We start from the raw sequence: 144179 nt of genomic DNA on the forward strand, positions 1-144179 counted from the left end.
ATTACCTTCCTAACTAATTGGTGTAGTAGTCACAGGAACAGATTTCTGTGATGAACTACTTTCCAATAAGGGAGAAGGTACAGTTACCTCATCAAGTTCTACTTTCCTCCCACTCACTTCTTTCGAGAGAAACTCCTTCTCTAGAAAGGATCCATTCTTAGCAACGAATATTTTGCCTTTGGATATGTGATTAGAAGGTGTACCCAATAGTCTCCTTTGGGTATCCTATGAAGACGCATTTCTCCGATTTGGGTTCGAGCTTATCAGGTTGAAATATTTTCACATAAGCATTGCAACTCCAAACTTTAAGAAACGACAACTTTGGTTTCTTACCAAACCACAGTTCATACGATGTCGTCTCAACGGATTTATATGGTGCCCTATTTAACGTGAATGCAGTTGTCTCTATGCATAACCCCAAAACTATAGTGGTAAATCGGTAAGAAACATCATAGATCGCACCATATCTAATAAAGTATAGTTATGACGTTCGGACACATCATTACATTGTGGTGCTCCGGGTGGCGTGAGTAGTGAAACTATTTCACATTGTTTTAACTGAAGGCCAAACTCGTAACTTCAAATATTTTACCTCTGCGATCATATCGTAGAAATTCTTATTTTCTTGTTACGATTATTCTCCACTTCACTCTGAAATTCTTTGAACTTTTCAAATGTTTCAGACTTGTGTTTCATCAAGTAGATATACCCATATCTTGCTCAAATCATCTATGAAGGTCAGAAAATAACGATACCCGCCGCGAGCCTCAACACTCATCGGATCACATACATTAGTATGTATTATTTCCAATAAGTCAGTTGCTCGCTCCATTGTTCCGGAGAACGGAGTCTTAGTCATCTTTCCCACAAGGCATGGTTCGCAAGCATCAAGTGATTCCAAAATCCCATCAGCATGGAGTTTCTTCATGCGCTTTCCACCAATATGACCTAAACGGCGGTGCCACAAATAAGTTGCACTATCATTATTAACTTTGCATCTTTTGTCTTCAATATTATGAATATGTGTATCACTACGATCGAGATCCAATGAACCATTTTCATTGGGTGTGTTACCATATAAGGTTTTATTCATGTAAACAGAACAACAATTATTCTCTAACTTAAATGAATAACCGTATTGCAATAAACATGATCAAATCATATTCATGCTTAACGCAAACACCAAATAACACTTATTTAGATTCAACACTAATCCCGAAAGTATAGGGAGTGTGCGATGATGATCATATCAATCTTGGAACTACTTCCAACACACATCGTCACTTCACCCTTAACTAGTTTATGTTCATTCTGCAACTCCCGTTTCGAGTTACTTCTCTTAGTAACTGAACCAGTATCAAATGCCGAGGGGTTGCTACGAACACTAGTAAAATACACATTAATAATCTGTATATCAAATATACCTTTGTTCACTTTGCCATCCTTCTTATCCGCCAAATACTTGGGGTAGTTCCGCTTCCAGTGACCAGTCCCTTTGAAGTAGAAGCACTTAGTCTCAGGCTTAGGACCAGACTTGGGCTTCTTCACTTGAGCATCAACTTGCTTGCCGTTCTTCTTGAAGTTCCCCTTCTTCCCTTTGCCCTTTTATTGAAACTAGTGGTCTTGTCTACCATCAACACTTGATGCTCTTTCTTGATTTCTACCTTCATCGATTTCATCATCATGAAAAGCTCAGCAGTCGTTTTCGTCATCCCTTGCATACTATAGTTCATCACGAAGTTCTACTAACTTGGCGATGGTGAACAGAGAATTCTGTCAATCACTATCTTATATGGAAGATTAACTCCCACTTGATTCAAGCGATTGTAGTACCCAGACAATCTGAGCACATGCTCACTAGTTGAGCGATTCTCCTCCATCTTTTAGCTATAGAACTTGTTGGAGACTTCATATCTCTCAACTCGGGTATTTGCTGGAAATATTAACTTCAACTCCTGGAACATCTCATATGGTCCATGACGTTCAAAACATCTTTGAAGTCCCGATTCTAAGCCGTTAAGCATGGTGCACTAAACTATCAAGTAGTCATCATATTGAGCTAGCCAAACATTCATAACGTCTGCATCTGCTCCTGCAATAGGTCCGTCACCTAGCGGTGCATCAAGGACATAATTCTTCTGTGCAGCAATGAGGATAAACCTCAGATCACGGATCCAATATGCATCTTTGCTACTAACATCTTTCAACACAATTTTCTCTAGGAACATATCAAAATAAACACAGGGAAGCAACAACGTGAGCTATTGATCTACAACATAATTTGCAAAATACTACCAGGACTAAGTTCATGATAAATTTAAGTTTAATTAATCATATTACTTAAGAACTCCCACTTAGATAGACATCCCTCTAATCCTCTAAGTGATCACGTGATCCAAATCAACTAAACCATGTCCGATCATCACGTGAGATGGAGCAGTTTCATTGGTGAACATCACTATGTTGATCATGTCTACTATATGATTCATGCTCGACCTTTCGGTCTCCGTGTTCCGAGGCCATATCTGTATATGCTTGGCTCGTCTAGTATAACCTGAGTATTCCGCGTGTGCAACTGTTTTGCACCCGTTGTATTTGAACGTAGAGCCTATCACACCCGATCATCACGTGGTGTCTCAGCACGAAGAACTTTCGCAACGGTGCATACTCAGGGAGAACACTTCTTGATAATTAGTGAGAGATCATCTTAAAATGCTACCATCAAACTAAGCAAAAATAAGATGTATAAAAGATAAACATCACATGCAATCAATATAAGTGATATGATATGGCCATCATCATCTTGTGCTTGTGATTTCCATCTTCGAAGCACCGTCGTGATCACCATCGTCACCGGCGCGACACCTTGATCTCCATCGTAGCATCGTTGTCGTCTCGCCAATCTTATGCTTCCACGACTATCGCTACCGCTTAGTGATAAAGTAAAGCATTACAGCGCGATTGCATTGCATACAATAAAGCGACAACCATATGGCTCCTGCCAGTTGCCGATAACTCAGTTACAAAACATGATCATCTCATACAACAAAATTTAGCATCATGTCTTGACCATATCACATCACAACATGCCCTGTAAAAACAAGTTAGACGTCCTCTACTTTGTTGTTGCAAGTATTACGTGGCTGCTACGGGCTTAAGCAAGAACCAATCTAACCTACGCATCAAAACCACAACGATAGTTTGTCAAGTTGGTTCTGTTTTAACCTTTGCAAGGACCGGCTGTAGCCACACTCGATTCAACTAAAGTTGGAGAAACTGTCACCCGCTAGGCACCTTTGTGCAAAGCACGTCGGGAGAACCGGTCTCGCGTAAGCGTACGCGTAATGTTGGTCCGGGCCTCTTCGTCCAACAATACCGCCGAACCAAAGTATGACATGCTGGTAAGCAGGATGACTTATATCGCCCACAACTCACTTGTGTTCTACTCGTGCATATAACATCATGTAGCGACCAGACCTCAAACAGTCTGATCTCTGTGCTCTGGTGTCATCCCTGGATCAGTAATGCTGACACCACACAGTACTCGAAGGATTTATAGCAGAGTAGCAATCACACTTATTACATTGAGTGTCTCAAAAGAGAACTTATTACAATAAATATGGCTTAAGGCCATCTAATAACGATAACAGCGGAAGGCTTGGAAGATAAGTGAGTCCATCAACTCCAACGGCATCATTGAGTATAGAACCACGACCTAAAAACTCCTTATTCGTCGTCTGAAAAGTCTGCAACATTAACGTTGCAGCCCGAGAAAGGGTCAGCACATGGAATATGCTGGCAAGGTAACACATAGGGAGTAATGGAATGAAACAACTATACTATATGCATATTTGGCTGGTGGAAAGCTCTATGGTTATAGTTTTTGCGTAAAGCCAATTTTTCCCTACTTCAAAGGAATAAATTTAATTACTATCATGGTGGTTGTTAAACATTGAGAATGGTTGAAAGCATTCTCAATCCCAATTAAGCATCATCATTTAACAAACCCAACAAAATTAACTTTAGAGTAACATGTTGAGATTCACATGATAATCCAGGTACTAGATACTCAAGATGTCCATAACCGGGGACACGGCTAACCATGATTAGTTTATTACACTCTGCAGAGTTTTGCGCACTTTTCCCCACAAGACTCGATCGCCTCCGTTGGATTTCTCGCACTACATGGTGTTTGAGAAACGGATTACCGAGACACAGTCTTTCAGAAGCGCTAGCACCTTACGATGGATAGACCGGTACACCTACTTTCCCCTACATCTGCTAGTCTACCCTGTAAGAGTTCGCACGACTTAATCAACTATGCCAGAGCCCATAATGGCTTGTGGCTGCACACGGAAGTTTCTAGCATGAATAATCTTATGATCCCTTTGAGCCTGGGTGGCGGTCCAAAAGAAAAACAGGCAAGTCCTGGAATACCTAGGTGCCTCAATCCACCCAGATGTGTGTTTAGGTTGCCACCTTAGATAAACCATTAATTAACAATCTCACATCTGTCATGGATATCACTCACCCAATCCACGTCTACTAGCATAGCATGGTATAATAAGCAAACATAGAAATAACTCCCAAAGGTTTGATAATAAACAGGTAATAGGTACTACCTCATCTACTTCCCATCCCACAATTTAATTAGATCCTAATCATGCAATGTGTGAGGATTGATCTAATGCAATAAAACTGGGTTGTAGAAACAGGTATGATCAAAGTGTTACTTGCCTTGCTGATGATCCGCGAAACCTAGAGATTCAAAGTAACAGGCGGCGCACTCCGGGTATTCTATCGCAGACAAACAAACAAGCATACAATAAGTACTCATCTAATGCACAGGTAAAACTCAAATAGAAGATCTAACTAGAAAGTTCAACTTAAGAACCCTGGTTTGCAAAAAGAATCAAATCGAACGTAGCAAAAGAAATCAAACGGCGAAAGAAAATCAACTTCGTTCTAGTAATCTGGATCTAAGTCAAATTTTACAGTGGTAAAAACTTGTTTAAGTTGATTATTCGGAAAGAGGATTTCGAGACGAAACTCCAGGCGCTTGAATCGCCTGATTCCGATAAACGAGCGAAAAGTTATACTAAAACGAAAATCGGATCAGAAATCGCGATCAGAAAATAACCACGGAAAATCCGACGAAAAAGAAAAACGACAAAGAGATTAATCGTTAATTAACCTAATCTGAGAATAATTAAAATAATTAAAAAAATATTAAAATAATAAAAAAATTCGAAAATAAAACTGACGAAAAAGAAAATAAATATTTTTTTAAAAAAAATCGGCACGAAAGTCGAGGCGGCGGCATGCAACTCCGGCGAGTCGGCGGCGGGTCCGGCGGCGGCGGCGGGCTAGGGTTTCGGGCGCGGGCGCGGTTATGGGCTGGGGCGCCGGGTGCCTTGCTATTTAAAGGCGCCCCCGGGCGGAGTCCCGCTCGGGTACGGCCCATAGTCGGTTTCATTTTTTTTAATTACGCTCGGAAGAAAAATAAAAAGAAATACTAAACTGACTCCAAAAATCATGAAATAAATTTTCCCAGGTTTCTAAAATCAAGCCCGATAAAGTGAACATTTATTTGGTCCCAAAATACAACTTTGAAAAACGCGTATTTTTCCTAAATTCAATTAAAAAATACTGAAAAACTCCGAAATAAATCTTATTTGATTTTTTATTAAATCCTCAATATTTCTATATTTTGGGAAAGTCATTTTATTCCCTCTCTCATATTTTTGTAATAGAAATAATTGATGATAAAATAAATAAAATCAAATGATCCTATTTACAAAATTTGAGAAAACTCAAATATGTAAATAACGAAATCCCCAACTCTCTCCGTGGGTCCTTGAGTTGCTTAGGATTTTCTAGGATCAAAACCAAAAGCAAAATAAAATATGATATGCATGATGATCTAATGTATAGCATTCCAAATTGAAAATTTGGGATGTTACAAACCTACCCCCCTTAAGATGAATCTCGCCCTCGAGATTCGGGTTGGCTAGAAAATAGGTGAGGGTGGTCCTTGAGCAAATCTTCCTCTCGCTCCCAGGTGGCTTCATCCTCCGTGTGGTGGCTCCACTGAACTTTGCAAAACTTGATAACCTTGCTGTGAGTGACTCGGCTGGCAAACTCGAGAATCTTGACTGGTTTCTCCTCATAGGTCAAATTGTTATCCAACTGAATTGCTTCCAATGGCACTGTGTCTCTCAAAGGTATGTCAGCCATCTCCGCGTGACACTTCTTCAACTGAGAAACGTGGAACACATCATGAACTCCTGTCAATCCTTCTGGCAATTCCAACTTGTAGGCCACTTCTCCCATACGCTCCAAAACTCGATATGGCCCTACAAATCGTGGCGCTAACTTCCCCTTAACTCCAAAGCGCTTAATCCCTCGAAGTGGGGATACTCGAAGATAAGCTCTGTCTCCGACTTCGTAAATTGTCTCCTTGCGTTTAGAATCTGCGTAGCTCTTCTGCCTGGACTGGGCTACCTTGAGCCTATCGCGAATCAACTTCACCTTCTGTTCAGACTCTTTAATCAGATCTGGTCCAAACAACTGGTGGTCTCCAACTTCGTCCCATGACAACGGTGTCCTGCACCTCCTTCCGTACAGAGCTTCGAAAGGGGCCATCTTCAAACTGGTCTGATAGCTATTATTGTAAGAGAACTTTGCATATGGCAAATTATCGTCCCAACTAGATCCATAATCTAGCGCACAAGCTCTCAGCATATCCTCCAAAATCTGATTGACTCTCTCGGTCTGTCCATCTGTCTGCGGATGAAAAGTTGTACTAAATTCTAGCCTAGTACCCAAAGTCTCATGCAACTGCTTCCAGAACTTTGAGGTAAACTGGGTTCCTCTATCTGATACGATGCTCCTCGGAACTCCATGCAAACATACGACCCTGGTCATGTATATCTTTGCCAACTTAGCACTGGTGTAAGTGGTCTTTACTGGGATGAAATGAGCTACCTTCGTCAATCGATCAACTACAACCCAAATCGAGTCATAGCCTGAACGAGTCCTTGGTAATCCCGTGATAAAATCCATGCCTAGCTTATCCCACTTCCATTCGGGTATCGGCAATGGTTGCAACAATCCTGCTGGCTTCTGATGCTCTGCCTTTACTCTCTGACAGACGTCACAAACTGCTACATACTCCGCAATATCCTTCTTCATTCCGGTCCACCAGAAAATATCCTTCAAATCCAAATACATCTTGGTATTTCCTAGGTGAATCGAATACGGTGAATCATGTGCCTCTTGCAGAATCAACTTTCTGATCTCCGGGTCATTGGGTACATAAACACGGTCTTCAAACCATAGGGTGTCGTGCTCATCCTCACGAAATCCTTTAGCTTTTCCTTGGCTCATTTTCTCTTTTATAGAAGCAATCTCCTTGTCAGATTTCTGAGCGTCTCTGATTTTGTCTATCAATGTTTACTGAATCTCCAATGCTGCCACATAGCCTCTCGGAACTATCTCCAAACATAGCTCACGAAGATCCTCGGCTAACTCCTTTGGTATTTCTCCCGTCATTAGTGTATTGACATGACTCTTACGGCTCAATCCATCAGCTACTACATTAGCTTTTCCGGGATGGTAATGCAATCTCATATCATAATCCTTGATGAGCTCCAACCATCTCCTTTGTCTGAGGTTCAACTCCTTCTACGTGAAAATGTACTTCAAACTCTTGTGATCCGTGTACACCTCACAATGATTTCCAATGAGGAAATGTCTCCATGTCTTCAATGCATGCACTACGGCTGCTAACTCCAAATCATGCGTGGCATAATTCAATTCGTGAGGCTTCAGCTGTCGTGAAGCATATGAAACAACTCTCCCTTCCTGCATAAGCACTGCTCCAAGTCCTCGACATGAGGCGTCACAATACACCTCATAATCCTTGGTCTGATCTGGCAAAATCAACACTGGTGAGGTAACCAAGCGTTTCTTCAACTCCTGGAAACTAGCCTCACACTGCTCAGTCCATTTGAACTTAGTATCCTTCTTCAGCAACTCCGTCATAGGCTTCGCAATCTTTGAGAAGTTCTCAATAAATCTCTGGTAGTATCCTGCGAGTCCCAGAAAACTCCGGATCTCTCCAACTGTTGTTGGTGCTTCCCAATTGGTCACAGTGATAACCTTGGTGGGGTCAACTGTTATTCCTTCTCCGGATATAACATGTCCGAGGAATCCAACTTCCTTCAACCAAAACTCACATTTGCTGAACTTGGCATATAACTGATGTTCTCTGATCTTCTCAAGTACCAATCGCAAATGTTCTTTATGCTCCTCTTCATTCTTTGAGAATACCAGAATATCATCGATGAAAACCACGACGAACTTATCCAAAAACTCCATGAACACTTTGTTCATCATGTTCATAAAATAGGCAGGTGCGTTAGTCAGTCCAAATGACATAATGGTATACTCATACAGTCCATATCTTGTGGTGAATGTTGTCTTAGGTATGTCCTGCTCTCGAATCTTCAACTGATGGTACCCTGATCGCAAATCGATCTTGGAAAACACTTTAGCCCCTTGCAATCGATCAAACAGATCATTGATCATTGGTAGCGGGTACTTTTTTTTGATTGTTACTTCGTTCAATCCTCGATAATCAACAACCATTCTTAAGATCCATCCTTCTTATCCACTAGAAGTACTGGTGATCCCCAAGGTGAAGAACTTGGCGAATGTAACCTTTATCCAGTAACTCCTTAATCTGCTTCTTAATTTCCACCAAATCTTTTGCGGGCATCCTGTATGGTCGCTTCGATATTGGCCCAATGCCTGGCAAAAGCTCAATCAAAAACTCAATGTCTCTATCCGGTGGCATGCCTGGCAACTCTTTGGGAAATACATCAGGAAAATCCTTTACCACTGGTACTTCCTCCTGCACAACTCCTGATAAGGAATTTACTTGTGTCCTGTTTGGCGCATGTCGGGATACATACTTGATCCTTCTTCCTTCTGGCGTTGTGAGCAAAATTGTCTTACTGGCGCAATCGATGTTTCCTCCATACATCGACAGCCAATCCATACCGAGAATTACATCCAAACCTTGGGATTCTAGAATAATTAAATCCGTTGGGAAAACATGCCTTCCTATACTTAATGGCACTTGAAAACATCCTTGTCCGGCCATGTACTCTGCTCCTGGCGAGCTTACTAGCATAGGTGTTTTAAGAACCCTAGTGGGCAGGCTATACTTTTCCACAAATCCCCTTGATATGTATGAATGCGATGCACCAGTATCAAAAAGAACGAGTGCAGTAAACGACTTAACCAAAAACTTACCTATTACTGCATCGGGCTGAGCTTCAACCTCCTCCAAATTAACGTGGTTCACCTGTCCCCTGTTGAAAGGGTTCGGCTTCTTTCCAGAACTTCCATTGCTGTTTTGGCCTTCAGGACATTCATTGGCATAATGTCCGGTCTTGGAACACTTGAAACAGGTGACTTGACTCAGATCTCTCTTGGCTGGGGTTGATGGGGTGTTGCGGTTCTGGCCATTGCTTCCTCCATTCCCATTACTATTCTTGGTGCCATTGTGATTGTGCGAGCTACCTACTCCATGGGTATGCTGAAAATGTCCTCCCGGTCTAGGGGTAAAGCGTGGCTTCTGCTGAGCTCCTGAACTGTACTTTCCTTGTCCATACTTCCTCTTGCGGTTCTCAATTTGCTGCTGCTTCCCTTCAATCATAAGAGCACGGTCTACCAACTCCTGGTAGTTGTTGAAGGTGGCTACCATCAACTGCATACTCAACTCATCATTCAGTCCTTCCAGGAATTTCTCCTGCTTAGCTGCATCCGTAGCAACGTCATCTGGGGCATAACGTGCTAGCTTACTAAACTCCTCCACATACTGGCCAACTGTCCGTCCTCCTTGGCGCAAGTTACGAAACTCACGCTTCTTCATGGCCATTGCTCCTGCTGAAACATGGGCAGTACGAAAAGCCTGCTAAAACTGGTCCCATGTGACAGTGTCGACTGGGAAGGTGGCTGTGAAATTCTCCCACCAGGATGCTGCGGGTCCTTCTAACTGATGTGCGGCAAACTTCACCTTCTCCGCATCTGTGCATCCTGCTGTGGTCAACTCCCTAGCTGTCTTGCGGAGCCAATCATCTGCTACTATCGGCTCGATGCTACTGGAAAACACCGGCGGATTCAGCCTAAGAAAACGGGCTAAGTGGTCAACAGGTGGTGGTGGTGGTTGTGGGTTGTTGTTGTTGTTCCCCTGATTCTGATTCTGAACTAGCAACTGCATCAAGGTGTTCTGCTGCTGGATCAACTGGGTGAGCTCCGGCGGAAAGGCAAATCCGGGGTCATGTTTCGGAGGCATCTGAGGGTTTAGAAGAGATGAGATATAAGAATAGAGGGGGTCTAAAGAGAAAACACTACCCATATGCACATGAGGCAAAAGCAAACAATTCACTTCATTCAAACAAACAAAGGCATACAATCGATCTAACTATCGCAAAGTGCTCGGACTACTATATTTACATGGTGGACTACTACTACTGATGAGGTGGTCTACTAGAAATATTCTACGGTTGTAGACTCCATGATATCGGCTCCAGCTTCATCAACATAGTCATCATCGCTACTATCTGCTTCCGAGTAGGTGCTGTCGATGATGATGTAGTCTTCCGGGCTAATCTCCTTGGGTTCTTCGTCTTCATCTACTGGTGTCGGGCCTCCCATAAATATTCCAATCTTCTTAGTCAGGTCGTCATTCTTCTCCACCAATACTTCAATTTCTTCTTCATAATCTTCGCGTGCAGCCTTGAGTTCTTCCTCCAGTTCCTTGATTCTAGTCTTAGCCTTCTTCAGATCTATCATGTCGGCGCACATCTGATTCTCCTGTCGTCGAATGTGATGGTTTAACTCCTGGATAAAAGCTGCAATTGATCTATCTTTCCTGGTGCTGATCATCTCCCAGTGTTCATCTCGGCGCCCACAAATCTGGTAGATGGTATCCTTGAGATCCTTGCGGTAGACTTCTCCAATGCGTCCCATGGCGATGTGAGCTGCCATACTCTTTCCTAGACTCCAAGTTGGTGCATCAAAAGAAAACTCTATGGGCTCAGTGACTGGCATGAACGTCCTTCCTGGAACTTGAACTTGAATCATCCAGCGCTCTTCTTCAGGTAAAGCGGCGTTGTAGGTTCCCGTGAAGCTTGGTACTCCTATGTTCAGGTATCTAGTGACTTCCTTCAAGTGGCGTCCAAAGGGTGTATCTTCATCTGGTTGTGTGAACTTGTTCCTTGCATCCGCCATCCTAAAGAGTAGAAGAGATGAGAAGTCAAAAGAGAAGAGAGTGGGTAGTGATCTAGGTCTCTTAGCTTACTGGTCGTGTCCTACAGTCAGCGTGTGCTCTGATACCATCTCTGTAGCGACCAGACCTCAAACAGTATGATCTCTGTGCTCCGGTGTCATCCCTGGATCAGTAATGCTGACACCACACAGTACTCGAAGGATTTATAGCAGAGTAGCAATCACACACTTATTACATCGAGTGTCTCAAAAGAGAACTTATTACAATAAATATGGCTTAAGGCCATCTAATAACGATAACAGCGGAAGGCTTGGAAGATAAGTGAGTCCATCAACTCCAACGGCATCACTGAGTATAGAACCACGACCTAAAAACTCCTTATTCGTCATCTGAAAAGTCTGCAACATTAACGTTGCAGCTCGAGAACGGGTCAGCACATGGAATATGCTGGCAAGGTAACACATAGGGAGTAATGGAATGAAACAACTTTACTATATGCATATTTGGCTGGTGGAAAGCTCTATGGTTATAGTTTTTGCGTAAAGCCAATTTTTCCCTACTTCAAAGGAATAAATTTAATTACTATCATGGTGGTTGTTAAACATTGAGAATGGTTGACAGCATTCTCAATCCCAATTAAGCATCATCATTTAACAAACCCAAAAAAATTAACTTTAGAGTAACATGTTGAGATTCACATGATAATCCAGGTACTAGATACTCAAGATGTCCATAACCGGGGACACAGCTAACCATGATTAGTTTATTACACTCTGCAGAGGTTTGCGCACTTTTCCCCACAAGACTCGATTGCCTCCGTTGGATTTCTCGCACTACATGGTGTTTGAGAAACGGATTACCGAGACACAGTCTTTCAGAAGCACTAGCACCTTACGATGGATAGACCGGTACACCTACTTTCCCCTACATCTGCTAGTCTACCCTGTAAGAGTTCGCACGACTTAATAAACTATGCCAGAGCCCATAATGGCTTGTGGCTGCACACGGAAGTTTCTAGCATGAATAATCTTATGATCCCTTTGAGTCTGGGTGGCGGTCCAAAAGAAAAACAGGCAAGTCCTGGAATACCCAGGTGCCTCAATCCACCCAGATGTGTGTTTAGGTTGCCATCTTAGATAAACCATTAATTAACAATCTCACATCTGTCATGGATATCACTCACCCAATCCACGTCTACTAGCATAGCATGGTATAATAAGCAAACATAGAAATAACTCCCAAAGGTTTGATAATAAACAGGTAATAGGTACTACCTCATCTACTTCCCATCCCACAATTTAATTAGATCCTAATCATGCAATGTGTGAGGATTGATCTAATGCAATAAAACTGGGTTGTAGAAACAGGTATGATCAAAGTGTTACTTGCCTTGCTGATGATCCGCGAAACCTAGAGATTCAAAGTAACAGGCGGCGCACTCCGGGTATTCTATCGCAGACAAACAAACAAGCATACAATAAGTACTCATCTAATGCACAGGTAAAACTCAAATAGAAGATCTAACCAGAAAGTTCAACTTAAGAACCCTGGTTTGCAAAAAGAATCAAATCGAACGTAGCAAAAGAAATCAAACGGCGAAAGAAAATCAACTTCGTTCTATTAATCTAGATCTAAGTCAAATTTTACAGTAGTAAAAACTTGTTTAAGTTGATTATTCGGAAAGAGGGTTTCGAGACGAAACTCCGGGCGCTTGAATCGCCTGATTCCGGTAAACGAGCGAAAAGTTATACTAAAACGAAAATCGGATCAGAAATCGCGATCAGAAAATAACCGCGGAAAATTCGATGAAAAAGAAAAACGACGAACAGATTAATCGTTAATTAACCTAATCCGAAAATAATTAAAATACTTAAAAATAATATTAAAATAATAAAAAAAATCGAAAATAAAACTGACGAAAAAGAACATAAATATTTTTTTAAAAAAATCGGCACGGAAGTCGAGGCAGTGGCGAACCTCGGGCGGCGTGCAACTCCGGCGAGTCGGCGGCGGGTCCGGCGGCAGCGGCGGCGAGCTAGTGTTTCGGGCGCGGGCGCGGTTATGGGCTGGGGCGCCGGGTGCCTCGCTATTTAGAGGCGCCCCCGGGCGGAGTCCCGCTCGGGTACGGCCCATACTCGGTTTCGTTTTTTTTAAATTACGCTCGGAAGAAAAATAAAAAGAAATACTAAACGGACTCCAAAAATCATGAAAAAAAATTTCCTGGGTTTCTAAAATCAAACCCGATAAAGTGAACATTTATTTGGGCCCAAAATACAACTTTGAAAAACGCGTATTTTTCATAAATTCAATTAAAAAAATACCGAAAAACTCCGAAATAAGTCTTATTTGATTTTTTATTAAATCATCAATATTTCTATATTTTGGGAAAGTCATTTTATTCCCTCTCTCATATTTTTGTAATAGAAATAATTGATGATAAAATAAATAAAATCAAATGATCCTGTTTACAAAAATTGAGAAAACTCAAATATGTAAATAACGAAATGCCCAACTCTCTCCGTGGGTCCTTGAGTTGCTTAGGATTTTCTAGGATCAAAACCAAAAGCAAAATAAAATATGATATGCATGATGATCTAATGTATAATATTCCAAATTGAAAATTTGGGATGTTACACATCAACACATAAAACCTAGGCTCGGATGCCACTGTTGGGGAACGTAGTAATTTCAAAAAAATTCCTACGCACGCGCAAGATCATGGTGATGCATAGCAACGAGAGGGGAGAGTGTGATCTACGTACCCTTGTAGACCGATAGCGGAAGCGTTAGCACAACGCGGTTGATGTAGTCGTACGTCTTCACGGCCCGACCGATCAAGCACCGAAACTACGGCACCTCCGAGTTCTAGCACACGTTCAGCTCGATGACGATCCCCGGACTCCGATCCAGCAAAGTGTTGGGGAAGTGTTCCGTCAACACGACGGCGTGGTGACGATCTTGATGTACTACCGTCGCAGGGCTTCGCCTAAGCACCGCTACAATATTATTGAGGTCTATGGTGGAAGGGGGCACCGCACACGGCTAAGAATATGATCACCTGGATCAACTTGTGTGTCTAGGGGTGCCCCCTGCCCCCGTATATAAAGGATCAAAGGGGGGGTGCGGCCGGCCAGGAGAGGGCGCTCCAGGAGGAGTCCTACTCCTCCGGGAGTAGGATTCCCCCCCCCTTTCCTAGTTGGAATAGGATTCGGGAGGGGGAAAGAGGAGCGAGAGAAGGAAGGGGGCGCCGGCCCCCTCTCCTTGTCCTATTCGGACTAGGGGGAGGGGTGCGCGGCCCAGCCCTGGCCACCTCTCCTCTCTTCCACTAAAGCCCACTAAGGCCCATATACCTCCCGGGGGGTTCCAGTAACCTCCCGGTACTCCGGTAAAATCCCGATTTCACCCGGAACACTTTCGGTATCCAAATATAGGCTTCCAATATATCAATCTTTATGTCTCGACCATTTCGAGACTCCTCGTCATGTCTGTGATCACATCCGGTACTCCGAACAAACTTCGGTACATCAAAATGCATAAACTCATAATATAACTGTCATCGATAACTTAAGCGTGCGGACCCTACGGGTTCGAGAACAATGTAGACATGACCGAGACACGTCTCCGGTCAATAACCAATAGCGGATCCTGGATGCTCATATTGGCTCCTACATATTCTACGAAGATCTTTTATCGATCAGACCGCATAACAACATACGTTGTTCCCTTTGTCATTGGTATGTTACTTGCCCGAGATTCGATCGTCGGTATCTCAATACCTAGTTCAATCTCATTACCGGCAAGTCTCTTTACTCGTTCCGTAATACATCATCTCACAACTAACTCATTAGTTTCAATGCTTGCAAGGCTTATGTGATGTGCATTACCGAGAGGGCCCAGAGATACCTCTCCGACAATCAGAGTGACAAATCCTAATCTCGAAATACGCCAACCCAACATGTACTTTGGAGACACCTGTAGAGCACCTTTATAATCACCCAGTTACGTTGTGACGTTTGGTAGCACACAAAGTGTTCCTCCGGCAAACGGGAGTTGCATAATCTCATAGTCATAGGAACATGTATAAGTCATGAAGAAAGCAATAGCAACATACTAAACGATCGGGTGCTAAGCTAATGGAATGGGTCATGTCAATCAGATCATTCACCTAATGATGTGATCCCGTTAATCAACTAACAACTCTTTGTCCATGGTTAGGAAACATAACCATCTTTGATTAACGAGCTAGTCAAGTAGAGGCATACTAGTGACACTCTGTTTGTCTATGTATTCACACATGTATTATGTTTCCGGTTAATACAATTCTAGCATGAATAATAAACATTTATCATGAAATAAGGAAATAAATAATAACTTTATTATTGCCTCTAGGGCATATTTCCTTCACTAGGGACCGAGTGCCATGATTTCAGATCTGAACCTATTATGTTTTCATGAATATATGTGAGTTCTTGATCCTATCTTGCAAGTCTGTAGTCACCTATTATGTGTTATGATCCGTTAACCCCGAAGTGACAATAATCGGGATACTTACCGGTGATGACCATAGTTTGAGGAGTTCATGTATTCACTAAGTGTTAATGCTTTGGTTTGGTACTCTATTAAAAGGAGGCCTTAATATCCCTTAGTTTCCAATAGGACGCCGCTGCCATGGGAGGGTAGGACAAAAGATGTCATGCAAGTTCTTTTCCATAAGCATGTATGACTATATTCGGAATACATGCCTACATTACATTGATGAACTGGAGCTAGTTCTGTGTCACCCTATGTTACAACTGTTGCATGAGGAATCGCATCCGACGTAATTATCCATCACTGATACATTGCCTACGAGCTTTTCACATATTGTTCTTTGCTTAGTTACTTTTCCGTTGCCACTGTTACAATCACTACAAAACCAATACTGTTAATTTTGCCACCGTTACCGCTACTATCATATTACTTTGCTACTAAATACTTTGTTGTAGATATTAAGTCTTTCAGGTGCGGTTGAATTGACAACTCAACTGTTAATACTTGAGAATATTCTTTGGCTCCCCCTGTGTCGAATCAATAAATTTTGGTTGAATACTCTACCCTCGTAAACTGTTGCGATCCCCTATACTTGTGGGTTATCAAGACTATTTTCTGGTGCCGTTGCCGGGGAGCATAGCTATATTCTTTGAGTCACTTGGGATTTATATCCGCTGATCACTATGAAGAATTTGAAAGACAAAAGAACCAAGATTTTTCCCTCAACTACGAGGGGAGGTAAGGAACTGCCATCTAGCTCTGCACTTGATTCACCTTCTGTTTTGAGTAAACTTGCGACACCTACTCCTGCCATTCATTCTGATATGTCACATGTTATTGATGATTCCACTTCTGCTATGCATGATGCTTATGATGAAACTACTTCTATGCTTGATAATACTGTGCCACTAGGTGAATTTCTTAATGAACAACTTGCTAGGGTTAGAGAGAATGAAATTATTGAAACTGATAATATTGATGAAAGTGATGATGAAGATTCTCCCCCTAGATATGAATTGCCTCTTGTGCCTGAGGGCTATGTTATGGATGAAGAAACTTCTAGAGACTTTTTAGCTTGCAATGATAGATATGATCTTAATAAATTGTTAGCTAAGCTTAAAGAAAATTCTTTGAATGCTAGAATGAAATATGACCCTGATTTTGCTACTTCACCTATCTGTATTTTTGATAAGGATTATGATTTCTCTGTTGACCCTGAGTTAATTACTTTGGTTGAATCTGATCCTTTCTATGGCTATGAATCTGAAACTGTTGTGGCACATCTTACTAAATTAAATGATATAACCACCCTGTTCACTAATGATGAGAAAACTCGCTATTACTTTATCCTTAAGTTGTTTCCGTTCTCATTAAAGGGTGATGCTAAAACATGGTTTAATTCTCTTGATCCTGGTTGTGTGCGTAGTCCCCAGGATATGATTTATTACTTCTCTGCTTAATATTTCCCTGCTCATAAGAAACAAGCTGCTTTAAGGGAAATATATAATTTTGTGCAAATTAAAGAAGAGAGTCTCCCACAAGCTTGGGGGAGGCTTCTCTAATTACTTAATGCTTTGCCTGATCATCCTCTCAAGAAAATATGAAATACTTGATATCTTTTATAATGGACTAACTGATGCTTCCAGAGACCACCTAGATAGTTGTGCTGGTTGCGTTTTCAGGGAAAGAACTGTTGATCAAGTTGAATTGCTATTGAATAATATGTTGAGTAATGAAAGTGATTGGACACTTCCTGAACCAACTCCTAAGCCAACTCCGAAGAAAAGGTGTATTCTATTTCTCAATCCTGAAGATATGCAAGAGGCAAAGAAATCTATGAAAGAAAAAGGTATTAAAGCTAAATATGTTAAGAATTTACCACCTATTGAATAAATACATGGTCTTGATAACCCGACACAGGTAGTAAAGGTAAATTCTCTCAATAGATTTGATGAAGGTGATATTGCTCGTAATAAGTCTGCTAGCCAATGCATGGATGAGTTTGATAATTTTATTGTTAAACAAGAAAACTTCAATGCTTATGTTGGTAGACAATTGAAACGCAATGCTTATATGATTGAACACTTGAGTGATTATATGGCTAGAGTTAAAGGTGAACTTAAACTTATTAGTAAACATGCTTCTATGGTTACCACTCAAGTAGAACAAGTACTTAAGGCTCAGAATGATTTTCTCAATGAATTAAATAATAAGAAAAATGATAATGATGTTAGAGTTATGACTAGAGGGGGTAAAATGACTCAGGAACCTTTGTATCCTGAGGGCCACCCTAAGAGAATTGAGCAAGATTCTCAGAGAACTAATGTTGATGCACCTAGTCCTTCTAAAAGGAAGAAAAAGAAAAATGATAGGACTTTGCATGCTTCTAGTGAACCTGTCATTGACACACCTGAGAATCCCAATGATATTTCTATTTCTGATGCTAAAACACAATCTGGTAATGAACATGAACCTAGTGATAATGTTAATGATGATGATCATGTTGATGCTCAACCTAGCAATGATAATGATGTGGAGATTGAACCTACTGTTGATCTTGATAAACCACAATCAATGAATCAACGTTATGATAAGAGACTTCGTTGCTAGGAAGCACGGTAAAGAAAGAGAACCATGGGTTTAGAAACCCATGCCTTTTCCTCCTAAACCATCCAAGAAAAAGGATGATGAGGATTTTGAGCGCTTTGCTGAAATGATTAGACCTATCTTTTTGCATATGCGTTTGACTGATATGCTTAAAATGAACCCTTTTGCTAAGAACATGAAGGATATTGTTACTAATAAAAGAAAGATACCGGAAGCTGAAATTTCCACCATGCTTGCTAATTATACTTTTAAGGGTGGAATACCAAAGAAACTTGGAGATCCAGGAGTACCAACTATACCATGCTCCATTGAAAGAAACTATGTTAAAACTGCTTTATGTGATCTTGGAGCCGGTGTTAGTGTTATGCCGCTCTCTTTATATCATAGACTTGATTTGAATAAGTTAACACATATTGAAATATCCTTGCAAATGGCTGATAAATCAACTCCTATACATGTCGGTATTTGTGAGGATGTGCCTGTTGTGGTTGCAAATGGTACTATTTTAACGGATTTTGTTATTCTTGATATTCCCGAGGATGATAGTATGTCTATTATTCTTGGAAGACCCTTTTTGAATACTGCAGGGGCTGTTATTGATTGCAACAAAGGCAATGTCACTTTTCATGTTAATGGTAATGAGCATACAGTACACTTTCGGAGGAAACAACCTCAAGTCCACAGTATCAATTCTATTGGAAAAATTCCAACAATTACTATTGGAGGTTTTGAATTTCCTCTTCCTACGGTCAAGAATAAATATGATATTCTTATTGTTGGGGATGTGCATATCCCAGTTGAGGTAACCTAGTGTTATTCGAAATTTATCCGGTTTCATGCAATTCGGAATGAGTTTGTTAACAAGACATGATCAACCTTGTTAGTGGATTCCTTTTGATGAGCATGAGATGGATGAAGTTAGAAAGCACAACTCTCTGTACCCTCCTTTTACTTTCTGTTATTTAGATTAAATAAAGTAAAAAAATAGTATTTTCTGTCTGTTTTCTGAATTATCCTTGTGATAAAAAATACCTCGAAAATAAAAGTTCTCCAAATGCCCTGAAAATTTAATATGATTTTTTCTGAAATATTTAAGAATTATTGGCACTGGAAACACACCAGGGGGACCCACCATGTGCCCGCGAGGGTGGAGGGCGCGCCCTACCCCCCTGGGCGTGCCCCCTGCCTCGTGGACCCCACGTGGGCCTCCTCCACTTATTCTTGCACCCACACACTTCGTCTTCCTCCAGAAAAAATCATCCACCAGCTCAAACCCGAGTTCTAGCTCATCTTGCTGCCATTTTCGATCTCCTTGCTCAAAGCTCCATTCACAAAACTACTTTGGGCGATTGTTCTTCGGTATGTGACTCCTCCAATGGTCCAATTAGTTTTTGTTCTAGTGCTTTATTTATTGCAAATTTTTGTTGCTTAGGTGGCCCTGTTCTTGAGCTTGCATGTCAAATTTATGTGGTCAAAAGTAGTTTTAATGCATGATATGGACTCTAGGCACTTGTAGGAGTAGTTTCTATCAATCTTGTTGAGTTTGGTTCACTTTTATTTTGAGTCACTAAAAATTTCAGAAATTTTCAGAAAAAGATGAAGAGATTTTTGAGGGGTTCTTCGAGCCGAAGCTCGAAGGATAAGCAAAGTGAAGAGAATAAGAAGCCCAAATATAATCTCCCTCATACTGCGAAAGTTCAACCGTGTGAATGGCCTTGCGACGAGTTCTTGAGAGAAGCCTGGATTTATGAAGATTTTTTTATTTGGCTGAGAATGCAGGCCTCACCAACTTCCTCCACGACCAGCTCAAACAGTATCTCCTGCTCACTAATATTTTTGTGCAAAATTTTCATTTCCATGCTAGGAGGCCGCCACCTTCTGTGGATTTTTATTTGTATGATGAGTATAAGGAGATGTCACTTTACAACTTTTGTGGGGTTTGCAAGTTGCCCTTTGAGGGCAGCATAGAGGAACCACATCGTAATGATGTGGAAGGGTTTATTGATATGATCGCTGTAGGGGAGACGAGGAAGGTTTCTGATGAAAGAATTACTAGCATACATTTTCATGTTCTATGTTACTTTGCAATATTTTCTAGTAGATGCTTAATTGGCCGTGGGAACTGTGGATACCTTAGTGCCCCTGATATTGTTATTTTGCGCCATGCTTTGTTTCATGATACCACTTTTAGTTTAGGCGCTATCATTGCTAAACGGTTAAATCTGAACCGCACAAAGGGTCCCGTCTTTGGAGGCATCTTTGCCTCGCACCTTGCTGCACACTTTAACATACCTATTAGGCATTATGAGAAAGAGGAAAAGTTGTTGCCTCCTATTTTTCTAGATTATAAGAGTATGGTAGCACATGATTTTATTGTTAAGAATAAGAAGAAGATGCTTAACTATAGACTGATATTTGATAAAAGTTACTTTGAGACTATTACCTTGCCTGCTCCCTCTTTGTTCAACATATTTTCAGGCACGTACCTTGTTTTGCCGGAGGCCGTTCATGCATACCGGAGCCTGACATCATCTCCAGAGCCTGAGCCGGAGCCACCACTTGATCCTCGCCGTCAGTCTGTTTATTAGTGGGATCCGGAGGAGATCGCTAACCAGTGGCACCCTGAGGATCCTCCTCAGTACACCGGAGAGGGCAGCTTTGATCCGTGGGCATAGACCAACTTAGGTCAAAAGCCTAAGCTTGGGGGAGTACGTATTTCTCACCGACATTACATTCATGTTCACACACTCATGCCAGTTGTCGGTGCTCATACTTTTTCATTGTATTATCCATGCTAGTTTAATTTCTTTTTAAGCCTTCTTCTTGTGTGTTTGAAAAACCTTAAGAAAAAACAAAAAAATTAGGTGTAGCTTTTACTAGTTTACTTTCCATGCTTGTAGTAGTAGTAATTAAAAAGTAAACCCAAAAAGATTTCTTGTTCTTCTTTTGCTTGTTGGGAGCTTTCCCGTGTAAATAGTTTTTGTTCTTTTCTTTTCTTTGGTGGTCGAGAGGAGAAGACCATAATGAAAATGTTGAGTGGCTCTTTTATGCATTATGGTTGATCTAACAAAGAGCCCATATTACCTTGTCTTCTCCCTTGAATTGAGTGCTTGCAGATTCCAGCTTAGTCCAATGCACGTGCACTATTATTATTATCCACACCATTCGGTCATGCAAGTGAAAGGCAATAATGACGATATATGATGAACTGATTGAGATGAGAAAAGCTAGTATGAACTCGACCTCTCTTGTTTTTGTAAATATGATTAGTTCATTGTTCCTGATTCAGTCTATTATGAATGAAACATGTTTGCAATGATAATTAGAGATTATAGTTGCTCATGCCATGCTTAATTTGCTAGGAGTTTATAATGGTTTACCTTGCGTGCCAACATGCTATTAAAATGGTTGTGATGTGGTATGATAGGGTGGTATCCTCCTTTGAACGATTCGAGTGGCTTGACTTGGCACATGTTCACACATGTAGTTGAAACAAATCAACATAGCCTCCATGATATTTATGTTCATGGTGAATTATATCCTACTCATGCTTGCATTCAGTGTTGATTAATTTTAATGCATGTTCATGACTGTTGTCGCTCTCTAGCTGGTCGCTTCCCAGTCTCTTTCTAGCCTTCACTTGTACTAAGCGGGAATACTGCTTGTGCATCCAACTCCATAAACGCCAAAAGTTATTCCATATGAGTCCACCATACCTTCCTATATGTGGTATCTACCTACCGTTCCAAGTAAATTTGTATGTGCCAAACTCTAAACCTTCAAATGAAATTCTATTTTGTATGCTCGAATAGCTCATGTATCAACTAGGGATGTCTGTATCTTCCATGCTAGGCGGGTTATTCTCAAGAGGAGTGGACTCTGCTCCTCATTCACGAGAAAATGGCTGGTCACTGGGATGCCCAGTCCCATGCTCAAATCAAATCAAAATAATTGCAAACAAAACTCCCCCGGGATTGTTGTTAGTTGGAGGCACCCGTTGTTTCGGGCAAGCCATGGATTGATGCTTGTTGGTGGGGGGGAGTAAAAACTTTACCATTCTGCTTGGGAACCGCCTATAATGTGTGTAGCATGGAAGATATCGAGATCTCTTGGTTTTTATGTTGACAATGAAAGTATACCGCTCAAAATATTATTCATCTCTATTTTAAAACCGAGCTCTAGCACCTCTACAAATCCCTGCTTCCCTCTCCGAAGGGCCTATCTATTTACTTTTATGTTGAGTCATCATCCTCTTATTAAAAAGCACTAGTTGGAGAGCACCGCTGTCATTTGCATGTATTATTATTAGTTTACATTGAGTATGACTTGACTGGATCTCTTTTATCATGAATTATGATTTCCAGTCAGGCCTTGATCTTCAGAGGTGCTCTACATTTATGTTTTGCGGTCTTAGAAAGGGCTAGCGAGATACCATCTTGTTATATCATATTATGATTGTTTTGAGAAAGTGTTGTCATCCGAGATTTACTATTTTACTCGCTAGTTGATTATGCCATTGATATGAGTAAACATGAGACCTAAATGTTATTGTGAATATGGTTAGTTCATAATCTTTGCTGAAAACTTGGATGTTGGCTTTACATATTTACAACAACAAGAGAAAACATAGTTTGTAAAAGTTTTTCTTTATCACTTTCAGTTTTTCAACTGAATTACTTGAGGACAAGCAAAGGTTTAAGCTTGGGGGAGTTGATATGTCTCCATCGTATCTACTTTTCTAAACACTTTTGCCCTTGTTTTGGACTCTAACTTGCATGATTTGAATGGAACTAACCCGGACTGGCGTTGTTTTCAGCAGAATTACCATGGTGTTATTTTTGTGCAGAAATAAAAGTTCTCGGAATGACCTGAAAATCAACGAAGAATATTTTTGGAACATATAAAAAAGAAAGAATCAAGGCCAGGGGCCCACACCCCTATCCACGAGGGTGGGGGCGAGCCTACCCCCCTAGGCACGCCACCCTGCCTTGTGGGCCCCCTGGTGCTCCACCAACCTCAACTCCAACTCTATATATTCACGTTCAGGGAGGAAAAAAATCAAGGAGAAGGATTCATCGCATTTTACGATATGGAGCCGCCGCCAAGCCCTAATCTCTCTCGGTAGGGCTGATTTGGAGTCCGCTCAGGGCTCCGGAGAGGGGAATCCGTCGCCATCGTCATCAACCTTCCTCCATCACCAATTTCATGATGCTCACGGTCGTGCGTGAGTAATTCCATCGTAGGCTTGCTGGACGGTGATGGGTTGGATGAGATTTATCATGTAATCGAGTTAGTTTTCTTAGGATTTGATCCCTAGTATCCATTATGTTCTAAGATTGATGTTGCTATGACTTTGCAATGCTTAATACTTGTCACTAGGGCCCGAGTGCCATGATTTCAGATCTGAACCTATTATGTTTTCATGAATATATGTGAATTCTTGATCCTATCTTGCAAGTCTATAGTCACCTATTATGTGTTATGATCCGTTAACCCCGAAGTGACAATAATCGGGATACTTACCGGTGATGACCGTAGTTTGAGGAGTTCATGTATTCACTAAGTGTTTATGCTTTGGTCCGGTACTCTATTAAAAGGAGGTCTTAATATCCCTTAGTTTCCAATAGGACCCTGCTGCCACGGGAGGGTAGGACAAAAGATGTCATGCAAGTTCTTTTCCATAAGCACGTATGACTATATTCGGAATACATGCCTACATTACATTGATGAACTGGAGCTAGTTCTGTGTCACCCTATGTTATAACTGTTGCATGAGGAATCGCATCCGACATAATTATCCATCACTGATCCATTGCCTACGAGCTTTTCACATATTGTTCTTTGCTTAGTTACTTTTCCGTTGCCACTGTTACAATCACTACAAAACCAATACTGTTACTTTTGCTACCGTTACTGCTACTATCATATTACTTTGCTACTAAATACTTTGTTGCAGATATTAAGTCTTTCAGGTGTGGTTGAATTGACAACTCAACTGTTAATACTTGAGAATATACTTTGGCTCCCCTTGTGTCGAATCAATAAATTTGGGTTGAGTACTGTACCCTCGAAAACTGTTGCAATCTCCTATACTCATGGGTTATCAACCGATTCAACTAAAGTTGGAGAAACAGACACCCACTAGCCACCTGAGTGCGAAGCACGTCGGTAGAACCAGTATCACGTAACCGTACGCGTAATGTCGGTCTGAGCTACTTCATCCAACAATACCGCTGAATCAAGAATCAACTAGTGGCGGCAAGCAATATGTATATACCCATGCCCACAACTCCTTTGTGTTCTACTCGTGCATATAACATCTACGCATAGACCTGGCTCGGATGCCACTATTGGGGAACGCAATATTTCAAAAAAATTCCTATGATCACGCAAGATCTATCAAGGAGATGCATAGCAACAAGAGGGGAGAGTGTGTCCACATACCCTCGTAGACCGAAAGTGGAAGCGTTAAGTAACACGGTTGACGTAGTCGAACGTCTTCGCGATCCAACCGATCAAGTACCGAATGCACGGCACCTCCGCGATCTGCACACGTTCAGCTCGATGATGTCCCTCGTACTCTTGATCTAGCTGAGGCCGAGGGAGAGTTTCGTCAGCACGATGGCGTGATGACGGTGATGATGAAGTTACCGACGCAGGGCTTCGCCTAAGAACTACAACGATATGACCGAGGTGGAAATCTGTGGAGGGGGCACCGCACACGGCTAAGACAACTGTCAACTTGTGTGTCTATGGGGTGCCCCCCTCCCCCATATATAAAGGGGTGTAGGAGGGGAGGGCCGGCCCTCTCTATGGCGCGCCCCAAGGGGGATTCCTACTCCTAGTAGGAGTAGGTTCCCCCCCTCCCTAGTTGGAGTAAGAGAAGAAGGAAAAAGGAGAAGGAGAGAAGGACAGGGGCCGGCCCCTCCCCAATTCAGATTGGGCTTGGGGGGCGCCCCCCACTTGGCCGCCTCCTTCTCTCTCCCACCATGGCCCATTAAGGCCCATTAACTCCCTGGGGGGTTCCGGTAACCTCCCGGTACTCCGGTAATTGCCCGAACTTATCCGAAACCATTCCGGTGTCCAAACATAGCCTTCCAATATATCAATATTTATGTCTCGACCATTTTGAGACTCCTCGTCATGTCCGTGATCACATCCGGGATTCCGAACTACCTTCAGTACATAAAAACATATAAACTCATAATACCGATCGTCATCGAACGTTAAGTGTGCAGACCCTACGGGTTTGAGAACTATGTAGACATGACCGAGACTCACTTCCGGTCAATAACCAATAGCGGAACCTGGATGCTCATATTGGTTCCTACATATTGTACGAATATCTTTATCGGTCAAACCGCATAACAACATACGTTGTTCCCTTTTGTCATCGGTATGTTACTTGCTCGAGATTCGATCGTCGGTATCTCAATACCTAGTTCAATCTCGTTATCGGCAAGTCTCTTTACTCGTTCCGTAATGCTACATCCCGCAACTAACTCATTAGTCACATTGCTTGCAAGGCTTATAGTGATGTGCATTACCGAGAGGGCCCAGAGATACCTCTCTGATACACGGAGTGACAAATCCTAATCTCGATCTATGCCAACTCAACAAACACCATTGGAGACACCTGTAGAGCATCTTTATAGTCACCCAGTTACCTTGTGACGTTTGATAGCACACTAACTGTTCCTCCGATATTCGGGAGTTGCATAATCTCATAGTCATAGGAACACGTATAAGTCTTGAAGAAAGCAATAGCAATAAACTAAACGATCATAGTGCTAAGCTAACAGATGGGTCAAGTCAATCACATCATTCTCTAATGATGTAACCCTGTTCATCAAATGAAAACTCATGTCTATGGTTAGGAAACTTAACCATCTTTTGATTAACGAGCTAGTCAAGTAGAGTCATACTAGTGACACTCTGTTTGTCTATGTATTCACACATGTACTAAGTTTCTGGTTAATACAATTCTAGCATGAATAATTAACATTTATCATGATATAAGGAAATATAAATAACAACTTCATTATTGCCTCTAGGGCATATTTCCTTCAGTGCCTTCTCCCCCATATATAAAGGAGTAGAGGAGGGGGTCGGCCGGCCTCATGGGGTGTACCCCAAGGGGGGAATCCTACTCCTACTAGGAGTAGGTTCCCCCCTTTCCTAGTCCAACTAGGAGGGGAAGGAAAGGGAAGAGGGAGAGAAGGAAAGGGGGCCAGTCCCCCCTCCCAATTCGGATTGGGCTTGGGGGGGGGGGGCTTGCCCCTCCACTTGTCCGCCTCATCCTCTCTTCCACTAAAGCCCATGAAGGCCCATTAACCCCCTCGGGGGGTTCCGGTAACCCCCCGTTACTCCGGAAAATGCCCAAACCTATCCGAAACCTTTCCAGTGTCCAAACATAACCTTCCAATATATCAATCTTCATGTCTCGAACATTTCGGTACTCCTCGTCATGTCCATGATCACATCTGGGACTCTGAACAACCTTCGGTACATCAAATCACATAACTCACAATACATATCGTCATCGAACGTTAAGCGCGCGGACCCTACGGGTTCGAGAACTATGTAGACATGATCGAGTCACATCTCCGGTCAATAACCAATAGCGGAACCTGTATGCTCATATTGGCTCCTACATATTCTATTAATATCTTTATCGGTCAAACCGCATAACAACATACGGTGTTCCCTTTGTCATCGGTATATTACTTGCCCGAGATTCGATCATTGGTACCATCATACCTAGTTCAATCTCGTTACCGGTAAGTCCCTTTACTCGTTCCATAATGCAACATCCCACAACTAACTCATTAGTCACATTACTTGCAAAGCTTATAGTGATGTGCATTACTGAGAGGGCCTAGAGATACCTCTCCGACAATCGGAGTGACAAATTGATACGTCTCCAATGTATCTATAATTTTTGATTGCTCCATGCTATATTATCTAATGTTTTGGACATTATTGGGCTTTATAATCCACTTTTATATTATTTTGGGGACTAACCTACTAACCGGAGGCCCAGCCCAGAATTGCTGTTTTTTTGCCTATTTTAGGGTTTTGAAGAAAAGGAATATCAAATGGAGTCCAAACGGAATGAAACCTTCAGGAACGTGATTTTTGGAATGAAAAAGATCCATGAGACGTGGACCCTACGTCAAGCAACCAACAGGGAGGCCATGAGGTAGAGGGCGCGCCTACCCCCCCCCCCCAGGCGTGCCCTCCACCCTCATGGGCCCCTTGTTGCTCCACCGACGTACTCCTTCCTCCTATATATACCTACGTACCCCCAAACGACCAGATACGGAGCCAAAACCCTAATTCCACCGCCGTAACTTTCTGTATCCACGAGATCCCATCTTGGGGCCTGTTCCGGAGCTCCCCTCGAGGGGGCATCGATCACGGAGGGCTTCTACATCAACACCATAGCCTCTCCGATGAAGTGTGAGTAGTTTACCTCAAACCTTCGGGTCCATAGTTATTAGCTAGATGGCTTCTTCTCTCCTTTTGGATCTCAATACAAAGTTCTCCCCCTCTCTTGTGGAGATCTATTCGATGTAATCTTCTTTTACGGTGTGTTTGTTGAGACCGATGAATTGTGGGTTTATGATCAAGTTTATCTATGAACAATATTTGAATCTTCTCTGAATTCTTTTATGTATGATTGGTTATCTTTGCAAGTCTCTTCGAATTATCAGTTTGGTTTGGCCTACTAGATTGATCTTTCTTGCAATGGGAGAAGTGCTTAGCTTTGGGTTCAATCTTATGGTGTCCTTTCCCAGTGACAGTAGGGGCAGCAAGGCACGTATTGTATTGTTGCCATTGAGGATAACAAGATGGGGTTTTCATCATATTGCATGAGTTTATCCCTCTACATCATGTCATCTTGCTTAAGGCGTTACTTTGTTCTTATGAACTTAATACTCTAGATGCATGCTGGATAGCGGTCGATGTGTGGAGTAATAGTAGTAGATGCAGGCAGGAGTCGGTCTACTTGTCTCGGACGTGATGCCTATATACATGATCATACCTAGATATTCTCATACTATGCTCAATTCTGTCAATTGCTCAACAGTAATTTGGTCACCCACTGTAAAATACTTATGTTCTTGAGAGAAGCCACTAGTGAAACCTATGGCCCCCGGGTCTATCTTCATCATATTAATCTTCCAACACTTAGTTATTTTCATTGCCTTTTCTTTTACTTCGCATCTTTATCATAAAAATACCAACAAATATTATCTTATCATATATATCAGATCTCACTCTCGTAAGTGACCGTGTAGGGATTGACAGCCCCTTATCACGTTGGTTGCGAGGATTTATTTGTTTTGTGCAGGTGCGAGGGACTCGCGCTTAGCCTCCTACTGGATTGATACCTTGGTTCTCAAAAATTGAGAGAAATACTTACGCTACTTTGCTGCATCACCCTTTCCTCTTCAAGGAAAAACCAACGCAGTGCTCAAGAGGTAGCAAGAAGGATTTCTGGCGCCATTGCCGGGGAGGTCTACGCAAAAGTCAACATACCAAGTACCCATCACAAACCCTTATCTCCCGCATTACATTATTTGCCATTTGCCTCTCGTTTTCCTCTCCCCCACTTCACCCTTGCTGTTGTATTCGCCCTCTCTCTCTCTCTATCTATCCTCCTCTCTCTCTATTTGCCTCTTTTTGCCCGTTCCTCGTTTGCTTGTGTGTTAGATTGCTTGCTTGTCACAATGGCTCAAGATAACACTAAATTATGTGACTTTACCAATACCAACAACAATGATTTTATTAGCACTCCCATTGCTCCTCTTACCGATGCTGAATCTTGTGAAATTAATGCTGCATTGCTGAATCTTGTCATGAAAGATCCGTTTTCCGGCCTTCCTAGTGAAGATGCCGCTACCCATCTAAATAGCTTCGTTGATTTGTGTGATATGCAAAAGAAGAAAGATGTTGACAATTCCTTTTTCGCTTAGAGATCGTGCTAAAGCTTGGTTTTCGTCTTTGCCTAAAAATAGTATTGATTCTTGGAATAAGTGCAAAGATGCTTTTATCTCTAAGTATTTTCCTCCCACTAAGATCATCTCTCTTAGAAACTATATTATGAATCTTAAGCAACTTGATCATGAACATGTTGCACAAGCTTGGGAGAGGATGAAATTAATGATACATAATTGCCCAACACATGGTTTGAATTTGTGGATGATTATATAAAAAATTTATGCCGGATTGAATTTTGCTTCTAGAAATCTTTTAGATTCGACCGCGGGAGGCACTTTTATGGAAATCACTTTAGGAGAAGCTACTAAACTCCTAGATAATATTATGGTTAATTATTCTCAGTGGCACACTGAAAGATCTACTAATAAGAAAGTGCATGCGATAGAAGAAATTAATGTTTTGAGTGGAAAGATGGATGAACTTATGAAATTATTTGCTAATAAAAGTGTTTCTTCTGATCCTAATGATATGCCTTTGTCTACTTTGATTGAGAATAATAATGAATCTATGGATGTGAATTTTGTTGGTAGGAACAATTTTGGTAACAACGTGTACAGAGAAAACTTTAATCCTAGGCCTTATCCTAGCAATTCCACTAATAATTATGGTAATTCCTACAACAATTCTTATGGAAATTATAATAAGATGCCCTCTAATATTGAATCTAATATTAAAGAATTTATTACTTCGCAAAAGAATTTCAATGCTTTGATTGAAGAAAAATTGCTTAAGATTGATGAGTTGGCTAGGAACGTTGATAGAATTTCTCTTGATGTTGATTCTTTGAAACTTAGATCTATTCCACCTAAGCATGATATCAATGAGTCTCTCAAAGCCATGAGAATTTCCATTGATGAGTGCAAAGAAAGAACCGCTAGGATGCGTGCTAAGAAAGATTCCTTTATAAAAGCGTGTTCTTTTAGTTTCCATGATAATAAAGATGAAGATTTAAAAGTTATTGATGTGTCCCCATTAAATCTTTGTTTTGCAATATGATTCTTGATAATGATGGGACTGAATATGATCCACCTTTACCTATAAGACGTTCCAAAAATTCGGAGCTTTTAGATCGTGATGCTAAATTTGATAAAAGTGGGATTGAAGAGATCAAAACTCTTGATGTTAATGAACTACTATTTTGGATTTCAAGGAATTTAATTATGATAATTGCTCTTTGATAGATTTTATTTCCTTGTTGCAATCCGTGCTAAATTCTCCTCATTCTTATAGTCAAAATAAAGCTTTTACCAAACATATCGTTGATGCTTTGATGCAATCCTATGAAGAAAAACTTGAGTTAGAAGTTTCTATCCCTAGAAAACTTTATGATGAGTGGGAACCAACTATTAAAATTAAAATTAAAGATCATGAATGCTATGCTTTGTGTGATTTGGGTGCTAGTGTTTCCACGATTCCAAAGACTTTGTGTGATTTGTTAGGTTTCTGTGATTTTGATGATTGCTCTTTAAACTTGCACCTTGCGGATTCCAATATTAAGAAACCTATGGGAAGAATTAATGATGTTCTTATTGTTGCAAATAGGAACTATGTGCCCGTAGATTTTATTGTTCTTGATATAGATTGAAATCCTTCATGTCCTATTATTCTTGGTAGACCTTTCCTTAGAACGATTGGTGCAATTATTGATATGAAGGAAGGAAATATTAGATTCCAATTTCCGTTAAGGAAATGCATGGAACACTTTCCTAGGAAGAAAATTAAATTACCTTATGAATCTATTATGAGATCCACTTACGGATTGCCTACCAAAGATGGCACTACCTAGATCTATCCTTGCTGTTTATGCCTAGCTAGGGGCGTTAAACGATAGCGCTTGTTGGGAGGCAACCCAATTTTATTTTTATTCCTTTCTTTTTGCTCATGTTTAGTAATAAATAATTTATCTTGCCTCCGCTTTGGTTGTGTTTTTTGTGTTTAATTAGTGTTTGTGCCAAGTAGAACCATTGGGAAGACTTGGGGAAAGTCTTGTTAATCTTGCTGTAAAAAAAACAGAAACTTTAGCGCTCACGAGAACTGCTGACATTTTTATTAAGAAAGTGCCATTTAGTTAATTATTTTTGAAGATGATTAATAGATAAATTCCTCACGTCCAGCAATTTATTTTAGAATTTTTGGGGTTCCAGATCTTGCACTAGCTACAGATTACTACAGACTGTTCTGTTTTTGACAGATTCTGTTTTTCATGTGTTGTTTGCTTATTTTGATGAATCTATGGCTAGTAAAATAGTTTATAAACCATAAAGAAGTTGGAATACAGTAGGTTTAACACCAATATAAATAAAGAATGGGTTAATTACAGTACCTTGAAGTGGTCTTTTGTTTTCTTTCGCTAACGGAGCTCACGAGATTCTCTACTTTAAGTTTTGTGTTGTGAAGTTTTCAAGTTTTGGGTAAGGATTTGATGGATTATGGAACAAGGAGTGGCAAGAGCCTAATATTGGTGATTCCCATAGCACCCCCCAATATAATCTAAGGACACCAAAAAGCCAAAGCTTGGGGATGCCCCGGAAGGCATCCCCTCTTTCGTCTACTTCCATCGGTAACTTTACTTGGAGCTATATTTTTATTCACCACATGATATGTGTTTTGCTTGGAGCGTCTTGTATGATTTGAGTCTTTGATTTTTAGTTTACCACAATCATCTTTTCTGTACACACCTTTTGAGAGAGACACACATGATTCGGAAATTATTAGAATACTCTATGTGCTTCACTTATATCTTTTGAGTTATATAGTTTTGCTCTAGTACTTCACTTATATCTTTTAGAGCACGGTGGTGGATTTGTTTTATAGAAACTATTGATCTCTCATGCTTCACTTATATTATTTTGAGAGTCTTAAATAGCATGGTAATTTGCTTAAATAATCCTAATATGCTAGGTATTCAAGATTAGTAAAAACTTTCTTATGAGTGTTTTGAATACTAAGAGAAGTTTGATGCTTGATGATTGTTTTGATATATGGATGTAGTGATATTAAAGTTGTGCTAGTTGAGTAGTTGTGAATTTGAGAAATACTTGTGTTGAAGTTTGCAAGTCCCGTAGCATGCATGTATGGTAAATGTTATGTAACAAATTTGAAACATGAGGTGTTCTTTGATTGTCTTCCTTATGAGTGGCGGTCGGGGATGAGCGATGGTCTTTTCCTACCAATCTATCCCCCTAGGAGCATGCGCGTAGTGCTTGGTTTTTGATGACTTGTAGATTTTTGCAATAAGTATGTGAGTTCTTTATGACTAATGTTGAGTCCATGGATTATACACACTTTCACCCTTCCATCATTGCTAGCCTCTTCGGTACCGTGCATTGCCCTTTCTCACATTGAGAGTTGGTGCAAACTTCGCCGGTGCATCCAAACCCCGTGATATGATACGCTCTTTCACACATAAACCTCCTTATATCTTCCTCAAAACAGTCGCCATACCTACCTATTATGGCATTTCCATAGCCATTCCGAGATATATTGCCATGCAACTTTCCACCATCCCGTTTATCATGACACATTCATCATTGTCATATTGCTTTGCATGATCATGTAGTTGACATTGTATTTTTGGCAAAGCCACCATTCATAATTCTTTCATACATGTCACACTTGATTCATTGCATATCCCGGTACACCGCTAGAGGCATTCATATAGAGGCATACCTTGTTCTAGTATCGAGTTGTAATCATCGAGTTGTAAATAAATAGAAGTGTGATGATCATCATTTAATAGAGCATTGTCCTGATAAAAAAAGAGAAAGTCCAAATAAAAAAGGAAGGCCCAAAAAAAGAGAAATGAAAAGGGACAATGCTACTATCTTTTTTTCCCACACTTGTGCTTCAAAGTAGCACCATGATCTTCATGATAGAGAGTCTCTTGTTCTGTCACTTTCATAGACTAGTGGGAATTTTTCATTATAGAACTTGGCTTGTATATTCCAACAATGGGCCTCTTCAAGTGCCCTAGGTCTTCATGATCAAGCAAGTTGGATGCACACCCACTAGTTTCTTTTGTTGAGCTTTCATACATTTATAGCTCTAGTGCATCCGTTGCATGGCAATCCCTACTCCTTACATTAACATCAATCGATGAGCATATCCATAGCTCATTGATTAGCCTCGTTGACGTGAGACTTTCTCCTTTTTTGTCTTCTCCACATAACCCCCATCATTATACTCTATTCCACCCATAGTGCTATATCCATGGCTCACGCTCATGTATTGCGTGAAGGTCTATAAAGTTTGAGATTACTAAAGTATGAAACAATTGCTTGGCTTGTCATCGGGGTTGTGCATGATGAGAGCATTCTTGTGTGACGAAAATTGAGCATGACTAAACTATATGATTTTGTAGGGATGAACTTTCTTTGGCCATGTTATTTTGAGAAGACATAATTGCTTAGTTAGTATGCTTGAAGTATTATTATTTTTATGTCAATATTAAACTTTTGTCTTGAATCTTTCGGATCTGAATATTCATGCCACAATTAATAAGAATTACATTGAAATTATGCCTAGTAGCATTCCGCATCAAAAATTCTGTTTTTATCATTTACCTACTCGAGGACGAGCGGGAATTAAGCTTGGGGATGCTTGATACGTCTCCAACATATCTATAATTTTTGATTGCTCCATGCTATATTGTCTACTGTTTTGGACATTATTGGGCTTTATTATCCACTTTTATATTATTTTTGGGACTAACCTACTAACCGGAGGCCCAGCCCAGAATTGCTGTTTTTTCCCTATTTTAGGGTTTCGAAGAAAAGGAATATCAAACGGAGTCCAAACGGAATGGAACCTTCGGGAACGTGATTTTCGGAACGAAAAAGATCCAGGAGGCTTGGACCCTACGTAAAGCAACCAACACGGAGGCCACGAGGTAGGGGGCGCGTCTACCCCCCCCCCCCCCCCCCCCCCCCCCCCCCCCCCCCCCCCCCCCCCCCCCCCCCCCCCCCCCCCCGGCGCGCCCTCCACCCTCGTGGGCCCCCTGTTGCTCCACCGACGTACTGCTTCCTCCTGTATATACCTACGTACCCCCAAACGATCAGATATGGAGCCAAAACCCTAATTCCACCACCATAACTTTCTGTATCCACGAGATCCCATCTAGGGGCCTGTTTCGGAGCTCCGCCGAAGGGGGCATTGATCACGGAGGGCTTCTATATCAACACCATAGCCTCTCCGATGAAGTGTGAGTAGATTACCTCAGACCTTCGGGTCCATAGTTATTAGCTAGATGGCTTCTTCTCTCTTTTTGGATCTCAATACAAAGTTCTCCCCCTCTCTTGTGGAGATCTATTCGATGTAATCTTCTTTTGCGATGTGTTTGTTGAGACCGGTGAATTGTGGGTTTATGATCAAGTTTATCTATGAACAATATTTGAATCTTCTCTGAATTATTTTATGTATGATTGGTTATCTTTGCAAGTCTCTTCGAATTATCAGTTTGGTTTGGCCTACTAGATTGATCTTTCTTGCAATGGGAGAAGTGCTTAGCTTTGGGTTCAATCTTATGGTGTCCTTTCCCAGTGACAGTAGGGGCAGCAAGGAACGTATTGTATTGTTGCCATCGAGGATAACAAGATGGGTTTTTCATCATATTGCATGAGTTTATCCCTCTACATCATGTCATCTTGCTTAAGGCGTTACTTTGTTCTTATGAACTTAATACTCTAGATGCATGCTGGATAGCAGTCGATGTGTGGAGTAATAGTAGTAGATGCAGGCAGGAGTCGGTCTACTTGTCTCTGATGTGATGCCTATATACATGATCATACCTAGATATTCTCATAACTATGCTCAATTCTGTCAATTGCTCAACAGTAATTTGTTCGCCCATCGTAAAATACTTATGCTCTTGAGAGAAGCCACTAGTGAAACCTATGGCCCCCCGGGTCTATCTTCATCATATTAATCTTCCAACACTTAGTTATTTTCGTTGCCTTTTATTTTACTTTGCATCTTTATCATAAAAATACCAAAAAATATTATCTTATCATATCTATCAGATCTCACTCTCGTAAGTGACCGTGTAGGGATTGACAACCCCTTATCGCGTTGGTTGCGAGGATTTATTTGTTTTGTGCAGGTGCGAGGGACTCGCGCGTAGCCTCCTACTGGATTGATACCTTGGTTCTAAAAAACTGAGGGAAATACTTACGCTACTTTGCTGCATCACTCTTTCCTCTTCAAGGGAAAACCAACGCAGTGCTCAAGAGGTAGCACAAATCCTAATCTCGATCTATGCCAACTCAACAAACACCATCGGAGACACCTGTAGAGCTTCTTTATAATCACCCAGTTACGTTGTGACGTTTGATAGCACACTAAGTGTTCCTCCGGTATTCGGGAGTTGCATAATCTCATAGTCATAGGAACATGTATAAGTTATGGAGAAAGCAATAGCAATAAAGCTAAACAATCATTTATGCTAAGCTAATGGATGGGTCTTGTCCATCACATCATTCTCTAATGATGTGATCCCGTTCATCAAATGACAACACATGTCTATGGCTAGGAAACTTAACCATCTTTAATTAACGAGCTAGTCAAGTAGAGGCATACTAGGGACACTCTGTTTGTCTATGTATTCACACATGTACTAAGTTTCCGGTTAATACAATTCTAGCATGAATAATAAACATTTATCATGATATAAGGAAACATAAATAACAACTTTATTATTTCCTCTAGGGCATATTTTCTTCACCATTAGGCCCAATAACTTTCTCGGGTGGTTCCGGTAACCTCCCGGCACTCCGAAAAATCCCCGATCTTCTTCGGAATGATTCCGGTGTCCGTATATAACCTTCCAATATATCAATCTTTACCTCTAGAACATTTCGAGACTCTTCGTCGTGTCCATGATCTCATCTGGGACTCCGAACAAACTTCGGTCATCAAAAACACATAACTCATAATACAAATCATCACCGAACGTTAAGCGTGCGAACCCTACGGGTTAGAGAACTATGTAGACATGACCGAGACACATCTCCGGGCAATAACCAATAGCGAAACCTGGATGCTCATATTGGCTCCTACATATTCTACGAAGATCTTTATCGGACAAACCTCATAACAACATACGCCATTCCCTTTGTCATCGGTATGTTACTTGCCCGAGATTCGATCACCGGTATCATCATACCTAGTTCAATCTCATTACCGGCAAGTCCCTTTACTCGTTCCGTAATGCATCATCCCGCAACTAACTCATTAGTCACATTTCTTGCAAGGCTTATAGTGATGTGCATTACCGAGAGGGCCCAGAGATACCTCTCCGATACTCAGAGTGACAAATCATAATCTCGATCTATGCCAACTCAACAAACACCTTTGGAGACAGTTGTAGAGCATCTTTATAATCACCCAGTTACGTTGTGACGTTTGATAGCACACAAGGTGTTCCTCCGGTATTCGGGAGTTGCATAATCTCATAGTCAGAGGAATATGTATAAGTCATGAAGAAAGCAATAACAATAAAACTAGACGATCATAATGCTAAGATAACGGATGGGTCTTGTCCATCACATTATTCTCTAATGATGTGATCACGTTCATCAAATGACAACACATGTCTATGGTCAGGAAACTTAACCATCTTTGATTAACGAGCTATTCAAGTAGAGGCATACTAGGGACACTCTGTTTGTCTATGTATTCACACATGTACTAAGTTTCCGGTTAATAAAATTCTAGCATGAATAATAAACATTTATCATGATATAAGTAAATATAAATAACAACTTTATTATTGCCTCTAGGGCATATTTCCTTCAGTAATAGTAGTAGATGCAGGCAGGAGTCGGTCTACTTGTCTCGGACATGATGCCTATATACATGATCATTGCCTTGAATATTGTCATAACTATGCGCTTTTCTATCAATTGCTAAGAGTAATTTGTTCACCCACCGTATGCTATGTATTTGAGAGAGAAGCCTCCATTGAAAAATATGCCCCCGGGTCTACCTTTATCATATTATAAAATACAAAATACCGTTGTTTCAATTTTATTTCTTTTATTTTTTTGCAATTTATCTATCTACTACTACAAGATTTGATGCTTGCAAATAACGAGTTCAAGGGGATTGACAAACCTCTTGCCCGCATTGGGTGCAAGTATTTGCTTTTGTGTGTGCAAGTGTTGTTCACGAGGCTTTGCGTGATTCTCCTATTGGTTCGATAAATCTTGGTTCTCACTGAGGGAAATAGTTATCTCTACTGTACTGCATCTCCCCTCCTCTTCGAGGAAAATCCCAATGCAATTCAAGCGCTCTGACATCAAGGAGGTAAAGAAGGCCGAGAGGTTTAATATGTTGGTGGCGGCAATAAGCTCAACCTCGAACAGAAGATAGAGACCGCGGCCGCTTCAGAGGATAGGAAGATGTTGAACTTGAAGATGAGGGATTTGGATTGCGATACAAGGATGATCGTGCAAGATGTTTGTATTAGGTTGTTGAAGCGCATGACAGCCGAGCTGCAGGCGGCCGAGAAAGAGGCGGATAGTGAGGAGGAGCCAGCCCCGGAGTGAGCGTGGAAGCTCGGATAGCCGGTCCAACAGGGCAAAAAATGCACGGACTGTCGAACTGAAATTCTTTTGTGATCGGGAATGTAAAAACTATGCATACTTGCCCCCTTTTTTGGTTGTTTTCGGACACTATGTGGTCGGGCACGCGCTATGTGATCTGGTGCTATGCGTTTGAATTTGAAACTGGCCGGATCTAGGTGATGAAGTCAAATCCAGCTGATCTCGGATAGGGGGTCCCAAGCTGGTAGCCTTGGTACGATGATATCAGAAGACACATGGATTTGCCCATATTCGGGCTCTCTTGGAAAGATAATACCCTATGTCATGCTTGATTGTATTGATTTCGAGGGAGTACAAGTTACAGATTAGTTTGCCACAGATCATGTTTGTATGAGTTGTATGATTACAATGATCTCTCGACTAGCCTAGTCTCAGCTTATATAATGTATCGGAGGCTTATGATAACAGGAGTCCTAGTCGGCTGCATTGGTAGAAGAGTCATCGTCTTGTGTGTCAAGTCTGAATCTTACTTGTATACGTCATTGGCTGCCTGAAGTGGCCTGGGACAGAACCGGCAAAAGGAGTCAGGCGCGGCCCACCTGGCGAGAGTCGACATGATAAGCATCCCCTGATCTAGAACACCATCACTAGGTAGAAGTTTAGGGGATGCGGTTGGATGTCCAGCTCCTAAATCACTATCAGCGAACTGATTTTTGTCTGTCCGTGAATAGATACTGATACAGTGTCTGATTTAGCGGACCGATATAGATACCGTGTCCGATTTAACGGTCACCATTGGAGATGCCATAAAGCCCAGCAGCCTGGTGAGAGTCGACCAGCGGCAGAAGATAAGCGTGGAACTAAGAAAAGCTTTTTCTTCACCTCAACGGGAGGGGTACCTCAGGATAATCCCTCGTTCATTGTTGCTTCCTTGAAGAAGTGTCGTATCAGTTGGAGCATCACCCGAAAGATTTGCACGGCAAAACCCTCAGTGGCGTGTGGGGCGTAGTCGTTTCTCGATTTTCTGCTGATTATGGTTCAGGGTAGGTTAGCGTGAGGTGCGCTTAGTGCGTTTCTGCAAAGCTGTTATACATCCCAGCAAACCACATTTTTGCTTTCCATAAAGCAGGGCGCATAGGCTTTGTCCATAAAATTGCCCATTCTGTCTTCTTTCTTTTTCTTTTTTCTTTTCTGAACAAGAGAGGAGAGAGGGGTCCAAGCTGCATTAATAATGACTAATGAGGCGGTGGAATACAGCAACATACGAAAGGACCCAAAACAAACAAGCCACTAGCCCGTAGCTGGAAGATGATGTGTATCCCATGGTCGGCGTGCCGTGCAAATATGTCCCCGGGGTTTATGCGGCTCCGCGGCCCACGCCATCCCACCGCCCGCCAAGCGCATTCAAGACCGTCGTTCGGTCCTACTCTTTGCACACGAGCGCAAACGTTTTGAGAACATCATCAAACTCTGGGATTATTGGAGGACCTTTCCTTGGATTCTAGGGCCGTGAAATGGGCAGGAAATGGCACGCCGTCGCGGCACTGGGCATGGCGTACGCTGTCGCCGCCGCCGTCGCCGATGGCGACAAGGGCCTCTCCTTCGCCGGCACCATTGCAGGGCCGGAGGAAGCGAGCTCCCCGCGCAAGCTGGCCAGCTTGTACGGAACCACTTATCACCACGTCTGGCCGGTAAGTTTTGTCTGTACAGTTTGTTCAACTCTGTGTTTTTTCCTGGGGAGTTTATTTTGTAAGCTAGCTGTTGTGACCCCTTCTGCATGCACTTCCTTTCTGACGCGTGAAGCGTCAGTAACTGGGTTGCATGCCATGTTAATTTGGTCGGCTTTGCTATTTCTCAATTGCCTGAGAAATTTGGGAGCGTCAGTCGATTCCGATGAGGCCCCGTCATGACCTCGATGGAGATGTGGATGACACGACTGTTTCCGGCGTAGGAGAGGATGAGTGGATGACCGTCTGCAAGGTGAGAGAGGGGCTTTTTCGTTTTGGCCGCTGCTTGGATTAGATTGAGCCCGAGCTTGAGACACGGATGCCGCAGCGTCACTGGTGAGGCCTCATCGGGAGGCAAATTTTCGTGATTTGACCCTTTTTCGAAAGCTATTCGAGATCTGATCTTAAGTTGAAAAAAAATCAAGATCTGACTCTTTTGCTACCGTCAGAGTCCATGGCAGTAGGGTCTAACAGCCTACCGCCAGGGACTTTGGCGGTAGGAAACATCTCTACCGCCAAACTGACTGGCGGTAGCCTGCATAACCCTACCGCCAAGGTGCTTGGCGGTAGGCACGAGCACGCATTGTGTTCAATACTTAGACGAGTTTTGGCGATAGGGCATGCAACCCTACCACCAGGTTCCTCGGCGGTAGGCTGTTATACCCTACCGTCATGGTCCCTGGCGGTAGCAAAAGGGTCAGATCTCAATTTTTTTCCAAACTAGGGTCAGATCTCGAATATGTTTGGAAAAAGGATCAAAACACGAAATTTAGCCTCATCGGGATATGCAGAGGAGCGGCAAGAGGTGGAAGGAAGAAGAACATTTTTTTGAAAAGGGAAGAAGAAGAACTTTTTTTTTGCGGTGGAAGAACAAGAACATTTGCCGTTAGATTTTTATAATCCAAAGGCAGAAAGATAAAGAAAATCGACCGAAAGTAAAATGATTTTCTGGTGCCTGACCTATATGTGCTCCCTAATTTGATGTATTTTTTTTGACGGAAACGTCTTTATGGCTAGCTTATTAATTTCAAATAACACTTACATCATCCACGAGAAAACGAGAGATCAAACTAGGGGATGAGTTCAACAACATGGTCAATGGATCAATATGTCCCTGTTAAGCAATCATATGAGCGACCATGCTTGGCTCTTTCTTACAATGTTAGAAAAGAACCTTCCTGAAGTCACCACATAACCGCCAACACTCTTCTACAATAGGTCCAATCACCATCACATGATCTACGTTGAGATTAAGAGCATCCACAACGATCAGATTATCCATATGCACAACGATAGAGCTACCTCCAATCAAGAGAGCGAGCTTCAAGCCCTCGGTTAGAGCAGCCACTTCAGCCGAAAAAGCGCCCACAACATGTTCTAGCTTCGCTGTTGGATTTTGGTGCTCCCTAATTTGGTGCATTTGTTTGTATGTAGCCCATGAAATTTGGATGGCGAATTGTGTTAGGGTCATTCATTGGATTCTTCGGGGCAGCATTTGGCAGCGTTGGTGGAGTAGGCGGAGGCGGGATCTTCGTTCCAATGCTAACGTTGATCATTGGCTTTGATCCGAAGTCATCAGCAGCGATGTCAAAATGTGAGGATACAATTTATTTATTGTGCTAGAACTTGTTTTTCATTGTTCAAGAAATATTGTCGTTCTTAATTTTTATATTCAGTTTGCAACGACTCCCTACATAATGTTCATTATTGTGGTATTTTGCATATTGTGACATTATATACCTCCATTCGTAAATAGATGATGTAATCTTCTTCTGTAGATAGATGATATTTTAGAGATGCACAATTTTTAATATGTTTGACCATTCCTTGTTGTATACTTAGTATATAGCATTTTGTACCATGAAAACATTTTTCGTGATAAATCTCACGGTACATTTCCACTTAATAATATAAATTTGTATACATAAGTTAACTTCTGATTTTTTTTACTACACGCTTTCTAGTAAGTCGGCATATTTACGGCTGGGTGTCGTAGCTTGTAATGTGGCTTGGTATGTTCTCCATATTTAGTGTAGAAACATCTGCTCAGATTTTTTTTAATCAAAGTCAAGTGAAACAATTTGAATTTTACCAATAAAGTGTGATCCTGATTTGAAATGACATCATTAGTCTTGAGAAGGTCAAAGTTACCTCTTGCTCTCCGGCAGGTAGATTATCGTATAGCAGTTAAGCATGGATTTGCTCAAATGTACTCCGTTGATCAATTGAACATGGATTTGCTCTTAACATCTATCATAATAATATAACAAGTGAAAATATGAAAACCATCACCAAAGAAGCATGTCCAAGGATGTTATTTTGTGATTGTTTCATTTTTCAAAAAGGAGGAGAAATCCCCCATTTCTAAGAATCTCTTCCCCAGGTATGATCACGGGAGCTGCTGTTTCAACCGTGTATTGCAATCTCAAGCTGAAACACCCAACTTTGGACATGCCAATGATAGACTATGATCTAGCCCTCCTCATACAGCCCATGCTCATGATGGGGGTTAGCATTGGAGTTATTTGCAATGTGATATTCCCCGACTGGCTTGTCACGGTCCTCTTGATCATCCTCTTTCTAGGTTCTCAGTCTTTTCTTCAAACTGCCGATGACACTTTACCCTTTCTAGCAAGTAGCTGACTTCATAATGCATTTTAAATTGAAATTACAGTTACTTCGGTTAAAGCTTTTCTGAAGGGTGTTGAAGCATGGAAGAAAGAGACGGTGATAAGAAGGGTTTGGTAAATTTTTCGTACGTTTTTTTGCGGTACCTATCTTTTAAGGATGCTAACATGTTACTCATTTCAGGAGGCAAAGGCAAAACAACTAGAGCAATCTAGTAAGATCAATACACTTATTCATCATTATTAACAAAATGTAGAAAATTCTTCATATTTTCTTGATTTACCAGATGAAGATACTAGATATACGCCACCGCCTACAGGACCCAATCCTGCATCTGACACAAAAAAACCCACAGATGAAGCGGTGATTTCCCCCCCTACCTAGCAGAGATATCAAGTACTATATATGTATAACACAAGAGCTCGCTTGATGATGTAAGTATCATTTTTTAACCATATGTAGGTATCCATTTGGAAGAACATTTACTGGAAGGAGTTTGGCCTTCTGGCCTCCGTTTGGGTAGCATTCCTTACACTTCAAGTCACCAAGGTGATAAACTAATTCTCTGGTCTACTTCATGTTTTTTATGTCAATGTACATTTGTTTTTATATATAAGACATTGGGCTCCACGCTCTAATTCTTAGTTTTTTCCTACCTTATCTATTAAATATGAATAAGCAACCTCAATCTACACATGAGATATTGAAAATTGGAGAATACTACCAGAACCCGATATTAAATTCCAAATACCCTTTTGTGTATATCCTCGCCAGATAGGAATCAAGCAAATATGCCCTTTTTGTCTATTATATTTAGCCATGTGGCTATCATTATTAATTATTATGTAATAAAACTCGTGTTGTATACACAAAATCGTTTGCCAAGCCATGCCAATACAAGACTTAGTGCTTACACTTCCCTCACAAAATTTTAAAATTGTGGATTGGTCCTTATGGTGTCACAATGCCAGTGCAATTATAATAAAGCTAAAGTGCTTCGCACCAACCTTAACAAACAGTTTATCTGTCACACGTGTAAGTTGTAAATTTCAACAATAGCAACATTTAGAAAGAGTGGTAATATTCCTTAGCTAACAAGATAACATGGTTTCATAATATTCAAGACAATGGAAAAGGATGGACATAATTTAAGGTGGGGTGAGCTCCTTCACTTGCCCAGCTCAGCCAACAGAAAGATGATCCAACATCCCAGACTACAAGACTGCTTCCTCACCGTTTCACTTCCCCTATCAGACGTAGGAACTCGACCTAGCCAGCGATGCATACATATATAATATATTTTTGGTACAATATTAGGTAGCGCGGCTGCCCCACCTTATCCAATGGGGTGCTCCACCCGTGACTCTAGATAAATCAGGGTGACAAAGTCAAAGTTTTATCTTTTTATGGCCCAGTAAATCATTCGAGAATATAATACATGTTTGATAAAACAATAGCATGACAATGCATCACAAAATATTAGATCAAGGTGATCAAGGAGAGGTAAGATGCCTTTGTGATGATCTAGTCAACTTCTTTGTTATCTTGTCCTAGTTCAACATTGTCACCTACTTACCATAAAAGCAAACATAAGCAAATGTCGGGGGTTGGGTGCGACATATGCCAAAGGATGGCTTATCATGGTGGGGGCGAGTAGAACGTTGCCGGTGCCTGGAAACGGGATGAGGCGAAGACATGCACGCCGGCGAATCTTACCCAGCTTCAGGGCTCTCCGGGGAGATAATACCCCTACTGTTGCTCTGCGGGGTCTCCGCATGATCACTACGGCAAAGTGTTTACACGATTGCTCCTTGAGCTGTTTCCTGAAGGTAGGAGAAGGCAAGGCTAGCTCTCTCCTTCCTATATGGTCTGGTCTAGTGCTAATGGATTCCAACCCTTTGCATGGGTGCCCTGGGGGGTTTATATAGGCCTACCCCAGGGGTACAATGGTAATCCGGCTGGGCGCGGGCCCAGCCGTCAGTCTCTCTGGCCGCCGTCTTATCCGCCGACTGGCTCGGTACGGAGCCGACAGGCCGCGTCCGCCGCAGGCGGGTTTTGCCGGCTGCAGATTACTGTAGTCGTGCTTCTAATGACGCGGGCTCGGTCATGGGGTCGTGGCAACAGCTCCGCCGTCTGGCGGGCGATCACTGTTCCCATTCCCTGTCACATCTGGTTGATGGCGCGTGGGACCCGGGGGAGGAGCTAGCCGACTCCCGGGGGCCGACTCCCAACGAGTCCGACTGGTGGCGCACTTGCCGTCTTCTGGGGTCCCGCTGGCTGGTGGGACCCGCTGCCCCAAGGTCGTACGGACAAGCCATCGTGGGCGCAGGATTTGGTCCACCGGCGCTGATGGCAGGGCTGGCATGGCAACAGTGCCACACCGCATGGAGATCTCCGCGAGTACGGCGTACTGTAGCCATGCCTGCCTCTGGAAAGGGGCAGGAGCAGGCTTCACTGTAGCCACTCCCCTGCCCTATCCCTCTTGATGAGGACAGGGGGTTTGTTGGAGTCGCGGGCCGACTCCCCAAGGCCGGCTTCTCGGTAAGCCGTCAGTCAAGAGTCGGCTTATCCTGAAGTCGTTCCTGGGGCTCGTCCGCGAGTGGCTAGTTGGTTGCCTTGCTGCCGACTTCTCAGAAGGCGGCTCTTCGTCCTGGGGTCTTGAGGGGCGCAGCCTGTCCCGATGTCTTGAAAGGTTCTGGGACTCGGGTTAGCCTACCCGTGGCCCATTACTCCGACAGTAGTCCCCGAAGCTGATGAGGCGCCGCGGACGATCGGCCGAGGAGCCTCAGCAGTTTCTCTTTCCGGGTGCCCGAGACATGGATTTTGCTTGACTTCTGCCGGGCCGACTAGAAGGAGTCGGACTCGCCCAATTCTGACTTGCGCAATATTTCGAACGTCGCGGCGGGATCCAAGTAGCGTGCAGGCTAAGCTTCCTGGCCGCCGCCCGTTCTGGGCCTGTCACGTGGCAATACGCGGCCGGGCCAGTCTGCCAGCCTACGTGCGTGAAGGGACAGGCCTGTAGGCGGGGCCCGCCACTACCACACCTCGGCGCTCGAGCGGATCCGCCGTGGCCCGAGCGGACGGTTGGGATTCCCGTGAAGTTACTACGCGCAGTAACTTTGGTTGTGGAAACGTGGGGGTCGTGGGCGCAGTAAATCCCACGACCACCCCCTCGGCTTCGCAGCCCATGAGGCTATAAGTAGGGGGAGGAGGGGGACGCGGCGGAGCACGCGCGCCCCTTCTCCACGTTACTCCTTGCTCTTCTTCTTCTTCTTCTTCTTCTTCCTCGCACCGCCGCGCGTCCAAGGTTTGCCAAACGCCGTGGCGATCCGCTCTCGATGAGTTCTTCTTCTGCCGCTGCGCCTCCCTCGGTGCATTCCGGCACCTGGAATGGCTCAGAAGTCCACGACGATCACATCGAGTTCCTCCGCAAGACTCGTCGGCTTCCCGCCGAAGATTACGTGCGGGTACGCCTTGCGCCGAGGGGGGAGATCTCTCCGGCGCCGGAGGAGGGCGAGCGGGTTATCTTCCGCTCGCACTGCCTGCGCGGATTGGGGCTGCCGGCGAGCAGCTTCTTCCGCTCCTTTCTGGAATTCTACGGCCTCCAGCCGCACCACCTCACGCCCAATACGGTGGTACTGCTATCCGCCTTCGTGTCCTTGTGTGAAGGCTTCCTCGGAGTCCTCCCCACCCTCGAGCTCTGGGGGGAGTTCTTCTTCTCCAAGCTCGGCACCCAGGCTGCAGGCGTGCCGGCTCAGTGTGGCGCATTCATCGCCATGCGAGGTTGGGGGCCGACAACCCCTTCCCCACCATCAAGCTGATAAATTCGGTGAAGATGTGGTAGCGTTCGTACTTCTACGTGAAGAGCGTCTTCGCGAGGGGGCGATTGGGTCAACCTGCCGGCCTTCAAAGCCGGCCCGCCGGCTGGGAGACTGCCCAACTGGTCGTTCCGGGCCAAGTCGTTGACGCCTGCGGGAGCCGGCGCCGTCGCACGACTCCGAGTGCTGACACAATCGGAGGGCCTGACCGGTCCAGACCTGCTGGCCGCCTTCGTGGCGCGCCGAGTTCTCCCGCTCCAAGGCCGCCCCCACATGATATGCCAAATGAGCGGGCGTCGTGACCCGAGTCGGATGTGCACCAAGGACATGCCTTACGAGGAGGTGGCCTATATGGTGAACTACCTCTTGGATAGCAAGCTGCTGGAGGACTGGCGGTTCGGCAAGGAGCCGTACTCCCGCGCCAACCCCCCACCTACAGTGAGTTGCCCTTTCTTTCTTTCTTCGAGTTGTCTTCTTTCTTGCCGAGTTTGTTTTGTGCGACCTGACCAGTCGGCTTTGGTCAGAATCCCCTCCTCCATCCACCAGCCGGCACCTCGGGGCCGGCCCGCGAGTTCCTTGCCGACCGGGCGGAGAGCGACATCGACGACCCCGATCTGGGGGCGGCGGCTTTGGAAGACAACGCCGAAGGAGGAGGCGGCCCGTGGCTCGGGGCCAGTCTAGAGGACTGGCCTGACGATGATGAGGAGGTCGCCCCCCGCCCCCGGCCAGGAGCCAGCCATCCCGACGCGGGCTCTTCTGCCGTGCCGGGTGCTCCAGGCGGCAGGAAGAAGCGCAGGGCTGTGCCGACTTTGTTCGGCAGTCGGCCGAAGAAGCCCAAGAGTTCGGCTGCGGCGACCAAGCGGGACGAGGCGGCCGCGAAGGCCATCCGCTTCCGCAAGGAAGTAATGAAGCCGCCACTGGTCTCCGCGTGAGTATTCCGTCTTAACACTTTATTCTTTCTCTGTAGCTTTGTCTAAGTCTTTTACTGGCTTCCCTCGCTTTAGGGCTCCCCTCACTCTTGAGAGGGTTGTCGCTGCCTCTGTCATGGGGTCAGCGGAGACGTCCGCCACCACTCGGCGGATTGACCCCGCTGCTGACCTCCGGGAGGCAACGGAGCGGAACGCGCAGGAGAAGCGCAACGAGGAAGAGGCCGCCCGCCTGGAGAAGGTGGAGGCCGATAAGGTGGAGGCCTCCGCCAAGAAGAAACTGGCGGAGGCCAAAGCCGTCGCCGCGACGAAGCGGCAGGCTGAGGAGGCCGCGCACCGCCAATCGGCGGTGTTCGTCACCCTGCTGAACTCTGCGCCGCCGCCTCCGGAATTCACGGGGCAGACTGGGGAAGCCGGCCGCGAGAACCACGTCATGGAGAAGGAAGGCGGCGACTCCTCCACGCCGGACGTGATCGTTCCGCCGCCGCCTCCGCCGCCGTCTGGGAGCGCGCAAGGCAAACAGCCAGCGGACCCTCCGGTGTCGCTGACTGAAGACGAGGCCGTGGCGAGGCTACTCCTTCAAGTCGGCTCGCCAACGCGCCGCTGTCTTGAGAAAGCGACCTCGGCGCCACGCCCCCTGGAGACCGGCACCGCCAGCTCGGCGATCCCGGATGCCGAAGCGACGAGCGCCACGCCCATTGGGTGGGTGCGGGGAGGCGGCACAGGGCCGCTGAACCAGGCGCTTCTGGACGTCCAAACGAAGCTTCGAGCTGAGGGCGACGCCATCCAGAACTGCACCAAGGCGTACCTGGCATCGCGGGCAGCCGTCCAGGTATGTTTTCTCTTTGGTCCTTGTTTTCTTGTTCCTCTCTATGGGGGCACGCCGGCGCACCCACTGGGTGTAGTCCCCGAGTTTCGGGCCGGCTGCTGAGCAGGCGGCCCGGAACTCCAATTGGTGAGCTTCGGGTACTAACTTTTGTCTAAAATATTTGTCGCAGGACTACCACAACCTCCGCGTTACTGCCTTCAACCGTAACGTTGAAGAGCTGGGCAAGCGGACCGCCGACTTGTCGGAGAGCCGGAGTAAGTCCTTTTTCTTCTTTGCGGGGGTGCGCTGGCGCACCCGCGGGCTGTAGTCCCTGAGATTCGGGCTGACTACTGAGCAGTCGGGCCGGATCTCCCCAGCGACCTTCTTTATTGATGACTTAACGCCTTCTTTCTTCCTTCTCTTCAGAAGCCAACGATGTTCTTCAATAGCAGCTGAGCAAAGCCAACTCCGTGTTGCGCGCCAAGGGGGAGGAGTGCAGCAAGCTCGCCACAGAGCGCGATCTGCTGGCCACACAATTGGCAGAGCAGAGGGACCTGCTTGCAAATACGCAAAAGGAGGCGGAAGCCGCCCTCCTGGGGAGTTCGCGAGCGAGCGCTCCTCCTGGACTGACAAAGAGGCAATGATGGCCTCCGACTTCCATGAGATTGAAGACATTGTTGATGGTGAGTCTCTTTTACTTTCTTTTTTCGAGCTGCCGATTATAAGTCGTGCCGACTCCTGGTTTTTGATTTGCTTCTTCATTTCTTCCGTCTTGGCAGACTTCTTTCCCGGGCATTCGCAGGCTGCCATCCAAGCCATCGAGGCTGATCGTGAAGGTCGGAGGGCGGAAGGCGCAGAGATCGTCGTCGACGCTCCCCGAACCCTTGATGAGCATATCCTGAGCATCGAGGCTCGCCTTCGGCCGACTCATCGGATGCTGCGCCGGCTTCAACGTGTCAGCGCCCAGGCGATTGCCGCCCAGTGGTCGGACATGCAGGCTCCGCGCACCCCGGTCGGACTGCTGACTGGCTGGAGGTCGCGGCTGGTCGTCTTGAGGCCTGGAAGGGTTCCTCGGCCCGAGCTGGAGCGCGCCGGGCCTTAGAGTTCGTCAAGGCGTGGTATCCGGGGCTGGACTTAGACCGGCTGGCCACACTCCGGTCGGAGGCCCAGTCGGAGCTGGCAGCCGTGGAAGACGCCCTCGTCAAGCATGCTGTGGCGATCGCCGAGTACACCGACACCAGCATCTTCGTCCCCGAGCGGTCTGAAGACGGCGAGGAGGTACCGCCGGAGTGGTTTGGGATGAACCCAGACTACGGCGAGGACTCGGCGGAGGTGATCGGCTCCAGTGTCGAGGAGGAAGGCGAGGCGGAGGACGGAGGTGAGACGGAAGCACCAGAAGACGGAGCAGACGGCCAGCCTCAGCTCGACCGCGCCTCCAGCAACGAGCCGTGTGCGACCAAGCCGACTGCCGCCGGAGGCAATCAAGCCGAGACTGCCCAGCCGGCCGCCCCAACGCCTGGCGCTGCCGCCTCTTCCGACCCTCCAAATCCGTCTGCCACTTCCTAAGCTGCCGCCTTATCTTTATTTTATCTGCTTTAGTAGTCTTTGAAGAACTTGTTAATTCGCACAATTCCACCCGCGGGGTGTATTTTGAACTTCTCCTCGAAGATTCAGCCAAGGGCCTATGTTATGTAAATATTTACCCGAATTCTATCTTTTCTTGCTCGTCGCTCTTTTGGCCTTTTCCTTTGCCGCTTTCCCTTAGTTGCCTGTCTTGCCTGACTTTTGGCCTTTTCCTTTGCCAGTCGGACAGCCGCTCTGCGGACTGCCGTTGGATCAAATGCTTGGCTACTTTGGGAAGGCAAGTACTTAGCTGTTTTTAGAGTTTTTGAGCAAGTTGAATAGAAGGCGGCAAGCCGACTATTCAAGAGTCAGTTTGCGAAAAAAGGCTGGAAGCCGTCTTAAGCTATGTTTTATGCTTTGAGTCATTAGCCATTTTTCATGCGAACACCCATTCTACCTTACTCCTGCCCACCGTACAGTCGCTCTGCGAGCTGCGGCTTCTGACAGGAGATGGCTTAGGCGCCACACACTACTTGTCCGGCTGCAGGAAGCATTTCATAGTGCAAGGCAGCAAGTCCCCGGGCCGACCTGTCGAGCCCGGTGCCAGGCGGCATAACAAAGAGTAATATACTCGTAGGCGTAATTTTTATCATATAGACAAAAGAGGGCAGTCCCCGAGCTCGTCTCGGGGGGCCCGAAGCCTTGGTACTTTAATACAAAAGGTAGCGTGGTACATACTGTATTAACTGTAAAATCTTCGGAGGAGATTTGCATTCCATGGCCGCTCCGTCTCTTTGCCGGAGTCGTCCCTCTTGCGTGCTCGGGGCTTCTGAGCGTCAATCAGGTAGTAGGAGTCGTTGCCCAGTACTTTGCTGATGATGAAAGGGCCTTCCCAAGGCGTCGACAGCTTGTGCTGGCCGGCTGTTCGCTGGATCAGTCGGAGCACAAGGTTGCCCTCTTGGAAAGATCTCGGCTTGACCTTCCTGTTGTAGTATCGGCGCAGGTTCTGCTGGTAGATGTTGGACCGGCTGAGTGCCAACAGCCGGCCCTCTTCCAGCAGATCGACGCCGTCTTGACGTGCTTCTTCTGCTTCCTCCTCGGTGTACATGGTGACTCGCGGGGAGTCGAACTCTATGTCCGTTGGGATGACGGCTTCAGCACCGTAGACGAGGAAGAAAGGCGTAAAGCCGGTTGACTTGTTTGGAGTCGTGCGCAGGCTCCAGAGGACGGCTGGCAACTCATCGAGCCAGCAGCCAGCCGAACGCTCCAGAGGCTCGACCAGTCGGGGCTTGATGCCGGATAGGATGAGGCCGTTTGCTCGCTCCACCTGGCCGTTTGACTGTGGATGGGTGACGGACGCTAGGTCCAGTCGGATGCCCTGTGTTGCGCAAAAACGGGCCAAAGCGCCTTTGGCAAAATTTGTGCCGTTGTCGGTGATGATGCTGTGTGGTATGCCGTACCGAATTGTGATATCGGAGATGAAGGTCATGGCAGTCGGACCGTTCAGTTTCTTGATTGGCTTTGCTTCTATCCACTTGGTGAACTTGTCCACTGTGACAAGTAAGTGAGTTAAGCCACTTCGTGCTGTCTTGAATGGTCCCACCATGTCTAGACCCCAAACTGCGAAAGGCCAGGCAATGGGGATGGTCTTGAGTGCAGAAGCCGGCTGATGCGGCTTGGAGCGGAACTTCTGGCACCCTTTGCATTTTTGGACCAATTCCTTGGCCTCTTCTAAGGCCATTGGCCAAAAGAAGCCGTGTCGGAAAGCTTTGGCGACGAGTGCTCTTGAAGCCGCATGATGGCCGCACTCGCCTTGGTGGATGTCTTTGAGAATTGCTTGGCCTTGCTCTGGCTCTACACAACGCTGGTAGACACCAGTGACGCTGCGCCTGACCAGCTCTCTGTTGACTATGGTGTAGGCTGCCGCTCGACGTTGTACTTGCCGAGCTAAGGTCTCATCAGTTGGTAGCTCTTTGCTCACCAGAAATTTGAGGATGGGCTGGGCCCATGAGGGTGCTGCTATTTCTTCGGCTGCCAGAACTGCGACTTGGACGAGGGCGTTTGGGCTGGGAGGCGGTGGGTTGGAGTCAACAACCGCTTGCTGGGTTAACGAAGTCCCCGGGCCGACTGGCGCGGCTCTTGGGCCGAGTTCTGGAGTCTTCGAGCCCGCCGCCGCCGTCCCCGGGCCGGGTTCTGCAGTCCCTAGGCCGGCCCCGACTGTGGCGGCTTTGGAACCGACTGTCGAAATCCCCGTACCATCTGTCGGGGCTCTGGAGTCGGATCCGACTTCTTCGGGAGGAGCCGGCACGAAGATGGAGTCTGATTCTGGTGAAGGCTTGACAGATGGCTTGAGGAGGCATTGAAGGGCGACGCTGGATGGTATTGCTTGGCGGGTAGAGCCGATTTGTGCCAAGGCGTCTGCTTGGTCGTTGTCATTTCTTGGCACATGGAGGAATTCGCACCCCTCGAAATACCCACTGAGTTGTTGCACGACGAAACGGTAACTTGCCATGTTTGCATCTTTGGCGTCCCAGTCGCCAGACGACTGCTGGACCACTAAGTCTGAGTCGCCATAACACAGGATCCGGCGAATACCGAGTTCTTTGGCAAGCCGGAGCCCGTGAATGAGCGCCTCGTACTCGGCGACGTTGTTGGAGGCAGCAAAATGAATTTGCAGTGCGTATTTGAGCTTGTCGTCTTTAGGAGAAGTGAGGACAACGCCGGCTCCCAAGCCGGTGCGCATCTTGAAGCCGTCGAAATGCATCCGCCAATGGGTGGAGTCGGGCACTGGAGGTAGGTACTGGGTCTCGGCCCAGTCGACGAGAAAGTCGGCCAGTGCTTGTGACTTGATGGCGGTGCGGGGCTGGTAGTGGATGGTGTAGGGAGCCAGCTCTATGGCCCACTTGGCCACTCGGCCAGAAGCATCTCGGCTTCCGATGATCTCGGCAAGCGGGGCCGTGCAGACCACGGTGATTAGATGCTCTTAAAAGTAAGGCTTCAATTTCTTGGCGGCAAAGTGCACGCCATAGCACATCTTCTGGTAGTGGGGATAGTTCTGCTTGGAGGCTGACAGCACTTCGCTCAGGTAATATACCGGTCTCTGGACAGGTAGTGCCTTGCCTTCCTCCTTGCATTCTACTACAATGACCGTGCTGACTACCCGGCTGGTGGCGGCGATGTACAGGAGCATAGGTTCCTTAGGAGTCGGAGCCACCAGAACGGGTGGAGTAGTCAGCATCTTTTTCAACTGGAGAAAAGCTTCATCCACCTTGTGGTTCCACTCGAAAAAAGTGGTCTTCTTCATGAGTTGGTATAAGGGGAGATCTTTCTCGCCCAGCCGACTGATGAATTGGCTGATGGACGCCAAGCAGCAGGTGAACTTTTGCACGTCCAGCAGTCGGCTGGGTACCTCCATCCTCTCGATGGCCTTGATCTTTACAGGGTTGCACTCTATGCCGCGTTCAGAGACCAGGAAGCCAAGGAGTTGGCCGGCTGGTACTCCAAAAACGCACTTCTCGGGGTTGAGCTTGATCTGGAATCGGCGCAGGTTCTCAAAGGTCTCCTTGAGGTTTTCCAGCAGTGTTCCACGCTTTTCCGTCTTCACCACCACATCGTCCACGTAGACGTGGGCGTTTCTCCCGAGTTGCTTGAGGAGGCACTTCTGCATGCAATGCTGAAAGGTGGCGCCGGCATTCCTCAAGCCGAACGTCATGGTGAGGTAGCAGAAGGCTCCAAACAGCATGATGAAGGCGGTCTTTAGTCTGTCAGCCGGGTTCAGCTTGATCTGGTGATATCCTGAATATGCATCCAAAAAACTCAACAGCTCGCATCCGGCGGTGGAGTCTATCACCTGATCAATTCTTGGTAGAGCAAACGGGTCCTTGGGGCAGGCCTTGTTGAGGCTCGTGTAGTCAATACACATTCGCCACTGCTTGTTCTTCTTCAGTACCAGGACCGGATTTGCTAGCCACTCTAGAAAGAATACTTCCATAATGAAGTCGGCTGCTAGGAGTCGGGCTATTTCTTCTACGACAACTCTTCTCTTCTCTTCTGACAGGTGGCGCAGGGGCTGCCTGACCGGCTTTGCATCAGATCGGACATGTAACTTGTGCTCGGTGAATTCCGTCGGTACACCTGGCATGTCTTTGGGGGACCATGCGAAGATGTCCCGATTCTCACGGAGGAAATCGACGAGCTCGCCTTCCTATTTGCTGTCGAGGTTTGCGCCTACGACGGCATACCTCTCTGGGCGCTCCGGGTCCAAGAGTATCTTCTTTGTCTCCTTGGTCGGCTTGAACGAACCCTCGGCCTCTGAATCCTTTGGGTTAGGCGACACCTCTGGCTGCTTGCCGGCCATCGCCACAACCCATTCAAGGAGTCGCTTCTCGGCTGCGATCACCAGGGACTCGGCTAGCCGACTGCTCTCAGCCGCACAGGCAGACGACTTCCAGTAGTCGTCGGCTACGGTCAGAATTCCCCTGGACTAGGCATCTTCATTTTGAGGTAGGCATAGTGGGGGACTGCCATGAACTTGGCCAGGGCGGGTCGGCCAAGTAGTGCATGGTATGGGCTCTCGAGGTCCACCACCTCAAACCAAACTGACTCTCGGCGGAAGTGATCCTTGTCTCCAAAGAGGACATCCATCAGGATCTTGCCAATTGGTGAGCAGGAAAGCCCAGGAACAATGCCGTGGAACACAGTCCGGCTGTTCTGAAGCTGTCTTTGCTTGATTCCTAACTTCTCCATGGTGTCCTTGTACAAGATGTTGATGTTGCTGCCTCCGTCTATCAGAACTCGCGAGAAACAAGCAGCTCATCTATCCATGGCAAAGGTGGCATCTAAGACCAAAGCATAAGATCCTGGACTCAGCATCACCTCTGGGTGATCAGCTCTGCTCCAGCTGATAGGCTTCTCGGACCAGTGCATGAACTCTGGTGTCTCTGATGCTACTGCATTCACCTCTTGTCGCTGCAGTCGCCTGCTGCGTTGATCATCAGCCATACTGGTAAACACCACGTAGGCTCCGTGCTCTTCGGGGTATTCGTCTTGTACTACGCCGACTGGCCTGACAGCCGGCTGCTGGGGCGGAGGCGGAGGCGGCTGCCCAGCAGGCGGGGAAGGTAAGAGGCCATCTCCCTTGGCGATCCTGGTGAGCCAGTGGCACTTCCCGGTGGTGTGGTTTGATGGCTTCGCGCCGCTATGGAATTTGCAAGGACCATCCAGGGTCTGCTCGTATGAGAAGGCCGGCAACCAGTTGGGCTTGCCACCTTTCTGTCGCTTAGGTGGAGGCTGCCCATCCGGCTGCTGGGCTTCAACCGTCGCGACCTGCCGGCTGCTGGAAGCCGGCTGCGGGGTCTTGCGCTTGTGGTCGCTCTGCTGTTGCCGCCGACTGGCGTTTCCCGCCGGAGTTCTTGGAGCCTGAGGGGCCACTTTGCCAGTTGCGCTAACTTGAATCTCCTCCTTCATGGAGGAGTCAGCCGTGGCGTACTTGTCTGCTATGATCAGCAGCTCGTCGAGGGTTTCTGGCTCGTCGCAGAGGAGCTTGTGCTTAAGGAGGGTGCCTTCTCTGCACCCGGCTGTGAAGTACTCGATAGCCTGCACCTCGTGCACGCCTTCGCAGGAGTTCCGAAGCTCGGCCCAACGCGTGAGGTAATCGCGAGTCGACTCGTTGGGACCTTGCATGCACAAGGAAAGCTGTCGAGGCTTGGGAGGACGCTTGTACATGCTGGTGAAGTTGTGGACGAATGCTTCGGTGAAGTCAACCCAGCTGTTGATGCTGCGGGGCTTCAGGCTATTCAGCCATGTCTGGCCCGTGCCCTGGAGCATGAGCGGAACGTATTTCACGGCGACGCGCTTGTTGCCGTTTGCTATGCTGACAGCCGTGGAGTAGTCAACCGGGCAGTCTTCCGGCTTCACGGAGCCGGTGTACTTGGGCGTGTTTCTTGGGAGCATGTACCCTTTGGGAAAGGGCTCATCTTGAATGCGGGGCCCGAAAAAAGGCGGACCCAACTCGTCTTCTTCTTCTAGCGCCAGGGATCGGTGAAGTCGGTCGATCCGGTGGCGGGCGTCGTTTTCCCCGACTCCCTCGCGGCAGCCAAGGCGGTCGCCGAGAGTCGGATGATCAACAGGCGGCAGGGAGACTCGCCTTTCCTTACGCAGAGGGTGAGGCGGACAGTCGTCCCGTCGTTCCATTGCTCTCGGGCGGCCGTCTTGGTCGCGCTCTATGGTAATGTGAGTCCGACTATGGCTAACAGTCGGATCCTTGTCTCTTCTCCCTCGGGCACCGCCAGTCGACGTCCGAGACGTCGCGCCTTGATCTCGTCGAAGGTCGTCGTTTTGCCGCTGCGGCGCCTCCGTGCGACAGTCGGCCTCGTTCTGCGCGGCAGCCGCGTCGAGGAGCCGTTGGACTCGCTCCATCATCAGGCGGCGCTCTTCGCCCTCGAAATTGTCCAGCTCGTCTGCCGCCGCCTAGGCGGCTCGAATCTTCTCCGCAGGCATGGCGTACACAGGGCGACTTGCCCCGAACAGGTTGGCGATGGCTACGCCACGCTGCTGGACCGAGCCGAGGCGGCTGGGCCCAGCTGGGGCTGGCGAGCCACCAACAGCGCGATCCATCTCCCGCTGGTAGGCTTCTGACAAGCGTCTCATGCTAGCCAGCTTCTTCGCGCCTTCGACGAGCTGAAGGCGGCGCGCCTCCAACGTCTCCGCGTCAGCGTCTTCCGGAATGGACGCAGTCAGGTCTTGTAGCGCCGCACCAAGTGGGTCATGCGCTCCTCCGCCGAGAGGTTCGTCATGACTAATGACAAGCACCTCGGTGACGGTGTTTTCGTCGCTCTCCGCGTGAGGGAGAGGTTCGTCGTAGACCACCACATTAGTGGGGAATGCGTCGAGCGACGCGGTGTCGGAGTCGACCAGCATCGGGTCGGTGGAGCCTACAGACTCCAAGTCCATGATAGGCTCGCCGGAGACGTGGAGTTGATCGAGGAGGCCCGCGAGGAGGCTCTCAGAGCCGCCCGTGCCTGCGTTGGATGCAGGTTCGTCAGAGAGTCGAACCTCACCGACAAGTTCGGCGAGGCAGCTGGCTGCGTAGGCGATCTCAACGCCGTGCAGCACGTCAGCACTGACTCTGTCTGGCGTGCCTGGCTGGCTGCGCTCGCCAGGGAGGAAAAGGGTTCCCGTCCAGAACAGGTCTCCGGACGACGGTGCACCAGGCCCCACGGTGGGCGCCAAATGTCGGGGGTTGGGTGTGACATATGCCAAAGGATGGCTTATCATGGTGGGGGCGAGTAGAACGTCGCCGGTGCCTGGAAATAGGATGAGGCAAAGACATGCACGCCGGCGAATCTTACCCAGCTTCAGGGCACTCCGGGGAGATAATACCCCTACTGCTGCTCTGCGGGGTCTCCGCATGATCACTACGGCAAAGTGTTTACACGATTGCTCCTTGAGCTGTTTCCTGAAGGTAGGAGAAGGCAAGGCTAGCTCTCTCCTTCCTATATGGTCTGGTCTAGTGCTAATGGATTCCAACCCTTTGCATGGGTGCCCTGGGGGGGTTTATATAGGCCTACCCCCCAGGGGTACAATGGTAATCCGGCTGGGCGCGGGCCCAGCCGTCAGTCTCTCTGGCCGCCATCTTATCCGCCGACTCCTGGGGCCCGCCGACTGGTGGGCCCCGCCGACTAGCTCGGTACGGAGCCGACAGGCCGCGTCCGCCGCGGGCGGGTCTTGCCAGCTGCAGATTACTGTAGCCGTGCTTCTAATGACGCGGGCTCGGTCATGGGGTCGTGGCAACAGCTCCGCCGTGTGGCGGGCGATCACTGTTGCCATTCCCTGTCACATCTGGTTGATGGCGCGTGGGACCCGGGGGAGGAGCTGGCCGACTCCCGGGGGCCGACTCCCAACGAGTCCGACTGGTGGCGCACTTGCCGTCTTCTGGGGTCCCGCTGGCTGGTGGGACCCGCTGCCCCAAGGTCGTACGGACAAGCCGTCGTGGGTGCAGGATTCGGTCCACCGGCGCTGATGACAGGGCTGGCATGGCAACAGTGCCACGCCACACGGAGATCTCCGCGAGTACGGCGTACTGTAGCCATGCCTGCCTCTGGAAAGGGGCGGGAGCAGACTTCACTGTAGCCACTCCCCTGCCCTATCCCTCTTGATGAGGACAGGGGGTTTGTTGGAGTCGCGGGCCGACTCCCCAAGACCGGCTTCTCGGGAAGCCGTCAGTCAAGAGTCGGCTTATCCTGAAGTCGTTCCTGGGGCTCGTCCGCGAGTGGCTAGTTGGTTGCCTTGCTGCCGACTTCTTAGAAGACGGCTCTTCGTCCTGGGGTCTTGAGGGGCGCAGCCTGCCCCGATGTCTTGAAAGGTTCTAGAACTCGGGTTAGCCTATCCGTGGCCCATTACTCCGACAGCAAATACACACAAAAATGAGTTACTAAGTGCAGGAAAAAATATGCGCGAAGATGGAGAGATCCAGAATAGGGTTGGAATTGCAAAATTTGATTTTATATTAGTATTGAATATAAAAGAATTACCACATGATGAAATTGACATGGAAGGTTAATCTACGTGAAAGAGAAAAATGCCATCGTCTTACAAGTGGCAAATGGGACCAATAGTCACTCCAGCATAACCGATAACTTGACTGTTTATGAAAGCAACAAGTGAAAATATGCACTAATGATTGTCCATTGACATGATACATAAAACATAAAGGTCTCATGTACGCCTATTCAAAGGTGTAGTTATGCCCCAAGGCTGCTTGGGCCATTACCTAGGTCATGTCGCTGGATTTTGATTGTAGCACATTCGACATTGTTTAACAATGTAGCACGTGTTCGGCCTGGGCTTGCTCGGGCCTGGCCCTGTCCTGGCTGTGCCACTGCACCTATGATTAGTTCGTGAGTGAGACCATAGATCAGACAACACATGTGGATATCATGTGTAAGATCAGGGTTACATCAAAACTAATGCACGACATGCTTGAGTTTTGTTATCCATGGGTTCTATATTTTTTTCTCCCTCTGATCCTTTATAATTCAAGGTCACCAAATGGATTGCTTCTATTATTTATTTTTCTCCTCTCTGATTAATGTGAGACTCTTTAGGAAGAATGTAATTAGTATTGATATAGTAATGTAATAATAAATAATGAAATTTACCATTGGTATTTTTGCATATCGGTTTTTGGGAACTCTAAAAATAATGATGTTAGAGAATTCTAGCATATCCCCTAGCATGAACTTCCAAAAGCCACTCATTGGGAGCCTCCCAAAAAATCAGGGTATTGGGAGGTTCTCTTCTAGCATATCCCCTAAACTTATATCATAATAAGTTCTGTTAGCTAATTATCACTCCTTTATGCATACAAACATCATTTCAACTACACTATTTATGTCATATTAATTCAATCATTGATGTTCAGCCATACAAATCCAACAACATTTCAATCCATAATTTTTAAATCTTGAAATTTTAAAATTCAAATTAAGAAAAAACATAGGTCCAAGTGAAGTAAATAATTTAATAAAAACATGATGGTGCATGTATGAACTTGCCATGAAGTTCCCACAAGGGCTCCACAGGGTCATCTTAAAGTTGCTTACGCATATGTCAGTCTTCAACCTTTCTACGCGCTTTAAGAGATCTCTATATTATGTCTTTATGATGCTCAAGCATTCCAGGTATTCGTATTTAATAATACATAAAGTTCTCATTTTTGGCCTCTCTCATTCTCTATTATCTTTTATGCATGATTATATTTTTGTCATGGTCCTTCATAGTGTCTTTTGGTCCCATAATCTATTAGAACTGCTAACAATTGCAAAGCAACCTTGCAACACACTAAAGGCTCTTTCAACATTCTTTCTAATAGCTTATTTATCCTTGGCAAGCTCTTTTGTTGCCTTCGGGGTATGTGTTCACAAATCTGGACCATGAGAGATAGATATCATCTGCAAGATAGTGTCACATATCATACTAGTGACCATTTACTTGAAAGATGCAAGGTGGAGCATTCCCAACAAAAAGACTTACAAACAAAGGAGAAATTTGTTGGATTTGAGGTCATTATAAGAGCTAGGCATACCAAAGTAACAATGCCAAATCCATAGATTGAGGGATGCAACGACTTCAAGTATGATTCTTGAATCATGACAACGACTAGGGAATCACCCATGCCACGTTGTAGGGCAATTCCTCCATCTTTAGCACATGCAATCCATGCTCTCAAGCATCCTCGGGAACCCTAATTGATGTACCAATATCCATCAGCCTTGGAATGTCGTCTACATTGGTTGTTCTCAAGTACTCACTTCCGCAGAGCTCAATCACAAACTTTGCAAATTTCCCTATGCTCTTGATGGTGTCTTCATCTATGGTGTAAAGGTATTCATTTGTAGCTTCAGCTGGGGATCTATGATCATGCGCATTGCTGACATTATCTTCTAAGAAGCACATGTGCCAAGTTCTTTGGTTACATTTCTCTTCTGCTTGAGATAATCATGATTGTGTTCGACAACAGTTGCAATTCACAGGAAGAGCTCACTAGACATTCTAAAACGTTGCATGAGGAGTGCGTCGAGATACACCAAGTAATCCCTTATGAGACACGCATCAACTTCTTCCTAATACAGAAGATTGCACACACGCCCTGGCTGAGAACCATGCCTAAGTATTTTGTTGGTCTCCTCGTCGTGAATGATTAAGTTCCACCCCCATCTTGAATTCATCTTCCTCCTCCTCCTCCTCGGATGAAAGTCTGAGAAAAACTCCCAAACAAGACTCCTCATTTGTGCATTGAATTAAACAATTAAACGGATGCAAATCTTCAAATGCAGTTTTGCTAAAAATGAAAAGAAAAAGCATGCAACCATTTAGTTGAACACTTTGTGTGCGTCGCCGACGGAAGCTCGTGGTGGCCTACGGGAGCTCAAGGAGGCTGGGAAGTGTGTATGGGGGATTGAGCTGATTCTCCGCCTTGCTGAAGCTCGTGGCACGGCATGGCGCAACATTGCCTCCCTAAACGGCTACACGTGCGGCAACGGTGGTGAAGAGAGTTTCAGCTCATGTGGTTGGGAATAGTGGAAGCGAGGATACTCGTCTCGGATGGCATGTGGTGTCTCCGGTGGGAGGAGGAGGGACGGCGATGGTTCCGATGATGATGATAGAAGGTAGTGACCGGGCAGTGAAATTTCTGCCACGGCATTTTCTTGTTTCGGAGTGGGATTGAGATGCCCAAAACTTCCCCGAGTATTAGGAGCTAGATGATAATTTTTGGGAGGCCCCAAAAACTTTTGGGGGTCTGCCAGAGTAATAATTGAAGTCCTTTTGGGAGTTGTAGGTGTTTGAGGTGTTTGTTAGAATTGCTTTTAGTACTGTTTTCGGAGAAACTGTAATCCTTAGGTTATCCGTAGTGCAAAGTATCATACACTAATATCATGCATATTGCAACTCCATAGTACATAGTATCATAGGTTAGTATTTTATATGATCTTATTTACTGTTTTGCATGACGCATGGTAGCACATCACTTTATTCTTTCATGCACGCAGAACTACGTGGCAACTTGCTCCACATGGTACTGGGTTTTGACTGTCCTCCAGGTAAACCTAACTGCGTTTCTTCACCTCATTAATCAACCACATTCCATACAAAATTGATCCGCAGTTACGACTTTTATGGTTCTGGGATTCAAGGAAGTTTCTATGCCAATGGCTAAACTGCCTGAAAATGTCATCACTATCTAGTATAACTAGGTGATTTCCCCGCGCGTTGCTGCAAGATTTTAAAGATTAATTTGGATACATTCTATACGAATGAAATGATCTAAATCGAAAGCTATTATTTTTTAAAGTAATTATATGTGAACAAAGAGTATGCATGTACATTGGACTATTGGAGATGGAACAATTAAATTGAGGTATGCATGTGCTACAAAATAATTATAGTGGATGATGAAGTGGTACATTTTATGATGTGAAGGGCTGCATGCTGAGAAAATTAGACTTAATGTGGATCAACTATTTGTGTATTATAGACTTGAAAGCAATTCTCTCGCAGGTTGTAACCATCATCCTTTTTGTCTTCGCTTTCGATTTGCATCTTCGCTGCAACAACTAAGGCCCTGTTCGGTACCGCTCCGCTCCACAACTCCAGGAGCGGAATTGGCGGAGCTGCGGTTTCCCCTCTCCGCAGATTCTGGAAGCGGGTGATTACCGAACAGGGCCTAACATACATATTGTTGTCATCTTGTATCATCTCGTAGTCAGCGCTTCATATTACAGCCATCCCTCCCGTGTTACACTAACACAGCTCCTTACCTGTTGGATATGTAAGCAGATCCCGGTGTCAGTTGGAGTGTCCATGTACCAGGCAGCAGGTTTGGTGCAAGGGAAGAGGGCGCTATCATCAAGAGCAAACAATCAAACCAGCCCGAAAGCTCATCAGATATTAGTATACTGCTTGTTTGGTGTCACCGCCGGTGTCCTTGCCGGTCTGCTTGGGGTCGGTGGGGGCGTCGTCATGGGGCCTCTCTTCCTGGAGCTCGGTATCCATCCTCAGGTGAAAAAGAGAAAAAATACTTTGTTCATCGCAGAAACAAAAACTTTGTTTACCAGATGCTTCAACCATTTGATGGTGTTCTATTTGTACTTTTCATTCATTCATTCATCGCATATTTGAGCTGTTGGTATGTGCCATTACACTGGTGCAGGTCTCGAGTGCGACGGGCAGCTTTGCGATGATGTTCTCATCTTCCATGGCGGCCGTGGAATACTACCTCCTGAAACGGTTCCCTGTACCGTACGGTACTGTCTCTTTCTCTGTTTCTCCTATGGGGGTAGTGATCATGCACTGCTATCTTACTATTTTTGTCTGAAATTTGTGCAGCTCTCTTCTTCACTAGCCTGACATTTGTTGCCGCGATTGTTGGCCAGCGGGTCGCAAGGAAACTGGTCAATTGGCTAGGGCGGGCATCATTTATCATCTTCATATTGTCCTCCATGATCTTCGTCAGCGCGATTTCTCTAGGTACCTTTACCGGTTTCCCTCTCACTGCAACCATTCCATTCAGGTTACGTGGTCTCATACCCAATACAAGAAGCTCTTAAATCTACTGTCTTCAGGTGGAGTCGGCATCTCCAAGACGACTCACAAGATGGCGCGGCACGAGTACATGGGATTCGGCAACATTTGCAACTATCATGCGTAGGAAGGACGCATACAAGAACAGCGTGATGATTGTGCAGTTTCAGTGGATGGAATGCTGTGATGTTTGCTTGCAGATGCCAAGTTAAACCACATGGCCAGGAGATAAGAATTCCAGCCAGTACCTTCCAACGTACGAGTTGTATTTGCTAGTCACCCAATGTAAATGTACCTTCAGATGGATAAACCGTAATTCTTAATAGATTTATGCTATTTCTGACTTCTGGTAAGTTTAGAGCTCCTACTCCATCCCATAATGTAAGATGTTAGTGTAAAAAAATGTCTTACATTATGGGACGGAGGGAGTACTTTTCAGAATGCCTTCCTTCATAGGAGTCAAAAAGTAACTCATGTTAATTTCTGCCAGCAGATAAAAGAACACACAAGCAGCAACAATTTCAAACAACTCAGATATTACAGGTGCGCAGCACAAAACATATCATCCGTTCCTCTATACAGTTTATGCCCAACACTTGTGTGATCATATTGTGCTTATTCACTATATGCTTTATTCCAAGATATCCGCAAGCAAGCAAGCTGACACTTCTACAAAAACGCCAGGATCGGCAAAACTAACTCGTCTTATGAACACACACACACACACACACACACACACACACACACACACACACACACATATCAGCGCGGACGCAGCACAAACATGAGAACTGGAAGAGTTTCCTTATTACCTCAATTTTGCATAGGCGGTAGGCAGCACGCATACACATATCAAAGCTTCTTCGGGAACTTGTATGTTTTCTTGAGGAACTTTGTGGCCGCCTCATCATACCGGTAGCACAAAACTCGCAGGATAGTGTTCGGGTCATTTGCGCTCCACTGGGCGGGCACACGAGGAGGTTTCGGGAAGCTAGATTTGGTTGGAGATCCCTGGCGTTCAGTAATCACTTGCTTGAAACGCTGGATGAGGGATTCTGTATCTGTTCGTAGGAGTGGCAGAACGCTCTTCACCTCCGATGAAGCCTTGTCAACCAGTTCATGTGGCAGGCCATCACCATTTGCCAAGTACAATCCTCTGAGGGCTCTGAAATCATTCTCTATGATCTGAGCGTCTTGAAGGGTGAAAGCACGTGTAGGTCCACCAGCAAGAAGCACCAGCAGGAACCCATCAAAGGAAGCTTTCATCAACGCGGTTATGAGATGGTCCCGCGGCTCATTACGCATTATGCCAGATATCACCCCAAGGGTAGAGTGAAGTTCTCTCAACAAAGGCTCCACCCTGTTTGACGCAGCACCACCAACATACAGCATGTCCAAGAGAACATGACTCAAATAACTGAATACCACCTTATGTGCTGTTGCGTCACACAGCTGACGGATGCCGTCTTGGCAACTTGCCTGGGATAGCTCAAACTTGATGTTCATTCCGTCAGTGGTGCCAATACCATCCTGAGATAATTCACTGTTCCGCAAACATTTTTTCGCCTTCTTCTTCAGATTCTCCACCTCAGTCCGGATGTAATGGAATGTATTTATTTGTACACAGAGTTCAGAAAGATCACATCCTTCCGACTTTCCAGTAGAAGATCCAACTTGCGATCCGCGATTCAGAAGAGCATGTGGCTTTTCCTTTTTCTTGAATAATTTGGATCCAACGTCGCATCTTGTTAAATGAGGCAGTTGTGGAGTAGCAGTACTCTCGGTCCCTGTGCACCAATGCTAAATGAATCCACCCTCGGTAAATTGAAATAATTTTACGGGAAAATAAGCTTCATGCTCAGACATACCATGGCAAGCTTTCGCTTTCGAGACATAATACTGTAGAATCCCATCTAGTCCAGCTGTTAAATCAGAAATCAAAGTAGAGTGCATTGATATGGGCAACTGAAAAAACGCATCTAAAATTTCATCAACCATCCTTAGCATCTCCATGGAAGAAGGAGCAAAGCTCTGCCTGTTAGCTTTTGGATTCCATGTCTGCATGCAGATTCACAAAATTAGAAGAATACTGGCATAGTGGTACGGTTATTCTGTAGTGATACCAGACTATACAGCATTGCGCAAAATAATGTGACAGAGCTCTTGGCATTCAATGATATCGACTATCCAATAGATGGTTGAGAATGGCTGCATATCAAAATATGCTAATCACTCAGGAAAGATATGCAATTGCAACATAGGAAAATGCACCTTCTATTATCCATATTAAAGTACAACACTAGTAGTTTATAACGTGCATCAGCCAGCTGCAGAAATAGACCAGCTGCAGAAATAGACTAATCTGATATAATAGCAAATATGAATAACATTGTAAAAGGCTAAATAACTGAATTTGCATGGTTACTACTATAGAAGTATAGATACGGTATGGGACATTGAGTAGGATCACCTCCTGCTGTAAACTTTGGTCAACCCATTCTTTAAGTTTGTCCACTCGTTCTTTCATCCAACCTTTGACCAGAGCAGAAATTGCATTTTCAGCTTCATACGGTGGCATCTGTCTAATCAATGACTTGCCTCCGTCATCACTATCCAGAAAGTCTTCAACTGCAATATTAACCAGATTCTTCTCTAACTTGTCAGCAGCGTTAAGCACTTGAGCCGTGTCTGGTGTGAACTTTGTACGCCCAACCATAAATTGCTTCAGCTCATTACCAAAGCAAGAATGAAGGGTTGTAACTGCAACACCAGAAGCAAGCGGGTGCCATTTCTTCAGTATTGGACTGTAGATATTTTTCTCCTTCGAAGCAAGGTCACTAATATCCTTCGCGAGGATTGCAAGAACTGGCACAGGATTCCTTGATGATCGCTTTGAGTCTGCCTCATCCATTCTCTGCACAAATCAACAGAGCGTCAGAATCAATGCATATTACTGGCATGAACACCAGAACGAGTGTCAACAGGCCAATATTAAGATCAAGCATTTTTTAACGCTCCCTAAAACTATAAATACGCAGATTAGTAATGCTGACAGTGATCAGTGATGTTTAATGTCCAATTTTGTAGCACGTTTAAAAACCATTGTCTCATGGTGACATAAAAGAAAATGGTGATAGTAACAATAAATGAGTATGAGACTTGCATTATTCGTCCTTTGAGTGAAGTGAGCCCAGCAGAACAATTCACAGTTTAAACTTACTTGAGCAAAAGCAGTACGGAGCGAGGACCGTATATAGGTTTCAATCTTGCCACGCACCACATCAGTCTTTTGTTTCCTTTTACCAGGGTATTTTTGAGATATATCTTCAAGAAGAATCTTCGCAGCTGAGACTCCTATTGCGACAATACCTTGCATCGAAACAATATTGCTAGCATTGAAAGTTTCATGGTAAGCTAGCAATCTTTTCTCTGTCCAACCCGTTATGGAACTTAAAATGGAGATCAATATGTCACAGTAATCTGGATCTTCTGTGGTTTTTGCATCTTTTACAACTACACTTAATTGATTCTCTGCAGCAGAAAGTAACTCCATATCTACTTGGTCTGATGTGGCAAAATGGTTGAACAACGCCCAGGTAAAGCAGAGATTGTGAAGCATCTGATTAATCCCAAGAATAACCCAAGTCTTCTTCAATAACCCCATCACTTCATCAATTTCATCAACCACAGTACCATTCTCACAATCAAAGCAAGCTTCTACCAACATTTGATAGATATGAAGATTGAATGGAAAGCCATCTGCCCAGTGACATTCATCAGAAATTCCACCTAGGGACCTACCAGCAAGGGACTTCACCGCACTGGATAGTTCCTGCATCGATTCCAAGTTCTTCTCGGTTTTAAGTGACTTATCATATGCTCTACTTATTATCTCTCGCAATGTCTGTGCATAAATGTCTGATTTGCTCAAGGGAATAAGTGGGTGAACCAGCAAACCAGCCTCAAGAAGCTTCAAGTTCCTAAACTGCCAGGCCTCGTACTCATGTGGATCAGGGAAATCTGATGCTTTAGATCGCTGCAGAAACTCTAAGGGCAAAATCATTGATTCTGCACGTCTACCTAGCTGCTTGAAGAAGAAAAGGTGGAATTAATCTTAATGGTCAAACTATTTTTGTACATGACAGAGATCTCTATTGTTTTACATGAATAAGTTCACATAGATGACGGTGGCTCAACTATACAAGTTAATGGTGCTCAAAGCAATTCACTTCCTAAAATAGAATGACTGCCAGTGTTAGAGCTTGACAAGTCCAGAACAAACAAGAATGTCGTACCAACTTAGCTCTATCTTGAAAAAAAAAACTAACATACAGTTCATGTCTGATATGTCTAAAAGGAGACATGCATTTCAGGTTTTGCATGTCAATAATGACCTGAAATCAGAACAAAATAAGAATCAAAGGTACCCAAACAAATCTTAACGAGAGGGATATAAATATTAAATTCCATTTTTCAGTGGGTCCACATCTCACAGGTAGAGCATATATTGGTTATGATTTCAATGCTCAGTTTCTGCTAATCTATTCAGGTTATTGTTGCCAAAATGCTATGTGAGCAGTGAATAACTGAAGTATCTTTTTCCTTACATGGAATGACTGAAGTATTGACAGTGATAAGAATGAACGACTGATACAAGTCCATGAAAATATCCAATGGCAAATTATTCTTGACAGTTCACAGTGATTGTATCAGATAACTTATACCATAACTGCTAAACACCGCAACTGAAGTTTGAACAGTTCACCTTAGGAAACACAATTAGCAAATTTACACTCAGAGCTTGACGGGATGAAAAAAAAATGAATATCACTGCTTGTTTGATTTCATATTACACCCACAACATTATCTAAAAAAACTCTTATATGCAGAACCGAATACCAGGTTGACATGGACAATTTTTCTCCGTTGCCAATACCGGTCATAATTGGAGCCTATGTCTGCACTCAGGCGGTCAGGCCCCATGTAAAAGCAAGAAAACACCATCATTAAGCAACCATTGGAGCATAAAGTACAGGCTGCCAAAGGACAGAGACCATGAAGAAGGGAATAGGTACTTGCATCAATGATTCATGCAATATATCACTGTATTAAATTGTCATGCAGCAAAAAAAAACGAGCAAATTCCTTTCCACTTAATTACTCTACCTTATAAAAAAGCAGCTGGTCACCACATATCAGTTGCGATCTTAACCAATATAATACCTCAAGGAAAGTAAATTCCATATGATCTTCCCAATCTCAAGATCACCAAACTTAGACAAGCCACTGGCCGCTCAACGATCACACTATTTGGCCTACCAATCACACACCAATGACAGGCTAACACGAACCCAGACGAGAGATCTAATACAACTGTGAAGCCCACCGACACTGCAACAACCAGCGAGACAAACAATCGAAAATAAATAAAGGGAAGCCACATTTCGAGGAAGCGAGATGCGACCTGGCCGGCGGCGATGCGGAGAAGCCCGCGGCGGATCCTCGAGTCGGCCTGCTCCGTGACACGTAAATTGACCCGCACCAGCTCCATCACCGTCTCTGGCCTCCGCGGCGCCTCCGTCCCGGCCTTAGATGACGCCGAGGGGCTGAGCCCGAGCGACCTCTTCACCTTGCTGGCCGCCGTCGACGTCCGCGAACGCTGCAGGCCGGAGGACGACGACGAGGAGGAGGTCGAGGTGGATGTGGAGGAGGTGGAACGGGCGCTGGCGGAGGAGGGGGCGGACTGGGGGATGTAGATGAGGGGCCTGCCGACGGTGGCGCGGGAGGCGGCGACGAGGACCTCGTAGGCGGTGGTGCGGAGGTCGGCGTCGGAGAGCGGCACGCCGAGTCCGGGGAATGGGGCCGCGAGCGGCATCGCGGAGGAGGAGGTTGCGGTGGCAGCGGTGGCGGCGGCAGTTGCGAGGTCGCTCGAGAGGGAAGAGGTCCAGGAGGCGGAGGCGGAGGCGGAGCGGGAGTCGGGGAGGAGGCGCGCCATGCTGCCCATGCTTTCGGCTTTTTTTTCTTCTTTGTTTATTGTCATAGCTGCTGATCGGTTTTGGGGTTGGTTGGGGTGTGCTGTGTTTGAGTGAAACGTCTCGTTTGCAACAAACCACCGTATTACCCACAACCACAAATCTACTTTTATTTTCCTTAGAATTAGACAAAGTTTCTTTTCCTTTTTTTGCGGGGGAGAATTAAACAAAGTTTTTTTTGCGGGGTAGAATTAAACAAAGTTACCTGTGAGCAACTCCAGCAACGCCCCATCTTAGAGCCGTCGGGGCAACTCTAGTGCGGACCAAACCTCTCGCAAATGTCTGGATTGAACGGTTCACGCATTCTTACCCATCTAATGTTGGTCACAAAAAATGTATGAACTGGTCCAGAAATCCCACAAACTGAAATCAACTCATAGGAGATTTCACGGAGTTTCAACATCCGCCACAACAAATTTCGATAACATGGACCCACCCAAATCGACTAGTGGAGCCTGCGCATTCGCACAATCACGCCCCTCCTCCCGTGTGAAAGCCTGTCCTCTCCTGCTCCTTACGTCCCGATCATCATCTCCTCCCTCCGCTCCGTCGTTCGTCGACACGATAGAGTTGTCGGAGGAGCCGATGACGATGTTCGCCTGCAAGGTCGCATATGTAGGACCCAGGCCCGGATGTGTTCGCCTGCAAGGTCGTGTATGCACTATGCAAGGCCGGGGCCCCAAGGCAAAGGAGAAGGCATACAAGATGTAGAAGGCGGCGGCGGCCGATCAAGCCGACACTCATCGTCCAAAGTGCACCATCTTGTACCTCTGGCCCGTCTAGCTGAAAGCCGACCTTTTACCACGTCGCGCAGAATTACCGCAAAAGTCCTTGTCCTCCTTCACCTCCGGTCATCAAGCACCGTCCACCATTGGCCTCAACAACGACTACCTCTTCACAAATTCTTATTCGGTCGACTCTTGTTCTTGAGTTGACATTGTTATAGCTTGTTGTGTTCTTCACAATTATGCACTATCACAAGGGATTGATGACTTTATTATACCGGAAGTGACATGGACCATCCGACCAATTCGAACATCAAGGCAACTAGCAAGTGACACTAGGATCATGGTGGACCGTAGGCTACAAATGGCAGCTACAAATGTGGAAAGATGGACAACTAATGTATGCTAATCTATGAGTGTGGCACACTCCATGTATCTGTGATGTTTATGGCTGGGCAGATTGTACCAGTTACTACATTTGAACCATGTATTTGTGATGTTTATGCAACTACATTTTAATTTATTTGATGGTTGGATAGATTGTATCTTTTACTATATTTGAACCATGTATTTGTGGTGTTTATGCAACTACCTTTGAATCTATTTGATGGCTAGATATTGTATCATTTACTATATTTGAACCATGTATTTGTGATGTTGATGCAACTACATTTAAATTTATTTCTTGGATGGACAGAAATGGACTCCGGGAGTGTTGAAATCACTACTGCAAGTGGAAATTCCGGAAGAGCTGGGATCATTGTATGGATCAATTCCATGACCAAAACCATGCTTCGGTTTTTTTGCTAGTCTTGTTGCTGATGGGAAGAGAACTTCAAGTGGATTCAGGGATGTGCACAATAGACATTGTGATGCTGTTTTGAATGAGCAGTTCAAGCTAGCTGTCATCGGGGATCAAAACAGAGACCATCTCAAGAAGTAGAGGAAGATTTGGGGAAGGGTAGTCAATTTGAAGAATTTAAGTGAACTTCTATCGGATGAAGATACTTGCACAATTAGGCTCGCGATGAGCACTATGCAGGGCATTGTATGGTATGCTTCTCACCCACAAATCTAATGCCATTTTATCTCTGCATTATGCTAATCATTTGCACATTGTTTGTAGACCGACAAAGCTGATGCCCCATTCTTGAATACCTCAATGGAATACTATCATGTCATGTCTTCCATTTATGGGACAACCGGGGCTAAGGGGCTGAATGCTAGGTCTGGTAATGATCTTCTTTCTATTAATCACGAAGGCGAGGAGAATGGTGAGGTTAACACATCACCAAATGTTGTTGAGTCTTCTCACCCCAAAGCACCACCCAAAAAGAAGGCCAAGGTAAAGCACGTTGTTGATGATCCACTAGTTATCACTCTCAAAGATGGGTTCAAACTTGTGGCTGGAGCGCTTGTGAAGTCTAGTGGAGATGATGATGATATACCCGATGACCTTTGGGATGAAGTCTCCACATTGCCAGATTTTAATGAAGAGCACCTAGCCCACTAGTATGCTCATCTTGTGGACAACTTCAAGACTGCAAGAGCCTTCATGAAACTTTCCCAAACCAACAAAGTTGTTTGGGTGAGTAGGTATGTGAAGAAGAACTTCTAAATTCAATATGGTTGTATGGCTGTCAAGTATGTGAACTTGACATGTATGGTTGCACTTTGGTTGCTTTTGGAGAATTCGTATGAGACATGTATTGTTGTCAAGTATGTGAACTTGACATGTATGGCTCTATTGCACTTTAGTTGCTTTTGGAAATTTGGTATGTGAAGTAGACATGTATGTCAACTATGTGCACCTTGTTGAAATTTGTGTTATGTGTGTTGTCATTTATGTGTCAAGCTTGTCAATATATCTTGTTATGTTGTCTTTCTTGAAAATACAAATGAAATCCTGTCAAAATTTTGAATTTTATGGCATTCCATTTTTCATTCCGTGCTTCCAATCAAACACCGGAACAGAACCAAATCATTCTACTTTTTTTTCTCCTACCAAACACACGACTCGAACCGACCCATTCCTCGGGAATAGAACCATTCCATTCCATGATAGTTGATTCCCCAACCAAACACACCCTTTATGTTTTGCGTCTCTAAACTTTTACTACTCATAATTCTTCATGCATGTTTATCATGTTAAACTTATATGCATGTTGACATTACTCAGAGTTCACAATTTGCTATGCATTGTCATGTTCTTCATGATAAATCTCATTACACTACTAGTTTTGATTCCACGATATAGGGGGAGTTCGCCACAATTTCAACATGCCATATGCATTTGCATTCAAAAGAAAATTCTTCAATATGCACATATTCATGACGAGTTCTCTCTATATAATGGAATCGAAATCCTTAGTTTTACTTCAACTTTTATTCGTCCCTGTTGAGACTTTAACCACTTTTATTGATCACCAAAAGGGGGTGATTGTAAGTGCATATAGTGCCCCCCTTGTAGGTTTTGCCGGATTAATGACAGAAGTGGTTAAGGAACTAATGTGTTTGTGAGTATATGCAGGTGAAACTTCGCGAGGATTTGGTTTAACCTATGATGTATGACTCATAAAAATATTTTGACAACACTGAAATGTTTGGTGTGCTCATTGTAGAATTGGCGTGAAGATTTATAGTTCTTTACTAGTTCATTTTATTCTTCTTCGAGTCAGTAGAACAAACCATAGTGTTAAGGGGTTCCAAGTGTTACTGAGACAGTCTATCTTTAAGTGTGGTCAATCGAACCTATCTTTTCATAGTTGAAGCCTTGAAAATATCCTTCCAGCCACAGTCTTCAAACTTGCATGTCGAAGGTGATTCTGCGAACACATGAGTTCATTCGCCAAAGAGTTAGGAAGCATATTGTAAGGTTGTCCTACTACGAAGAATTTGAGAGTTCAGATTTCCGACTATTATGACAGCTCATGACAACATGTTGGTATGCGTGTCTTGTCCAATGGTTGTATCGGCCCATCAGGTAGTGACCCCGGCTATAAATAGCCTCTACCTCCACTCATTTGCGGTTGGCTGCTCCGCGTGATTCGAGACAAGTCTGAGCAAACCATCTTCCTGAAGAATTTTGAGTAAATCCTACGTGCGGAAAACCCTAGAGCTAATAGGTAAATGATTGAGTATCACTGAAGAAAGTTCACTGAACACTTGTTAATCTTGAAGACCGAGCATCTTCGAGACGGTTCAGTGTTCGTTTAGAGCATCCAACCTGTGAATTTGCCGAATAAAAAGTTCGTGACGGTCTGAAGATCACCACAAGATCTACCGCAAGTGTTGGGTGAGTTTTAAGTGAGCTTGGCTCAAAGAGAATAGGGTGGGGACTTCCGCGTCTTTCGAGCTTTGGCACAACCCCTCCAACTAGAAGTAGAGTTGTGCCAACTTGATCCGAGTCAACAAATCATGTGCCTTCACTCCTTTTATTAACTCTACTTTGTGCAATATGCCTTGTGTAAAGAATTTGTCTCCTCCTCTCTCTGAAGACTTTCTCCGAATGCTTATCTTTCCCGTTGCTATGCACTATGCTTAGTTCCGTATTCAGTTTTGTTGTATTGAAGTGTTTCTGCCTCTTCATTAGAAGTCATACTGCTACTTCGTTTTCATGCTATCATCTGTTTTGTTATCATTGTTTCAGTTCTGATCGGATGTATGTTTAAGTTTACTGCTGCCTAGCTTAAGTTTTCCTTTAGTACTTCTTCGGTATTAGTTCGTGTTGTTCTGTTTTTTTCCTGATTACTTTGTTTTCTTCAAAGAATTAACCCTTTTGAAGTAGCTCTTTCGAAAAAATTGTTGAAATCTTCCATTCCCCCCCCCCCCCCGGTTGATTAACTTGATCTTACAGTATCTTAGATAACTAGATGATTTTCCCCGCGCGTTGCTGCGGGATTTTAAAGATTAATTTTGAATATGTTCTATATGAATAAAATGATCTAAATCTAAAGCTATTATTTTCGAAAGTAATTACATGTGAACAAAGAGTATGCATGTACGTTAGACTATTGGAGATGTAACAATTAAATTGGGGTATGCATGTGCTACAAAATAGTTCTAGTGGATGATGACGTGGCACATTTGGTGATGTGGAGGGCTGCATGTTGAGAGAATTAGACTTAGTGGGGATCAACTATTTATGTATTATAGATTAGTTTTGCAAGTGAAAATTTTCTTTACCTTCCTTTTTGTAAAATCTTCAAACCATGTCAGACATTCACTATCATGCACAACATGTATGCTATTGTTTACTTTTCTGCTTTACGTTGGACAGTTTTTTTACTTGGAATTTGAAAATAGAGCAGATGTGTTGGAAAGCATGGATCCACCACACTGGTGCCCATGTGGCCATGCCCAAAATTAACTGTAATGCACATAGAACAGATGGAGTACATTATTGTTTCATAAAAAGCATAGCCCTTACATGTTACAACCATGGTGTCTTTATTGGGAAGAAAACACATACAACTCATTGTGACAATGGTGGCAAAAGAAGCCCCAGCTCCCAGTGACGAGAGTTCAGTCTTGGCCTACTCAAATGCCGCCGTTCCCTGGCAGCCGCCGTCATTCTTGGCGACATTACCACTTCTTCAAGCAATCTGAAAACTCACAGCGATATATACGTTAGTATCGGTAGTATAAACCGAAAGGAACGAAGAAAAGAAGTTGGAATTTGATTAGAGAAAGTTATATTTGCCTTGAGATGCCTCTTGGCAGCATCAAGCAAGGCCAGCGGGACATTTTGGGTTTGCTTATACACTTCGATCATGTTCATCTCCTCGGTGTATCTCTCAAGGTTGGGCCTGCCTTTGGCGATCTCGTAGTTCCTCAAGTGAGAGTAGTATATCTGAACCCTCTCCAAGATCGTCACGTAGGCAATATCCACCTGCAAAGATAAATTGAAGCAAGCATTGTCACAACTCACAAACATTCCGGTGGGAATTAAAGCAGAAGGCATTTGGATTAAGCTCGAATGGATTAGCATAGCATACCAAGCTAAATTGGCCAAGGAAGAACGGGCCGTCGCTGAACTTGGACAAGGCAGCTTCGATCTTGTCTAGAGCAGCAACTGTCGAACAAAAGGATGTAATTACGCTCGAGCAATGTGAACTAATCCGAAACGGCATTCCTATGATTCGGAAAGTAGTTGCAGAGATGGTTCTTAGTTACCAGCTTCGTCTGACATGGCCACTTGGGAGATCAAGGGCGAGTAGAGTGCTTTGGTAAAGGCGTCAGCGTAAGCAATCAGCTCATCGGCGAACTGCCTCTTTGCGGGATCCTGGCAATCGACACATCCAAAGATTACAGCAAGACTGAAACATCATTTTCTTCCCTACGGTGAATGGGCTATATCATCTGATCTTACTTGAGGAAGCAGTGCCGGGCCGTGGAAGTTGCTGTCGATGTACTTGATCAAATCCAAGCTCTCTCCGGTGACCTTGCCGTCGTGCTCCAGGGAAGGCACCTTTATATGGAGTGGGGGGAAGACGATAAAGGCATCTGTATAGAATGATCATATATGTCGGTGAGGTGTGTGTGGGCACGTACCGTGCCCTGTGGGTAAACCTTCTCCTTGTACCATGCTGGCTTGTCCTCCAGATTGATGGCGACCAGCTTGATCTCCTCCTGCAGGCCCTGCACAGAACGACGCACGAAAAAAGAACAGGGTTTCCGTTTGTTCTTCTTCTCCACGCAAGGTTCAGTGATGGATGGAAGATGTGACTTGGCATCGGCCTGCAAGTACCTTGCAGTTCCGGGTAACCCAGGCGCGCTGAGCAAACGGGCAGATGTAGCAAATGTACAGTCTTCACGTACGTACGTCGTCGCACCGCACATAATCAACCGACAGCTCGTGAAATGGATCCTGATGGATGCAGAAGTGAAGCTTACTAGTAGTGGTAGGTGGTTGGTTACCTGGTGGTGCCATCGAAGAGGGGAGGGGGCTCGGAGACGGCGCCCAGTGCAGGCGGGAGCACTTCTTTCGTGGACCTGGCCGGTGCTGCAGCTGCGGCCATTGCGATGTAGGAGTACGTAGTACGTGGCAGGGACGTGACAAGTAAGAGGCAGTGGTCGCTCGAGTCGTCTGAATGAGTATCTGATGCGTTGGTTTGGTGACTGGTGAGCGAGCCGTCCCCTCCCGGGTAGGGTATTTATGCGTCGCCGGGGGGAGATGGGAGCCAAGTTGGCGACCGGAAGAAATGGGATGACAGAAGGAAGGAAGGAAGGAAGGTCTCTTCCGGCTAATCGTACGTCTCCGTCATCGGGGACGATCGGGTCGTGCACCTAGCTATCTGTTGGTCCCACCAAATCGGGCTGCGGTGTGTTGTCGCTTTTGACGGGGGTGACGTAACTGATTGGATCATCATCTTCAGCGGCAGCCCGCGCGGGTGTTGTATAATGACGTTTGTTCTCAGCATTTGACGTAATCGATTGGGTCATCTTTCGGAGGCGAATCTGCTTCCAGTAGAATGGCTGCAACTGCTATTTATTTATTTTTGAAATAGAACATTCCTATAAGAGCAAGTACAATAGCTCTTAGTCAGCTGGCTTTAAGGTCTTGTACTCCCTCTGTTTCTTTTTACTCCGTATATAAGATTTGGTCAAAGTCAATTTGATCAAATTTATATAAAAAAATATAAACATCTACAATACTAAAACTATATAATATGAAAATATGTTTCATGGTGCATCTGATAATATTGATTTCATATTGTTAATGTTTATATTTTTTAATATAAAGTTAGTCAAACTCTACAAAGCTTGACTTTGACCAAATCTTATATACGGACTAAAAAGAAACGAAGGAAGTACAATGCAAGTGTTTAGGAGAGATGCTTGTGGAGAAATAAACCAAACTTTTCTTAAACACCGGTGCTTATTTGTACAGGGCAGACGCTTAATTAAACGTCTCTCCTGTAGAAATAAGCATTGGTGCTTCAAAAAACCCAATTTATTTTTTTAAGCACCCTCTGAGCACCTAGCATTGTACAAGGCCTAAGCCTCTCCACGTCACAAAAATCTTATGTGAAGAAAAGAGAATGCAGCCAACGCTTCACTTGTAGTCGGGCTACAGCGCAAGAAACGGGAGATGAAACTACATGCAGAGGTGTGAAAGCTAAGGGCATGTACAATGGTGTTATCTTAGGAGTGCCACGTAGGATAAATGATGAGGTGGAGGAGAGAAAACTCATAAGAAAAGGCTTGTCTTCTCTTATTTAAGATAAAACAAGAGATGATCTCTTAGCACAATTTGTCTCACCATGTTTTAAGGAGTTGCTAGTTATTAAAGATAAGGCTAAGATATAACCCATTGTAGACATACTTTTTTGTCATATTTAAATTACATGCAAAACTTAAGATAAGACTGTCTTATCAACCATTGTACATGCCCTAAATAGCGGGTCTTTCCTCCTCTCTCTCCAAATCATGTATGTTTCTTTGCCTTCCTCCACATGCAAGCTTTTGTGAAGACTTTAGATGACATGGTGTAGGCTGCGTAGGTATATAGCCAGCAGCCGACTCTCTTATTAATCTTGCTCTAATAACCGTCGGTTTTTGATGAAAAATTTGTCCCAAACAGATCATGTAAACGAGGCCGATCTGTAATTTTTTAAGGGGGCTTGGAAAACGAGCCCCCAATCCACTATATTTATAATACGAGGGCCAATTTTACGAGATACCACAAACGAGCCAACGCTTTGGCGGGAGGGAACTTTCACCACATCCACCTCCCGCTTCTAAACCTCCGTTGACCCTGGCCTCAACGCTCCTTCACCGACGCGCCTCCTTCGGTCGTCACACGACGCCATGCAGTGGTCGGACCCCCTGCCATCCATCCCAAGCTCGCGTCAGCCGAATCGGCCCCGACCCACGTCCGCCTCCCGCCATTGTCGTGCCACGCCATGGCCGGGGAACTTTGCAGCGGACACACCTGAAGGAGATGCGCCGGACAACATCGTCGCTACCACTATGGACCATCGTTGCGCCGTGTGTGTCGCCCGAAGGAGCGCCACAGTGGAGCCCTCCTACAGCATGTCAACGTCCTACAACGCCTGGATGGGTGTCGCCGTAGGAGCGCCCCCGGTGTCGCGGCTGGAGTAGTCGCTGAGGGAGTCTTGGATTAGGGGGTCCTCGGATAGCCGGACTACATACTTTGGCCGGACTATTGGACTATGAAGATACAAGATTGAAGGCTTAGTCCCGTGTTCGGGTGGTGTCGTGGTTCTAAGACTGACAGTAGAATAGGGGGGGGGTAGGAATGTAGAGGCAAGATCCTAGCTATGGAGGAGTTGTACACGCGAGTTTTACGAGTTCAGGCCCTTCTCAGAGGAAGTTAAAGCCCTACGTCTCAGAGCCCGGAGGCGGTCGACTGGATTATATGCGTGTGTGTTACAGGGGGTGTGAACCTTTGTCCCAGAGGAGGGGGGTGGCTTATATAGAGTGCGCCAGGACCCCTGCTCCCCTCCGTTACACAGGGTTCAATGTTCATAAAGGAGGAGCGTTACTGGTAACGTCCGAAGTAAAGTGCTATAAATGTCCATAAAGCCATGACTTAAACCCCGACCGTTGCAGAGTGAAGGGCTTCTCATCTTCTGGTTGTCGAGTGAACACATCTTCATGGTCGAGTGGATGATGGTTTCTCTTCGACTGCTTTTGATTCCTTGTAGAGATGTCCTTGGGGAGGGTATGTTGGACAGATCCATGACCCTACCCTAGGTACATAGCTTCATCATTAGCCCCCGAATGGATCAGGGTTTGAGTGAGGAAGGAGTTGGGAACACTTCCGACTCATTCTTTGTGCTATGAGTATACCTTGTTCTGGAATAATGAACTGAGGAGACGACGTCGACTCCTTTTTCAATCGCCTTGGTCCATTCTTGTTTTTTGTCGAGTGAATTTTCACGGTAGAATTCTGAATGATAATGTAGAGGGCGTTTTCAGTCTGGCAAGTTGCTCTGCTCTCCGCGGATTTCACGGGATTCGAATTTAGGTAAGCGCGCCAGACGGGCGAGACCGTGGTAATCGGGACGAATTAGGCAAGTCTCCTCGATCTCCGCGCCACCTTTTTCGCCACGTACTGCGCGCGCGACTGTTACAGGATTTGTTTAGATCATCTGGGCCCACCAGTCAGTCACTCGGGGAACGACCTTATAAAAGGCACCGGACCAGGCCTCTGCCCCGTGCGCTCCCATTCTCTTTTCTTCTTCCTCCGACCTCTTCGCCACGCTCGCTTCTGCTCTCGTCGCCGGACCCTCGCTCGAACTCGATCCGTCACCATGGGAAAGAGAATACGGTGGCACTGGAGCGCGCGAAGAATGCGACCGCGAAGGCGAAGGGCAAGCGGACCAGCCGGGGCGGATCCTCGTCGAGATCCGGCCTGCCGCCAGGCTAGATCCAGGGCGACAGGATCCGCTCGACTATCAGCCAGGACGACCTCGACGACCTGGTGGAGGGGGGACTGATCCCCCACAAGTCGGCGCGGCTCCCGAGGAACGAGACCGAGCCACAGCCAAGGGAGGGTGAGTGCATTCTCCTCGCCACCCACGTAGATCGCGGATTCTCACTGCCTCCCCATCCTTTCTTCCGGGGCTTTCTGAACTTCTTTGGGGCTCAGCTCCACCATTTCACTCCAAACACCATAGTCTATCTGGCTGCTTTCGTGTCAATGTGTGAAAATTTCTTGGGCTGTCGACCGCACTGGGGTCTTTTCAAACACATCTTCACCTGCCGCTCCCAGTCGGTCAAAAAGGCCAATCCAAGTGATGAGAGGACGCACGTGATCCAGATGTGCGGGGGCCTGGGGATCTAGATGAGGAACAAGAGCACCTTCCCAGCAATGATCCTTCCCGACTCGGTCCGGGGTTGGCAGTCGACTTGGTTTTACTGTAAGGACTAGCCAACCCCGGGTCAGTCGACTGGACTTCCTCCCTTTTCTTTGGCTCGAGTGGAGAAGCCCTCCCCCCTGAAGGTGGTCCCAGAAGAGAAGGCGCAGGTCAAGGTGCTGGTCGAGCGGGTCGTCCAACTCGTCCGCGACGGGGTGACTGTGATGGACCTGCTGGAGGTCTTTCTCGGTCGACGCATCCAACCGCTTCAGGCACGTGATCATCCGATGTGGATGTACTCTGGGCTCGAGGATTCCACTCAGATCCACCCGGAGGACGTCAGCGAGGACACCTTGGAGAAGTGGTTGATGGGAATCACCAGCAACAAAGACAACCCTCGGGGGTCTAGGAGGGTGATTCCATTCGACCACTTGCGTCAGCCGGAGCAGGTATGATTCTGTTTTATCAAGTATCTTTCCGATTCACTGTGTGACATCTTGTTGATGGTCGACTGAATTTCTTTTAATCGTTGTCTTTTCAGGCCCTCATCGACATGTACTCAATGCCCAACGGAGTGCAGGAGCAAGACGTCGAGGAAGGAGCGAGCGGGGGCGAGAGCGGCGAAGGGCACTCGGATGCCGAGGAGGGCGACAAATCGACTAATGACGAAGAGGTCGACTCACCTCCTCGCAGGGAGAGGAGATCCAAACACGCTCACGACCCGGCGAGCGCTTCGGGCCTGGTGGCCGCGCCGATTGGGCAGTCTTCGAAGCGTCCCAGGATGTCTTCCCCAATGCCGATTGAGAAGGCTCCGAAGCAGCCCAAAGTTGTGCCGCCTCCAGCGCCGAAAGCATCGAAAGCCACCTCCTCCAAACTGCCAAAGGCTTTGCCCAGGATCAAAGTGACCGTCCCTACCATCTCCGGGTAATCATGTGGCTTGTTCTTTTCGTCGCCTCGAGTAACAGAACGTAACCGACTGGATGCGGGTCTTTGCAGTGCTGCTACGTCGGGAACCTCTTCTCTCCAGTACCAAGATGAGGAGATGGAAGACGCGGTTACCTCTAACCCAGGTAGAAACTCTTACGATCTTATTCTTGATTCCTTGGTCGATTGCGTTCTTGTGGTTCACTTGGGGTCGAATGACCTCTCTTGCAGCTCCACCCAACATCATCGATCTTCCAGATGATGATGAAGATGTGGCTCTTAAGCCCAGGAAGAGCAAGAAGGTAGCAGCCGGCAAGATGTCTCAGCAAGGGCCAACAACAACACCACCCATCCATCAACCTGAAGACGCATGCAGGGCCTCTGTAACCTTCGCTGCACCCTTGTCGAGTGAGCACCCCGCACCGTCGACTACACCGGTGATTCCTTCAGTCGTCCAACTCCACGCCACGGAGCTCCAAGCTGCCACACCTGGGTCGTCTGCTCTCTTTTTCACCAGCTACCCTGTCCCAGACAACCAGTCGGAAGCGGCTGCAGAAGCCATCCGACAGGCTGACGTGATGATGGAGCGGGTGAAGACGGTGCATGAGAATAGCCAGGCTGCCTACGATGCCAGCGCTGCTCTTCGGGCCAATGTCCAGGTAAGTAGACTTTCCGACTGCTCTTGTTCTATGAGGATATGCTACCCAAAAAAATTTCTTCTACACAATCTCCTGTTGTTTGCGTCGAATCAGATCACCCGCTGGGTGTTTTGTTGTCTTTGGTAGTTGCGTTCTTCCACTCGGTCTGGGCGAGTAGGATCTGAACCGGTGGGGGCACGCTAAGTGCACCCACTGGGTGTAGTCTCCGAGACCGCGGTCGACTGCTGGCAGTCGATTGGGGTCTGAGTTCTACCTTTCTTTCTTTTCTTCTACTCGACTCGGGCGGACCGGTCGAGTAGGATCTGAACCGGTGGGGGCACGCCAAGTGCACCCACTGGGTGTATTCCCCGAGATCGCAGTTAACTGCTGGCAGTCGACTGGGGTCTGAACAACTTTTTTTGACTTGATCTGGGCGGACCGGTCGAGTTGGGTTTTAATCAACGGGGGCATGCCAAGTGCACCCACTGGGTGTAGTCCCCGAGATTACAGTCGACTGTGTGCAGTCGGCTGGGGTCTCAAGTGACTTCTTTAGGTTTTATTCACTCGGAAGTAAACAACCTTTGATCTTGTCGACTGACCCATCTTTTGCCTTCTGTAGAAGTCTTGTACTCTTATTTCCAAGTTTGCCGAACTTGAGGAGAAGCAGAGGCAACTCAACCTCGACTTGGAATTGGCCCGGCAGAATCTGAAGAAAGCTCAAGACGAAGCTGCTGGTATGGAAGGTAACTGCCTGTCGACTGTCTTTCAATATATTTCTTCGATCTCTTGTTTGATTCGATTGCTTCTTTTGCAGTGAAAATGAAGTTGGCTCTGGAGAAGAAGGACTCAGACCTCGCCGCCGCGCAAAATGCAGCCCAAGATAAAACTGCTCTCGCAGACCAGAAGCTGGCTTCAGTCGCAACGCTGGAAGGGGAGGTGAACAGGCTGAAATCTTGCCTCAATGAAGCTAACCGTGAAGTGACTAGTCTGAAGAAGGACAAGGTTGCCCTGAATGAAAAGCTAGTGTCCGCGATCCGCAAGAGGAATGACACGGAAGCTTATCTGAGGAGTCTTGCCAAGAAGCTCTATCTCACGCTGGAAGGTATTTCTTTTAAACCGACTGTGTTGATGCTTGCGAACGGATCCTGCTCGGTCGACTCATTAATTTTTGGCTGCAGAATTCTGTCAAGACTTTGTCGAGGAAACTGGAAAGGTTGAGACGGGTCTGGACCCTATCGCTTCTCCAGTTTGCGACGAAACTGCGATGAACGTGCTCCGACTGGAGTCCTATATCGCCAGCGCCACAAGCTACCTCGTGCGCCTGAAGGAGGTAGTCTCCCGAATCGACTCATCGCTTTGGCCAAGGGCGACGCTTCAAAATGACCTGGAATCCCTGATGGCTCGACTGAACGAGATCCCTGACCGACTGCAAGAATGGAAGAAGTCCTCCGCCCGGTGTGGTGCCGACGTGGCGCTGTTCTTGGTGCGAGTCCACTACAAGGAGGCTCGTGAAGACAAGCTGGCTGCGATCAAGGTTGCTAACACCAAAAAGCATGACTTCCAAACTTTCATCGCTGCTGCTACTCGGATCGCGGATGGGATCGACCTGGACGAATTCGTCGAGCCTACCAACCCTCCTCCTACCGAGTGAACAAACTTATGAGACTTGAATCTGCTTTAAATTTGCCTCGGAATGCCGAGTGGTTGCTGTAACCGTTAAACTCCTTCGGTCTTGACGCTCGAATACTTTTGGTTTGCTGCTTGGAACTTTAGGATTTATCTGAATTTGGTTTATCTCTGAATACGCTTGCGTTTTGCCTTCGAATGGACTTTGTTAACTGCTCGGAATAGTCCTTGCGCTGGAGATCTAGCTCTGAAGTGGTGGCTCCAGTCGACCTGCGCTTCGGCGTCCTTGCGGATAGGGATGGAACGCACATTGTACTTGTGGCGTAGCTCCGAAGGAGAAGGTTGCAGTCGACCTGCACCTCGTCGTCCTTGCGGATAGGGATGGAGCGCACATTGTACTTGTGTCGTAGCTCCGAACCTCCGAGTGGGAGGGTCGCTCCCCACTCGGTAGGATTTTACAAACTTAGGCGAGTACTGGATTGCAGCTAAGCCTCCGAGTGGGAGAGCTTAGGCGAGTACTAGACTGCAGCTAAGCCCCCGAGTGGGAGGGTTGCTCTCCACTTGGTAGGATTTTTTAAACTTAGGCGAGTACCGGACTGCAGCTAAGCCTCCGAGTGGGAGGGCTTAGGTGAGTACTAGACTGCAGCTAAGCCTCCAAGTGAGAGGGTTGCTCTCCACTCGGTAGGATTTTTTAAACTTAGGCGGGTACTGGACTGCAGCTAAGTCTCTGAGTGAGAGAACTTAGGCGAGTACTGGACTGCAGCTAAGCCCCCGAGTGGGAGGATTGCTCACCACTCGGTAGGATTTTTTTCAAACTCAGGCGAGTACCGGACTGCAGCTGAGTCTCCGAGTGAGAGAACTTAGGCCAGTACTGGACTGCAGCTAAGCCTCCGAGTGGGGGGATTGCTCACCACTCGGTAGGATTTTCTTTCGAACTTAGGCGAAACGGATTCGCGGCTAAGCCCACCCACTGGGGATTTTAGAGGTAAATAAAAGCAACAACACTCATGCGAGAAGACTGAAAAGCTCTTGCCTTTGACGAACAAATTACAAAGGTACTTCTTATTACATTTTATTCGAATGAGTGCTTAAGTATAAAAGGGGCGGAGCAGCTCCGCGTTCCAAGCCCGTGGCTCGTCTTTCTGATGCTCAACACTGTAAAGATGGTATGCTCCATTGTGGAGGACTTTGGTGATGATGAAGGGGCCTTCCCAAGCCGGGGCGAGCTTGTGTGGTTTCTGTTGATCCACTCGAAGAACCAGGTCTCCTTCTTGAAAGGCTCGACCCCTCACATTTCTGGCATGGAATCGACGCAAGTCTTGCTGATAAATGGTCGACGGGATCAAGGCCATCTCTCTTTCCTCCTCTAAGAGATCGACTGAATCTTGCCGGGCCTGCTCTACTTCCTCTTCGGAGAAGAGCTTGACTCGGGGTGCGTTGTGGAGCAAGTCACTTGGCAGAACAACTTTGGCTCCATAGACCAAGAAGAAAGGAGTTCACCCGGTCGACCGATTAGGAGTTGTCCTTAAACCCCACTGAACTAACGGAAGTTCATCAACCCAAGCGCCTGCTGCGTGTTTGAGATCACGCATTAGCCGGGGTTTCAGTCCTTTGAGAATTAGGCCATTGGCTCTTTCTGCTTGTCCGTTCGACTGTGGGTGAGTGACTAAAGCATAGTCGACTCGTGTGCCTTGAGAAGCACAGAAAGCTCTAAACTCATCAGAATTGAAGTTCGACCCGTTGTCCGTGATGATGCTGTGTGGAACTCCATATATGAATGTCAATTCTCTGATAAAACTGACAGCGGTGCTGGCCTCAAGGTTCTTGATAGGTTTAGCTTCGATCCATTTGGTAAACTTGTCGACTGCAATGAGCACATGAGTGAAGCCGCTCCTACCAGTTCTCAGTGGTCCAACCATATCTAGTCCCCAAACAGCAAAGGGCTAGACAAGGGGGATGGTCTTCAGGGCTGACGCTGGCTTGTGAGACATGTCGGAGTAAAACTGGCAGCCTTCACATCTGTCGACTATATCTTTCGCCATTTCATTTGCTCGTGGCCAATAGAATCCAGCTCGGTATGCTTTAGCCACGATGCCCCGAGAGGACGCATGGTGACCACAGGTCCCCGAGTGGATGTCATTGAGGATCATTCGACCTTCTTCTGGTGTTATGCATTTCTGACCGACTCTAGTCACGCTTTCCCTAAACAGTTGTCCTCTTATCACAGTAAAGGCCTTGGATCGACGGACGATCTGTCGAGCCTCTTCCTCGTCCTCTGGGAGTTCTTTCCTAAGGATGTACGCAATGTATGGCACTATCCAGTCGGGAGTAATGGCCAGAACCTCCATGATCAGGTTAACCACGGCTGGGACCTCGACTTTAGTCGGGTCTGTGGCGCTCTTAGGTTGCGGGGGCTCTTCAGTAAAAGGATCTTCCTGAACTGTCGGTGTGTGAATATGCTCCAAAAACACATTGCTGGGAATGGCTTCTCTCTTGGAACCTATCTTTGCCAAGTCATCGACTGCTTGATTTTTCAGTCGGGGTATGTGATGGAGCTCTAACCCCTCAAACTTCTTTTCCAGCTTCCTCACTGCGTTGCAGTAACTAGTCATGGTTGGGCTTCTGACGTCCCACTCCTTCATCACTTGATTGACTACCAAATCTGAGTCGCCGTAAACCATGAGGCGACGGACGCCGAGTTAGATGGCCATGTGCAACCCATACAGGAGTGCTTCATATTCTTCTTAATTGTTGGAGGAATCAAAGTGAATCTGGAGGACATATCTGAGCTCGTCTCCTCAGGGGGATACCAGTACTACCCCAGCACCAGAACCATTCAGCATTTTGGATCCATCAAAGAACATGGTCCAGTGCTCTGAGTGAACTTGAGTCGGTAGTTTCCGTTCGATCCACTCAGCGAGGAAATCTGCTATTGCTTGGGACTTGATAGCTTTCTTTGCCTCAAACTTGATATCTAAGGGAAGGAGTTCAATCGCCCATTTTGCCACTCGACCAGTTGCATCTCTGTTATGCAGAATCTCTGACAATGGAGCGTCGCTGACGACTGTAACAGAGTGATCAGAGAAATAGTGTGCAACCTTCTTCGTGGTCATGTAAATCCCATAGACGAGCTTCTGGTAGTGCGGATATCTCTGCTTTGACGGAGTCAGGACTTCAGAAATATAATAAACTGGGCGCTAAACTTTATAAGCTTTTCCTTCTTCTTCCCGCTCGACCGTAAGTACTGTACTGACGACTTGTCCAGTGGCTGCTATATAAAGCAGTAAAGGCTCTTTGCTGATCGGAGAAGCAAGCACCGGCTGGGTGGAAAGCATGGCTTTTAGCTCTGCAAATGCTGCATCAGCTTCTGGGGTCCATTCGAACTTATATGATTTCTTCATCAGTTGGTAAAGAGGCAGCGCCTTTTCACCAAGGCGAGAAATGAATCGACTTAGGGCGGCCAAGCAACCAGTAAGCTTCTGGACATCATGCACACACACAGGGTGTTTCATTCGGAGTATAGCACCCACTTTCTCTGGGTTAGCATCGATCCCTCGTTCGGAAACTAGGAAACCGAGTAATTTTCCGCCCGGAACTCCAAACATGCACTTTGATGGATTGAGTTTGATATCATACCTTCTGAGGCTGGCAAAGGTTTTAGCAAGGTCAGTCAGTAGGTCAAAACCTTTACGTGACTTGACCACGATGTCATCCATGTATGCTTCCACATTTCGACTGATCTGAGTGAGCAGACACTTCTGAATCATCCGCATGAATGTGGCTCCAGCGTTCTTCAAACCGAATGGCATTGTGACATAACAGAAGCACCCAAACGGGGTGATGAAAGCTGTCTTTATCTCGTCGGGTCCGTACAGACGGATCTAGTGGTACCCAGAGTAGGCGTCCAAAAAGGACAAACGCTCACACCCCGCAGTCGAGTCGACTATCTGGTCGATGCGAGGGAGAGGAAAGTGATCTTTTGGGCAGGCCCGATTGATATGCTTGAAGTCAATGCACATGCGAAGTGAGTCGTCCTTCTTTGGGACCATGACAACATTGGCTAACCACTCAGAGTGGTAAACCTCTCGGATAAACTCAGCTGCCAAAAGCCGAGCCACCTCTTCACCGATTGCCTTTCTCTTCTGTACGGCGAACCATCGAAGATGTTCTTTGACTAGTTTCACTTTTGGGTCGACTCACAAACGATGCTCAACCAGTACCCTGGGAACACCTGGCATGTTAGAAGGCTTCCATGCAAAGATGTCCGAGTTCTCACGGAGGAACTGGATGAGCGCTTCTTCCTATTTGGAGTCGAGTGTGGTTGAAATGTGTGTCGGAGTAGCATTGGGGTCTGTTGGGTGAATGTGAATCGACTTCGTTTCACCGGACGACTGGAATGCTGAATCTGTGGCTGGCTTCTTGGCTCGCAACAAATCACTCGGATCTGCATTTTTCTGGTATTCTTGCAATTCTACTACAGCCATCTGAGCATCGGCGATCTTTGAACCCTTCTGGAAGCACTCTTCTGCCTTCTTCCGATTACCAGAGATAGTGATCACCCCTTTGGGACCAGGCATCTTCAATTTGAGGTACACGTAGCATGGTTGAGCCATAAAATGAGCATAAGCTAGCCTGCCCAGAATAGCATGATAGGCACTCTGGAAATCCACAACTTCAAATGTCAACCTTTCTTTGCGGTAATTCTTGGAATCACCGAAAACCACGTCGAGAGCAATTTGGCCGAGTGATGAAGCCTTCTTGCCTGGAATGACCCCATGGAAACTCATATTGCTTTTGCTGAGTCTGGACATCGAAATACCCATTCCCTTCAACGTCTCTGGATACAGTATGTTCAGGCCACTGCCACCATCCATCAGGACCTTTGTCAGTCGGGTGCCTTTGACCATCGGGTCGACCACCAGTGCTTGCCTCCCAGGGGTGGCTATGTGCGCTGGGTGATCAGACTCGTCGAATGTAATGGCAGTCTGGCACCATTTCAAATAATTGGGTGTCGCCGAAGCGACCATGTTTACTTCTCTGTTGATGGTTTTCAATCGACTTTTACTCTCAACATCAGCGAAAATCATGAGAGTGGAATTCACGTGGGGATAACCATCATCATCCTCTTCCCCCTCCTCAGCCTTATCTGCTCCCTTCTCCTTTTCCTTGGGCTGTGTCTCTCGGAATTGCTGGATTAGGAGTCAACACCGCCGAGTGGTGTGCTTCGGATAAATGAAATTACCCTCTTCATATTTTTTAGTGTGGATGTGGCACGGCAGATCCAACATGTCATTTCCATCTTGATCTTTTACTTTCTTGGGGTTCCACAGCCCTTTGGGCTTCCCCTTGAACTTTCCTTGAACCACAGCCAAGGCTTCACCAGGAGCAGCTGGCTCGGCCTTGCGCTTCTGTTTCCGACCTGAGTTTCCTCCTCCGGCTTCGTGGGCGACTGCTTTGTGCTTGCCACTCCGGAGTCGTTCTTCTTCTTCACCATTGGCATACTTGGTGGCAATCTCCATCATCCGAGTCAGAGTCATATTTCCTGCCCGGCCGAATTTCATATTCAACTCCCGATACCTGACACCTTCCTTAAAGGCACAAATTGCCTGATGATCAGAAACATCCTCCACCGTGTGGTGTAGGGTGATCCATCTTTGGATATAATCCCTCAAAGTTTCATTCGGTTTCTGAACACAACACTGTAATTCTGTCAAACTTGCCGGTCGTTTGCAAGTGCCCTCGAATGTTCTGACAAACACTCAGGCGAGATCTTCCGAAGTATAAATACTGCCAGGTGCTAACTGATTCAGCTATGCTCTAGCCGAGCCCTCCAACATCAGAGGAAGGTGTTTCATGGCCACTTCATCATTGCCGCCACCAATCGAGACAGCCACTCGGTAGTCTTCAAGCCAAGTGTTAGGCTTGGACTCACCAGTGAACTTACTGACTCCAGTCGCCAACTTGAAGTTGGGGGGAATCACTGCAGCTCTGATAGCTCTGCTGAAGCACTCTGGACCTGAGACATGCACCCTGTTGCTGGTTTGCAGATCCCTGTCATGGCCCTCTCGATGAGCTCTGTTTCTGTCGACCAAGCCCTGAACGAGAATAGATCTCGCATCAAAGCCAGGCTCCCTGGGGTCGAATGGAATACCTCGCCCAACACTGTGAGGGCGTCTGTCTTCATGTTGCCGAGGCACGTACGACCCGCTCCTTGGGGGAGGCATGGGCACTCGAGGACGATCATCGCGATTGACTCGGTGATCATACTTCTCACGGTTTCTGTACTGTTCTCGTCGATCCCCACGTCCCTCACGCCTCGGGGGCGATCTTGGGCTGTGGGCCGACTGAACTGTGTCTGCAACCACAGATCTGCTATGGATCCTATTCCGCGACTGAGATACGACCGTATCTATTATCCCGCCACCCGGAGCAAGGCTCGGATCTGCACCAGACCTTGGCCAGCTTCTGCCTGGGAAGGTTGGATCGACTCCACTATCCGGGCAGTAGCTGCTAGATTCTGGATCGGGGTTCGGTATACCTGGGTCGGAGGTGGAAAAAGTTGGCGTCGACTGGATTCGGGAGCACGCTGCCGAGCGCGATCGTCGAGTGCGCGCTGGAGGTTCTCCAGTCGAGTGCACTCAGCCAAGTTGGCCAAGCGCGTCTGCTCCAAGGCCTGGGCCTCAGGGGTTTCTCCAACTATAGGAGTATGCAGTGCATCCATGTTCCAGCGGCAAAGTTCCTCCCTTTGCTGCGACGAGAGGGGTTCGGGGCGGTACTCTTCATGAACGCGCGACGGATCGCCGTTCCCGTCACCTCTGTCTTCACGGGTGAAGCCAGGAGGGCTGCGTGGTCCATTGACCATCAGAACTTCAGCCGCTGAGTCGCTGCTGTCGCACTCGGATGCGGTCTCTTCGGAGCCAGTCGACAGATCGGACAAGCCGTAGAGAGTTTCGTTGGGCTCGATCACCGCGACTTGAGGGGTGGCCGACTGGCGGGCCACCGCATGCCTCACCCACCGCTGAAGCCTCGACCGACCGGAACGGTTGCTCCAGCGGGCCGCAGGGAGGGTGAAAGTTGCTGGATCCGACTGATACTGGGTCGACGACTGCCGCAGGAGGACGCTACGGACGCATGCGCGAAAGTGCGTCGCCCCGCGGGCGGGGAGTGCGTCGACGTCGAGTGGAGCCTCCTGAAGCCAAGCGGAGTCGTCGGCGACAAACACGAGCGCGCCGAGACGGATCTCGCGGCCCTCAGCCAATCCTCCGCCTGAAACCATGATGAAGGGGATCGGAAAAAATTGCAACTTCTCCAACAAGTCGCTAAGACACCCGCCCCATGGTGGGCGCCAACTGTCGTGGTTCTAAGACTGACAGTAGAATAGGGGAGTAGGAATGTAGAGGCAAGATCCTAGCTATGAAGGAGTTGTACACGCGAGTTTTACGAGTTCAGGCCCTTCTCGGAGGAAGTAAAAGCCCTACGTCTCGGAGCCCGGAGGAGGTCGACTGGATTATATGCGTGTGTGTTACAGGGGGTGCCAAACTTTGTCCCAGAGGAGGGGGTGGCTTATATAGAGTGCGCCAGGACCCCTGCTCCCCCCGTTACACAGGGTTCAATGTTCATAAAGGAGGAGCGTTACTGGTAACGTCCGAAGTAAAGTGCTATAAATGTCCATAAAGCTATGACTTAAACCCCGACCGTTGCGGAGTGAAGGGCTTCTCATCTTCTGGTGGTCGAGTGTCTTCAAGGTGGTCGAGTGAACACATATTCATGGTCGAGTGGATGATGGTTTCTCTTCGACTGCTTTTGATTCCTTGTAGAGATGTCCTTGGGGAGGGTATGTTGGACAGATCCATGACCCTACCCTAGGTACATTGCTTCATCAGGTGGGACTCTCCTTTGCGTGGAAGGCAAGCTTGGTGATTCGGATATGTAGATCTCCTTCTCTGTAACCGACTCTGTGTAACCCTAGCCCCCTCCGGTGTCTATATAAACCGGAGGGTTTAGTCCATAGGACAACAACAATCATAATCATAGGCTAGCTTATAGGGTTTAGCCTCTATGATCTCGTGGTAGATCAACTGTTGTAATACTCATATCATCAAGATCAATCAAGCAGGAAGTAGGGTATTACCTCCATCGAGAGGGCCCGAACCTGGGTAAACATTGTGTCCCCCGCCTCCTGTTACCATCAGCCTTAGATGCACAGTTCGGGACCCCCTACCCGAGATCCGCCGGTTTTGACACCGACATTGGTGCTTTCATTGAGAGTTCCACTGTGCCATCACGATAAAGGCTTGATGGCTCCTTCAATCATCGGCAACAATGCGATCCAGGGTGAGGTTTTTCTCCCCAGACAGATATTCGTATTCGGCGGCTTCGTACTGCGGGCCAACTCGCTTGGCCATCCAGAGCAGATCGATAGCTACGCCCCTGGCCATCAGGTCAGATTTGGAAGCTTGAACTACACTATCGACATCCGTGGAGACTCGATCTTGACGGATTCGAGCTCATGTCAGGCACGCCACACAGTCACGACGAGCATGACTTAGCTCTGTCATTGGTCGGTGTTTGGGAGATTGCACCTGCGGCTACTCTGGCCCTCAATCTGGAGTAGATCGTGCCATCCAAGGACGGATGGATGGACCCCGCCACGGAGGCTGCACACTCAGCGGCGATAGAGCCGAACACTGACTTCACCTCCTATAAGACATGTGTTACCGGACCCTTGGATTTGTCCCCGGCCACAGGCTCCGAACCGCCTGCATCCGTGCCTATCCAACCTGATTGGGCACCGATCATGGAGTTTACCTCCGCGGATATTTTTCAGCACTCGCCCTTGGGCGACGTGCTAGATTCATTGAGGTCTCTCTCCTTGTCAGGAGACCCTCGGCCGAACTATGTCCGGCTCGAGTGGGAAGCGGACGACAAAGGAATTCGTTCCCCACCCACCACCCACTTAATAACCACTATCGACGACTTAACCGACATGCTTGATTTCGACTCCGAAGACATCGACGGTATGGACGACGATGCAGGAGAGGAACAGGAACCACTGCCCACAGGGCGTTGGACAACCACTTCATCACACGATATATACATGGTGGATACACCCAAAGAAAACAACGACGAGGAATGGAAGGATGCAGTGAAGGATAGTCCCCTCGAGAAGCAACCAAAGCGACGACGTAGGCGCCGCTCCAAATCCCGCCTTAGCAAAAACAGCGATAACAGCGAGAAAGAATAATACCCCGGTCGACTCCAAAGGAAACGACGACCACATGGACCCAGCGATGGAGCAGGATGAGCCAGCGGACGGCGAACATAGTACGGAGCCGCTGTCCGATCACGGCGACGCCGAGGGTAACGCTCATCAACCTGTCTCCGGAGAGGAGAACAGTCCGGACGACGATGCACACATCATCCCGGAAAGGCACTTGGAACAAGAGAACCTCCATAGAAGGATTATTGCCACCACGAGGAGCCTGAAGAAGCAGAAGCAAAGGCTTAAGGCCGCGCAGAATACGCTCAATAGCAGATGGAACAAAGTGCTTGACACTGTAGAAAAGTACGGTGGCAGTCGCCACACAAAGAGCTATCCAAAGCGCAAGCTGCTGCCTGAATTCGACGACGAGGCTTTAGAGCCCATTCAGCCGAAAAATAAAACGACCAATCAGCCGAATCGACCACCCCGTGGCCGCGACAGGGCGGCTAACGACGTCGCACACAAGTCAGCGCATGATTTACATGAAGACCTGCACAAAAAATCCAGTATGGCCAGGTCCATCTACGGATCTAGGAAGCGCGCTCCGACACAGAATCATGGCCGCCCAAACGACTATACTGACCGAATAACAGCTCGGAATCAAAACCAAACGCTACAACCATCAAAAGAATGCCATGACACATCCAAATACAGGGGTGCCGCGCACCCCCTATGCTTCACCAATGAGGTGTTGGATCATGAATTTCCAGAGGGATTCAAACCCGTGAACATAGAGGCATACGACGGAACCAGGGCCGGGCCTACAGTGGTTCAAAAGGTGTGGCCCACACAGGGCCCAAAATTCTGAGGGGCCCCAAATTTTTTACATAAGCCTAGTCTTATGAACTACTGGGCTGGGCGCTGGAGTGGGCTCTGCCGCTCTGGGCTGGAGTCAAAGCGAAGCGACGAGCGGAGCGACAGCGTTTTTCTCCCAAAGAAAAAACAAAAACCAGCGACAGCGACCAGCGACCAGCGCTCCGCTGAAACGGGATCGGCTCGGCCTAATCTGATCTCCTCGACTCCAGCACTGAAACAGCGGCAGCGATGAGCGCTGAAACCGCGACAGCGGCCACCGCTGAAACGGGAACTTCTTCTGATCTCCTCGGCTGCTCGTACTCGATCAAGCCCGTAATCAATGTCTCGATCGCTACAGCCTAAAGGGATCGGGAATTCAAGATCGTGAAAAGTGAAAACTCTAATTGTGAGGCGACAGTCGTGGGCTCGTGGCTACAGGTGATTACAGATAGCTTAGCGAGTCCTTTTTGATTAACTTCGATTCCTACTTCTAATTCGTCATTTTGTACTTAAGTATTGGCAGGGACCGTTACTTGTTAGAGATTCGTTCTTACTTCTTACATCCTTGATTAAAGATCAGACAACCCAAAATTAGGTGAGTTAGACTTAATATTATATACATTACAATTTTTTTCTGCGAGATATATACTGTAATTGCTCGTTAGTTCATTTTTTTATGAGATAGGACCCTATTTTTTAGTTTTGCACAGGGCCCCGGATTTTGCCGGCTCGGCCCTAGATGGAACGACAGACCCTGGGGTCTGGATTGAGGACTTTATCCTTCACATCCACATGGCTCGCGGAGATGATCTCCACGCCATCAAATACCTGCCCCTCAAGTTGAAAGGACCAACTCGGCACTGGCTGAAAAGCCTCCCCGAAAACTCAATTGGAATTTGCGAAGAGCTTGAGGATGCTTTTAGGGCCAATTTTCAAGGGACCTATGTCCGACCTCCGGACGCAGACGATTTAAGTCACATAATTCAACAGCCACATAATTCAATAGCCCGGAGAGTCAGCCCAAAAGCTTTGGAACAGATTTCTCACAAAGAAGAATCAAATCGTCGACTGCCCGGATGCTGAAGCCTTAGCGGCTTTCAAGCACAGTGTCCGGGACTAATGGCTTGCCAGACACCTCGGCCAGGAAAAACCGAGGACAATGACAGCCCTAACAAGCCTTATGACCCGCTTTTGCGCGGGCGAAGATAGTTGGCTGGCCCGTAGCGGCACGAGCAACCCAGGCACATCCGAAGTCAGGGATGGCAACGGGAAACCACGATGCAATAAAAGCAAGCATCGAAACAACTAAGACAACCTAGAGAACATGGCGGTAAATGCCGGATTCAGGGGCTCTCGACCTGGTCAACGGAAAAAGCCATTTAAAGGCAGCAGAGATGGACCGTCCAGCCTAAACAAGATTCTAGACAGATTATGTCAGATTCATGGCACCTCCGACAACCCTGCAAATCACACCAACAGAGAATGTTGGGTCTTCAAGCAGGCCGGAAAGCTAAACGCCGAACACAAGGGGAGGGAGACACCAAGAGAAGACGAGGATGAGCCTCGCCAGCCGAACACTAGGGGACAGAAAAAATTCCCACCAGAGGTCAAAACAGTGAACATGATTTACGCAACTCACATATCGAAGAGGAGGCGCCAACGCGCACTCCGAGACATACACTGTGGAGCCCGTCACCCCCAAGTTCAACCCTTAGTCGGCCTGCCCGATCACTTTTGATCGCAGGGATCACCCGCTAGTATCCGACACGGAGGATCGGCTGCCTTGGTGCTAGACCCAATAATTGACGGATACCATCTCACCTGAGTCCTTATGGATGGCGGCAGTAATCTTAATCTGATATATCAGGACACCGTCCGCAAAATGGGGATAGACCCGACAAGAATCAGCCAAAGCAATACTACCTTTGAAGGAGTAATACCAGACCCAGAGGCCCGCTGCACGCGCTCTCTAGTACTAGAGGTTGTATTCGGTTCTCCCGACAACTTCCGAAGCGAAGAATTAACCTTCGACACCGCTCCATTCCGAAGCGGCCATCACGCACTACTTGGAAGAACGACCTTCGCTCGTTTTAATGCAGTACCGCATTACGCTTATCTTAAGCTTAAGATGCCCGGTCCACGTGGCATCATCATAGTTAGCAGAAACACAGAGCGTTCCTTACGTACGGAGGAATATGTGGCAGCTCTAGCAGCCAATCACTGAATGGCCTCTCCAACCAGAATAAATGATCGGTCGTCAAGACTGCGGACACGGTTAGACGAGTCTGGCGCACCACTAGCTGTAACAGCTTAGATAAACCTGAGATTGGGTCGATGGATATACCCCCGTAGGTGGTGCTAGGGGCTTCCCGCATGTAAAAAGGGCTACAGTTCGGCTTGACCCTATTTAGATTGCATTTTAATGGTTCATTAAGAATAACAAATTTTTCGCACGAAGACTTTCACCTGGGGTTTTCTCTTTTACAGATGATCATCGTGCTACACCCTTCCAGGATACTGCACAACGGAGACACGGGCGCGGACGTGCAGCAGGGCCCCGCTCAAAGGCTTGTTTTCAGATTAAGACCGTGTGTAAACCTTTTTACTGTCTCTTGTTGCTTCACTCCCTCCAGATACTCAACACAACCGAAAGGGATGCTGGCATTATTGGCATTTCGTCACGTCAGACTAATGCAAGTACCTGGAAATTCAGGGCAATTATCGAGGGCATTACTCAGCCCAATATATGTTGTAAAGTCCGAATACCTTAGGGAGTGTTCGGCGTCGCGAGTGTGGCCTTATATGCATCAGCTCGGAATCATGTCTTTGGTCAATAGTTGGGTTTGCCCGGCTCCCTTGTTTTGCTACCTTACGTCCGCTCTATCGGCTAAGGTGGCACCGGGAGAACTACTGTGATTGTGCCCTGGTTCATCTAGATGAGCACCTCAGTAGAGAAAGCCGAAAACTGACTGTCATGATAAAACGCGACACTGGTCAACCACTCGATGACTCAGCGGAATCCTCACGAATCCTCCGCATTAAGAAGGACCGGTTTCCCGGTCATGTATGTACGCGCACCGTATTCGAATGAGCGCGGAAGTACCAGGGGCTATATGAAGGAAATATGCCCTAGAGGCAATAATAAAGTTATTATTTATTTCCTTATATCGTGATAAATGTTTATTATTCATGCTAGCATTGTATTAACCGGAAACATAATACATGTGTGAATACATAGACAAACAGTATGTCACTAGTATGCCTCTACTTAACTAGCTCGTTGATCAGAGATGGTTAAGTTTCCTAACCATAGACAAAGAGTTGTCATTTGATTAATGAGATCACATCATTAGGAGAATGATGTGATTGACTTGATCCATTCCGTTAGCTTAGCACACGATCGTTTAGTATTCTGCTATTGCTTTCTTCATGACTTATACATGTTCCTATGACTATGAGATTATGCAACTCCCATTTACCGGAGGAACACTTTGTGTGCTACCAAACGTCACAACGTAACTAGGTGATTATAAAGGTGCTCTAAGGTGTCTCCGAAGGTACTTGTTGGGTTGGCGTATTTCGAGATTAGGATTTGTCACTCCGATTGTCGGAGAGGTATCTCTGGGCCCTCTCGGTAATGCGCATCACTTAAGCCTTGCAAGCATTGCAACTAAAGATTTAGTTGCGGGATGAATTACGGAACGAAGTAAAGAGACTTGCGGTTAAACCGAGATTGAACTAGGTAATTGAGATACCCCGACGATCGAAAATCTCGGGCAAGTACATACCGATGACAAAGGGAAAACGTATGTTGTTATGCGGTTTGACGATAAAGATTCGTAGAATATGTGGGAGCCAATATGAACATCCAGGTTCCGCTATTGGTTATTGACCGGAGACGTGTCTCGGTCATGTCTACATAGTTCTCGAACCCGTAGGGTCCGCACGCTTAACATTTCGATGACAGTTATATTATGAGTTTATATGTTTTGATGTACCGAAGGTTGTTCGGAGTCCTAGATATGACCAGGAACATGACGAGGAGTCTCAAAATGGTCGATGAAGATTGATATATTGGAAGCCTATGTTTGGATATCGGAAGTGTTCCGGTTGAAATCGGGATTTTACCGGAGTATCGGGAGGTTTCCGGAACCCCCCCGGGAGGTTAATGGGCCTTTACGGAGAAGAGGAGAGGCGTCCAGGGCTGGGCCGCGCGCCCTCCCCCCTAGTCTGAATAGGACAAGGAGAGGGGGGCGGCGCCCCCCTTCCTTCCTCTCTCCTTCCTCTTTCACCCCTCCCAAGTCCTAATCAAAATAGGAAAGGGGGGAGTCCTACTCCCGGTAGGATTAGGACTCCTCCTGGCGCGCCCTCTCTCTTGGCCGGCCGCACCCCCTTGCTCCTTTATATATAGGGGCAAGGGGGCACCCTAGAGACACAACAATTGATCATTTGATATTTTAGCCGTGTGCGATGCCCCCCCCCACCATAGTCCACCTTGATAATACTGTAGCGGTGCTTAGGCGAAGCCTTGCGTCGGTAGAACATCATCATCGTCACTACGCCGTCGCGCTGATGAAACTCTCCCTCAACACTCGGCTGGACCGGAGTTCGAGGGACGTCATCAGGCTGAACGTGTGCTGAACTCGGAGGTGCCGTACGTTCGATACTTGATCGGTCGGATCATGAAGACGTACGACTACATCAACCGCGTTGTGCTAACGCTTCCGCTTTCAGTCTACGAGGGTACGTGGACAACACTCTCCCCTCTCATTGCTATGCATCACCATGATCTTGCGTGTGCATAGGTTTTTTGAAATTACTACGTTCCTCAACAGTGGTATCAGAGCCTGGTTTTATGCGTAGATGTCATATGCATGAGTAGAACATAAGTGAGTTGTGGGCGATATAAGTTATACTTCTTACCAGCATGTCATACTTTGGTTTGGCGGTATTGTTGGATGAAGCGGCCCGGACCGACATTACGCGTACGCTTACGCGAGACTGGTTCTACCGACATGCTTTGCACACAGGTGGCTGGTGGGTGTCAGTTTCTCCAACTTTAGTTGAACCGAGTGTGGCTACGCCCGGTCCTTGAGAAGGTTAAAACAACACCAACTTGACAAACTATGGTTGTGGTTTTGATGCGTAGGTAAGAACGGTTCTTGCTAAGCCCGTAGCAGCCACATAAAATTTGCAACAACAAAGTAGAGGACATCTAACTTGTTTTTGCAGGGCATGTTGTGATGTGATATGGTCAAGACATGATGCTAAATTTTATTGTATGAGATGATCATGTTTTGTAACCGAGTTATCGGCAATTGGCAGGAGCCATATGGTTGTCGCTTTATTATATGCAATGCAATCGCCCTATAATGCTTTACTTTATCACTAAGCAGTAGCGATAGTCGTGGAAGCATAAGATTGGCGAGACGACAACGATGCTACGATGGTTATCAAGGTGTCGCGCCGGTGACGATGGTGATCATGACGGTGCTTCGGAGATGGAGATCACAAGCACAAGATGGTGATGGCCATATCATATCACTTATATTGATTGCATGTGATGTTTATCTTTTATGCATCTTATCTTGCTTTGATTGACGGTAGCATTATAAGATGATCCCTCACTAAATTATCAAAGTATAAGTGTTCTCCCTGAGTATGCACCATTGCTAAAGTTCTTCGTGCTGACACACCACGTGATGATCGGTTGTGATAGGCTCTACGTTCAAATACAACGGGTGCAAAACAGTTGTACACGCGAAATACTCAGGTTAAACTTGACGAGCCTAGCATATAACAGATATGGCCTCGGAACACGGATACCGAAAGGTCGAGCGTGAATAATATAGTAGATATGATCAACATAGTGATGTTCACCGTTGAAACTACTCCATCTCACGTGATGATCGGACATGGATTAGTTGATATGGATCACGTGATCACTTAGAGGATTAGAGGGATATCTATCTAAGTGGGAGTTCTTAAGTAATATGATTAATTGAACTTAAATTTATCATGAACTTAGTACCTAATAGTATCTTGCTTGTCTATGTTGATTGTAGATAGATGGCCCGTGTTGTTGTTCCGTTGAATTTAATTGCGTTCCTTGAGAAAGCAAAGTTGAAAGATGATGGTAGCAATTACACGGACTGGGTCCGTAACTTGAGGATTATCCTCATTGCTGCTCAGAAGAATTACGTCCTGGAAGTACCGCTAGGTGTACCACCTGCACCAGCAACTGCAGACATTGTGAATGCCTGGCAGACACGTGTTGATGACTACTCGATAGTTCAGTGTGCCATGCTTTACGGCTTAGAACCGGGACTTAAATGACATTTTGAACGTCATGGAGCATATGAGATGTTCCAGGAGTTGAAGTTAATATTTCAAAAGAATGCCCAGATTGAGAGATATGAAGTCTCCAATAAGTTCTACAGCTGCAAGATGGAGGAGAATAGTTCTGTCAGTGAGCATATACTCAAGATGTCTGGGTACTGCAATCATTTGATTCAACTGGGAGTTAACCTTCCGGATGATAGCGTCATTGACAGAATTCTCCAATCACTGCCACCAAGCTACAAGAGCTTTGTGATGAACTATAATATGCAAGGGATGGATAAGACAATTCCCGAGCTCTTCGCAATGCTAAAGGTAGCGGAGGTAGAAATCAAGAAGGAGCATCAAGTGTTGATGGTCAATAAGTCCACCAGTTTCAAGAAAAAGGGTAAAGGGAAGAAGAAGGGGAACTTCAAGAAGAACAGCAAGCAAGTTGTTGATCAGGATAAGAAACCCAAGTCTGGACCTAAGCCTGAGACTGAGTGCTTCTACTGCAAGCAGACTGGTCACTGGAAGCAGAACTGCCCCAAGTATTTGGTGGATAAGAAGGATGGCAAGGTGAACAAAGGTATATGTGATATACATGTTATTGATGTGTACCTTACTAATGCTCGCAGTAGCACCTGGGTATTTGATACTGGTTCTGTTGCTAATATTTGCAACTTGAAACAGGGGCTACAGATTAAGCGAAGATTGGCTAAGGAAGAGGTGACGATGCGCGTAGGAAATGGTTCCAAAGTCGATGTGATCGCAGTTGGCACACTACCTCTACATCTACCTTCGGGATTAGTATTAGACCTAAATAATTGTTATTTGGTGCCAGCGTTGAGCATGAACATTATATCTGGATCTTGTTTGATGCGAGATGGTTATTCATTTAAATCAGAGAATAATGGTTGTTCTATTTATATGAGTAATATCTTTTATGGTCATGCACCCTTGAAGAGTGGTCTATTTTTGCTAAATCTCGATAGTGGTGATACACATATTCATAATATTGAAGCCAAAAGATGCAGAGTTGATAATGATAGTGCAACTTATTTGTGGCACTGCTGTTTAGGTCATATCGGAGTAAAGCGCATGAAGAAACTCCATACTGATGGACTTTTGGAACTACTTGATTATGAATCACTTGGTACTTGCGAACCGTGCCTCATGGGCAAGATGACTAAAACGCTGTTCTCCGGAACTATGGAGAGAGCAACAGATTTTTTGGAGATCATACATACAGATGTACGTGGTCCAATGAATGTTGAGGCTCGTGGCAGATTTCGTTATTTTCTCACCTTCACAGATGATTTAAGCAGATATGGGTATATCTACTTAATGAAACATAAGTCTGAAACATTTGAAAAGTTCAAAGAATTTCAGAGTGAAGTTGAAAATCATCATAACAAGAAAATAAAGTTTCTATGATCTGATCATGGAGGAGAATATTTGAGTTATGAGTTTGGTCTTCATTTGAAACAATGCGGAATAGTTTCGCAACTCACACCACCCGGAACACCACAGCGTAATGGTGTGTCCGAACGTCGCAATCGTACTTTACTAGATATGGTGCAGTCTATGATGTCTCTTACTGATTTACCGCTATCGTTATGGGGTTATGCTTTAGAGACGGCCGCATTCACGTTAAATAGGGCACCATCGAAATCCGTTGAGACGACGCCTTATGAACTGTGGTTTGGTAAGAAACCAAAGTTGTCGTTTCTGAAAATTTGGAGCTGCGATGCTTATGTGAAAAAGCTTCAACCTGATAAGCTCGAACCCAAATCGGAAAAATGTGTCTTCATAGGATACCCAAAGGAGACTATTGGGTACACCTTCTATCACAGATCCGAAGGTAAGAGTTTTGTTGCTAAATTCGGAGTTTTTCTAGAGGAGTTTCTCTCGAAAGAAGTGAGTGGGAGGAAATTAGAACTTGATGAGGTAACTGTACCTGCTCCCTTGTTGGAAAGTAGTTCATCATAGAAACCGGTTTCTGCGACACCTACACCAATTAGTGAGGAAATTAATGATGATGATCATGAAACTTTAGATCAAGTTGTTACTGAACCTCGTAGCTCAACCAGAGTAAGATCCGCACCAGAGTGGTATGGTAATCCTATTCTGAAAGTTATGTTACTAGACCGTGACGAACCTACGAACTATGAAGAAGCGATGGTGAGCCCAGATTCCGCAAAATGGCTTGAGGCCATGAAATCTGAGATGGGATCCATGTATGAGAACAAAGTGTAGACTTTGGTTGACTTGCCCGCTGATCGGCAAGCAATTGTGGATAAATGGATCTTCAAGAAGAAGACTAACGCTGACGGTAATGTTACTGTCTATAAAGCTCGACTTGTTGCGAAAGGTTTTCGATAGGTTCAAGGGATTGACTACGATGAGACCTTCTCACCCGTAGCGATGCTTAAGTCTGTCCGAATCATGTTAGCAATTGCTGCATTTTATGATTATGAAATTTGGCAAATGGATGTCAAAACTGCATTCCTGAATGGATTTCTGGAAGAAGAGTTGTATATGATACAACTGGAAGGTTTTGTCGATCCAAAGGGAGCTAACAAAGTGTGCAAGCTCCAGCGATCCATTTATGGACTGGTGCAAGCCTCTCGGAGTTGGAATAAACGCTTTGATAGTGTGATAAAAGCATTTGGTTTTATACAGACTTTTGGAGAAGCCTGTATTTACAAGAAAGTGAGTGGGAGCTCTGTAGCATTTCTAATATTATATGTGGATGACATATTGTTGATTGGAAATGATATAGAATTTTTGGATAGCATAAAGGGATACTTGAATAAGAGTTTTTCAATGAAAGACCTCGGTGAAGATGCTTATATATTGGGCATCAAGATCTATAGAGACAGATCGAGACGCTTAATTGGACTTTCACAAAGCACATACCTTGACAAAGTTTTGAAGAAGTTCAAAATGGATCAAGCAAAGAAAGGGTTCTTGCCTGTGTTACAAGGTGTGAAGTTGAGTAAGACTCAATGCCCGACCACTGCAGAAGATAGAGAGAAAATGAAAGATGTTCCCTATGCTTTAGCCATAGGCTCTATCATGTATGGAATGTTGTGTACCAGACCTGATGTGTGCCTTGCTATAAGTCTAGCAGGGAGGTACCAAAGTAATCTAGGAGTGGATCACTGGACAGCGGTCAAGAACATCCTGAAATACCTGAAAAGGACTAAGGATATGTTTCTCGTTTCTGGAGGTGACAAAGAGCTCATCGTAAATGGTTACGTTGATGCAAGCTTTGACACTGATCCGGACGATTCTAAATCGCAAACCGGATACGTGTTTACATTGAACGATGGAGCTGTCAGTTGGTGCAGTTCTAAACAAAGCGTCGTGGCGGGATCTACGTGTGAAGCAGAGTACATAGCTGCTTTGGAAGCAGCAAATGAAGGAGTCTGGATGAGAGAGTTCATATCCAATCTAGGTGTCATTCCTAGTGCATCGGGTCCAATGAAAATCTTTTGTGACAATACTGGTGCAATTGCCTTGGCGAAGGAATGCAGATTTCACAAGAGATCCAAGCACATCAAGAGACGCTTCAATTCCATCCGGGATTTAGTCCAGGTGGGAGACATAGAAATTTGCAAGATACATACGGATCTGAATGTTGCAGACCCGTTGACTAAGCCTCTTCCACGAGCAAAACATGATCAACACCAAGGCTCCATGGGTGTTAGAATCATTACTGTGTAATCTAGATTATTGACTCTAGTGAAAGTGGGAGACTGAAGGAAATATGCCCTAGAGGCAATAATAAAGTTATTATTTATTTCCTTATATCATGATAAATGTTTATTATTCATGCTAGAATTGTATTAACCGAAAACATAATACATGTGTGAATACATAGACAAACAGTATGTCACTAGTATGCCTCTACTTGATTAGCTCGTTGATCAGAGATGGTTAAGTTTCCTAACCATAGACAAAGAGTTGTCATTTGATTAATGAGATCGCATCATTAGGAGAATGATGTGATTGACCTGACCCATTCTGTTAGCTTAGCACCCAATCGTTTAGTATGTTGCTATTGCTTTCTTCATGACTTATACATGTTCCTATGACTATGAGATTATGCAACTCCCGTTTACCGGAGGAACACTTTGTGTGCTACCAAACGTCACAACGTAACTGGGTGATTATAAAGGTGCTCTACAGGTGTCTCCGAAGGTACTTGTTGGGTTGGCGTATTTCGAGATTAGGATTTGTCACTCCGATTGTCGGAGAGGTATCTCTGGGCCCTCTCGGTAATGCACATCACTTAAGCCTTGCAAGCATTGCAACTAATGAGTTAGTTGCGGGATGATGTATTATGGAACGAGTAAAGAGACTTGCCGGTAACAAGATTAAAACTAGGTATTGAGATACCGATGATCGAATCTCGGGCAAGTAACATACCGATGACAAAGGGAACAACGTATGTTGTTATGCGGTCTAACCGATAAAGATCTTCATTGAATATGTGGGAACCAATATGAGCATCCAGGTTCCACTATTGGTTATTGACCGGAGACGTGTCTCGGTCATATCTACATAGTTCTCGAACCCGTAGGGTCGCACGCTTAACATTACGATGAAGATTATATTATGAGTTTATATGTTTTGATGTACCGAAGGTTGTTCGGAGTCCCGGATGTGATCATGGACATGACGAGGAGTCTCGAAATTGTCGAGACATGAAGATTGATATATTGGAAGCCTATGTTTGGATATCGGAAGTGTTCCGGGTGAAATCGGGATTTTACCGGAGTACCGGGAGGTTACCGGAACCCCTCGAGAGGTTAATGGGCCTTAATGGGCCTTTACGGAGAAGAGGAGAGGCGGCCAGGGCTGGGCCGCGCGCCCCTCCCCCCTAGTCCGAATAGGACAAGGAGAGGGGGCGACGCCCCCCTTCCTTCCTCTTTCCCCCCTCCCAAGTCCCAATCCAAATAGGAAAGGGCGGGAGTCCTACTCCCGGTAGGAGTAGGACTCCTCCTAGCACGCCCTCTCTCCTAGCCGGCCGCACCCCCCTTGCTCCTTTATATATAGGGGCAAGGGGGCACCCTAGAGACACAACAATTGATCGTTTGATCTTTTAGCCGTGTGCGGTGCCCCCCTCCACCATAGTCCACCTCGATAATACTATAGCGGTGCTTAGGTGAAGCCCTGCGTCGGTAGAACATCATCATCGTCACCACGCCGTCGTGCTGACAAAACTCTCCCTCAACACTCGACTGGATCAGAGTTCGAGGGATGTCATCAGGCTGAACGTGTGCTGAACTCAGAGGTGCCCTACGTTCGGTACTTGATCGGTCGGATCGTGAAGACGTATGACTACATCAACCGCGTTGTGCTAACGCTTCCGCTTTCGGTCTACGAGGGTACGTGGACAACACTCTCCCCTCTCGTTGCTATGCATCACCATGATCTTGCGTGTGCGTTGGAATTTTTTTCAATTACTATGTTCCTCAACACTATATAGTAGCCCCATCGTCAAACTCCTATGGCTAAGTGAAAGTGTTAAATCTATATAGTCCGATTTCCTTGTTCACCGCGCTATCACCTCCTTAATGGACCAAGACGTTGGGTCAAGTGTGAATACGTGCTTTTCTGAACACCCCCGCATTATATGCGTGGGGGCTGAAGCCGACGACTGCAAACTTTCAGGTTATATACATACATAAACGCCCGCACAGGAGGTATCATAATACTTTCAGGCAAAAGTATAAACACAGCCTTTATAATCCAAATATCATTGTTTTTACAATTGGGATACATGTCACTTGAACATGATACTCTTCAAGCACTGAGCCTCTATTAAACGAGCGCCTTCTAGGATTTCTTCAAAATAGTGCTCAGCTGAGACCTGACCTATGGCCGGATCTCGGGTTACAATAGCGGTGGCCTCCATCTCTGCCCAATATGTCTTAACACGGGCAAGAGACATCCGCGCACCCTCTATGCACACCGACCTCTTTACAGCGTCGATATGCGGCACATCACCAAGGCGTTACACTAAATCAAAAATAACTATTCGGCCTTGGTCCCTTCGGCCAAAGATGATCCACGACAGACCTCATGGCAAGTCCGGACAACCTATGGAGCTTGGCCCACTTGGCCATTTGTTCATTCAACAGCAGCGGACACGTTGGAGCACTGAACTATGACCAGAACAACCTTTCCACTTCATGATCTTTCTGATCTTTGAAAAACTCAGTCGCATCAGCAGCACTCATTGCCAAGTCCAAGTACGCATCTGCAGCACTCCATAATTGATCTAGAGGGGCATACTTCGGAACTCCGAACTTCGTCCGCAACAAAAAGGGCTTCCCAGCCGTGATATCTCCAGCTTGACGGAGCTCCTCCTTCGCCGCTCTGATTTTAGAGCGGGTTTCCTTGGCTGCTTCCACGGCTTTCTTCAGGTCAGACGCTTTCGCTTGGCTTTCCTTTTCAAGGAGCTCATATCAGCTGGCGGCATCTTTCAGCTCAATAGCCATCTTGGCGATTTTATCTTCGCTCTGGCGATGAGCAGCCTGTTCAGCTCTTAACTTTTGGGCCGCCTTTAGGGCGGCCGCATCACTTCTCCTGGCTTGTTCCTTGGCTCGGGCAAGTTCCGCCCAAAGGGTCTCCACGGCGGCAGCTCTATCTGCAGTCACATCATATTATAGATACTAGCATCATGCTCCTCTTAATATTTTTTGACCATTCGAAAATACATACCCTGTGCCTCGTCAAGCCGCGTGTTCACAAGCGCAATGTCAGCATCTACCGCATCAAGCTGCCGCCTCAGTCCGGCAAACTCAGCAGTCCGGCCAGCCACTGGACCCTCAGCCGCCTGCACATGAAAGCAACGCGATCATTACCTGGGACTATGATCCTCTGTTTTCCGCCTCTGGACATCAACCAGAGTCTCAGGGGCTACTATCTGTATAGAGCACACCTACCGTGTGCAGTACCGTCAAAATATATATATATATTACTTTGCGTACCTCAAAGCCTCTTAGCAGGCTCGTAAAAGCTTCATGCAACCCACTTTTGGCGGATGAAATCCACTCAACCACCGTACCCATTAAAGTACGATGCGCCTCTGAGATAGCCGCTTGCTCCAAAAGACCCATCAGTACGTCCGGTTGTGCACCAGACAGTCCCGGACTCTTTCTGTTGCTCTCCTTAGGAGCCGAATACTCCGAACTTCGGGTGGCCGAAGGGTTACCTTCTGGCCTTGGTGGATCAGGAGAAATCCTCTGTGATGACACCTCAGGGTCGTCCGCCCCAGGAGGTGGGGAGACAGGGGGAGGCGTTTCGCTCTCCATCATCTCCGGAAGAAGATCCCCTGAAGACGAACTCTGTCGAGAAGGGCTACGAGCCGGACTACAAGATATATGTCTCGGTTATTGTCCTCGGAGATAAAGCAGGATATATTTACCAAAGTACTCTTGTTCACTTACAACTCGGTGGAGGGCTGGCCCCCTTGCGGGCGCTGTACGGTAAGGACGCCCTCCGGGGCAGGGCCCCCTGGCGAAGGTTTCTTCCCTCGCTTGGAAACCTTCGTTTCCAAGTCTTCAAAGGCGGTCCTTTTCCTTCCTTGGGGAGAGGGGATTCTAGATTCTTCTCCCCAATTATCCTCCTTCGCGGAGACACTAATTCCCTCGGTTTGGATGAGTAATGTGTGAAGCCCGCTTTCGGCTTCTTTATTCCTCCCTTTATCTTCCCCTAATGGCACTTGATAAGGTGCATGCTCAAGCATCCTGGCTAGTACAGGATCCGGTGAGCCCTCGAGAAGGGGGGCCAAACACCTGATCCTCTCCGCCTTTCTTATCCAGTCTTGGCCGAGCGCGAATTTTTTTAAGAATGATGTTGTGACAAATAAAAAGACAACATGTTCGGCCACAGAATTACTTATGTGGGTATCTAGACGGTTGCAGTTGAGACCCGCATCCTCGATGGTGTCCGGACACTTTATTCGTGATCCGAAGAACAATCCATACATCTCTTCGAGCGTCACGCCGAAGAATTGTTGAATAGTTCGCGGTCCTTCCGGGTTGAACTCCCACATACGGCGAGATCGACATTGGCATGGCAGGACCCGACGAACTAGCATAACTTGCATTACCTTGACAAGACTGACATCCCTCTTGAGGAGATCTCGGATGCGACTTTGCAATGTCAGCACGTCATTAACTAGCCCCCGGTCCAGCCCCTTGTTGACCCATGATGCCAGTTGCGGCAGGGGGCCCGAGCGGAAGGTGAGGGTAGCTGCCCACTTTTACCTCGGGGAGCTGTGATGTAAAACCACTCCCGCTGCCATAAGTTGGACACCTCCGGGAAGGAACCCTTTGGCCATAGAGCATCGGCGCCTTTGCTTATTATGGCCCCTCCGCATTCTGAGTGTCGCCCATCGATCGTCTTCGGCTTCACATTGAAGGTCTTGAGCCATAAGCCGAAGTGTGTGGTGATGCAGAGGAAGGCCTCACACGCGACGATAAACGACGAGATGTGAAGGATGGAATCTAGATCTAGATCGTGGAAATCGAGCCCGTAATAGAACATAAGCCCTCTAACAAAGGGATCAAGACTAAAGCCTAGCCCTCGGAGGAAGTGGGAAACAAATACGAAACTCTCTTTGGGTTCGGGAGTGGGGATGACCTACCCTTGAGAAGGCAGCCTGTGCGGGATTTCGGCGGTTAGATACCTGACTTCCCTTAGCTTCTTGATGTCCTCCTCTGTGACAGAGGAAGCCATCCACCGACCTTGAAGGTTGGATCCGGACATGGTTGAAGGTCCGAAGCGCTTAGCATGAGCCTTGGGTGTTGGAACTCGAGGTGGGGGAAGGGAAGGATCTAGCGCGAGAAGAAAAGGACAGGCCTTGGCCCCTTTATAAAGAGGGTGAATATCAAGCGTCCTCCGCGTGGCCGTTTGGAACTTGCCTAAAATCGAGGAGTCATACTAACAAGCACAATTGGGTTACCCACACCCGTATTGATGAGAATCCCGTGATGAGGGGAACACGATCTCTGCTTCGACAAGACGTGCCAATAAAACCGCCTCGCAACACGTGCAGTGGCAGGCTGGGAAAAACGGTTCGTAATGACCACGGCAGGACGTCACGTTATGAAAATTTGTCAGCAGATTAGATTTGTGGAATATTATACTCTCTATGGTGGTATGTGGAATTTGTTTTACAGAGCCGGACACAATCCTTGTGTTCAAAATCTTCTATGGAGTATTCGGAGAAGGAACCCGCCTTGTAATGCCGAAGACAATCTGCGCGCCGGACTCATCGTCATTGAAGCCTGGTTCAGGGGCTACTGAGGGAGTCCTGGATTAGGGGGTCCTCGGATAGCCGGACTACATACTTTGGCCGGACTGTTGGACTATGAAGATACAAGATTGAAGGCTTCGTCCAGTGTTCGGGTGGGACTCTCCTTTGCGTGGAAGGCAAGCTTGGCGATTCGGATATGTAGATCTCATTCTTTGTAACTGACTCTGTGTAACCCTACCCCCCTCCGTTGTCTATATAAACCGGAGGGTTTAGTCCGTAGGACAACAACAATCATAATCATAGGCTAGCTTCTAGGGTTTAGCCTCTATGATCTCGTGGTAGATCAACTCTTGTAATACTCATATCATCAAGATCAATCAAGCAGGAATCGAGAGGGCCCGAACCTGGGTAAACATTGTGTCCCTGCCTCCTATTACCATCAGCCTTAGATGCACAGTTCAGGACCCCCTACCCGAGATCCGCCGGTTTTGACACCGACAGTCGCCCTCGACCACTACAAAAAATACACTTCCATGATGATACGTGTTTGTCACAGTAGGTCACGTTTTTTGTCATGCATGTACATCCATGACGATTTTATGACAGAATCAAGATAGTCATACCTGTGCTGTCGTAGAAGTGTTTCATGACATTACCAAATTTATCATCACGAAAGTGTCCACTTCCATGACGATAAATCGCGCGTCATGGAAGTGCTTTCGTCAAGGGTGACCGACACATGGCATCCATCGTAATGGAACGCCGTTAAGCTATCGGGTCCGGTTTTAGATCCGATAACCCGCTAACAGCCCGGACCAATGAGGATTTTCCACGTGTAAAATTCTCATTGGCTGGAGGAAACACATGTTGGCTCACCGTTGGGACAGATGTCATCCATTCATTGGACAGGAGGCGCCTATGATAGGTCGACACGTGGACGGCCCAACAGTGGCCCATTCCGGTGAAAAAGGTCAGCCCAGTAAAAATTAGCAGGCCGGCCCATATAGGACCTACTTGTGTCAGGTCCATTTAAGCCCACTGCCCATACGAGATGTGCCAATTCGGCCCGTCAACGGCCCGTTAAAGATTTGACACCATTGCAGCCCATCGTCAGTTCGAGCCCGTTAATAGCGCGCTATATATTTGTGCTCAATATCGGCCCGATGTGATTTCGGCCTGTTAACGACCCATTCAAGGGATGGGCCATTTTTCAGAATGTACATCTTTTGGCCTTTTAGCGACCCATTTAAGTGTTGGGCCAATTTCCGGCCCGGTGTGTCTTTCAGCCTATTAACGGCCCATAAATGAGTTGGGCCATTTGTAGTCGGACCTTAGTTTTGGCCTTTTAGCAACCCATTTAAGTGTTGGGCCAATTCCCGGCCCGGTGTGTCTTTCAGCCTGTTGACGGCCCATAAATGATTTGGGCCATTTGTAGTCAGACCTGAGTTTTGGTCTTTTAACGGCCCATGCTCTTCATGGTTCAATACCAGCCCGGTTTCTCTTTCGGCCTGCTAAAGGCCCACAACACAGTTGGGCCATTTCCAGTACGACCTGACTTTCGGCCTCTTAGAGGCCCATGCTCTTCATGGTCCAGTACGAGTCTGCTGTCTCTTTCGGCCTGCTAAAGGCCCACAATATAGTTGGGCCATATATAGCCCGACCTTAGTAACGGCTTGTTAACGGCCCGTGAAATCAAATGGGTCCACCTGTTGCCCGCTTTGATGTCGGCCTGTTAACGACCCAGGAGGTAAGAGGGCCGACCATTAACTTTCAACCTGGTAACGGCTCATTAACTTAATGGGCCCACTAAAGTTCGTACATGTCTTTAGGCCCAATTATATAATTTGAGCCCATTACGACGAGCAATTATGCACAGGACCAAAACCAATCAAACAAAGGTACAACATACAGGGGAAAACATTGCACATCCAACATATATTATAGGAAATTACATCCACTGGGCAATCAAAGATTGATGCCAGTGCAAATAAATGAACAAAACCTAAGAATCTACAATGTCACAATCTACAACCTCAGCGCAGATGCCGCCCATAAGCATGTGGGCAAGTTCTTGCTTCTTTGCTACACTGTCTCTGGAAACACTGATCAGTTGTTGTTGCGCATGAATGTGTAGCTCTGATTCCTCCACCATTTCCATCATCGCTTCAGCCATTAATTGGTTCACGAACATACATTTTTTTGTTGCATTCGAGACAGAGGAAACTGAACAGATTCAGATGGCGATTTTGGTAGGCTTGTATTATTGATTGTGGAGAGTGTCTCGACCAGCATCATAACATAAATTAGGAGGGGAACCGAATAGATTAATCATGAGTTATTGCCATATTACCTGGCCTAGATTTATTGGAAAGAAACAATGGGGTTGCCTTGCTGTTTTCAGAGTTTGTCTTCTTATTTTCAGTAGCCTGCACCAAATTAACATACTAGCATTGCCATCATTAGCCAGGTCAGATAATAGGGAAGCAACATTCACACAACGAATGTTTGGGCAACTAGGCCACACCAGCCTACACCAAATTAACACAATATGGCACATCTATCATCAGCCAGGTAAGGTAATACGAAAGCAACATTGACACAATGAATGAATAGGCAACCAGAGCAGCACTACAATTCAGTAATGTGCATGATATGAGATAGTACACTCATGCAGCTCAGTACAAAACTACCAGGCATTTTTCCTTACAAAAATCAACATTGTCGCCTTTAACATTTTGCTACAACTGAATTTAGATCAGATAAAGGTTGGATTCACACCGATTAACAAAATACATGCTGATGTAAAAATATAGTGATATACAGTAGGTACTTACATCAGCATTGGAGCACAAAGAATTCCCGCAAGATACTTTCCTCAAATATGATCCCAGTACAGAAAGTCTTCTATCCTTTAAGCTTATTTTCTAAAAGAGAGATGTGTAATAAACATGTAGAAAATATGATCGGAATGCTATAAAATTTCATGATGCGAGCATACGCACACGCTTCTTAGAATGGACTTGACATATTTTTGCTGGACTGAAGCGGACTAGTTCTTTGGCCATTGGAATCTGCTTATTATCAGTGGGAGTTGGGTTTCTCTGTGCTGGAGCAGTATCTACGAAAACTAGAGTTGGTTTATTATCTCCTGGTGTTTGGATTTTTTGCAAAGACCTGGTCTGTAACCCTTCATATTCTAACATAGCCGTCTTCCCCTTGCATGCCTTATATAGAAGAATGGTGCTTAAATTATAAAACATGCTACAACAAAGATGGAATAGGTAGTGGAGAATAGAAAGGCATGACATATTGACATGTATTCCCTCCATCCGGAAATAAATGGATGGGCCTAGGCGTATTTAAGTTCTAGATACATCTAGTTTTATCCATTTATGCGACATGTAATCCGGACGGAGGGAGTATGATGTAAGAGCTAGGCATACAACAGGACAACAGTGTAAAAACACTACTTCAATGTAAAACTGTATGCTAGCGGAATACATTACAGAAAAACACTAAGGCAACATATGCGTGTATGATTGGGAAACTAAGTGTAACGCCCTCGATGCGGCTATATCTCCCACGTGTCGAAGCACGACTTAGAGGCATAACCGCATTGAAAGCAATGTCCCAAGTGAGGTAATCTTCGCAAACAACCCATGTAATACAATAGGGGAAAAGATACATAGTTGGCTTACAATCGCCACTTCACACAAATACATGAATAAAGCATTACATCAACCAAATACAATCAAGGTCCGACTACGAAACCAAAATAAAAGAAGGACCCCAAATGCGACAAGGTCCCCGATCGACCCCAACTGGGCTCCCCTACTGATCAGCTAGAACGAAACAACACAAAGGACAAGATCTTCATCGAGCTCCTCCTAAGCTTGGTTGCGTCATCTGCACGGACTCATCGGCACCTGCAAGCTAGTTTTTGAAGTAATCTGTGAGCCACGGGGACTCAGCAATCTCGCACCCTCGCGATCAAGACTATTTAAGCTTATAGGAAGGTTAAAAGGTATGAGGTGGGCTGCAGCAAGCGACTAGCATATATGGTGGCTAAACATACGCAAATGAGAGCGAGAAGAGAAGGCAAAGCACGATCGATAAACTATGATCAAGAAGTGATCCTAGAACAACCTACGTCAAGCATAACTCCAACACCGTGTTCACTTCCCAGACTCCGCCGGAAAGAGACCATCACGGTTACACACGCGGTTGATGCATTTTAATTAAGGTCAACTTTAGGTTTTCTACAACCGGACGTTAACAAATTCCCATCTGCCCATAACCACGGGCACGGCTTTTGAAAGTTCAAATCCCTGCAGGGGTGTCCCAACTTAGCCCACCACAAGCTCTCACGGTCAACGAAGGATATTCCTTCTAGCGGGAAGACCCGATCAGACTCGGAATCCCGGTTACAAGACATTTTGACAATGATAAAACAAATCCAGCAACACCGCCTGAATGTGCCGACAAATCCCGATAGGAGCTGCACATATCTCGTTCTCAGGGCACACTCAGATTGTCTAAACTTCCGGTAGGCCAGCCCATAGTTGCCCCTGGTGGTCACCGGCGGCTGACGAGGTGGACCAACACTCAGAGGAGCACTGGCCCGGGGGGGTTAAAATAATGATGACCCTCAGGAGCGCGACTCCCAAGGAAAAATGGCTAGGTGGCGAATGGTAAAACCAATGTTGGGCATTGCTGGAGGAGTTTTATTCAAGGCGAACTGTCAAGGGGTTCCCATTATTACCCAACCGCGTAAGGAATGCAAAATCCGGGAACATAACACCGATATGATGGAAACTAGGGCAGCAAGAGTGGAACAAAACATCAGGCATAAGGCCGAGCCTTCCACCCTTTACCGAGTCTATAGATGCATTAATTAAATACGAGGTATTGTGATGTCCCAACAAGTAAACATATCCCAACAAGGAACAACATCTCCATGTTCCAACAAGGAACAAACTTCAATCTTCACCTGCAACTAACAACGCTATAAGAGGGGCTGAGCAAAGCGGTAACATAGCCAAACAACGGTTTGCTAGGACAAGGTGGGTTAGAGGCTTGGTTCTACAATATAGGAGGCATGAAGCAAGTGGTAGGTATCGCAGCAAAGGCATAACAAAAGAGCGAGCAACTAGCAAGCAAAGATAGAAGTGATTTCGAGGGTATGATCATCTTGCCTGAAATCCCGCAAGGAAGAAGAACGAGTCCATGAAAAAGACAAACGGATGTAGACAAACGGGTCCTCACAATCACGACGTTACCGGAACCAACCCGAAGAAGCAAACACCGGAAAAGAACACACGACATAGTAAACAACCAACACATGAACATGATATGATATGCGGGATGCGGTATGCGATGCATATGCATGATTTGACAAGGAATGATTGAACCTGGCCTCAAAATGGAAATACAAGTGTGCCACTGGAAAGGTGAGGTGATTTTGGTTGAAATCGATATGAAGAACGCCGGAATCGGAGACACGGTTTGGAAATGGCAAGCAATACAAATATGGCACCGGTCTGCGATATATAGCAAGTAGCCATCTAAATGCAACAAGCTTAACATGCTACAGCACCCAAACATGGCAACAAAATACATGGCAGGGATCCATTCATGAAGCTTAACAAAAGATGAACATTGAGCTACGGCAAAATCACCCATTAACATGTTCAAACAAGCATGGCAAAAGTGCAATTGGTAAACAGATTTCGGACTTAGTAAAATTAACACAAGCCTGGAATTTCAGATCAGGTAGCACACTTTGGAGCAAGAAAACTATATGCTACAGGAACTTAACATGGCAAAGTAAAGCATGGCATGGAGCTACTCAAAGAGCTTAACAAAAGTCCCTTAGTGACCTTGAGCCAAAAGGGATCAGAAAATACAATTGCAAGCATGTGAACATGGCAAAAACATAATCAGATCTCAGACTTGGTGAAAAACTGGAGCATGCAAATCAGATATCAAGTAGGCATGTTACGAGCTCGATGCACTCACTACAGAGCAAGGCATGACAATCTAAGCATACACCCATCAAGAATACACATTGCATGAGCTAGACATGGCAAGAACAACAACATAGCATGCACGGATCAACTACAACATCTTCGGCAAAATCGCTAACAAGTAGACAATCTGCCTAGATTCACGAAATAGCAAAAGTAGAGCTCGATTGACTCAAGCTAGGTTGCTCCATAATTGCAAACAAAGACATGGATGGATAGAGCACTACAAGTTTAACAAAACATCCTTACTGATCATCCTCAAAAGAGGCACGGATCACTAGGAAACAACATGAACGTATGGCATATTGATAAAAACATTCCAAGGACTTATTGGAATTGCTAAGTCCCTGAAATCAGCATAAACGAATGCACCACTTTGCAAGCTTGTGCTAGTCACCACGCACATCACAAAAAATACATGGATAGCACCTCTGGAAAGATGGCAAAGCATATAACAAAACATATGTAGAGCTCAGGGGCATATCATGCACACAATAATCATGGCAAAAATGACAAATAGCTATATGGAGCAGCAGATCTGACAATTAACTCAAATAGCACTCTTCCAACAGCATTTCAGGCATCAATATGAACTCAAATGAAAATGATGCAATGAGATGAAATGATGTACTCTTCGAGACGAACTTTTTTATATGCTATATGTGCAAATCGGAGTTACGGGCGATGAGTTACGACATGACGAACAAGGGAATTTGAAACTGGAAGTCGGGGACTTAGAAGAAAATACCACTCCAAGAAAGTCAACGGGACCGGACGAAGCGGGATGGCGAGATCCGGATCGGGAGGGGCCGTTTGGTTCGGGGGAGTGGTGGATCTCATCCCACTCCCCGGATCCGGCCGGACTTCGAACTCCGGCGAGGCGAGGGCGAGAAAGGACGGCGGCGGGGCAGCGCTTGCGCCGGCGATGCGGTGGCGGGAAACGGCGGTGGTCAACGCCAGCGAACGGAGGCGGTGGCCGGGCGGCGTGCCGCGGCGGACGACGTCGGCCGGCGAGCTCGGGCGGCGCGGTGTTGCGCGGTGGCGGCGGAGCAAGGCGCGGCGGCGGAGATCCGGTGGCGCGGAGCAACTCCAGCGACCGGGCGCGAAGAAGATGACAGGCGGACGGCGCGGCTCGGTCGGGAGGGCGGCGCGGCGGATCCGGGCCGGGCGGGCCAGATCTGGGCGCCACGAGCCCGCACGGTGGAGGGAGCGACGGTGGCGACGTGGCCGGCTGTGATTGGCTGCGGCGAGCGGCGCTGCTGACGTGGCGACGTCTGATTCGTCGGAGTGAGGTGGAGGGCGTGGCCGGACATGTCCGGCGGCGCGGGACGAAATGTCTGGCGGCGCGCGGAGGGGTTTTAGGGTTTCATCTGCGCGAATTTCGGAGGGGATCACACATTTATAGGTAGAGGGAGCTAGGATAGTCCAAATGAGGTCCGGTTTTCGGCCACGCGATCGTGATCGAACGACCGAGATGATGGAGGAGGTTTAGGTGGGTTTTGGGCCACTTTGGAAGGGTGTTGGGCTGCAACACACACGAGGCCTTCTCGGTCCCTCGGTTAACCGTTGGAGTATCAAACGAAGTCCAAATGGCACGAAACTTGACAGGCGGTCTACCGGTAGTAAACCAAGGCCGCATGACAAGTCTCGGTCCAATCCGGAAATGTTTAACCCCCACACACGAGAAGAAGGTCGAAATGACCACCGGAGGAGAACGAAGCACCGGATTGCAAAACGGACAACGGGAAAAGTGCTCGGATGCATGAGACAAACATGTATGCAAATGAAATGCACATGATGACATGATATGCAATGCATGACACGCAAGCAATGACAACACAACAACAGCGAAAAAATGGAGGACACCTGGCACATCGGTCACGGGGCGTTACAACACTCCACCACTACGAGAGGATCTCGTCCCGAGATCTAGAATGGCACCGGAGGGAAAACGAAAGAGATAAAGAAGAGGTCAAACTAAGTTGCTTCTTTGACAAACGAGTGAAACCAAGAAACCTTGAAAAGCTGAACAAATTGAAAGAAAGAATACAATGGAGATGAACAAAGTTGAAAACACCCCGTTAGAAAAGAGGAACAAGGAAGAACAATTCCTTATAGCACTCCGGTTGAAAAGAGATACAAGACCTGATAGGATGAAAAGGATTTGAGCAAAGGGGCACAACACTCCGGTTAAACAAGATAGAGAAGGAAAAAGACTGATATAATTTGGACAGCACTTTGACTGTAAATGGAAGAAATTGAACATGATCTTGACAAACCGAGATGAGGAGTGAAAAGAGCAACATCACAATGCCTCCGGAACAAATGTAAGTATGGAATCAAAAGAACGGAGGTGAAAACAACATCTTCTACCTCAAATGAGCTTTAAAAGCATCTTTAGGAGAAGGGTCGAACGGAGTTATTGGAAAGCCAACAACGAAAAGAATAAGCTTGATATGGTCTTATGGAATACATCTCAAATTATGAGGTGACAACCTGCCACTCACGGGAAAAAGAATTGGATTGGTATGAGCAAGGAGACAAGAAACTTATTTCACCGGAAGGATGAAAGAAGAACTTGGGTCATTTATGAGCACCATGGGTAGCAACAATCCTTAGGGAATGCTCTCGGTGAAATATAACCCAAGATAATTCCAACGAATAGGTTGATGGATTTAAAATACCTCATTCTTAACAATATGTGAATCATGAAACATGAGCTCAAATTATCAAGAATGACATAATACCACCTCCAATGATACGGTAGAAAGATTTGCACTCCGGATAGCAAGAAGAAGAAAACTTGAGCTTCTTAGCAAAGACTGTCGATGAACACTTCGGGAAGGAATTAAATCCTTGATGAATCCATCAAGTAGAACCTTCATGAAGAACTCCGGTAATAAAAGAATGATCCAAAATAATTGAATGATGAAAAGAATAAGATTGAAGCCTTGCAATGATTTAGATGGATCTCCGTGGTGAAATAATTGAAAAGGTTGGAACTCCGGGAAAAAGAGAAGATGAAACAATTGAAATCAGGAATTTGATGAGCCTCTGGAATAGGGAATTGAGTTCACTCGATGAGAAAGAATAAGAATTACATTATGCTTATCCTTCATCAATTAAATTGATGATAAACAATGGATTTGGCACACTACTTATCCCCGTAAAAAGGATTAAGATAGATATAGCATAACTTGAGAACGTCTTCAACAAGTTACCGGTAGGATTTGGAAGGACAAATGAATATATACAATAATGAATGACGAGAACTCTTGCACGAACCACCATTAGGATTGGCAACGAATAACTAGATGTTATAGCAAGGAAGAAAAATCCTGAATAGCCACCGTAAGAATTGGAAATGACCGAAGGGAAAGATAAAGAAACACCGGGAAGAATTAAGCAAATGAAAGAAGATGCTTGAGAGAATTTAGATACATGAGAACAAAGAGATCACGAGCTGATAAGAGAATACTTGAATGATGCACCGGTAAGATTTAGAGTATGAGAGCTGAAAGCTGGAATGAATAAATCTTCGATGATGGGCTCCGGATAATCAAACTGAAAAGACTCCTGAATTGCTCCGGAAGGGTGAAAAGAATTCTCATGATAAAAACAATTATGAGAGGATGGTCTCGAATTAGAACCACGAATCTCTGAGAGAACGGATAAGATATGGAGGTAAAACTCTTCTTCGGTCTTCAAATGACGACGAGAAACACCACCAAGAATTATTGAGGCACACCAGAATGAAGAATGGAAAAATTGAGCCAACGATGAAAATAATTCTACAGATCTTGGAGAAAAAACATGAGACTGATGATAATTCATTCTTACGTCAAACTTTGAAAACAATTTGGGAATAGCTCCGGGAAAATAAGAAGAGTCAGGTAAGATCCTGGGAAAAGACCTGTGGGTTAGGGCCCACTCAAGGAAACACCATAGAAAAGATTTAAAAGAGAGGTTGCACCGGTTGAATTAAATGGCTAGAATGAGATAACATCTTTGAAAGATCTTGAACATAAGCAGAGTGGAAAAAACGAATCTTCGAGATATCTTGAGCACTCCGGAACAGATGGATAGCGAGAATTGAATTATTATGAGGTGCACCGGCATGAGAAAGCATAGAAATGAGGAAAGGGTATGACCAACAAAGCTTGACTTGAATCCACCGAAGAAGAACAAGAGTGACGAGTGACAAATTTGAAGCTCCGTTAGAATCTTCCTAATAATCACCGGGTATGAACATTGACGGAAAAGAATGGGGAGACTTCATATCAATAAGATGATACTTGATTAAGAAATCTGAGTCCTTAAATAAAAAGGGTGGGTGGGTGGGAAAAAACAAAGTCAACTTGGAACGGATGAAGACAACACCGTTGAGAAGAACTGATACTTGATCTTGCTGATATTGAAAAGATCAAATCCACTTGAAGAGAGACACACCGGTTAAAAAGGATTGACATGAAACTATCGATTATCATGAAGTATTAGTATCCACATAGGAATATGAGAACACCGTTTAGGGAAGGTATGGAATCAACATTTGACTTCGAAGCAACTCGAATACCACAACTCAAAACAAAAACAAAGGGTTGGCTTGCAGAATAAGCCAGAACAAACATATGATAGAGATTTCGTCCGAAGTTTTCATGGTGGGGCCTACACGGGCTCGATCGTACAACACCATCATGTACAAGGCAGTGCACATGACATACGAAGCGTCCCCGAGTCGGCATAGCCAAGGACTCTTTAAGACACAACGAGACCACTATAAAACCAACCGTGAATAGGCGGACCACTAGACGTCGAAACCCAATTTCATATCATACATCTGTCGAAAAGATATCCTAAGAGCTACTTGAACTCCCACTTATAAACTCCCAAAACTTTCCCAGTTATGCAATCAGGTGTTGGGGATACAGGGGAAGCATAATATCTCACCCAAACTAACAAATCCTACATCCAGCTGTATCCATCCTTCAACACATAACCAAGAAACCTTCAGAAATCGTCTACCTCAACCTGCGAAAAGCATCTGTTATACGAGTTATGGCAATACTCCCGAACTCCCGCCCCAGTACTGGGTGGCGTCGAGGTTATCTCACCAACAACTGCATAAAAGAGATTTTCGATGTCGGCGTAACTATTCTCAGATATTCCAGAACTGCAACGATAAAATTGTGACGACAACACCTCAGAGCTCAACTCCCCGTGACACTGCCACAACCCCTAAATGACAGGAGGCACCAAGAACAATGTTCTCGTCACAAATCGATCGGAACGATTCCAAGATACCCGCGTGATCCTAGAAAAAATTTAGTGAAATTTGAGAAGAGAAGAGTCAAAACTCTACGTCAGGATGCCTTACCAGAGCGATGAGGGGACTGGGGAGTAAAAAGAATTCCTAACTCTCCGATATATATAATCCTAAATGACTCAAAACATTTTTTTTCTAGACTCAACAACGGCTGCTAATTCGATCAAGCAGTGAGGGCTCCTAAGGTCGGGGAAGGCTCTGATACCAACTTGTAACGCCCTCGATGCGGCTATATCTCCCACGTGTCGAAGCACGACTTAGAGGCATAACCGCATTGAAAGCAATGTCGCAAGTGAGGTAATCTTCGCAAACGACCCATGTAATACAATAGGGGAAAAGATACATAGTTGGCTTACAATCGCCAATTCACACAAATACATGAATAAAGCATTACATCAACCAAATACAATCAAGGTCCGACTACGGAACCAAAATAAAAGAAGGACCCCAAATGCGACAAGGTCCCCGATCGACCCCAACTGGGCTCCACTACTGATCAGCTAGAACGAAACAACACAAAGGACAAGATCTTCATCGAGCTCCTCCTGAGCTTGGTTGCGTCATCTGCGCGGACTCATCGGCACCTGCAAGCTGGTTTTTGAAGTAATATGTGAGCCACGGGGACTCAGCAATCTCGCACCCTCGCGATCAAGACTATTTAAGCTTATAGGAAGGTTAAAAGGTATGAGGTGGGCTGCAGCAAGCAACTAGCATATATGGTGGCTAAACATACGCAAATGAGAGCGAGAAGAGAAGGCAAAGCACGATCGATAAACTATGATCAAGAAGTGATCCAAGAACAACCTACGTCAAGCATAACTCCAACACCGTGTTCACTTCCCGGACTCCGTCGGAAAGAGACCATCACGGTTACACACGCGGTTGATGCATTTTAATTAAGGTCAACTTCAGGTTTTCAACAACCGGACGTTAACAAATTCCCATCTACCCATAACCGCGGGCACGGCTTTCGAAAGTTCAAATCCCTGCAGGGGTGTCCCAACTTAGCCCATCACAAGCTCTCACGGTCAACGAAGGATATTCCTTCTAGCGGGAAGACCCGACCAGAATCGGAATCCTGGTTACAAGACATTTCGACAATGATAAAATAAATCCAGCAACACCGCCCGAATGTGCCAACAAATCCCGATAGGAGCTGCACATATCTCATTCTCAGTGCACACTCAGATTGTCTAAACTTCCGGTAGGCCAGCCCAGAGTTGCCCCTGGTGGTCACCGGCGGCTGACGAGGTGGACCAACACTCAGAGGAGCACTGGCCCGAGGGGGTTAAAATAATGATGACCCTCAGGAGCGCGACTCCCAAGGGAAAAATGGCTAGGTGGCGAATGGTAAAACCAATGTTGGGAATTGCTGGAGGAGTTTTATTCAAGGCGAACTGTCAAGGGGTTCCCATTATTACCCAACCGCGTAAGGAACGCAAAATCCGAGAACATAACACCGATATGACGGAAACTAGGGCGGCAAGAGTGGAACAAAACACCAGGCATAAGGCCGAGCCTTCCACCCTTTACCAAGTATATAGATGCATTAATTAAATACGAGGTATTGTGATATCCCAACAAGTAAACATATCCCAACAAGGAACAACATCTCCATGTTCCAACAAGGAACAAACTTCAATCTTCACCTGCAACTAACAACGCTATAAGAGGGGCTGAGCAAAGCGGTAACATAGCCAAACAACGGTTTGCTAGGACAAGGTGGGTTAGAGGCTTGGTTTCAACAAATAGGAGGCATGATAAGCAAGTGGTAGGTATCGCAGCATAGGCATAGCAAAAGAGCGAGCAACTAGCAAAGCAAAGATAGAAGTGATTTCGAGGGTATGATCATCTTGCCTGAAATCCCGCAAGGAAGAAGAACGAGTCCATGAAGAAGACAAACGGACGTAGACGAACGGGTCCTCACAATCACGACGTTACCGGAACCAACCCGAAGAAGCAAACACCGGAAAAGAAGCACACGACATAGTAAACAACCAACACATGAACATGATATGATATGCGGGATGCGGTATGTGATGCATATGCATGATTTGACAAGGAATGATTGAACCTGGCCTCAAAATGGAAATCCAAGTGTGCCAACGGAAAGGTGAGGTGATTTCGTTGAAATCGATATGAAGAACGCCGGAATCGGAGACACGGTTTGGAAAAGGCAAGCAATAAAAATATGGCACCGGTCTGCGATATACAGCAAGTAGCCATCTAAATGCAACAAGATTAACATGCTACAGCACCCAAACATGGCAACAAAATACATGGCAGGGATCCATTCATGAAGCTTAACAAAAGATGAACATTGAGCTACGGCAAAATCACCCATTAACATGTTCAAACAAGCATGGCAAAAGTGCAATTGGTAAACAGATTTCGGACTTAGTAAAATTAACACGCCTGGAATTTCAGATCAGGTAGCACACTTTGGAGCATGAAAACTATATGCTACAGGAACTTAACATGGCAAAGTAAAGCATGGCATGGAGCTACTCAAAGAGCTTAACAAAAGTCCCTTAGTGACCTTGAGCCAAAAGGGATCAGAAAATACAATTGCAAGCATGTGAACATGGCAAAAACATAATCAGATCTCAGACTTAGGTGAAAAACTGGAGCATGCAAATCAGATATCAAGTAGGCATGTTTACGAGCTCGATGCACTCACTACAGAGCAAGGCATGACAATCTAAGCATACACCCATCAAGAATACACATTATAGCTAGACATGGCAAGAACAATAACATAGCATGCACGGATCAACTACAACATCCTCGGCAAAATCGCTAACAAGTAGACAATCTGCCCAGATTCACGAAATAGCAAAAGTAGAGCTCGATTGACTCAAGCTAGGGTGCTCCATAATTGCAAACAAAGACATGGATGGATAGAGCACTACAAGATTAACAAAACATCCTTACTGATCATCCTCAAAAGAGGCACGGATCACTAGGAAACAACATGAACATATGGCATATTGATAAAAACATTCCAAGGACTTATTGGAATTGCTAAGTCCCTGAAATCAGCATAAACGAATGCACCACTTTGCAAGCTTGTGCTAGTCACCACGCACATCACAAAAAATACATGGATAGCACCTCTGGAAAGATGGCAAAGCATATAACAAAACATATGTAGAGCTCAGGGGCATATCATGCACACAATAATCATGTCAAAAATGACAAATAGCTATATGGAGCAGCAGATCTGACAATTAACTCAAATAGCACTCTTCCAACAGCATTTCAGGCATCAATATGAACTCAAATGAAAATGATGCAATGAGATGAAATGATGTACTCTCCGAGATGAACTTTTTGATATGCTATATGCGCAAATCGGAGTTACGGGTGATGAGTTACGACATGACGAACAGGGGCATTTGAAACTGGAAATCAGGGACTTAGAAGAAAATACCACTCCGAGAAAGTCAACGGGACCGGACGAAGCGGGATGGCGAGATCCGGATCGGGAGGGGCCGTTTGGTTCGGGGGAGTGGTGGATCTCATCCCACTCCCCGGATCCGGCCGGACTTCGAACTCCGGCGAGGCGAGGGCGAGAAAGGACGGCGGCGGGGCAGCGCTTGCGCCGGCGATGCGGTGGCGGGAGACGGCGGCGGTCGACGCCGGTGAACGGAGGCGGTGGCCGGGCGGCGTGCCGCGGCGGACGATGTCGGCCGACGAGCTCGGGAGGCGCGGCGTTGCGCGGTGGCGGCGGAGCAAGGCGCGGTGGCGGAGAAGCAGCGGCGCGGCGGCGGAGATCCGGTGGCGTAGAGCAACTCCGGCGACCGGGTGCGAAGAAGACGACGGGCGGACAGCGCGGCTCGGTCGGGAGGGCGGCACGGCGGATCCGGGCCGGGCGGGCCGGATCTGGGCGCCACGGGCCCGCACGGTGGAGGGAGCGACGGTGGCGACGTGGCCGGCTGTGATTGGCTGCGGCGGGCGGCGCTGCTGACGTGGCGACGTCTGATCCGTCGGAGTGAGGTGGAGGGCGTGGCCGGACATGTTCGGTGGCGCGCAGAGGGGTTTTAGGGTTTCATCTGCGCGAATTTCGGAGGGGATCACACATTTATAGGTAGAGGGAGCTAGGAGAGTCCAAATGAGGTGCGGTTTTCGGCCACGCGATCGTGATCGAACGACCGAGATGATGGAGGAGGTTCAGGTGGGTTTTGGGCCACTTTGGAAGGGTGTTGGGCTGCAACACACACGAGGCCTTCTCGGTCCCTCGGTTAACCGTTGGAGTATCAAACGAAGTCCAAATGGCACGAAACTTGACAGGCGGTCTACCGGTAGTAAACCAAGGCCGCATGACAAGCCTGTTGGGGAACGTTGCAGAAAACAAAAATTTTCCTACTCATTTCACCAAGATCCATCTAGGAGTTCATCTAGCAACGAGACATCGGATGCATCTACATACCTTTGTAGATCGCGCACCGAAGCGTTCAAAGAACGGTGATGATGTAGTCGAACACGACGTGATCCAAATCACCGATGACCAAGCGCCGAACGGACGGCACCTCCGCGTTCAACACACGTACGGGACGCGAGACGTCTCCTCCTTCTTGATCCAGCAAGGGGAGGAGGAGAGGTTGATGAAGGTCCAGCAGCACGACGGCGTGGTGGTGGATGCAGGGCGTCACAGTAGCAGGGCTTCGCCTATACTACGAGGGAGAGACGTAACGGGGAGAGAGGGAGGCGCCAAAGCTCAGGTATGAAGTCCTCCCCTCTCCTCAACTATATATAGGGGTGCCAAGGGGGGGCGGCCCTAGTAGATGGATCTACTAGGGGGGGCGGCGGCCAAGGGTGGGGGGGTTTGCCCCCCAAGCAAGGGGGCGCCCCCTTTAGGGTTTCCCCCAACCCTAGCCGCATGGGCCCTTGGGGGGGTGGCGCCCCAGCCCACTTTGGGCTGGGTTCCCTCCCACTTCAGCCCATGGGGCCCCCCGAGATAGGTGGCCCCACCCGGTGGACCCCCGGGACCCTTCCGGTGGTCCCGGTACAATACCGGTGACCCCGAAACTTGTCCCGATGGCTGAAACAACACTTCCTATATATAATTCTTTACCTCCGGACCATTCCGGAACTCCTCGTGACGTCCGGGATCTCATCCGGGACTCCGAACAATATTCGTGTTACTGCATATACATATCTTCACAACCCTAGCGTCACCGAACCTTAAGTGTGTAGACCCTACGGGTTCGGGAGACAAGCAGACATGACCGAGACGACTCTCCGGTCAATAACCAACAGCGGGATCTGGATACCCATGTTGTCTCCCACATGCTCCACGATGATCTCATCGGATGAACCACGATGTCAAGGATTCAATCAACCCCGCATGCAATTCCCTTTGTCAATCGATATGTTACTTGCCCGAGATTCGATCGTCGGTATCCCAATACCTCGTTCAATCTCGTTACCGGCAAGTCACTTTACTCGTACCGTAATGCATGATCCTGTGACCAGACACTTGGTCACTTTGAGCTCATTATGATGATGCATTACCGAGTGGGCCCAGTGACACCTCTCCGTCATACGGAGTGACAAATCTCAGTCTTGATCCATGTCAACCCAACAGACACTTTCAGAGATACCCGTAGTCTACCTTTATAGTCACCCAGTTACGTTGTGACGTTTGGTAGACCCAAAGCACTCCTACGGTATCCGGGAGTTACACGATCTCATGGTCTAAGGAAAAGATACTTTGACATTGGAAAACTCTAGCAAACGAACTATACGATCTTGTGCTATGTTTAGGATTGGGTCTTGTCCATCACATCATTCTCCTAATGATGTGATCTCGTTATCAATGACATCCAATGTCCATAGTCAGGAAACCATGACTATCTGTTGATCAACGAGCCAGTCAACTAGAGGCTTACTAGGGACATGTTGGTGTCTGTTATTCACACATGTATTACGATTTCCGGATAACACAATTATAGCATGAATAAAGACAATTATCATGAACAAGGAAATATAATAATAATGCTTTTATTATTGCCTCTAGGGCATATTTCCAACAAAGTCTCGGTCCAATCAGGAAATGTTTAACCCCCACACACGAGAAGAAGGTTGAAATGACCACCGGAGGAGAACGGAGCGCCGGATTGCAAAACGGACAACAGGAAAAGTGCTTGGATGCATGAGACGAACATGTATGCAAATGAAATGCACATGATGACATGATATGCAATGCATGACACACAAGCAATGACAACACAACTACAGCGAAAAAATGGAGGACACCTAGCACATCGGTCACGGGGCATTACACTAAGATGGCATTGCAAGAGACCACTAGAACATCAGTTCAATGTAAAAAAAGAACATGGTATGGTAGACAGATGAAGTACATACTGATGAATAACAATGCATAAGATATTGAGAAGCGTGATGTCCAAACTAAGCATATGGCATTGCGATAGAGTAGAATGACAGTACTTGAATTTGAAAACATGTTATCATTAATGGAATAGGTACTTAAAAACAGGAAAGCATGCCATATTTACATGCATGATCAGCAGGTAAAGCACAAGGCATTGAAACAGAGTAGATGCACTCCAGGACATTATATGCATGCTGTACCCATATCAAGGGCCAAGTTAGAGCAAGGACCTTATGGGGAGAATAGGATTCATCATCTTTCTGCAAGTCTTGTGAAGAACTGCCTTTACATGTTCCATCATATTGGGTATCTTTGACGTCAAGTTTGTTGGCCGTTACATTGCTCCGTGAGGTTCTTGTGGATAAATAAGTGTGTGCAATTATATTTGACATGCATGGAAGACAACTAGTAGTTAGATTTATGTAATGAGTGCCTGTAGGAGACGACATAAATAGTAGGACTCAGGTTAACTAGCAGCAACAGGTCTCAAAAACTAAAGGGAGAACACAGATGAAAGCTACAGAATATGTATCGTTTGTACTCGAGATTAACTAGATGGCACACAAAAGTATTAAGGAACAACATAGGTTATACTAGAAGTGGTATAATACTATAATCACCAGCCTGTGGGATAGCATTGGCTGATGGATGATAACTATGGAACAGCGTTACCTAAAGAACAAGTCTCTTAGATGAACTATGGAACAACGTTAACTCCTGAACAAGACCCGTAAGAGATCATCATGAATATACAGTGAAATGTGATAATCTATTTTCAGTGCTTAGATGAATAACAAAGCCATAAATGTTGCACACAAGTAAGATGAGGGTACAACCTATCTCGCCGCCATCCATAGGAGTGAGCATCATGTGCTGACTTGTCGATGGCCCTGCAGTTGTTGTGGCTGTCCATGTCGGGCACGCGCATTCGATGCAGGGAACTGTTGAGTGGGGACTATAGCTCCCTTCTGGTGCATGCTTCCCTTGTTGGAGCAGCTGCGGTGAGTCGAAAGACGGTGTGGCTGAAGATGCTGAAAACGCATAATGTTAAGAACGACACATCTCTCTGATCTGAAGAAATACCCTAAGAGATCAACAGCAAGGTACGAGAGTGGTCACACGTCTGTTGACTGAAGACTAAATTGGGGTCACACAATTTTATTTTATTTTGCTACTGTCTGATCTACGCTTGATGGCTTGATGGCCGTCTTGTGCCTCCCGGCTGACACTGTTCAGAATCTTCCCCGAAGAGCCAGCGACCACCGGCAGAGCAGCCTGCCTCCGCCGTCCTTGGCCCTGACCAAAACCCCGCTCCCCGCCCCACTGCACTGTCGTGGTTGCGTCACCCCCGGGCCAATCCACAAAGACTCGCCGTCATCCAGATCTGGCGACGGCAGTACCTTCAACCCACGCAACTCTAAGATAGCCATCTAAGCGCTTCTTCCGCGGCGAACTTGCGCCCCCGGACCCTTACGTTAGACACCAGCCAACCGACAACCTAGGAGCTCCGCCGGCTCGAGGGGTGCTGCTTCCCATTGCCAATCGATTGTCCCAGAATAAAAATTCAGACAAATGATGCCTAAATAAAGTGATTTGAGATGAGGGTGCAACCTATCTGGCGGCCCGGTGAAGTAGGCAGCTCCAGCTGCCTACTCGGTGAGGCCGGCGCGGTTGCGGTGGCTACCGGCGGCAGGGAAGTAGAGATGTCGCGATGGTCGACGGCTACGAGGAAGCAGCACCGGGGCTCTGGACGGGTCCAAAGTTGGAACCGCTCAAGAGCCGTGAACAACGACGAGGTGAATCGGCTCTGGTACGGTTCACGCGGCCGTCGTCGAGGCAGCTCCGGCAGCACAGAGTAAGAGGCACACGACCCAGTGCACGACGGCAAATGGACAACGTCTCTGGGATTAGAGAGGAGGGAGGCTATGAATTTGGTGCGGTGCGGGCGCCATGGAGGACGGGTTGAGGTTTCGCGGCTCGGGAGAATGGAGCTTCCGGGGAGAATGTGATTTGGCGCCCACTGATACGTCAAGACACAAACGTATTGGCGCCCACTGATAATTTTAGATTGCTCCATGCTATATTATCTACTGTTTTGGACATTATTGGGCTTTATTTTCCACTTTTATATTATTTTTGGGACTAACCTATTAACCGGAGGCCCAGCCCAGAATTGCTGTTTTTGCCTGTTTTAGGGTTTCGAAGAAAAGGAATATCAAACGGAGTCCAAACGGAATGAAACCTTCGGGAACGTGATTTTCTCAACGAACAAGACCCGGGAGACTTGGACCCTACGTCAAGACACAAAAGAGGAGGCCACGAGGTAGGGGGCGCGCTACCCCCCCAAGCGCGCCCTCCACCCTCGTAGGCCCCCTGTTGCTCCACCGACGTACTCCTTCCTCCTATATATACCTACGTACCCCCAAACGATCAGATACGGAGCCAAAAACCTAATTCCACCGCCGCAACTTTCTGTATCCACAAGATCCCATCTTGGGGCCTGTTCCGAAGCTCCGCCGGAGGGGGCATCGATCACTGAGGGCTTCTACATCAACACCATAGCCCCTCCGATGAACTGTGAGTAGTTTACCTCAGACCTATGGGTCCATAGTTAGTAGCTGGATGGCTTCTTCTCTCTTTTTGGATCTCAATACAATGTTCTCCCCCTCTCTTGTGGATAACTATTCAATGTAATCTTCTTTTTGCGGTGTGTTTGTTGAGACCGATGAATTGTGGGTTTATGATCAAGTCTATCTATGAATAATATTTGAATCTTCTCTGAATTCTTTTATGTATGATTGGTTATCTTTGCAAGTCTCTTCGAATTATCAGTTTGGTTTGGCCTACTAGATTGATCTTTCTTGCAATGGGAGAAGTGCTTAGCTTTGGGTTCAATCTTGTGATGTCCTTTCCCAGTGACAGTAGGGACAGCAAGGCACGTAGTGTATTGTTGCCATCGAGGATAACAAGATGGGGTTTTCATCATATTGCATGAGTTTATCCCTCTACATCATGTCATCTTGCTTAAGGCGTTACTCTGCTTTTAACTTAATACTCTAGATGCATGTTGGATAGCGGTCGATGAGTGGAGTAATAGTAGTAGACGCAGGCAGGAGTCGGTCTACTTGTCTCGGATGTGATGCCTATATACATGATCATACCTAGATATTCTCATAACTATGCTCAATTCTATCAATTGCTCAACAGTAATTTGTTCACCCATCGTAGAATACTTATGCTCTCGAGAGAAGCGACTAGTGAAACCTATGGCCCCCGGGTCTATCTTTAACATATTAATATCTTACTACTTAGTTATTTCCTTTGCTTTTTACTTTGCATCTTTATCACAAAAATACCAAAAATATTATCTTATCATATCTATCAGATCTCACTCTCGTAAGTGGCCGTGTAGGGATTGACAACCCCTATTCGCGTTGGTTGCGAGGATTTATTTGTTTTTTGCAGGTACGAGGTACTCGCGCGTAGCCTCCTACTGGATTGATACCTTGGTTCTCAAAAACTGAGGGAAATACTTGCACTACTTTGCTGCATCATCCCTTCCTCTTCGGGGAAAACCAACGCAGTGCTCAAAAGGTAGCAAGAAGGATTTCTGGCGCCGTTGCCGGGGAGGTCTACGCAAAAGTCAACATACCAAGTACCCATCACATACCCTTATCTCCCGCATTACATTATTTGCCATTTGCCTCTCGTTTTCCTCTCCCCCACTTCACCCTTGCCATTTTATTCGCCCTCTCTCTCTCTATCCTCCCTCTCTTTCTCTATTTGCCTCTTTTTGCCTGCTTGCTTGTTGCTTGTGTGTTAGTTTGCTTGCTTGTCATTATGGCTAGTCCCTTATCTTCTCTGTTGTCTCCCGAGAGTGAAATTCTAAATTTTAAGCAAAGGGAGGGAGAAAATCTAAAAGATGCTTGGTATATAATTTTCAATGCTCAAAATAGATCTACCAGGAAGCAATCTACTTCCATTATTCTTTGAAATTTATATGTAGGCATAACTCCCTGGCACAGATATATCCTTGATACTATTGCCAGAGGGAACTTCTTGGGTAGCCATACTTTTGATTCTTATAATTCTATGATAGATTTGTTTGGCTCACCCCCTATTTTGTTTAATGGAACTGTATTAACTTTGGAGCATGTAATGCAAAGGCTTGAAATTATTGAAAATAAGGTTGCTACCGTAGAGCTAATTGAAAATTTGGATAAAAGGGTTCACAACCGAATCTCTCAATATGGATCTAAAGTAGGAGTCACTTTGAAAAATATTAAAGAGAAGGAACCCATAGTTAATGAGAAAATAAATCACGATTCCACTAGAATTGATAAACTTGAGGATATTATTACCAACTTGGGAACCGCTTTTTCTTCCGTAAAGAACACTCTAGGTCCTCCCTCTAAAATTGCCAAGCTTATGTATGTTCCTAAGAATAAGGGTGAATCCTCTAGTAAGGAAACTGCGGATCTCAAATCTATAAGTGTTCATCCCAATCTTTTTGCTATCACTAAGGAACCATTTGTTACAAATGATTTTTTCAATCTTGTGCCTAGAAATTTGATAATCAATAAAAAGAAAGAAATTCCTAAAGATGGTAGATGCCTAATTGAAGAATTACCTACCAAAGATGGCAATACCTAGATCTATCCTTGCTTGTTATGCCTAGCTAGGGGCGTTAAACGACAGCGCTTGTTGGGAGGCAACCCAATTTTATTTTTATTCCTTGCCTTTTGCTCCTGTTTAGTAATAAATATTTTATCTAGCCTCTGTTTTGGTTATGTTTTTTGTGTTTAATTAGTGATTTTGCCAAGTAGAACCGTTGGGAAGACTTGGGGAAAGTCTTGTTACACTTGCTGTAAAAAACAGAAACTTTAGCGCTCACGAGAACTGCTGTCATTTTTATTTGGAAAGTGATATTTAGTTAATTATTTTTGAAGATGATTAATATATAAATTCCTCACGTCCAGAAATTTATTTTAGAATTTTGGGGTTACATATCTTGCGCTAGCTACAGATTACTACAGACTGTTCTGTTTTTGACAGATTCTGTTTTTCGTGTGTTGTTTGCTTATTTTGATGAATCTATGGCTAGTAAAATAGTTTATAAACCATAGAGAAGTTGGAATACAGTAGGTATAACACCAATATAAATAAATAATGAGTTCATTACAGTACCTTGAAGTGGCCTTTTGTTTTCTTTCGCTAACGGAGCTCACGAGATTTTCTACTTTACGTTTTGTGTTGTGAAGTTTTCAAGTTTTGGGTAAAGATTTGATGGATTATGGAACAAGGAGTGGCAAGAGCCTAAGCTTGGGGACGCCCATGGCACCCCCAATATAATCTAAGGACACCTAAAAGCCAAAGCTTGGGGATTCCCCAGAAGGCATCCCCTCTTTCGTCTACTTCTATCGGTAACTTTACTTGGAGCTATATTTTTATTCGCCACATGATATGTGTTCTGCTTGGAGCGTCTTGTATGATTTGAGTCTTTACTTTTTAGTTTACCACAATCATCCTTACTGTACACACCTTTTGAGAGAGCCATACATGATTTGGAATTTGTTAGAATGCTCTATGTGCTTCGCTTATATCTTTTGAGTTATATAGTTTTGCTCTAGTACTTCAATTATATCTTTTAGAGCACGGTGGTGGATTTGTTTTATAGAAACTATTGATATCTCGTGCCTCACTTAGATTATTTTGAGAGTCTTAAATAGCATGGTAATTTTCTTAAAATCCTAATATGGTTGGTACACAAGATTAATAATAAAACTTTCTTATGAGTGTGTTGAATACTATGATAAGTTTGATGCTTGATAATTGTTTTGAGATATTGAAAAGATGGTGATATTAAAGTTGTGCTATAGTTGAGTAGTTGTGATGTTGAGAAATACTTGTGTTAAAATTTGTGATTCCCGTAGCATGCATATGTGAACGTTATGTGATGAAGTCAGAGCATGAATTTATTTTTTGAATTGTCTCCTATGAGTGGCAGTCGGGGGACGAGCGATGGTCTTTTCCTAACCAATCTATCCCCCTAGAGCATGCGCGTAATACTTTGCTTTTGATAACTTGGTAGATTTTTGCAATAAGGTAATGAGTTCTTTATGACTAATGTTGAGTCCATGGATTATACGCACTTCTCACCCTTCCAACCTTGCTAGCTCTCTAATACCCGCACCTTTCGCCGGTAATCATACACCAACCATATACCTTCCCTCAAAACAGCCACCATACCTACCTATTATGGCATTTCCATAGCCATCCAAGATATATTGCCATGCAACTTTCCACCGTTCCGTTATTATGACACACTCCATCATGTCAATATTGCTTAGCATGATCATGTAGTTTGACATCGTATTGTGGCAAAGCACCTTCATAATCTTTCATACATGTCACTCATGCATCATTGCATATCCCGGTACAACCGCCGGAGGCATTCATATAGAGTCATATTTTGTTCTAAGTATCTGAGTTGTAATTGTTGAGGTGGTAGAAAAATAAAAGTGTGATGATCATCATTTATTAGAGCATTGTCCCAGTGAGAAGGATGATGGGAGACTATGATTCCCCCACAAGGGGATGAGACTCCCGAATGAAAAAAAGAAAAAGAGAAAGAAAAGGCCATAAAAAAGAGAAAGGCCCAAAATAAAAAAATGAGAGAAAAAGAGAGAAGTGGACAATGTTACTATCCTTACCAACTTGTGCTTCAAGTAGCACCATGATATTCATGATAGAGAGTCTCCTATGTTATCACTTTCATATACTAGTGGGAATTTTTCATTATAGAACTTGGCTTGTATATTCCAATGATGGCTCCCTCAAATTGCCCTAGGTCTCAATGAGCAAGCAAGTTGGGATGCACACCACTTAGTTTTTTTGAGCTTTCATATACTTATAGCTCTAGTGCATCCGTGCATGGCAAACCCTACTCACTCACATTGATATCTATTGATGGGCATCTCCATAGCCCGTTGATACGCCTAGATGATGTGAGACTATCTTCTCCCTTTTTGTCTTCTCCACAACCACGACTCTATTCCACCTATAGTGTTATGTCCATGGCTCACGCTCATGTATTGCGTGAAAATTGAAAAAGTTTTGAGAATCAAAAGTATGAAACAATTGCTTGGCTTGTCATCGGGGTTGTGCATGATTTAAATATTTTGTGTGGTGAAGATGGAGCATAGCTAGACTATATGATATTGTAGGGATAACTTTCTTTGGCCGTGTCATTTTAAAAGACATAATTGCTTAGTTACTATGCTTGAAGTATTATTATTTTTCTGTCAATATAAACTTTTGTCTTGAATCCTTTGGATCTGAATATTCATATCACAATTAAGAAGAATTACATTAAAATTATGCCAAGTAGCACTCCGCATCAAAAATTCTGTTTTTATCATTTACCTACTCGAGGACGAGCAGGAATTAAGCTTGGGGATGCCTGATACGTCTCCAACGTATCTATAATTTTTGATTGCTCCATGCATATTATCTACTGTTTTGGACATTATTGGGCTTTATTTTCCACTTTTATATTACTAGGAAGATGCCCATGCGTTGCACGGAACAACAAACTGCATTTGTATGAGTAGTTTATCTTATGAGTAGTTTATCTTGTGGAAGAAAAGGAAGAACGTGGGAAGGCCGTATCTGCAAATGTGGAAAGGAGTGCGGGTAAATTGTCATAGTTTTCTTCATGTCCGCTAGATATAGATCAGACGGCCTATATTGCAGGATGGAAGGCACACCATCATCACCAACTCTGCTTTTTATAATAATTTGATATTATTTTTGGGACTAACCTGTTAACCGGAGGCCCAGCCCAGAATTGTTGTTTTTTGCCTGTTTTAGGGTTTCGAAGAAAAGGAATATCAAACGGAGTCCAAACGGAATGAAACCTTCGGGAACGTGATTTTCTCAACGAACAAGACCCGGGAGACTTGGACCCTACGTCAAGACACAAAAGAGGAGGCCACGAGTAGGGGGCGCGCCTACCCCCCAGGCGCGCCCTCCACCCTCGTGGGCCCCCTGTTGCTCCACCGACGTACTCCTTCCTCCTATATATACCTACGTACCCCCAAACGATCAGATACGGAGCCAAAACCCTAATTCCACCGCCGCAACTTTCTGTATCCATGAGATCCCATCTTGGGGCCTGTTCCGGAGCTCCGCCGGAGGGGGCATCGATCACGGAGGGCTTCTACATCAACACCATAGCCCCCGACGAAGTGTGAGTAGTTTACCTCAGACCTACGGGTCCATAGTTAGTAGCTAGATGGCTTCTTCTCTCTTTTTGGATCTCAATACAATTCTCCCCCTCTCTTGTGGAGACTATTCGATGTAATCTTCTTTGCGGTGTGTTTGTTGAGACCGATGAATTGTGGGTTTATGATCAAGTCTATCTATGAAAAATATTTGAATCTTCTCTGAATTCTTTTATGTATGATTGGTTATCTTTGCAAGTCTCTTCGAATTATCAGTTTGGTTTGGCCTACTAGATTGATCTTTCTTGCAATGGGAGGAGTGCTTAGCTTTGGGTTCAATCTTGCGGTGTCCTTTCCCAGTGACAGTAGGGGCAGCAAGGCACGTATTGTATTGTTGCCATCGAGGATAACAAGATGGGGTTTTCATCATATTGCATGAGTTTATCCCTCTACATCATGTCATCTTGCTTAAGGCGTTACTCTGTTTTTAACTTAATACTCTAGATGCATGCTGGATAGCGGTCGATGAGTGGAGTAATAGTAGTAGATGCAGGCAGGAGTCGGTCTACTTGTCTCAGACGTGATGCCTATATACATGATCATACCTAGATATTCTCATAACTATGCTCAATTCTGTCAATTGCTCAACAGTAATTTGTTCACCCACCGTAGAATACTTATGCTCTCGAGAGAGGCCACTAGTGAAACCTATGGCCCCGGGGTCTATCTTTATCATATTAATATCTTACTACTTAGTTATTTCCTTTTCTTTTTTACTTTGCCTTTATTTTACTTTGCATCTTTATCACAAAAATACCAAAAATATTATCTTATCATATCTATCAGATATCACTCTCGTAAGTGGCGGTGTAGGGATTGACAACCCATATTCGCGTTGGTTGCGAGGATTTATTTGTTTTGCGCAGGTATGATGGACTCGCGCGTAGCCTCCTACTGGATTTATACCTTGGTTCTCAAAAACTGAGGGAAATGCTTACGCTACTTTGCTGCATCATCCCTTCCTCTTCGGGGAAAACCAACGCAGTGCTCAAAAGGTAGCACCCACGAGGTATGAATGTGGAATTCGGAGGGGGAACCATGTCTTACGGACGCATTTGTCTGAAATGTGTGTGTGGGGGGGGGGAGTTGCAGTTCTACCCCTGCCTTTAGGCTTCTCGGCTTGGGTCTGTGTAGTGAGGGTCGGGGATAGTAGAGTAACTTTGCTTCTCCCAAATAGTGGGCGCGAGCGATTTCGGGCGAGGAGGGCGTGTTTTGAAATATACTGGGCGCGAGCGATTTCGGATGAGGTGAGCGTGTTTTGAAATAGTGGGCGCGAGCTATTTCAGGCGAGGAGAGGGTGTTTTGCCGACCATGGTTTATGAATTATTCGGCACATGCCATTTCGACCGAGGAGAACGCGCGCTTGGATGAAGTTACGAACCTACCCAAGATGTACAACGGGCCAATTGATGTGTGTCCCACATAGGCCGGTAATTTCGCGTCTCCCATTTTTATTTGCTCGGGCGAATTCCACCGAGTAGAGGGTGTTTAATGGTTCGTTCAAATTTTGGGAGAACGAGCATCCACGTCTACCTGACCAAGTCGATTCGAATCAAATTTTGAAATATTAGCTTGCCACTTCTTTTTTAGATGGAGAGATGATGCTTGGGAGTAATGTGTTTTTACATGCTCGTTGCAAGCGATTTACTATATGACAAATAGTTGACCCACTCAAAAACGGGAATCAAACCCAAAATGAAATATCTCGATTCAATGAAATAGCCCGTTCACCAGGTCAAAATAGTGAACTAAATCCAAAATTAAACACCTCAATCGAGTAGCATGTTGTACAGTATTATAGTACTCCATGAACATGTTGAGAGTCAAATTAATGAACTTGTTTGATATACGCATATCTCCATTCATGTGTGGATTGCAGACAACATGTTCTCCAATTTAAATATTTGAATGCAAGTTTATATCGAAACATGGTTTATATCAGTCTTTGATGCATAAAACGCGACCTCCCCCTCTCCCGGACTCCTGCTCTCTCTCTCTCTCTCTCCGACAATGTTCAATTCTTTCGCACGCATCCAACACACAAACCTTGTTGGTCCCTCTCCATCTCTCTCTCTCTCTCTCTCTCTCTCTCTCTCTCTTTGTGTGTCTGTGGGGGGGGGTCTTTCTATTTCGCATGCATATATACTCCATCTATAGGTCTCTCTCGCACACTATGTATGATTCTCTAGTCCAAGCTAAATATCTTGGGTGCATGCATCGTACGCACACAAATTCCTTGACTCGTTGCCCGTAACTCTCTCACGCACCACTCTGTCATCTCGGAGCTCTTCCCCCTCTCTCTCTCTCTCTCTCAAACTCTCCATCTACCTGGGTCATACATACACATGCATATCTCACTCGCACTCGATAGACCCATATAAAACTTTATCTTTCTCCATTCTCACACGCACACACACACAATCTCATGCCTAGCCAAGTATCATGGTCTCTCACTCAAATGTAGGCACACGCAGTCCCCCCTATATGTATATGACTAGCTAATCTTAGTCTCCATCACAAACATGTGCATGGTCTATCTCAATTTCTCTCGGGGCATCTTTCTATCTCGCACGCACCTTCCTTGATCTCCCACTCATCTAAGTCCCCTCATGATCATGAGGGGATCTCTCTATCAAAAACACACCCTCTCTCCCTCGCCATGCGTCCATGTTCTCCATGTGTCCCTCTCGACCTTTGTTCCTTGTTGGCTAGACCTCTATTGGACATGTGCTATAGGGGTGTCTCTCTCCGTTGCAAACAATCACGCACTAGCTATCTTTGTGTATCTTCTCACCTCGCTTTTCCATCTCGGAGATGCATGCATGATATGTTTGCATAAGAAACGAAAAAACACACACTCTCTCTAATTTATCATCTGTTGTCCTTTTCTCTTTCACACACATACTCTTTTTGCACACTCACTCATTCTCCTTCACACGCACTTAATCTCTCAACTTAGCCACTCTCTTTGGTCCATAGCATATACATTTATTGAAAAGTAAAACATCAGAAAGTTTGACCATGTACGTGGAGAAAAACATTTACCTCTATAACGGCAAACATATACGATTAGATTCATCATGAGATGTAGTTTCATGTGATGTATCTTTGGTATTGTAGATATAAATAATATTTGCGTAAACCTGATCAATGTATCCAAAGTTCAAATTCTAAAAAAATTTACATGCACTGCATTATCGAGCGGATGGAATATATCTTTCCCCCTCTCAGCTATCTGACGCACCACTCAACCTTATTGGGGCTCCTCTATCTCTCTCGAACTTTATATCTCCCTGGTTCACACATACACATGTTTCGCGCGCACTACATATAGACCCATCCAACACTCTCCGCCCTTGTTCTCTCTCTATGTGACACGCACCCCCCCCCTAAGTACCATAATCCCTCACTCCATCATAGGCGCACGCACTCCCCCCTAAGTATGATTATCTCTCACTAGCCATCAGGAACACACATATTGTCTCCTTCCATCCATATGTCTATCTCGATATCTCTCGGGGTATCTTCTATCGCGCACACACCATGTCACTCGATATCCCACCCATGTAGTCCCATCACGATCTCCAAGGGATCTCTCTATCACAAACACACACTCTCTCCTCCCCATGTCTGCATTTTCTCCGTACGTCTCTCTGGACCTCTCTCACTTGCTTGTCAGACCCCTGTTGGCCACGTGCTAGGGGTCTTTCTCTCTCGGTTGCAAACAACCACACACTATCTCCTCACCTTGCTTCCGTTGTCGAAGATGCATGTGTGATATGTTTGCAGAAGACACACACGCCTTTTCTCTATTTTTATCGTGTGTTGTCAATGTCTCTTTCACACATGCACACACACTTTTTCACTCATTCTTTCTATTTCACACACACACTCTCTCTCTCTCACTCTCTCTCTAGTTAGGGACTCTCTCACCTAATTAAGCTAGGCATATAGTGCTCAAATAATGGATCCACCCGGATCCCAAGGTATATTAAAGCCAATTTTAATTAACAATGATTTGTAATTTAGTGGTGAGCACAAGGTAACATATATCATGTAATGACGAAGTCTAACTCTCTTCATATGCATCGGCATGTCATAAAAGAACAATTCATGCACACATAGTAAAGGCCAATGCATAGTATAAACAGTTTCTTTTAATTTTACCATATTGGAAACATAGAGAGGTGGAGATATAGTTCCTCTCACATAATAATTGCAAGTAGGAGCAGCAAGCACATGCATATTATATTCATCAAAATCATCATGTCCAACGGTAAAAGGCAACCCATCAATATAATCCTTAATAAGTGCAAACTTCTCCGATATAGTGTAGTCGGGAGAATTCAAAAAGATAATAGGACTATCGTGTGTGGGTGCAATAGAAACAATTTCATGTTTAACATAAGGAACTATAGCAAGTTCATCTCCATAAGCATAATTCATATTGGCATCTTGGCCACAAGCATAAGCATCATCAAAAAGGGATATTTGAAAAGAATCAACGGAATCATAACAATCATCATAGAAATCATCCTCCGGTAAGCACGAAGGGAAATTAAACAGTGTATGAGTTGAAGAGTTACTCTCATTAGAAGGTGGGCACGGGTAGCTAATCCACTCTTCCTCCTTTTGTTCTTCGCTCTCCTCCTCATCTTTTTCATCCAATGAGCTCACAGTTTCATCAATTTCTTCTTCCATAGATTCTTGCAAAATATTAGTCTCTTCTTGGACAACAGAGACTTTCTTAATAAGTGCGTTAATTTCTTAATTGTATTCATAATTCTCATAACAATATTTCAGGATAGCTAAATTTTCAGGTCTATAAACAGCATCATCAAAATCTTCAAACTCTTTAAACACAGATTCAATTTCATAAGCACCCATAAAAGCAACAAATTCTTCTATTTGTTCCACATCATAGTAATCATATATACCATTAGCATAAGAAGCTAAGGTTTCATTATCATTAAATTCACATGAAAAGGGAAGGTGTGGAGCCTTCACCTTAGAGCAACAATTATAATCATATCTCAAGCATAGTTGCCTAGCATACCAATTCAATATATGAATTTGATCCCATAATAGTTTCCTTTTTGTGTTAAGCGGTAATCCCTAAAGTATTCACGTTGATCCAACGTTACTCCCATTACATAATTGAATGGGGTTTTCTCAGGATTATTAAAGTAGTACATAATATTTTTCTCATAACCAGCATCGAGGGTTTTAGGAGGTTCCCCATCTCCATGAGTAGCAAGTACACCTAATTTTTTTTGGTATTTCGTGTTCCATATCCATAACTAAAGATAGAAAACAACTAAGAACAGCAAATAAAAATTACTTAGTGATAAAGCAAACAAGCACACACGAGAATATTCACCCCACGCTATTGCTCCCCGGCAACGGTGCTAGAAAAAGGTCTTGATGACCCACAAGTATAGGGGATTGCAACAGTTTTCGATAAGTAAGAGTGTCGAACCCAACAAGGAGCTAAAGGTAGAACAAATATTCCCTCAAGTTCTATCGACCACCGATACAACTCTACGCACGCTTGACGTTCGCTTTACCTAGAACAAGTATGAAACTAGAAGTACTTTGTAGGTGTTGTTGGATAGGTTTGCAAGATAATAAAGAGTACGTAAATAAAAAGTAGGGGCTGTTATAAGTAAATAAGCAATAAAAGTAAATATAGCGAGTGTGGAAAAGTGGTGGTAGGAGTTGTGAAATTGCCCTAAGCAATTGACTACTTTACTAGACCGATAGCAAGTTTATGTGGGAGAGGCCACTGCTAGCATGTCATCCCTGACTTGGAATTCTATGCACTTATGATTGGAACTATTAGCAAGCATCTGCAACTACTAACGTTCATTAAGGTAAAACCCAACCATAGCATTAAGATATATTGGTCCCCCTTCAATCCCGTATGCATCAATTTCTATGCTAGGTTGAAGCTTCTGTCACTCTTGCCCTCCAATACATAGTCCTATCAACATACAACTAACCCTAGGGTGTGATCCACGCGCGCAATCATATGATGGGCACCAAAGGACAGCAACATAACCACAAGCAAATTAAATCAATCATAGCAATTCATCAACCACCGATAGGACAACGAAAATCTACTCAGACATCATAGGATGGCAACACATCATTGGATAATAATATGAAGCATAAAGCACCATGTTCAAGTAGAGGGTACAGAGGGTTGCGGGAGAGTGGACCGCTGTAGATAGAGGGGGAAGGTGATGGAGATGTTGGTGAAGATGGCGGAGGTGTTGGTGTAGATCGCGGTGATGATGATGGCCCCCGGTGGCACTCCGGTGCCACCGGAAGCGAGGGGGAGAGAGCCCCCTCTCTTCTTCTTCTTCTTGACCCTCCCCCTAGATGGAGAGAAGGGTTTCCCCTCTGGTCCATGGCCTCCATGGCAACGGGAGGGGCGATAGCCCCTCCGAGATTGGATCTGTCTCTCTTGTCTCTCTCTGTTTCTGCGTTCCAAGACTTCCCTTTCACCGTTTCTTATATTCCCGGAGATCCGTAACTCCGATTGGGCTGAAATTTTGACACGATCTCTATCCGGAAATTAGCTTTCTTGCGGCGAAAGAAAGGCACCAACCGCCTTACAGGTGGCCCACGAGTGTCAGGGGCGCGCCCCCTACCTCGTGGCCACCTCAGGCACCGTCTCGCGTGGATTTTTCTTCCCAAAAATCATATATATTCCAAAAAAATCTCTTCGTCAGTTTTTAATCCCGTTTGGACCTTCCGTTTGATATGGATATTCTTGAAACAAAAAACATGCAACAAACAGGAACTGGCACTGGGCACTGGATCAATATGTTAGTCCCAAAAATAGTATAAATAGTTTGCCAAAAGTATATGAAAGTTGAATAATTGGCATGGAACAATCAAAAATTATAGATACGACGGAGACGTATCAGCATCCCAAGCTTAATTCCTGCTCGTCCTCGAGTAGGTAAATGATAAAAAAGATAATTTTTGATGTGGAATGCTACCTAGCATAATCATTGATCACAGTCTCTAATCATGGCATGAATATTAAGACACGAGTGATTCAAAGCAATAGTCTATCATTTGACATAAAAACAATAATACTTCAAGCCTACTAATAAAGCAATCATGTCTTTTCAAAATAACAAGGCCAAAGAAAGTTATCCCTACAAAATCATATAGTCTGGCTATGCTCCATCTTCACCACACAAAATACTCACATCATGCACAACCCCGATGACAAGCCAAGCAATTTTTCATACTTTTGACGTTCTCAAACCTTTCAACTTTCACGCAATACATGAGCGTGAGCCATGGACATAGCACATAGTGGAATAGAATGGTGGTTGTGGAGAAGACAAAAAGGAGAAGATAGTCTCACATCAACTAGGCGTATCAATGGGCTATGGAGATGCCCATCAATAGATATCAATGTGAGTGAGTAGGGATTGCCATGCAACAGATGCACTAGAGCTATAAGTATATGAAAGCTCCAACTGAAACTAAGTGGGTGCATCCAACTTGCTTTCTCATGAAGACCTAGGGCATTTGAGGAAGCCCATCGTTGGAATATACAAGCCAAGTTCTATAATGAAAATTCCCACTAGTATATTGAAAGTGATAACTCAAGAGACTCTCTATATGAAGAACATGGTGCTACTTTGAAGCACAAGTGTGGTAAAAGGATAGTAACATTGCCCCTTCTCTCTTTTTCTTCATTTTTTTTTTTTTTTTCTTTTTTTCTTTTTTTTGTAGGCTTCTTTGGCCTCTCTCTTTTTGTGGGGCTTCTTTGGCCACTTTTATTTTGATAACCTCACATGGGACAAATGTTCTAATAATGATGATCATCACACTTTATTTACTTACAACTCATATACAACTCGATACCTAGAACAAGGATATGACTCTATATGAATGCCTCCGGCGGTGTACGGGATGTGCAATGATCTAGCGTAGCAATGACATCAAAAAACGGACAAGCCATGAAAACATCATGCTAGCTATCTTACGATCATGCAAAGCAATATGACAATGAATGCTCAAGTCATGTATATGATGATGATGAAAGTTTGCATGCAATATATCTCGAATGGCTATGGAAATGCCATGATAGGTAGGTATGGTGGCTGTTTTGAGGAAGGTATATGGTGGGTTTATGGTACCGGCGAAAGTTGCGCGGTACTAGAGAGGCTAGCAATGATGGAAGGGTGAGAGTGCGTATAATCCATGGACTCAACATTAGTCATAAAGAACTCACATACTTATTGCAAAAATCTATTAGTCATCGAAACAAAGTACTACGCGCATGCTCCTAGGGGGATAGATTGGTAGGAAAAGACCATCGCTCGTCCCCGACCGCCACTCATAAGGAAGACAATCAATAAATACCTCATGCTCCAACTTCGTTACATAACGGTTCACTATACGTGCATGCTACGGGAATCACAAACCTCAACACAAGTATTTCTACAATCACAACTACCCACTAGCATGACTCTAATATCACCATCTTTATATCGCAAAACTATTGCAAGGAACCAAACATATCATATTCAGTGATCTACAAGTTTTATGTAGGATTTTATGACTAACCATGTGAATGACCATTCCTGTCATCTCTCTAAATAGATATAAGTGAAGCAAGAGAGTTTAATTCTTTCTACAAAAGATATGCCCATCTAACAAATCTAAGTGAAGCAAAAGAGCATTCTACAAATGGCGGTTGTTCTAAGTAAAGAGAAACAGGCAATCCAAACTTCAAATGATATAAGTGAAGCACATGAAGCATTCTATAAAGCCATACTCAAAAGATATAAGTGAAGTGCAAAGAGCATTCTATAAATCAACCAAGGATTATCTCATACCAGCATGGTGCATAAAAGAAAAATGAAAACTAAAGCAAAGACGCTCCAAGATTGCACATATCGCATGAACGAAACGAATCCGAAAACATACCGATACTTGTTGAAGAAAGAGGGGATGCCTTCGGGGCATCCCCAAGCTTAGACGCTTGAGTCTCCTTGAATATTTACTTGGGGTGCCTCGGGCATCCCCAAGCTTGAGCTCTTGCCTCTCTTCCTTCTTCTCACATCGAGACCTTCTCGATCATCGAACACTTCATCCACACAAAACTTCAACAGAAAACTCGGTAAGATCCGTTAGTATAATAAAGCAAATCACTACTCTAAGTACTGTTGCAAACCAATTCATATTTTGTTTTTGCATTGTGTCTACTGTAATATAACTTTTTCATGGCTTAATCCACTGATATAATCGATTGATAGTTTCATCAAAACAAGCAAACTATGCATCAAAAACAGAATCTGTCTAAAACAGAACAGTCTGTAATAATCTGAACATTCACCATACTTCTGATACTTACAAAATTCTACCAAAATTAGGAAAAATAAAATTATAGGAAACAGTGCAAAAAGAAGAACTTTGACGTTCCAGCTAAAAATAAAATCGCGCACTACAACCAAAGTTTCTGTCCTGCACCGTACAAACCATCAAGCAAATGTAAACACCTAAAGGCAAACCTTGGCACATTATTTTTATTTCTAAACTTTATAAAGGCACACAAAAGAAATAAATGACTCTCTAAAACTTCCGGGTTGTCTCCTTGGCAGCACTTTCTTTAAAGCCATTAAGCTAGGCATATAGTGCTCAAATAATGGATCCACCCGGATCCCAAGGTATATCAAAGCCAATTTTAATTAACAATGATTTGTAATTTAGTAGTGAGAAAAAAGTAACATATATCATGCAACAATGAAGTCTAAATCTCTTCCTATGCATCGGCATGTCATAAAAGAACAATTCATGCACACAAAGTAAAGGCCAATGCATAGTATAAACAGGTTCTTGCAATTTTATCATATTGGAAACATAGAGAGGTGGAGATATAGGTCCTCTCTCATAATAATTGCAAGCAGGAGCAGCAAGCACATGCATATTATATTCAAAATCATCAAATGATCCCACACCCTCCACACCCACCAACACCACGGAGAGGAGGACACAAACAGCCGACCCACCCATACCCCCACCGATGATTTGCCCCAGAACACACCCATACACCCATGAATGCCAGCCACATACCCACTGCACATCCAGAGGACACATTCACTCAACCACCTCTAACCCACATATGGATGAACACATATTTACTATCAA

General features: G+C 45.7%; 2 protein-coding genes and 1 pseudogene across 5 annotated transcripts; 1 reads left to right on the top strand and 2 right to left on the bottom strand.

The window, feature by feature from the left end:
- The first annotated feature begins 39295 nt into the window (after nucleotides 1–39295).
- Nucleotides 39296–62870, top strand: LOC125552052 (sulfite exporter TauE/SafE family protein 3-like). 4 transcript variants are annotated; one of them, XM_048715514.1, is made up of 12 exons: nucleotides 39296–39677; nucleotides 41148–41307; nucleotides 42097–42297; nucleotides 42388–42452; nucleotides 42525–42555; nucleotides 42628–42704; nucleotides 42804–42890; nucleotides 61006–61056; nucleotides 61793–62014; nucleotides 62166–62259; nucleotides 62389–62482; nucleotides 62578–62870. In XM_048715514.1, exons 1-12 carry the CDS (start codon nucleotides 39501–39503, stop codon nucleotides 62687–62689), a joined length of 1371 nt encoding a protein of 456 aa, XP_048571471.1. In that variant the 5' UTR covers nucleotides 39296–39500; the 3' UTR covers nucleotides 62690–62870. The 4 variants fall into 4 exon arrangements, with proteins under 4 accessions (XP_048571471.1, XP_048571473.1, XP_048571469.1 ...); XM_048715512.1 differs by having other exon boundaries at nucleotides 39300–39677; nucleotides 62342–62482; XM_048715513.1 differs by having other exon boundaries at nucleotides 39300–39677; nucleotides 42388–42440; nucleotides 62342–62482.
- A 185-nt stretch (nucleotides 62871–63055) lies between these two features.
- LOC125552051 (protein unc-13 homolog) lies at nucleotides 63056–68577 on the bottom strand. Its single transcript, XM_048715511.1, has 5 exons — nucleotides 68001–68577; nucleotides 65757–66620; nucleotides 65007–65450; nucleotides 64405–64594; nucleotides 63056–64323 (listed from the first exon to the last, which is right to left on the bottom strand). The coding sequence occupies exons 1-5, from the start codon at nucleotides 68574–68576 to the stop codon at nucleotides 63389–63391; spliced, it is 3009 nt and encodes a 1002-aa protein (XP_048571468.1). The 5' UTR covers nucleotide 68577; the 3' UTR covers nucleotides 63056–63388.
- Nucleotides 68578–73681: 5104 nt separating this feature from the next.
- LOC125553943 lies at nucleotides 73682–75440 on the bottom strand (annotated as a pseudogene).
- Nucleotides 75441–144179: the final 68739 nt, after the last annotated feature.

Source organism: Triticum urartu, chromosome 4, assembly GCF_003073215.2.
Source record: "Triticum urartu cultivar G1812 chromosome 4, Tu2.1, whole genome shotgun sequence".
In the NCBI taxonomy this organism is placed as follows: domain Eukaryota; kingdom Viridiplantae; phylum Streptophyta; class Magnoliopsida; order Poales; family Poaceae; genus Triticum; species Triticum urartu.

Bases quoted from the DNA above. Each gene is read 5' to 3' on its own strand.
- LOC125552052 (XM_048715512.1), top strand. From the start codon at position 39,501: ATGGGCAGGAAATGGCACGCCGTCGCGGCACTGGGCATGGCGTACGCT. The intron at 42,298-42,387 runs GTTCTCAGTCTT...TTGAAATTACAG, and splicing joins CTTGATCATCCTCTTTCTAG to TTACTTCGGTTAAAGCTTTT. The intron at 62,015-62,165 runs GTGAAAAAGAGA...ACACTGGTGCAG, and splicing joins AGCTCGGTATCCATCCTCAG to GTCTCGAGTGCGACGGGCAG.
- LOC125552051 (XM_048715511.1), bottom strand. From the start codon at position 68,576: ATGACAATAAACAAAGAAGAAAAAAAAGCCGAAAGCATGGGCAGCATG. The intron at 66,621-68,000 runs GTCGCATCTCGC...TTCTTCAAGCAG, and splicing joins TCCGCATCGCCGCCGGCCAG to CTAGGTAGACGTGCAGAATC. The intron at 65,451-65,756 runs GTAAGTTTAAAC...TGATTTGTGCAG, and splicing joins TCCGTACTGCTTTTGCTCAA to AGAATGGATGAGGCAGACTC.